Source organism: Perca fluviatilis, chromosome 2 (genome assembly GCF_010015445.1).
Source record: "Perca fluviatilis chromosome 2, GENO_Pfluv_1.0, whole genome shotgun sequence".
Taxonomy (NCBI): Eukaryota; Metazoa; Chordata; class Actinopteri; order Perciformes; family Percidae; genus Perca; species Perca fluviatilis.
In genome coordinates this window covers 38718085-38840333 of record NC_053113.1, presented here as the reverse complement: position 1 = coordinate 38840333, position 122249 = coordinate 38718085, and the positions used below count along the sequence as shown (strand labels likewise).

Sequence of the window (122249 nt, the reverse complement as noted above, 5' to 3'; positions counted from 1 at the left end):
AATACTACTAAAAAAAATACTCTGGACACCCATTTCTCATCGTCATTCCACTACACCCGAAAGCGGCTAAAGGGTGCACTCAGTCAAACGTTTGTACTTTAATTAAATAGTTTCTTCCTAATACCCAACAACAGGATATGCAAAAGTTCAGGATATATAGAATGTGCAGTGGATATTTACATATTGTATCTTGAATCTCTACAGGCTCCCCAGGTGCTCAGTGACCTAGTGGTTCCTCTTAGAGCTTTGGGTTCTGTATCACGTGGACGGAAACTGTAAGATGCCCCTATGTAAATCTTCATTAGGTCAAACAGCCTTTTCTGTTCGGGGGATCAATCAGGGGCGTCAGACTGAGGGGGAAAAAGGGGACTACCAGGGCCCTCATGTGAGGAGGGCCCAAAAAGATGCTAGAATGAATAGCTGTGGATGTGGGGAGGGGCCCATAGAAAATGCCTTTCTACAGGGACCAGAATGTTGTGCTACGCCCCTGGGATCAATACATGGAATTCATTACCTACTGATCTTAAAAATGATCCTGGCTGATTTTAAATTTCATCTGAAACAAAAAATCTGTTTTTGAAGAGGGGGCAGTCATGTAGTCATGAATAATAGGGTGCTCCTGTTGTATGGTCATTTATTGTATTAGCCTGTGTTGTGTATTGTTTTGTCAATAATGTGAGTTTTGTATTTTAAGATATGTATCTATTGTTGAGTTTGTATTCTTTAGTGTCTTTTATGTAAGTGTTGAGTTATTGTTTTTAAAAAAGGGTCCATTTATGGATGTGCATTGTAAATTAGCTTAGGCTATAAATGCTGTGGTGTGTGGCATGTGTCTATGCTACATACTTGTCCCCATACAAATAAACATAAAAAATGTTTGGGTCTCTGACAATTTGTTGTTGACATTCACAGATGTTATTGACCTGTACAGCAAATATGGGATTTCTGAGACAGATTCTAATTGGCTAGCCAGATACTAGCTCAAGTTTCCTGGGTTCAGTATCCGATGTGATTGGACAATGAGTCTACCCAATGAAAGGTTTTCATTCTCGTGAGCCATAAAACCTGTCTGGTAAACTCCATAGTTGGCTGTAAGCTAAACGCTGTTTGATTGAGCTGAGAACCGGACAACAACTGGTCCATAGCTGGTTATGAGTTACAACGTCGTGAATGACCTTATGCTTTGAGAAGAGTGTTTTCATCAACTTCTTTTTTTGCATTGTTTAATCTTGGTATGTTTTGAATATGTCTTTGCAGAATGCTTCAATCAACATAACCGAATTTATAATAGGTGGTTTTGACACAACCAAAAGACCTATTGTAGTTGGTGTGGTTATATTGATTATCTATGTTCTAGCTGTTTTAGCCAACATATTTAACATCCTCTTCATTATTTATGACAAGAGATTGCACAAACCAATGTATCTTCTGATTTGCAACCTTGCTGTTGTTGATTTACTGTACACCTGCAGCTGTCCAACAATGATTGGGGTTTTAGTTGCTGGGGTTAATACTATATCTTATGTGCCATGCTTAATTCAAATGTTTGTTTACCACTTGGGAGCGGTAATGGAGATGTTTGCTTTATCAGTTATGGCATTTGATCGATTGATTGCTTTTAGCTATCCCTTTCATTACCACAGTTATTTAACAAATGTGCGCACTCTTGTCCTTACCTGTATACTGTGGATTGTTGCCTGTGGGTTTTTGGCTGTAATGCCTGCCACTCTGCTTCCTCTCCCTCACTGCGACTCAAAGCTCAAATACACATTCTGTGAGTATGCGGCCCTAATACGAACTACATGTGTTGACCCCACTTACTATTTCAATCTGGTTACCGTCATATCATTTTTTCTTTTATTTTTCACTTTCAGTTTTATTTGCCTGACATACTTTTGGATAATAGTTTTTGTGAAAATATCCTCAAATAATGACAAAATAAAAATGGGCAGCACATGTTTGAGTCACTTAATCGTGGTAACGTTTTATTACTCTCCATTATTTATCACCATTGTTTTGACCAGATTAGGCGTGATATTAACTCTTGAGGCTCGCCATGGTTTAACGATCGGTTCCATCGTTGCTCACCCTCTTTTAAATCCTTTGGTGTATTGTCTTAGGACAAAAGAAATTAAATGTAAGATCTTTAGGATATTCAAAAAAGTTATGACATCTCAGTAGATTCTTGTAAACTGTTAATTTATCATAAAAGGTGCATCCTTCTATTGGCAAAGTATTATGCTAAAATTATTTAATATATTCATCCATGCTTTTTGTAAACTTTGCCTGCTTGCCTAAAGTTAGTATGTGAGAAAGTATGTGTTGTATTGTTACAAATAGGATTAAGTATTGTTATTATTCAAAATGTGTAGTATTTCTATAGTATTATGTTTTTAAATTAATTAATTTCATTAAAATATATATATATATATATATATATATATATATATATATATATATATATATAGCCATTTGAATCTCTGATATATATATATATATCAGAGATTCAAATGGCTTACCAATAGAGGAAAATTGCATACCACCAGTGGTACTTGTACCATAGTTTGAGAACCAGTGACTTAAAGAGATATAAATCCAGCTCTGTGTCATTAAATCAAAAATAAAGACCTGTAAGTCAGTATCTGTCAGGTGGGCAAAAAACATAAAAATCACATTTATTAATGTTTATTCCTTTTGCCCTTATTAAGAAAGTGCAGATGACTAACCACTAAAAGTGAAGACATTCAACTTTTTGACTATTGTGTATGTTCTTTAAGCGGTTTCTGTGCATAATAGTAAAATTAAAAGACATGTTAGTGGAACAAACAATAAACCGTGAATAATAATTTAACAAAGCGGTTACAGTATACATGGGCTATGGTGAATGTGTGGAGATTGCAACCCAGTCTCACGGCAGTTGGTGATGGCATCACGAAAATAAATCTATTAGATCGTGATACCATCACGATATTTTGAAGATTTTCGTGATGGGGTCACGTTTTTTAAACTAATGTATTTCAATGGGAAGCATCTTTCGTGATTACAGCATGATTCTTTCTGCCAGTCCACTGCAGCAGAGAAGCTGGATACAGCTTTGATATTATTGGTATTTTTAGCCCAATAACTGCTGTTTTAATCACCATTTATTCACCAGATCTTATCACGGTTTATATGTATTTCTTTTAATGTTATTATTTTGGTCTTATTGCCACAGAAGCTGGATTGCTTTGTTGTTTATTGATATTTTTAAAACTATAACGCTACATCTATCAACATTTATTTAGATGTCATCATGGTATTCATTTCTTTATTTTAATAATATTATTTCGGTCTTATTACCGGTGAAATATTACAGTAAATGAGACAGAACAGTAGCCTACGTTATGAGCCGAGCAGGGAGCATTCAAAGCCGATATCCCACAATGCAATGCGGGCATTCATATGAGAGAATCGGACAGCGATCAGTGGGTCTTTAACGCCAGTATCGCTGCAATATACATATTTAATCAGTGGTTTTGTCACTAGCAACAACTTGTTGCTCAGTTTTGTTCCAGTAAGTTATGCACCGTAATAACGTTTAAAAGAAATCAGCTGAAGACTCCGGAAGTGACGTAGTAATTACTGCTCGGCTTATAGGAAAGTACAAATACATAATATTTGTAATATTGATGTTTTTTTCTAACGTTGTATTTGAGGATTTAAACAATAAAGATAACAATAACAATAAAATACAGTTTCATGTATTTGTCTCATGTACTGTTTGCTCGGTCAGAAACACAGGAGCCGAACAAATCCACCCACCCACCCCGGAAGAAGTACAAGTATACTAGCTTTGTAGTTTTTAAATATATTGGTATATTTCTATAATTATTTCCATAAGTAGAAGTTGGCAGTGTAGACTTTTGGATACATCCTGTTTTTTGGGGGGATGGGGAACACACTGGTGTCATCAGATTTTAAAAATCTAATCGTTAAATAGGTGGAAATAGCTTATTACCATATTTGACAGTGCTTACAGTGGGTAAACTTTGGAGACCATATCTACATGACAGCAGAGGTCTAGAGCTTTCTAGAACAGGTGGTCTTATGTGTGTAGCACCTTCAGTTGCTAAATGACAAGCCTTTAAACATGTACTGGGTTCAAGGTTTAGAGGTCAATATTTCAAAGCAGGAGTAATGTATCCTCTTCAGACTGACATATGTTACTGTCAAGATTGAGACCTTTCCAACGATGTGTTGGCTATAGTCCTACGACAAGGTTTTAATTTTTACACATCGTGGAGACCACTTAGCTTTTTTTGTCCCCAGAGGGATTTCTGCCTACACTTGACATATTGTTTTATCATACAGCTGACATATACTTACAATAAAAAAAAAAACATGAACAAAGTGATATGTAGCCAGACTGAAGCACATCACAAAGCCACAATCTATTGCTCATCTTTCACAAACAGTGACAAGAGCAACACACAACCCTATATCATGAAGCTATTGCAAAACCCCTGCAGCCTCAAGCAACATTATTTAAAGGTAGGAGGTAGGACCAAATTAGGGCTATAGTTTAGAAATATTTACTTTACATTGGGGTACCCTATTTCTTCTGCCAGAGGATAAGAGCTACTTGGCATGGAGAATAAAGATAGATCAGACCACATTCTCTGTGCTTGCCTGGAGAGACTGGTTTCTATTCCTCTCCACAACTTTCATGACAGTCACCTGACAAGCAAGCTTTAAATGAGATGTTTTTAGATATTGTCATGCTGACATTAAAATGCTCTGTAATGCAGCCTTGTATAACATAAACCCTCTGATTCACCGTGAGTGTCTCCTCTAAATGGTAACACACACTTTGAAAACGGGCCTTCCAGCCAAAGGCGTTGTCCGTATGAACACCAAGGTGCCTATAGGAGCAGAGCCGATGGATTGGTTCATCATTTATGACCTCTGATACCCTCTGACCCATGTCACGACCAACTCCTCAGGTTGTGAAATGGTTGAATGAGATTGTTGGCATAGGACCACCGCACACAAGTCTCTGTTTCAGCAGAATATGCAAAAGTACTTGTGTCTTGTATGTACACATACCCAAACAAAGGTATATACTGTACATCTTACAGTATATACAATGTTTGTAGGACAGCAACAATTTTTGTTTGTTATTTGATATACAGAGATATGGTAAGAATCATATTTAGACACTATGCATTACTATGAAGCTTCATTCCAACTTTAACATTTCTCAATCTCTTCATCAAAATATCTTTGATATATTTTGTTTTGAAGCAATATATGATTGGATTAACAGCACAAGGAAGAAGACTGTACAAAAATATCAATATTGGTTGATACATCAACTAATGTGTCCCTGAGTAAGACACTTAACCCCTAGTTGCTCCAGAGGCGTGTGACCTCTGGCCAGAGCTGTATAGTAACGAAGTAGAACTACTTCACTACTCTACTTAAGTACTAAAAGGCTGTATCTGTACTGGAGTATTATTTTTTTCTCCTACTTCCACTTTTACTTGAGTACATATTTTCGATGAATAAAATACTTTTACTCTATTTAGCTATTGTTGCAGCAGATGAAGCTATTCCTGAGTTGTTTGAATCTACAGTGAGTCCTGAATGTTAACGATTTGACCCTGTGATGTGAAGCTGCTAGTTTATCTGGATGTTGCTAGCTTGCTAACTTTCCTGTACATCACACATGTACAAAACATTTTGAATACTTTAGTACTTCTACTTAAGTATGGTGCTTAAAGAGCACTTCAACTTCTACTCAAGTCACTTTTTTGATAGAGCACTTGTACTTTTACTCAAGTATGGGTCTCTAGTGCTTTATACATGTCTGTCTCTGGCATATATAGCAATTGTTATTTGCTTTGGATAAAAGTGTCAGCTAAATGACATGTAATGTAAATTAAAGCTGCGAGCAGCAATGGACGGGCCCTCGCGCCTCTGTGCGCGTCGGGGTTACCGGCGGACGCCTCTCCTTGCGACCGTGCATTCGCGCGGCACTCAGACGCCGCAAATCGTCAACAATGAAAAGGGAACTCCCTGCCGAGTTCAACAATAGCTCACACAAGACTCTACATCATACGGTTCATTAGCTGTGAAAAGGGGCGTGGCAAAAGCGTAGGGGGCGGGTCAAACCATCACCAATTAAAAAGGAAGTCTGTGCTGAGTTCAATGATACCTCACATAAGACTCTACCTTAAACGGGTCAAAAGTTATGAAAGGGGGCGTGGTTTAACCATAGGGGGCGGGTCAAACCATCAACAATTAAAAAGGAACTCTCTACTGAGTTCAATTATACCTCACACAAGACTCTACGTTAGATTGGTAAGGTTTTATGAAAGGGGGGGTGGCTTAAGCATAGGGGTGGGCCAAACCATCACCAATGAATAAGGAAGTCTGTGCTGAGTTCAATGATATCTCACACAAGGGTCTACATGAAATGGGTCATTAAATATAAAAGGGGGCGTGGCTAAAGCATAGGGGGTGGGCCAAACCATCACCAATGAAGAAGGAACTCTCTGCTGAGTTCATTGATACCTCACACAAGGGTCAACCTTAAATGGTTCAAATGTTATGAAAGGGGGCGTGGCTTAAGCTTAGGGGGCGGGTCAAACCATCACCAATTAAAAAGGAAGTCTGTGCTGAGTTCAATGATACCTCACACAAGGGTCTGCATCAAACGGGTCATTAGTTATAAAAGGGGGCGTGGCTAAAGCTTAGGGGCGGGCCAAACCATCACCAATGAAGAATGAAGTCTCTGCTGAGTTCAATGACACCTCGCACAAGACTCTACCTTAAACGGTTCAAATGTTATGAAAGGGGGCGGGGCCTGAGTAAGTGGGCGTGGTCATATTATAGGGGGCGGATCAGTATCACATGTAGACCACACATTCTGAGTTTCATGTAAATTGGATGAAATTGGTAATTGATAAATTGGTTTGTCATATAAGGCAGATTTCCTGATGCCAGCAGGGGGCGCTATGACCAAAAGTCAATTTTGGCCTGTAGGTGTCCTCAGGCCTGAACCCTTGTCAATTGTGAGAAATTTCGGGCAGATACGACAACGTACACTCAAGTTACAACAACTTCTTTGTTCATCGCTAAACATTCAAAATGGCCACCACGCCACGGCCACACCGTCTGACGAAAAGTTTTTCTTTTAATAACTTTTCATCTTTAAGGTGTTGGGATGGTATCTCTAGGAGGAGTTCGTTAAAGTATAGCACCTTGACTTTTAGGCCTACTTCTTGTTGCCACTATGGGGCGCTATGACTTTAAGTAAATATCGGCCTTTGTTTGTCCTCAGGGTTGGACTCTTATGAATCCTGAAAAGTTTAAAAGAGGTAATCGGACAACATACACTCGAGTTACACCCACTTCCTGTTTTGGCGGCGAAACGCACAAAATGGCTGCCCCGCCACGGCCAAGCCCTATGACGAAAAGTTTTTCTTTTAACAACTTTTCATCTTTAACGTCTTAAGATGGCACAGACCGAGTTTGAAGTTGATCGGATGAAATCTCTAGGAGGAGTTTGTTAAAGTACGACATGTGGAAATGGCCAAAATCGCACTAATGTCGAACTTTGAAATCAAAATGGCGGACTTCCTGTTGGGTTTAGGGTGTGGCTCTAATGAAGTTTTTTGTACATCTTGACATGTTACATATGTGTACCAAGTTTCGTGAGTCTAAGTTAAACGCACTGCAGGTTTATGGACGCGCTCAGCTGTGGACATGCTGCGGTAGATGTGCTGCGTTTGTGCTCCGTGTATTTCTGTAGTTTCCGTTTTCCACCTCCGATGTAGAGCAGCGTTCAGTTACTTCTCTAGCTAAACTATTTTGTCTCAGAAGGTCTGAGATCTACTGTATCAGCAGAGCAATCACGTAATGCACAGCAGACTATGGTGCAGGTATAGATTAGTTTCTGAAATATAGTGACTTTATTAGCAGCTGGAATAAACCATAAACACGGTTAAAATGCTGACAGCTAAACAGTGTAAAAGTTTGTCTGTCTGTATCTCACTGTAGTAGAGGAATGTATGACAGTGTGCAGCTGCTGTCGTCGGAAAAACAACACAGATGTTGCTTTCACTTGAAATTCGCCTCGCCAGCCTCGTGCTGCATTCAAAGTTGTTGTAAAATACCCTTTTCCCATATATATATATATACCTAGAGCTTGGCATGGTTTTATTTCAGTTAGCCTAATAGCTAACTGAGATAAGATCCATATCAATGCAAATCAAACCAGCTATTAGGCTAACTGAAATAAAACCATGCCAATCTGTAGGTATGGTGAAGGGTATGTGATGATGTGGGGGTATGGTGAAGGGTATGTGATGATGTGTGGGGGAGCTATTTTAATTCCAAAGGCCAAGGGAACTTTATCAGGATGCATAGTATCCTGGATCCATGAAATAACTGGCCTTTAAAAATAAAATCTGCCTGCCTCTATGGGAATTTAACATAGGGGTATGTATAATTATGGCCACTGTATTTTAAGGAAGAACATTTATTTATTTACAATACATTATTCATTCACAACACTAAGATCAATTTCCAAAAGATGATTTTTTTATTCCTCTTTTTAGTCAACTTTAGCATGGGTATGAATACTTATGAGCAGCACTGTATGTATATATATCCTTTTACAGCCCCTCTGAGTTTGCAGTTATGCAGATTAAATATCAGGTAATAATCAACTATAAAGTAGCTACACCTTTTAAAGTATTCCTTTGGTAAATCAGCCTCTGCCGGGTAGAAATTAGTGAAATTGTATTTAAAAAAAAAAACATTTAGTTGCAAAATCCATTGTTATGTCTACAAAATTATTTTAGATTTAGATTTAGAAGTTGAAGTTTAAGTCACCACTACCTCTGGTCATTGACCTGAGAATCTCAAAGTAATAAGAAAATGTAAAATATTGACTTAGAATCTCAATATATTGGCTTAGTATCTCAATATATTGACTTAATATCTCAAAATATTGGTTCAGTATCTCAATATATTGACTTAGTAACTCAAAATATTGACTAAGAATCTCAATATATTAACTTCTGCACACCAGCATGCAAAGTATTACTTTATATTATGGAGTCTGGAGATCCTTTTTTCTTGTTGAAAGGTAAATCTATTCTTGGACACGTTTGTTTCTACTGTTTCAACTGAATTGTATTAATGTTGATAGAGTTTGGATGCTTTCAACGGTTTGTTCAAATTCAGCATTAGCAAAACACAATTTCTTTTATAAAACGATAAATCTTTACCCGGACAAGTGACTTTTGTGCATGGACAAGTGAAACGTAAAATGTACTTGTCCAAAGGACAAGTGCCTCAAAAAGTTAATGTCAAGCCCTGAAGTTGATAAGGTTTTGTATCGTCCTTCTGCGTTTCCTATTCTTAAAACAACTACAAAGATGGAAATAAAGGAAAAACATTTAAATGAAAGTGGAAGCAAGACACTAAACATTACAAGGCTGACAGCAACAGCCTGAATATATGTAACAGCTCCACCACATCCTAGGTTTGTAACTGAAGTATGGTCACAATAACATTGCACAATTATGTTAGAATTACAGTGAAAATGGGGGCCCGGATAGCTCAGTTGGTAGAGCAGGCGCCCATATATAGAGGTTTACTCCTCGACGCAGCAGACCCAGGTTAGACTCCGACCTGCGGCACTTTGCTGCGTGTCGTTCCCCCTCTCTCCCGTTTAATTTCTTCAGCTGTCCTGTCAATAAAGGCCTAAAAATGCCCCCCCCCCCCAAAAAAAAAGAATTACAATAAGGTTAGGGCATGATATACAACCGCCATCATCCTAAGAAATGGAACAATCTATGACAATCCGCAAGCCATAAATACCGTGCTGTTTGTAATTAGAACAGGATACTTTAAAGCGCCCATATTATGCTCATTTTCAGGTTCATAATTGTATTTTGAGGTTGTACCAGAATAGGTGGTGGTTTAATTTTCAACAAACACCATATTTGTGTTGTACTGCACATTGCTGCAGCTCCTCTTTTCACCCTGTGTGTTCAGGTCTCTGTTTTAGTTACAGAGTGAGCCATCTCACTTCTGTACCATCTTTGTTGGGAGTTGCACATGCTCAGTAGTAAGGATCACATCAGCTAGCTAGCTGTTTCTCCAACTTCAGTCAGTACAAGGCAGGATTAACCGGGAGACTTCTTCTAAACGAGGGCACACTTCCAACTTTGCGTGGAATACCTGCAGAACAGGGACATGGAAGTGGTTCTTTTGTAGATTATGGTGAACTTGTGTGTGTTGTAGCAGTGTTTTGCTAACTGCTAGCATGCTGAGACTGAAGGCAGGATACATTCAGAAACCTGTGTACTGGCCTCACTGAGTGTAGAGCTACTGAGCTATCCAGCAAGTTTAAACCACCAGGCTAGGACGAACAAAGAACGTCGATGCAAGAAATCTTCATTCCTTTTCTCCCTTCCTTTATTTAATGTGTAAAACTGTGAATACAAATAAAACTATTTTCAGTCCATTTGTTTCACCTTATAAGCTATAAAACACATGTGCTAGCCACACACACGTAGCAATTATCGCCATTACGAAGAACAAAAGGATCCTTAGCCTAAACGTAGCTTATACATTTCCCATACTTCTGTTCAAACACATATGTAAGTAGAACAATTTATACTTACGGGCATTGCCTTCGTGTAGGAAAGAAATAACTATTAAGCAAGTGAAAAAGACAACTTGTCCCGAGACAGCAAACCGAACAACCTTTCACGTTGACTTCTCTGGTGTGTCTGGCCGATAAACAGGAAGTATGCGGTTAACTCACCCAAACGTACATTTCATTTCATTTTTTCTATCGACTTTGAGGTTGAGGCAAATCCCAATACTGACAATCAAGGTTACAGTGCACTGCATATTATAAAGGCTGTTTAGGAACTGACGTAATGACATATGTGGGGTGGGATAATCTGTGTGCACTATTCAGTACATACTTCATTAATATCTTACTGATCAAATATGTCCTAATTACTAGGGATCAAGGTTATAATTGTTAACAAAAATGAACGAAAACAACGTGGGAAACAACATTGCCGTCAACTGAAATAAAAATTAAAACGAGGCGTTACAAAAAAACTATAACTAAAACTGTAATGTCTGTTTGCAAAACTAAGTAAATTAAATTAAATTATTGTGTAAATGTCCTTAGTTTTCATCTTTGTCAATGTCTTTCACAGAGCAAATAACATTATATCTTTCAGCTTTGACATTTCCGACCATAGACCTGTTTTATACAGTCTATGCCATAGATATATAGTTTCCAACCGGGAACCCAGATATTCCGACATTCCATGTCAAATTGAACACAACTTAGTCCATGCCCCTCGCCTGGCATCATGATGGTACTGAAAGTCGGAAGAAAGCAGCAGAGTCCTATTTGATTATAACTGTGTCCGATAAGAGCAAGTGCCTCTCAGTGGACGGTGGTAAAGTATGTGTAGATTTTATTAAAGGGAAAACTCCCATGAATTTGAAGAAGCGCGCACAAGGAGGCTAACCTAGCTTACCATAACAAGGTAAAGGAGAACGCAAAGCCCCCCTCCCCCGAAACAGAAGCTAACCCCGGTACAGGGCATGGAAGTATGGGTACAGGGCATGGATGTGTGGGTACAGGGCATGGATATATGGGTACAGAACCATGCAGCATGACAGAGACAACCGCAGGACAGGGAACACAGCAGGAGGGCTTTCACCGGCAACCTGATAGCTGCTGGTTAGTGCATATGCAGGAACACCAAAAGTGGGAGGAAGCGTGGGTTAATATGTGTATTGATACACATTGATGGGATGTCTACACAACTGTGGGAGTCGATTGACTTCAAAAAGTTCGCCACTTTACTCAAACCAAAGTTCAAAACACCTGTTGATGTATGTCTTCTGTAGTCGATTGGTTATTTAGGTTTTTTCCTGGCAAACGTCACTTACACATATTGGCGTCTAGTGTAGACTGTTTACATATTTATGCTCATCATCATATGTACATTATATGTTCTGGTGTTATTGTTGAATACATTGTGAATACATATTTCTAAAGCTGTATGATGTTTTTGTTGAGTTATTATTACACAATACTTTTTCTGACCTTTTTGAATCTTGCCCCTGACCAATAACCCATATTACAAAAAAGACTAAAACTAACACTAAAACTAATAAAAACTGAATTAAAACTAAGCATTTTCCCAGGACATTTAAAAGATACTCTTTTAATAATTGATATACAGTTTTCCTAATATTTTATTTAATTCCTAATAGAAATACAACAAATACATTTAAAATATACCCTCATTGTACTTTGACAGTAAAAAAAAATATATATAAGTATGACACAGCTGACTCTAATTCACATGACAATTTAAAAGTCCTCCACTGTTAGAGCTATAATTTTCGACAGATAAAAGAAGCCTTTGACCTCCCTTTAAGAATTGGCTTAAATTAAGACGTGTTTCAAAATGACATGGTTACCACTGTGACAGCTTTGACCTTCAATTAGTCTTCAATCAATATTTTTCATGAGACTTGCCAGTCCTCACAAGGAAAGATGGCTATTAAGAAGAAAGGAAAAACATTGAATAATGCATTGGTTTATCAGTTACTTATAGTTGAAACTTGTGATTTTGTGGAACAGCCCTTCTGTTGAATTGCTTCCGCAAACTTTCTCTCATGTCTTTAGCTCTCAAGCAGTATATAAGTGGATTAATCATGGGGGGACAAAGGCTATACAGCATAATAATTACTATTCGCACATCATCACTAAATTTAATGCCAAAGCCATTGCTGGCTAAATATACACAACATCTGGGTAAATAATAGAGTGAGATTATAATCAGTTGAGGAGTGCAAGTGGACAGAGATTTTATAGGACTTTGTACATTTGCTATCTTAAATACAGCTATAATTATAGAGCAATATGAGAACAGTATGAATGCCAGAGGTCCCAGTAACATAACCATTGCTAACACAAAAGCAGGGAAGCCATAAGGAGCCCTGTCAGTGCATGCCAGCGTTGTTATACCAACATGATCACAGTAGCAGTGGTTGATAATGTTTGAAGCACAGTAAGGCAGAGGGTATGCCCTAATAACTAACATTAAAGAGGGTGCATTGGCAGTTACCCATGCTGTAATACTTAGAATGAGGATAGTGGAGTTTTTAAGAACAAGGGGATATCTGAGAGGATGGCAGATTGCCAAATACCTATCTAAAGCCATCAGAAAGAGAATAAGGGAATTCACTGTGCCAAGATAGTGAACAAAGTACATTTGGACGAAGCAAGCAGTGAATGAAATGTTCCCTAATTGAAACCAATACCTACTGATGATCTTAGGTAAAGTGGTTGTGCTAAAGAGAATGTCGCATGCACTCAGATTTAGAATTATATAATACATTGGCTTATGAAGGCTGCGGTCAGTTGCAAATAAAAAAAAAATTGTAACATTGCCTGTCACAGTTAAGAAATAAACTAAGAACAGTACTGCTGAGACAATTCCTTGGTACTCTGGATGAAGTCCAGGGAATCCAGTAAGGATAAATTCAGTCACAATGCTCTGATTTCCCCCCGGCATGATGGAGTACAAATTTCCTGAACGCACTGAAAAGGAAATATAAAACATATAACATCATCTCAAACATTTAAACAATAGCAATGTGACAATAGCACCATATGCACTCTCAACAAATTTTATTTGTTTTGCATTAAAATAGGATAAATAAAATGAAGTGTGTGTGAGTAACTCACACACTTATTATCAGACTTTAAACAAACAAACTAAACAAGCAACAAGCTGATCAATTTCTACCACTCAACCTTTTACACCTACATGATGTGGAAGACTTTCAGATGCCGAGAATTAATCAAATAACTTATCAAGAGGCTAAGATGGTGCAAAAATAAAATCTTAATTTAATGAAAAGATTCTGAAATACTTCTAAAGAAAAAACTAAATTTAGTGTGCAGTTACAAGATATTATAAACTGTGAAGATTACTGAAACCCCTCCCTCCAGAAGACAACCCACACCTGCTTGTGATGAAGGTCAATGTCCCTTCCTTTTTATTCTCTAACAATCAGTCACATTAATCTCTCTTAGCCACACTAGTTTTTTCATCTAGCGGAAATACATCAATCAGTTATTGTGAAGATAAAAAAAGTAAGAAATATAACATTTCTTACTGTATTTCTAGTAGGTGTTAATGTCTGACTTGTTCAATTAATATAGTAATTAATATTAAATTGGTCAGTGGGGGGGAAATATTGCTATGCCAACTATGCATAGCGAGGAACAATCACCTTATGAGGGCTAATTGGAAGAGCCATTAATTTAATAATGCTAATGGGTTATAAATCCCACATGAGTAAACAATTGCACTTGAACAAAACCCCAATGTGTACCTAAATTGTTACTGAGGAGGGAGGGTTAATATCCCCAGTGTTTAATGGTGGTCTCTCAGCACATAGCACATTTAATCCAAGTTCATGACGTCTCTATGGCATAACATAACAAGCAAATGATTAACATGAAATGTGAAGCCTTTTAGTTTATGAGTTTTTGTCTTAAGTTGTTGGACAATGCCTGCATGTGGATATTGTTACTACAGTTTGTGGTAATTGTAGTTTGTATTATGGGTAATGTAATTGTAAATAAAAGTAGCACTATGATTAATGTTGTAGTTGTAGTAGTACATGGCAGAAGCTTCATCTACATAAATGGTAAAAACCTGTATCCAGTTTTCTAACAAGTATCTCTAAGAAGTAAGCAAAAGCACAAAATGTAATTTAAGATGCAATAGAAGGCCACCTTGAGTCTTTTCATCAACATTTTCTTTCTTAAAAAACAGACTAAACACTTGAAGAGTCAATTAATTTTTAGCCTGTAATTGTAATTAATGTAGCCTCTCATTCGCATGAATAAGTGCCATGTGCACATTTAAAGAGGTTACTTCCCCAAACAAAAGAAGCAAAAGAGGAGGGAGGAGTAAATCATGCCTAGGCCTAAATGTGTGTTGACTCAGCAGAGATAACATTAAATGAGAAAAGTTGATCTACAGGAGAATAAATATTTGAAAAATACAGAATGCCTCAGAGCCTTACTTCATTATATTCCATTTTATTTTCATATTTTCAATTGTCCCCTGTATTTCCCTTTCACAAATAAAGACCTTTCCAGCATAAATTGATGCAGAAAAAGTTAGAAATAGGTGCATGAAAATTCACCAGAATGCAGGAAATTAAGTGTTTAATGCTCAAATTAGTTTCAGACCCTCCACATCCTCCCCAAATATGTTCAAATAGATTTGGGTTGCCAGTCCAGCTGGTATTAGGTCAAATGTTTGTGCCATGTCACCAGGGCCTGGAAGCTGGCACCCATTGGGCCACTGATGCACTTCTCTAAACTCTGTGCTACTAACCGCCCAAGTTGCCCACCTATTTTTTCTACCAGCCCACCCTAATATAGCAGGCTAGAACCGGCCCTGGGAGTTCATACTGTATATATCTGACTGCTTGAATTTGTTGATGAAAACCATGTGTAGTAATATATAATAATATTGAGGCGGGGACACATCGATTTGAACTGTTGACAGGATAATTGTAATCAAATAATGAGACCAGTAAAGAGTCACACCCCAAATAGACAATCAATAAATACAAAATCGACTAAATATAATAATTGATAATCAGAGTTCAGGCAGTTTAAAACCACACAGTGCTTGCCTTCATAAACAAACGTATTTTGACCAGTGAGGCGACTGTATAAGCCACATGTATTGTTGCCATACAGGCTACAGAACACTCAATTTACAGCATTCATATTTTGACTTTCCTAAATCTATGGAACTCTATTTAAGATGTCAATTTATATAAATAACATATTAAAGAGTTGAGGTTGGAAAAAAAGTTGGAGGAAAGAATTGTTTCAACAGAAGTCAAAACACAATGTTTGCAATATGTGAACTCTGGGGAAAACAACATTGCATAAGACTGTTTTGAGATAAGAATTCACTAAGGCACAAAGACACACACACACACACATAGGAATACACTCCCACATGCACACTTTGCTCACACGTGAGACACTAATTAGCGTCCCCATGGATCTCATTTGTGTTGTTGTATCATCATCCATCATTAATGTTAAACTTCTAACATTTAAAAACCCCAGGGGGGCTGGGGCATGCAAAGGTCTATTGTTGACCCTAGTAGAGCAATTTGCTCACTGAACTATATCACTGCCAATACAAGTTATATGTATTTAAATGATAAATACATGTATTTAAATAATTGGTGTTTCCGCTCGCCGCCATCTCGCCAGTTAAAAAGAGTCAATCTCCGAATGCACTGTAACAGGGAGGAGAGTTAGTGAGGAGGAGAGCTTAGTTCCATATAAATGCACGGATAATTCGCTGTTTTGTCGTTAGTGAAAAACAATATTGACCTTGTAGTTGAAAAAGGAGCCTCATATAAGAAACAATACTAAAATCAATAGATGCGTTTATTCGCATTCGGAGATCGGATAGCAGAAACACCAGCAGCTACAATGAGTTGTTAAAAACCTTTCTTTATAGTAAACTCTGGGTAGCCTACACAAACAATGTTCTCAGTGCTGGAGTTCATGTGTAGAACTCCTGGAAAGTTTCATGTTGTGGCGAGTCTTCTTAGTGTTTTAAAAATAGTGATTTTGATGCGATCATAGTAGTGATCGCATCCGCACCCTAGCACTCCCATTCAAAAGGACATTTGACCGAAAACGAAAATATGGTAAATCTTAAAAGTGGCGCTCCTGTCCTAATTATGCTTTTAAACTAAAGTTTGACTCGGGTACATTCACAAAAAGACCCTAGGTTGCATTTTGGCGAGAGTTACACTTTAATGAGAGGGGCTGTAGCTCAGGCCGACTCGTCCTCACTGGCTTTATTTACGTTAGACCGGCTGCTGCTTGGTGTTATAAAGTAATTTGAATATTTGTTTTCGCCATGGCTTGGGCTTTGACTTTCCCGCTTGCTTGTCGCCGTTTGTAGTTTGTAAATCTATGATAGTGACTGCATTCAATCACAGCGAGAACGCAACATGTAGTTTATTTTCTTTATCACATTTAAGCTACAGTCTACAGTAATTTTTTTAAATGAAAAAAAACACAATTTATTGTTTAATAGAACAAAATATATGAAAATCAATGCAGCCTGTTTTAACACAATTTAAATAGTGCAGAGGTAGGGTTGGGTACCGAACTCTGTACTTTTTTGGGTACCGACCGAATTACATCGTTTCTACCGAGAACCGATTCACGCTAAATCAAATGGTGCCAAATTCTGTTACCCAAGAGCACATAAGCGCGAGCATATCTGTCCTCTCTGCATGTTGACAGAGAGCGGAGCTCCGACACACACGCAGAGCTGCGGTGCGGACAGAGCGAAACTACGTTGACTCTGCAGTTTGTTAAAGTCACAGTGAGTCACGGCAATGCCGGTAAAGCAGTTGCACGTGTGGTTACACTTTTCAAAACCCCGTGTAGACAGCGTATATAATGGAGAGGCGAAAGATGTATGTATGGTTAACGTTCCTCTTCCTCTGTGACAGGCAGGCACCACGTGTTCACTACGCCCTGTTGACTGACTGACAGGCTCAGGTTCTAGGGCAAGGCAACTTTATTTCCATAGCACATTAAAGAACAGTGTAAAAAGAGATAGGAAATAAAAACAGGCTAAAATAGAATGAGATACAAATACAAAAATAAAATATTCAGTGCAGTGTAAGAAATTAATAATTATTTCATTTGATAGGTTGTAGGGACAGGTTTGGGAGGGGAGAGGGAGGTGTTTTATTTTGTGTGGTGTGTAAAATGTTCTTAATAACAAAATGTTCTAAGTAAATAGGATAAATAAGTTGGGAATTATTTTTAAAACTGAAATTAATCTTTTGTTATTACAGAGGGAAAATACAAAAAAAAGGTACCGTTGGGTACCTGAATTGAATTCCAGGTACCGCTATCGGAAAAAAGTGAACGGTACCAAACCCTATGCAGAGGGAATTATTCTGACCGGAGACAATTAGAATTTTCGGTCAAACCGTAAAACCGAGGGCAAGGATTGCAAATCCTACAAAACTGTGCACACAGTTTAAATATTTTTTTCCCAGCTGATACCATGGGGGCTGCGTAGATTTTGCCGTGGTTGTTGGTGCATACATAAACATATTAAACATTAATAGTAAATAAACACAGAAACAAAAATGTAGATATAACTGTTAGTTAAAGTCCGACTGCTTAACGTCCTGCGGTTGAAGTCCTCTACAGTGAAATACAGTCACACTTTGCACCGTTTTAGCTGTATTTTAACCGGACCTGTCTGGCCCACAGACCGAAACCGGGTCGCAGTTTCTCCGCTGTTTGTAAAACTTTCCTCCGCTCCGTTAGCTAACGGCTAGCTATTTGTTGTGCTAACAGCTAGTTAGCCTGTCTGCTAGCGGGGAGGTGATGCTGATCCCTCAGGATTTTTGCCTCCTTGGAATTCTATTCTATATTTTGGCAACAGTGACGGACTATCCACAGCTTGCTAACACAAGCAGGAGCATCTGCGAGTGTTGACTTGTGAAGTGCAAGTGAAGACGGATTGGTTTTTGGAGAGGGCCTCCGTCAACGTTGCTACTAGCTAACTAGCAAGCTACACGATGCCACCCCTCAGCTGTACACCTGGCTGTGACTCGTGCCTCCTGTTCAGCCAGAAAATAGTGGAACTTGAAGCCAGAATAGCGACTCTCCACCAAATCATGGTAAATGAACAGTTCCTCAACACCATTATCATTGGAAGTACCCTCACACACACTAATACTAATGTCGGATGTCTTGATTCAGATCTGCCCTGCACTACTCTCACTCCACCACGCACTAATACAACCTCTGTCCCTGTTGTCTCTCCTCAGCCCCTGCCGAGAACCAAGCCAGCTCTCCTGACCAGGTCTACTCCACACCAGCCTGAGCCATGGCGTATAAGCAAGCATCACAGCAGGCGGTCAGGACAACGCTCAGGCCCAGCCCAACCTCTATGACTGGAAAATCGCTACACCATTCTGATGGACGATGAGGAGTTCCCTCTGCTCTGTGGAAACCCTTCTCTGCCACGTCCCCATGCCGCTCATCCTGGTCCATTCACACAGTCGGCGCCCCCTCACTCCTGCCCCTCAGACTCAACAGCTTCCACCCTGGTCATCGGAAGTTCCATGGTCAGGGACCTCTACATTTCCCCTTCACCTAGCGGTCCCTCCAAGGTCTACTGCTTCCCTGGTGCCAAGGTCCATGACATCCAGCACAAACTCCCAAGCATCCACGCCTGCCACGCTAAGGTCGACAACATCATCGTGCATGTGGGCACAAACGACATCAGAGAGAGACGGTCGATAGCACTCCAGAAAGACTTCATAACTCTCATCACCACCCTGATGGGCACAGAAAAACGGATCGTCATCTCTGGGCCTCTAACTACCTAAAGAAAGGGTGCTGAGAGATGTCCAGACTGTTCACACCTGGCTGAAACTCCACTGTGCTTCCCTGAGCATTCCCTATTATATGTCAACAACTTTGACTTGTTCTGGGAGAGGCCCAGCCTGCTGAAGCATGATGGTCTCCACCCAAACCAACATGGAGCCAGGCTGCTATCTGACAACATAACGACCACACTGAGTAAGTATTGACATTCTGTAGAAAATATCACAGATTCATGCCCCCCAGGTATTGATCCTAATGGCACTTTACAAGTGGATGGATCTGAAAATGTTTTCTACAGGGTAACATGTAGTACTACTACTATTCCAGTTATAATCAACAATAGACCATACAAAGTGGTGAATCCCCTAAGTAATAAGAAGTTGACTGCAAACATAGTCAATTTAGCATCCATTCCCCGTCAGCCAAAGCCTGTCCCAAAAAATGAGACGGTGTCTGTTCCTCGACTCAGATCAGTTAAATCAAAGGTAATCAAAAGAGGGGTAATACTTAACAACCTAATTGGGATTAAAACTACCACTGCAATGATAGAACAGGATAGGAAAATTAGATGTGGACTATTAAATATCAGATCTCTGTCTTCTAAAGCAGTACTAGTAAACAATTTGATATCAGATAATCAAATTAATCTATTCTGTCTTACTGAAACATGGCTGGGCCATGAAGAATATGTTTGTCTAAATGAAGCGACTCCTCCCAGTCCTAATAATACTCAAATTCCTAGAGCCTAAGGCCAAGGAGGGGGAGTTGCAGCCATATTTGATTCAAGCCTGTTAATTAATCCTAAACCTAAACTAAATTATAACTCGTTTGAAAGCCTTGTTCTTAATCTTCAACATCCAACATGGACAACAGTACAGCCAATTATATTTGTTGTTGTCTACCGAGCTCCAGGTCCATATTCAGATTTTTTTATCGGAATTCTCTGAGTTTCTGTCACATGTAGTCCTTAAATCAGACAAAGTACTTATTGTAGGTGATTTTAATATCCATATGGACGTTGATAACGACAGCCTTAGTATTGCTTTCAACTCATTACTAGATTCAATTGGTTTTAGTCAGAGTGTGCATAAGGCCACCCACTATTTTAACCACACCCTCGACCTGGTGCTGGCATATGGCATAAAAATTTAAGATGTAATAGTATTCCCATAGAATCCTTTATTATCAGACCACTTCTTAAAGTGATGGTTTGGAGTAATTTCACCCTAAGGTCCTTTGCACCATGACCTCGAGCCAAACATCCCCCCAGAAGCTTTTTTCACCTGGGTCGAACATTGGGAGAGTTAGCGTAGAGTAGCGTTATCAGCTGAATAGCTTAGCGCAGGGGCTAATGGATCCAGTGATGTATCTCGTAAAGTGTTATTTACATACACTTCTGGTGTACTTACAAACTTTCCAATACATCGTTTTATGAGTGCATAACCTATTTGTACTAGTGTAGAAGTTTGGTATAATTTCGGGCATTATTAGTGTTGTCATTTACGAGATACATCACTGGATCCATTAGCCCCTGCGCTAAGCTATTCAGCTGATAACGCTACTCTACGCTAAGTCTCCCAATGTTCGACCCAGGTGAAAAAAGTTTCTGGGGGGGTGTGTTTGGCTCGAGGTCATGGTGCAAAGGACCCTAGGGTGAAATTACTCCGAACCATCACTTTAATAACTTTTGAATTCTTAATACCCGACTTTACGAAATTAGATAAAAGCTTCTACACTAGATGCCTATCTGACAGTGCTATAGCTAAATTTAACGAAGATATTCCAACAGCACTAAACTTAATACCGTGCTTTAATAAAACAGAGGACCTTTATGTTAACTTTAGTCCGTCCCAAATTGATAATTGTGTAGATGGTGCTACGGCTGTCTACGGACAACTTTAGACTCTGTTGCTCCCCTCAAAAGAACTAATAGTATAGTATAATAGTCTTAGCCAACTATAGACCTATATCTAACCTTCCCTTTCTCTCCAAGATCCTTGAGAAGGTAGTCGCTAATTAGTTATGTGATTTTCTACATAGCAATAGTTTATTTGAGGACGTTCAGTCAGGATTTAGAAAGCATCATAGCACAGAGACGGGCACTGGTGAAAATTACTAACGACCTTCTAACTGCTTCAGACAAAGGACTTGTCTCCTTACTTGTCTTACTAGATCTTAGTGCTGCATTCGACACTATTGACCATACCATCCTGTTACAGAGATTGGAACATTTAGTTGGCATTAAAGGAATTGCACTAAGCTGGTTTAAGTCCTATTTCTCTGACTGATCTCAATTTGTTAATGTTAGCAATAACTCCTCCAGGTACGCTGAAGTTAGCCATGGCGTTCCACAAGGCTCAGTGCTTGGACCAGTTCTATTCTCCTTATATATGCTTCCTCTAGGAAATATTATTAGGAAACACTCAATTAACTTTCACTGTTATGCGGATGACACCCAATTATACTTATCAATCAAGCCAGATGAAACCAGTCAGTTAGCTAAACTTCAAGTATGCATTAAAGATATAAAATCATGGATGACCTACAATTTTCTGATGTTAAACTCAAACAAAACTGAAGTTATTGTGCTGGGCCCTAAACACCTCCGAACCTCATTATCCAAAGATATAATTACTCTGGATGGCATTGCTCTGGCCTCCAGCACTACTGTCAGAAATCTAGGAGTTATTTTTGATCAGGATATATCCTTTAACGCCCACTTAAAACAAACCTCTAGAACAGCCTTTTTTCACCTTCGTAACATTGCCAAAATTAGGAACATCCTGTCTCAAAACGATGCTGAAAAACTAGTCCATGCATTCGTTACTTCCAGGCTGGACTATTGTAATTCCCTATTATCAGGATGCTCTAATAAAACCCTTAAGACTCTCCAGCTGATCCAGAATGCTGCAGCACGTGTTCTGACAAAAACTAAGAAAATAGATCATATTTCTCCTGTATTAGCTTCTCTGCATTGGCTTCCTGTAAAATCCAGGATTGAATTTAAAATCCTTCTTCTGACCTACAAAGCTTTAAATGGTCAAGCACCTCCATATCTTGAAGAGCTCATAGTACCTTATTGTCCCACTATAGCACTGCGCTCCCAGAATGCCGAGTTACTTGTGGTTCCTAGAGTCTCTAAAAGTAGAATGGGAGCCAGAGCTTTCAGCTACCAGGCTCCTCTCCTGTGGAACCAGCTCCCAATCTGGGTTCGGGGGGCAGACACCGTCACCACTTTTAAGAGCAAACTTAAAACTCTCCTCTTCGATAAAGCCTATAGTTAGGGAGTGAGGAGTTGCAGCATTCGACTATACAAGCGGGGAGCGTGATGTCATGACGCACCCCCTCCCTATCTCTGCTTCTCTTCATAGAAAGCTTACTATATTTAGGGTATGAGGAGTTGCAGCGTAATGCCTAGACCGGCCGGAGTGGGTGTGTAGCCACAGTCATGGCGCACCCCACCCTATCTCTGCTTCTCCCCATAGAAAGCTTACGTATACTAAAGGCCGGGACACACAGGGCCGATAATTGGCCGTTGGACAGTCTGGCGAGGTCAGTGACTCGAGTCTGTTCGGTGTGTCCCGTGCCGTCGTCAGTCTGGGGGGCTGTCGGCGTTAATTTTGGCTGACCTGACATGTTCAGTCAGAGGCAGGGCAGTCGGGACTCACCCGGAAATGGCGAGCGGAATGAGCGTAACTAGAGTCTCTCAAAATCTGACGAAAATCTTTTAAACTGACCTTTGTTGAGCTGAAATGAAGACAGATTCAGCAACTGCATGGCCTATTTTCCACTTAAAATGTTTTCAGAAACATGTTTCAGTGAACTATTTTAGTACAATATGAGATCATATTCTGAACGAGCCGCCATGACAGTCTGGCTTTGAATTTCTGGAGAAAACCAACCAATGATTCGTCCAATCAGCTGCCGGTTTTCATTTCTTGGGCAACAATACAGAGTAGCGCCGCCTGCTGCTATGGAGACGTATTACGTTTCTCAAGTCGGTGTCGCCTCAGTGTGTCCCGAGGCAGTTTTTTGGACCTCGGGGACCCGACTGATCATCTTGACTGGCTTTTCTGTCGACGGTCGGACATATGGCTGGTGTGACCCAGCCTTTAGGGAGTAAGGAGTCGCAGCGTTAGCCTAGCCCGGCGGGGGAAGGTGTGTAGCCACAATCACGGAACACAGCCTCCCTATCTCCCCTTCCCTGCAGCTCTTAGTTATGCAGTTATAGTTCTAGACTACCGGGGTACCTCCTTTGACACACTGACCTTCTCTCTCCTCTCTCTTTGCATCTGTGTGTATCCATGTCCCAGAAATGCTTGTTACTAACCTAGCTCCGGGGAGCTTATTCCCCGGAGTCCTTATTTTCTTTTTCCACCCAGCATGTTTCCTTGGATCATGATGGCACCTACATCATGGTGGCAGCTGTCGTTGTGGTCCTGCTCTACACGCTGCTACGCTCTGCAATGCCCAGGTTCGACTTGCTATGTCCGGCCAATGCCCTGCCACGCCCTGTTACACCCTGCTGTGCTCTACGACACCATGAACTATTACAACTACTACTTCTAGTCATTATCTTTATTGTGACTATTATTGCCATTGTTCATCACACCCCCAACCGGCACATGTCAGACACCGCCTACTAAAAAATATATATATATATATATATATATATACAGTACAGGCCAAAGGTTTGGACATACCTTCTCATTCAATGCGTTTCCTTTATTTTCATGACTATTTACATTGTAGATTCTCACTGAAGGCATCAAAACTATGAATGAACACATATGGAATAATGTACTTAACAAAAAAGTGTGAAATAACTGAAAACATGTCTTATATTTTAGATTCCTCAAAGTAGCCACCCTTTGCTTTTTTGATAGCGCTGCAAACCCTTGGTGTTCTCTCAATGACTATCATGAGGTAGTCACCTGAAATGGTTTTCACTTCACAGGTGTGCCTTGTCAGGGTTAATTTGTGGAATTGTTTCCCTTATTAATGGGGTTGGGACCATCAGTTGTGTTGTGCAGAAGTCAGGTTGATACACAGCCGACAGCCCTATTGGACCACTGTTAGAATTCATATTATGGCAAGAACCAATCAGCTAAGTAAAGAGAAGCGAGTGGCCATCATTACTTTAACAAATGAAGGTCAGTCAGTCCGGAAAATTGCGAAAACTTTGAATGTGTCTCCAAGTGTAGTCGCAAAAACCATCAAGCGCTACAACGAAACTGGCTCACATGAGGACCGCCCCAGGAAAGGAAGTTCCTGAGTCACCAGCCTCAGAAATCGCAAGTTAACAGCAGCTCAGATTAGAGACCAGATGAATGCCACACAGAGTTCTAGCAGCAGACACATCTCTAGAACAACTGTTAAGAGGAGACTGCGCAAATCAGGCCTTCATGGTCAAGTAGCTGCTAGGAAACCACTGCTAAGGAGAGGCAACAAGCAGAAGAGATTTGTTTGGGCCAAACAAACATAAGGAATGGGCATTAGACCAGTGGAAATCTGTGCTTTGGTCTGATGAGTCCAAATTTGAGATCTTTGGTTCCAACCGCCGTGTCTTTGTGCGACGCAAAAAAGGTGAACGGATGGATTCTACATGCCTGGTTCCCACCGTGAAGCATGGAGGAGGAGGTGTGATGGTGTGGGGGTGCTTTGCTGGTGACATTGTTGGGGATTTATTCAAAATTGAAGGCATACTGAACCAGCATGGCTACCACAGCATGCTGCAGCGACATGCCATCCCATCCAGTTTGCGTTTAGTTGGACCATCATTTATTTTTCAACAGGACAATGACCCCAAACACACCTCCAGGCTGTGTAAGGGCTATTTGACCAAGAAGGAGAGTGATGGAGTGCTGTGCCAGATGACCTGACCTCCACAGTCACCAGACCTGAACCCAATCGAGATGGTTTGGGGTAAGCTGGACCACAGAGTAAAGGCAAAAGGGCCAACAAGTGCTAAGCATCTCTGGGAACTCCTTCAAGACTGTTGGAAAACCATTTCAGGTGACTACCTCTTGAAGCTCATCAAGAGAATGCCAAGAGTGTGCAAAGCAGTAATCAGAGCAAAGGGTTGCTACTTTGAGGAATCTAACATATAAGACATGTTTTCAGTTATTTCACACTTTTTTGTTAAGTACATAATACCATATGTGTTCATTCATAGTTTTGATGCCTTCAGTGAGAATCTACAGTGTAAATAGTCATGAAAATAAAGGAAATGCATTGTAGTCAGCTGCAAATATGGCTTGACCCCAAAAAAATTCTAACAAAAGATTTTTCAGTGGTTTACAGTAGTATCAGATGTACCTAAAAACATACTAAAAGTTTACCAAAGTTTGACTTCAAGAAAGGCCCCATTTTCAAAATGGTCGGCCGCCAGGTCCTTAAAAAGACCATTACTCCTTTGTATTCCTACTACACCATGAATACTGGTACCTTATACATGTTTTGGCCATTTAATATTCTAATTAGCATATTTGTATGATAAATAAGCACAATTATATATATATATATATATATATATATATAATGTGTATATATATATATATATGTGTATATATGTATGTATGTATGTATGTATATATATATATATAAAATTGTAATTGTAATTATAAAATTTCCCTTAAGTAATTGCATATTTCTCATATCATTTTGCCTAGTGTTGGTGGTTTCTGTCCATCAGCTCCCTTCTGATGAACCTCTACCACATCAGAGCCATCTCTTAAGTTTTTACAGCAAATGTGGCAAGTTTCTTGGTTTACAACAATATGACTCATGTTCAAAGTTGGAGTGTACTTTTTCCTCAAGCTAATCCAACAATGTCATCCTCTCTTAATACACTCACATTGTTGGCCTTTGTCATGTGTTAGAAATCTTTCTAATGTTCTTTTGACACCCCCATAAAATGACACTGAGCATGTGTCTGAGAATAAGACATTTGTGCTGTAATATACACTACCGGTCAAAGGTTTTAGAACACCCAATCTTTTTAGTTTTTTTATTGAAATTTGAGCAGTTCAACTCCAATGAATAGCTTGAAATGGTCCAACGGTAAGTAGTCAACTGCTTGAGGTTAAAAAAATAAGTAAGGTTACTCAAAACTGAAAAATAATGTACATTTCAGAATTTTACAAAAAGGCCTTTTTCAGGGAACAAGAAATGGGTTAACAACGTAAAGCTGTTCTGGAGGTTGATCAAGCTTTGAATGTTGGTACTACCAATTCCCACAGGTGTTCCAACTTGTCTGGGTTATTTACAACCCCCTCTGTTTGTATAAAAGTATTGTTGGAACACACTGTGGTACCATACCCTCGTGAGCATTGTATGAACAGTATTGTACTGCAGAAAGTAGTATGTTGCTATAAAAATGGTGGGAAAAAGAAAATTAACAATGGAAGACCATCATAACACTTAAGAATGTTGGTCTTTCCTACAGAGAAGTTGCAAAGAAAGTCAATGTGTCAGTGAGTACAGTATTCTTCACCATCAAAAGGCACTTAGAAACTGGGGAAAACTCTGACAGGAAGAGGTCTGGCAGACCCAAAGCCACAACAGAATCAGAAGACAAGTTTCTGAGAGTCAACAGCTTGCGTGATAGGCGGCTCACAGGACAACAGCTTCAAGCACAGCTTAATAGTGGTCGTAATAAGCAAGTCTCAGTTTCAACTGTAAAGAGAAGACTTCGAGCTGCAGGTTTGATAGGTCGAGTTGCAGCAAGACAGCCATTGCTAAGACGTCAGAATAAGAAAAAGAGGCTTGCCTGGGCCAAGAAACATCGTCAATGGACTACTGAAGACTGGAAGAAGGTGTTATGGACTGATGAATCAAAATTTGAAATCTTCGGTTCATCACGCAGGATTTTTGTACGCCATCAAGTAGGTGAAAGGATGGTTCCTCAGTGTGTGACATCAACTGTCAAACATGGAGGAGGAAGCGTGATGGTGTGGGGCTGTTTTGCTGGATCCAGGGTCGGTGATTTGTACAGAGTGAAAGGCACCCTGAACCAAAACGGCTACCACAGCATTCTGCAGCGCCATGCAGTACCCTCTGGTATGTGCCTAGTTGGTCAGGGGTTCATCCTACAGCAAGATAATGACCCAAAACATAAGTCCAAGCTATGCCAGAACTACCTTAGCAAGAAAGAACAAGATGGTAAGCTTAAAAACATGGAGTGGCCAGCACAGTCACCAGACTTAAACCCCATTGAGCTGGTTTGGGATGAACTGGACAGAAAAGTGAAAGCAAAGCAACCTACAAGTGCCACACATTTATGGGAACTTATGCTACAGAGTTGGGAAGAACTTTCTGAAGAATATTTGATTTCCATTGTAGAAAGAATGCCACTTCAGCTGTTATATCTGCCAAAGGGGGCTACTTTGATGAGTCAAAAATTTAGACTACATTTTGGTTTATAAATTGATTCCATGATTTCTTTTTTAACTTAAATTTGTTCTATTCTTTCATTTGAGAGTACAATGAGACATTGAACTACATGAATTTCAATTAAAACCTGGAAAAACTGGGGTGTTCTAAAACTTTTGACCGTAGTGTACATTTTTTTTTTACCCACCACATGGAGGAGGAGTGTGGTGGTGGGGGGTAAAAGTAATTTAAGTTACTTTTGGGTGGAATAACTTTTACATTGAATGTCAAGTCTGTGTTTTAGCAAAAAAAGGGTATGTGTCCAAAAACGCATACTGAATAGGAGTTACATGACATAGGCTAAATCGTTTACATCTCTGATTCACCCCAAAAAACATAAAACCTTACAGTTATCTCACAAAATGTATTCCATAAGTATGTCATCATGTTAGTGCAATTTAGACAAGTCCAATGGATTCATAGACCCAGAAAACATGGGGTTAGACACCAAGATTACTTGGCTAGGTCAAATAATGAAGGAGTTAGGATATTTTGAGGGCTTCCTGCCCATCATTGGACGCCATCTTGAAAATTACACTTTTATAGTGGTCAAACTTTGGTAAACTTTTAGTATGTTATTAAGGACACCTAATACTACAAAAAACAGCTGAGAAACCTTTTGTTAGAATTTTTTTAGGGTTAGATGTTTTTTTTTCATATATGCAGCCGCCTATTGAATGAGAAGGTGTGTCCAAACTTTTGGCCTGTACTGTGTGTGTATATATATATATATATATATATATATATATATATATATATATATATATTAGAGATTCAAATGGCTTACCAATAGAGGAAACTCACGGACCACCAGTGGTACTTGTACCATAGTTTGAGAACCAGTGACTTAAAGAGATATTTTGCTGATTTAAATCCAGCTATGTGCCATGACAGTATGGCCAGTGTGTTCAGATGAACCGTGTGTGGCTTCACACCGTGGCCGCAGCGCACGAGGCTCAGATCACCCAAGGTCTGCTGAAATCTGCCAGATGACGCAAAATGCATCACAGGGTTCTGCTGAGATCGGTGAATTTCAAAATCAAATAAAAAATAAACACCTGTAAGTCAGTATCTGTCAGGTGGGCAAAAAACATAAAAATCACATTTATTAATGTTTATTCCTTTTGCCCTTATTAAGGAAGTGCAGATGACTAACCATTGAAACTGAAGACATTCTCAAACTGTTTGACTATTTTGGATGTTCTTTAAGTGGTTTCTGTTCCCGACCCAAATTATTATCCCAGTCCGGCCCTGAGCGTGGCTGATGTTTAAAATATTTATCATAGTATGTTTATGTTTTAGATAGTGATAGCAATATATATCATGCTATTTTTCACTTCACAATACAGAAAAAATACTCCAGTCAATAATAATAAATGATAAGTAATGTCTTTGGGTAAAAAGTAAGAGAACGTACGGCAGTTATAGTAATTTAGTTTATTTGTTTAGATACTTTGAGTTGATTTTAATATCACAGATTTCAGTAAATGTTATTGAAGTGGAAATGTGATTGCATATTTTACTAAACTACTTTTGGAAAATCCTACATTTATTGCATTATGTTATGGCACAATTAGGATATTCTAGTTAAATGTGCTTTGAATCTCTTTTCGCTTGTATGTCAAACTTAAAAAAAAAGAAAAACCTTTATTAAAGAACCTTTACTGAATTTGAGAGTTATTTGTTGATTTGGGGCCTATGACCAAAAGTAAAAAAGTTACTGCCAGTGTTCTACATCTACTTGAGTGAGATATTCTAGTCCCATTTCTATTTTCTATGGCTAATAAAGTGTTTTACACTATTTAATTATAAAATACAACTTAGACAAACCACTCTAACTTTCACAAGCTCACTTGAAAAAAACAGCAGCTGTTTACGGCATTGTGTCACCAAATCCTTTGAGGTTCATTACCAGAGCTGAGTACAGAGGATCGTCACTCCAGAGGGCTGAGAGTGACATATCTTTCCTAGGAACACTTCGTAAACAAAGAAGTCATTAACTTAATGAGCAAAGTTAAAGAAAGAAACAGTAACCAAGCATCGGTAACCATCACACAATGTTAGGAACACAGTTACGTGAGGAAAGACATCCTCTGAGTGACGACATGCTCAACATGCTTTCCCAAGGTCTTAAACACAATTGCTTCAGCCAAACATCCTACAAAAAAAAATATGCAAAATACAAAAACATATTTACATTATGTATAAGGAGACATAAAAAAGCAAGGACATTTGAAACGATACAAACAAGGTTCAAAGTTAGAATGTAACTTATTTACAGTATTTGTAGTAAAGTAAAGTCTTTGTAGTGACTTCAGAAACCAAAATAAGGGCGCTTTCACACCTGTAGTTCGGTAGACTCAGTTTAATTCGGGGGTAAAGTTGCAACATTGCATTTTTGCAGCGCGACTCGAGCTCTAACCTGTTAACATGGGAGCCAAAATTTAAACGGACACGCCATGCAGCTGACATGCTCGCGCGACGCATCCAGTGTGTAACCAGCCTAAATTCGTCCAATATGGTGCCAGATTTCTATAGAGACTTCCAGGCGAAAACCAGGCTAAAACACACTGTAAACAGGCCTTCATATGTAGCAGAAAAAACACCCAATCTGGCAACACCAGCCACCAGTGTCTCACCGCCGCATGCGTCATCAAAACAAAAAGCAGCGTGGAGGCTTCGTATGATCATTTAAACGGAAAAAAAGGTCGGTGAGGATGGGAAAAATCGTACATTTCTGTGCAAACTTTGCCCACCGGCTTTCAAAAAGAAAATCTGCACTTCAGTCCCATCCACAGCAAACCTGAAACGGCACATTGAACTGATTGGATATGAAGATGAAATCTGATGCATAGTTTCAGTGTTAAAACTGATAAAATAATTGCGGTCTGTGGTTCTATATGGGCTGTGGCAATAATTTTGAAAAATAATAGCTCGCAGCAACATATGGAAAAAAAAAGAACTATGAACTAGTTCATTTTTGGAATTGTGAACTTAGTTCAAAATTTTAAAGTATCAACTATGAACTGAACTAGTTCATTTTAAAATTTGTGAACTGAACTTGGAACTAGTTCATGCAGAAAGTGAACTTTCCCAACACTGATTATTATTAGCTGGATACATGGTTAAACATATTTGCTCTTCCTGATGTATCTCAGTGTGTACTTCATCCATAGCAAATCACCACCAATCGGTCCCAATACTCCCAGTTAAATAGAGTTAATCATATGCTTTGTAAATCTTTACAATCATTCCCTGAAAGAACCAAGCAGGCCTGCCTTGTTTTACAATTCAAATTTTCTTCATAAATTTGCCATTTTCAGCTGGCTCGAGGTTTGTTGTTTTTTCCGAAGGGAATAAGAGACAACGGCAACACACAGATAACACAAGGCAAGGGACATGATCCACACTAAGGTCACTGTGACATCTCAAAACATGTTTTTGGCCATTAATCAAAACTTCTTACGCTAATTATGACAACATTTCACACTAATGTATAATAGGATAAAATTATGAAGTGATGACGTTTTAAATCAAAAAGGTCAACTTCACTGTCCCATCCTAATGTTCTGAAAAAACACTTTTCTGGCCAGTATTTAACACCATACCTCAGGAACAGAAGAGGAGACATTTGGATTTGGACCAAGTTTTAGGAAACAACATCCTCTAGCCCTGCCATTAGTTCAAAGTTTACAATTTTGCCCAATGATGTCAGGATCTCAGAAGAGCAATATTATCTTAACATTGCCTCAGTGTGGCCGCGTCTGTCCCATTCTAGTCAATGCAATATTTGAAAAATTTGGCACAAATGTACACTTAGACTCAATAACTCATAATGTTCTGAAAAAACAATTTTCTGGCCATTATTCAACACCATACCTCAGGAACAGAAGAGGAGACATTTGGATGGATATCTTATTGATGATTTCATAATTCATGATTAACTGATACATTGATTTAATGCATTATCACTGTATGGTCACTGCAAATCAGGCACATTCATTAATATATTGCTGGATTACATTATTTGCTTCTTCTGCGTAAATAATATCAGGCCAACAAAAGCCTGGGAGACAATGGTATGTTATACTGTAGGTTGATATGAACTGTGTAGAATAAATTGTGATGTCTTTACATGGTGATTATAATTGAGGTGTGCGATATCAAATTTGACCACAGTATGGAGACAAAGAATACGTTTGTCAGTGTAGCTCTCTGTAAGAATGATTTTCTAAAGAGTGAGCATCATTATTGTCATTTACAGTATTATTTAAGGACTATATATAGCCTAATGTTTTTTTTTTTAAATCGCCATTTTCATGGAGTGGGCGGGTGTGCTACTTTCTTGTGGCATAGGGAGACTCTTTCAAAGAGTTTCTTATCGCTCTCTCTTCTTTTCTCTCTTTCTCTCTCTCTCCCCCTCTTTTCACTTCCCCCCTAGACTTTTGTATTTGTACTGTTGCACAGCAATTTCCCTCAGTATGAATACAGTTTTATTTGATCTTATTTCATCTCAACAATGGGCCCCATATTGCACCACCTGTGGTTAACTTTCAGTACCTCCCCTGATTCCCCTCCATCCAGCCAAGTTCCTTGCCTGAAACACATTTCCTAACTATATATCTATGTTTTAATATCTGGCAGCTTTCCCTTTTGACACTGGAGAATTGTTTGCTTACTTTTTCCACTTTCACTGTGCTTTCTAAATTATAAGGTCGTCATTTGTTGAATTAAAAGTATCTGTTCATTTTGTTTCTATTTTTGCATGAGGATGCTTGCAATGTGGTTGTTGTCGTGGTCACAGTGTAGTTTCGGAGCATCAAATTACAAAACTTTAAAATGACAGATTAAACTGAGGGTTTAAATTGCAAAATTGATTTTCAGTGCTTCCTTAGTAGACTAAGTCACAGTATTAAAACACTAGTTTAGGCTGTATGTCAATAATCTAGTCTTAAACAACACCAAGAACAAGAATATTGCCCAAAAGTCAATTTAAATTGTATTATTTAGACTTAGACCTATTTGATAACCTTAATTTTACAATATACAGCAGCCTGCAGGCAGGTAAGGGAATGGGAAATATAATAGAATCAGCTTTATTGGCCAATTATGTCAAAAAAATTTGACTCTGGATTCCCATTGTTCACAGTGTGCCAAGTACAAATGTACAGAAAGATACACAGACACATATCAGGGTTTCTCCTGGCTCAGAATGGGCCTTTGGGGGGATTAGTCCATGTAGAGTAAAGGCAGAGAGTCTGTGTTACCTTATTTGACAGAAGTCTATGGATTTACATGTTATTTATGACAGTTTGATAAACAAAAATGTATATTCTCCATTCTTATCATTTTGGTGCTGGTGATTTTCCTTTGGGGCTGGCTAAAACCTCTTTGGGGGGCGCTCAAAATTCCTCTATGCAGGAAAAAGCCTGCATATAAACAAGGACTGCAAGGCTAAAAAAGATAAACTAACAAAACAAATAACTTTTGTAAAGGTATTACATACTTACTAGTTATTACGTTATCAGGGTTCTTTAGATAAGTATATTGGATGATCTGAACCTCTTTTTAACTAAATGATTCTTTCTCCTCCTCATGTTAAGGATCAATGTGCTACAATGTAAAACAGCAAATATGAAGTTTTATGTGTTTTCAGTTATATTTGGAGCCACATATTAAATTAATCATCCTTTCCTTATGTCTGTGGCTTTCTTTGAGCTTAGCTTTTAGTTCACACTAACTATAATGTACTTTTAAAGAAACAACTGGCTCTTACAGTGGTGCTCATGAGTTTATGAACTCATGCTGAAAAGAGGAATAAAAAAATCATCTTTTGGAAATTGATCTTAATGCCTTAATTAAAAAAAAATCCAAACCTTTAAGGACACCAATTTTCTCATCAAAGTTTGCCGTGACCATGTTAATATATGTATGTATATTGTTTCTTTTTGTTTTAATGTGATCATCTCAAAAGGTTATCTAACTTGAAATATAAAGTTTGTTAGGCGCTGAGGCATATGAAAAAAACAAGAAATGACAATACTTCTTACAACATGAATTTTGAGTTATGTGATGATTTGATGTGTGCACAATCAAACAAATAATAATAATAATAATAAACAATAATAAATACAGTGCATGACCTAAGTAGGATCATAATACTGTTTGTATGAAAAATAAAGGAAATTAAGGAGGAAAACTAAATACTCTTTTTTGACACATTGAAGAATGTATTGTCCTTCCATTCAAGCATTGCACAGTACACATTCAAATCATTTCTACATATTACTGAGTGTTTTCACAATGCACATACAGAAGAGGGCGCCATCAGTACACACTAAACTCATTCATACCAACAAATAAACAGAAGGCACATGCAATCCATTGGTTCAACATTGTACGGCTCTGTTGCATTTTATGTGATTTGCTGCCCTCTTGTGTTTTTTGAGATCAGTAGACAGGAAAGGTCGACAACATAAGGATATGCAGTGGTGCTCATAAGTGTACACACCCATGCTAAAGTTGACTAAAAAGAGGAATAAAAAAATCATCTTTTGGAAATTGATCTTAATGCCTTAATTAAAAAGATTAGGAAAATCCAACCTTTAAGGACACCAATTTTCTTTGTGAATGAATAATGTATCGTAAATAAATAAATGTTCTTCCTTTAAATACAGAGGCATAAGTATACATACCCCTATGTTAAATTCCCATAGAGGCAGGCAGATTTTTATTTTTAAAGGCCAGTTATTTCATGGATCCAGGATACTATGCATCCTGATAAAGTTCCCTTGGTCTTTGGAATTAAAATAGCCCCCCCCCCTCCCCCCCCCAAATTTAGCATGGGTGTGTACACTTATGAGCACCACTGTATATCCTTATGTTGTCGACCTTTCCTGTCTAGTGATCTCAAAAAACACAAGAGGGCAGCAAATCACATAAAATGCAACAGAGCCGTACAATGTTTACAATGCTTAATTTCCTTTATTTTTCATACAAACAGTATTATCATCCTACTTAGGTCATGCACTGTATTTATTATTATTATTATTATTATTATTATTATTATTATTATTTGTTCCATTGTGCACACATCAAATCATCACATAACTCAAAATTCAGGTTGTAAGAAGTATTCTCATTTCTTGTTTTTTTCATATGCCTCAGTGCCTAACAAACTTTATATTTCAAGTTAGATAACCTTTTGAGATGATCACATTACAACAAAAAGAAGTAATATACATACATATATTAACACGGTCACGGCAAACTTTGATGAGACACTGGATTCACAGGTTGGCCTGTTCACATATTGCTTCTGATTAAACATGTAAACTGTATATCAGCTGTCAAAACCAGTAGTTGTGTGTAGTTTTACTGTTAACTTACAGTATTCTTGATCAGTTGATAAGAGAAATACCTCATTGTTATTAGTAGCTAGCACATACTGGTGACTTATTTGTAAAAATGAATATTAAGTGCAACTACTGGAAGAGAAAAAATGACAACAATTTGAAAATGCTTTTCATATTAGTATAATAATCAAAATGGTGAAGTCATTATTTAGCATTACCTTGTACAATATTTAGTCAAAAGTCAATAACTGTTAAAGACAATCTATACTGTAGTTTTTATATGCATTTTTTAATTACCTTTTTTCAGAAACTTGAACCTTACATGAACATAAAGCCAGGGATCTAGTTGCAAAGACTGTATTTATAAGGTAGCAGGACAAGCTGTCGTTGGGAGAAGATAACCATGTCACAATTGAAGGAAGTTTTAGCTTGCTGCATGCCTAAGATGGAAGGATTTTATTCCTCAAAAAGTACACTAGTTTTTCTCGAATTTCTTTTGTTTTCAATCCATAGATGATTGGATTCAGTGTTGGGGGGAAAATTAAAGTTGACATCCCAATGAAACTCCTTAGTTGTGGTGAAATGTTATTTATTCTGTATGATATGATGGTAAAAAGACCCAGACACTCCAACAGGAGAAAAACAAATAGATGTGTAGCACACGTCTGCAGAGCTTTGGCTTTTGTGTCTGGTCGTTTGGATTTGAAGCATGCAACAAGGATCCGCAGATATGTGTACAAAATCATCCCATTAGCTACTACTTGTGTAAGAGCAACTATAAAAAGCCCATAAATGTTATTGATGGTTGTGTTGGCGCAGACCAGAGTAAGCAAAGATGGATTATCACAGTAGGGATGTGTTATTTCAGATCGACAGCGGGGTAAACGCAAAAGCAGGAAAAAAAGCACACCTATTAAAACTAAACAACATACCCACACAACTATGGTTATTCTCATAATATGAGCATACGTCATAACTGTGTTGTATTTCAAAGGCAAACATATGGCAATATATCTATCATATGCCATAGCACACAGAATGGTCACTGTACCTGCTGCATAGATGTGGATAAAGAAAGCTTGGGCAACACAAGCTGAGTACTGCATTGTTTTGCTGTTTGTCAGTATGTCCTTAATGAGCTGTGAGAAGAGGGCTGAGGAGCCTATAAGGTCGTTGATAGGAAGGTTCAGCAGAATTAGATACATGGGCTGATGCAGGGATTTGTTCAGTACAATGGTGAGGATTAGAATAAGGTTGCAGAAAAGTATGATCATGTAGCTCAGAGTTGCAAAAAGAAATGCCGGAAAGACATCTTCAGAGGAGAGATTAAAGCGATTCAGCACTAAAACATATGACGTGTTGTACAAGTTGTCCATTTTTATGCTTTTTCTCCCTAGAAAATTGAAAAAATCATTAATAATAATTTAATTATTAAATAGCATAACTATTTCATACACAACATCCATTTAGCAAGAATATGGGTGACTTATTAAAACAAGAAATGCATACAGAGATAATGTTGTAAAAAGTGTGAAAATTACTATATTAGCAAATAGTAAATTCTCACTGCCAAGATTACCAGATCAAAGCTTGGATACTTCCACACAAGTCCACATACATTTCAGTTAAACATTACCCATTACATATCATATGCTGTGCATAGATAACAAGTTATAGTCTTGGAATTCACAGCTTTGCACTGAAACTCCAGAAACAAAATAAAGCTTATGACGGGCAGAAAACAGTAGATTCATTCAATTGCTGAACTAAAAGAGAAACATGTCATGGATCATCACAAACCAGTACCGGCAATACTGGCAATGACCACCTGGTTCAGAAGGTTTAGCAGCTTTATAGGAGGGATATTTTGCTGAACACCAGAAAGCTCCCTGGAGTCTTTTTGGTTACCATGAAGTCTATCTACAGATTGTTAAGAAAATGACTTGACTGGCTAACAAGAGATTTGGAGGAATAATAAATGAATAAGCTACCCTACCACCACCCACATTAACATAAAACAAAGTAAAATGATTGAGTTGAAACAGAAACAAGATTTTCTATTGTTAAAACAAAAAAAAAAAACACTTTAGTATATTGTACAATATATGTTCTTTGATTACTTTCTAGTTATATAGGTCATGTTTTGATCCCACACTTTCCAACCTAGGATGGTAGCGGCATCATCCATACAGGTATTGTAGACAACAAAGCTGGCTTTGGTTTCCACACAGTATGGCCCTTTTTGCTGGCCAGACAGCAGGACGAAGAGGCCTGCTAGAGGCAAGGTTTTAAAAATATATAGGAACATTTCTAAACTGCTCTTTATTTTTACATTGTAAGGAGATTGAAATCACTGCCTGTTTTCTGTTACAATGAAAAACTAATTAATGTCCATGTAAACGTTTCCATTGTGGCAAACAATGGAAACACAATGGAAAATGATAATGCCTTATCATTTTGGTGCTCTCTTCCATAATGACAATCCAGATCTAGATTACAACTGTCTAAACATGTTCGGTGGCTAAATAACTTAGTAAGAAGTAGGGCTGCAGCTATCGATAATTTTAGTAATCGAGTATTCTACAGATTATTCCATCAATTAATCGAGTAATCGGATAAGAAATAATTTTGTAAACATTTTTATTGCCTACATTGCTTACAATATCATCTCTCAAAAAACTAATCATATTAAGTGCATTTAAGTGCCGTAAAACATTTTCTGAAATGCAATAACAACCTCAAACGAAGGCATATATTAAACATACATAAACATGACCTTAAGTTGTGTAACTTAACTTTCAGTTTCAACCTAGACTGATTTGTATATAGGCCTATATGTAAATATTAGTTATACTCAACCTATTTTCATTTATAGATTTGATTACAATGTCACACAGCTCTGTTACACTTATGCTAGTAGATCACTGATCAGCTGTTTCTCCGTGAAGAGAGAGGGAGAGAGAGAGAGAAAATGTCAATCAGCTGTTTTTCCGAAGGGATAGTCAACAAGTCGGCTCTTTAGATCAAATCGTGGTCACCACAACGTATTTTCTAATCTTTGTTTTTGGTAGTTGTTGTGTTTGGTGTAGTTTCGTCATCCATATGACTCTGTGATTTACTTTTGTCAGGTCCGCTTCGTGGAATGGATGATTAAGTTAGACCCAATGTTTTCTGTTGAGATGCTGAAGCACTGACGTCGTGCTATTATCGTGGTAAGCTAGTTGGATTTTGCAGTAGACACACTGTACAGAGTTTTAGTTTTAATTACGTTTGAACTGATTCCAAACTTTCGACACTTTCTGTCATTTTCTCCAGTCTGTCTCTTCTCTTAGCCCCTCACTATTTACACTCTCTTTCTTCATTTTGTAATCCGCGCCGTCACAGTCTTCATGGCATGCGTCGCCAGCAGCATCAGCCCGGTGTGCGACAGTAATAATTAGGAGTGCACGATTCAGAAAATGTCACAATTCGATTTGATATTGATTTTTTTTTAGGCTCACGATTCGATTCAAAATCGATTTTCGATTCAAAAACGATTCTCGATTCAAAAAAACAATTCACATTATGTTAATTTAGTTACTTTTCCCATGTGATTGCAGTAGACATACAATTTAAAAGAAAAGAAACACAACAAATTAAATGTAGTTTGATATTACTTTATATGTCTTCATACAAAAATAAAAGGTTTTGCAACTAAAAACTGCAAAGTGCCAAGCTTTGGCCAGCTATCAAATACATTTAGTTCAAGTATAAAATAAAACTGTTAAATTAAAAGAGCTTTTCGTTCAGAGTTCGGTGAGAGTTTAGAGCACTGAAAAAGTGCGTTGGTTGACTGGCATGTTAGGTACTTTATGCTGTTCTTCGTCCACGTCTTTAATGTTCATCTCTGGGTGATGGCGTACAATGGGAGTTCTCAAGTTTGTGGTGTTTCCAAAATACTTGCTTTGCAAAGCCTGCATATAGCATGATTCTGTGAGGTTTGCCATTGTTTGCGCCGACTAAACTACTTCTGCTGCACTCGTTCTTCTTTTGATTATAACAAGAGTGCTCAGGCATCAGTGTGAATTCGACGCAGCGCCATCTATGGGAATGGTGAGCTAAACTCATTTCAGAACAATAGTATACACGCCATTTCAAAACGAAAAATAAATAAATATACATAATATTCATATTCATAAAATATGTGATACGAATATGAATCGATTTTTTTGCACACCCCTAGTAATAATCATCCGTGCAGAAACACAGTGAGCGACACAACGTTGGTAACGTTGATTAAACGAAGCCTTTTTGTAGTAATCAAATTATTCAAGTTACTCAAGGAATCGTTTCAGTCCTACTAAGAAGACTGTTCAACCTTGTACAACAATGCACTTGCACATGTGGACAGTTAACTTTACCACTGATAAAGACACAGTTTAGCTAAGCTGCACTTTTCGAGACACCTTGGTCATTGTCAGAGTTTTCTGAGAAACAACCCCGACAGGACTTCATGGTGCGTTCAGTTGCACCTCGAGAAACTCAAGGTGTTATTCTGCCATCTAGTATTTATTCTTGTTGTTGTTTAACAGCAATTGACCGGTGGTTAAATAATGTATTGTTATCACTGTACACTTTAAATCAGTAATTCCCAACTCAGGGTACCCAGGTAACTCTGCTGTTGCAAGGGGGTATGGTCCTTCAGAGTTTATGGTTAGAACTCCATCCATGTCTTCTACACTTAGCAATGGTCTGTTGTACTGAAATAACAGACCATAGATTGATTGACTAACCATTATAAGTATTCAACAAGGCCATATAATAGCATTGTTTATGTCAAAGTAATGGTCTCATTGAAATGAATGAGGAGGATATGGTTTTTGAAGCAGTGCTGTTAGTCTTGTAGTAACTAGTGGTAGTCAACCTAGGTATGTGGTGTTGAACACAATCTTACTGCAGAGTTTTACACAATAACAAGATACATTTTTGGCGCCTCTCAATGATAGACTAATGAATGTTGATGACCCCCCAACTTCGATAATTTTATCTCTGCTTGGGCTTTTAACATAAATCCTGCATTACAAACGGGAGGGGTGGGGTTTGAAATAAGATGCTGTTGAGTTGCATAATGGGAATTGTAGGATGCAGTGTTTTTAGAGCCTGACCCGTACTAACTACTAAAAGTGTGACCAGTCTTTTTACGTAGCTTGTGAGTCCTACAACGTTATAGAAGTGCAGTACAAAACACTGGAACACCCTATTAAAAAAAAAAATGCCCACACTTAAACATAAATCAGATGAAAGGCATGCAGCACTAAAGAGAGCCAGTAAATGTACAAATATCTGTATTCATATAATGATGTACTGGATACAATGTTTCCATCTTTGAATATATTTGTATGTATCCATTTTCTGATCTGTCCACTTTACCACACAAATCAATTACATTTTGATCTCACCGTTAACTCTCTTTAGGCTGATTTGTTTTTCCTTTCCTAGTATACACATCTACACCTGAGAAACACTGCTGATTTTCTATATTACAGGAATTACTCAATACTTTGATTGGAAACTGATGATATTCACTGCAGAGACAGAGACTTTTAAACACTGCAGAAAATGGAATGAGAGGAGGATTTCAATAAAATGGAACTAATGGAGTGGTACAGTGTTTTGTTTCTTTACATTCAGTTGTGTTGTTGCAGAATTTAAAATATGCTTATCTTTTAAAAAGCATTATACCATTTAGAGTCATGTTAAACACAATGAAATTTGGAAACATATTTACTTTTATTGCAATGTCAAGGAAACCATAAAGGTTGCACATACTGTATATACAATAATTATTTTAATTTCATCATCAGTTGTCCATTTTTCAGTCCAGTACACATATGATTGAGGCAGTGTTGAGGCACGCGCACAGTTTACACACTTGCAACTAAATTGATTTCATGCCAAATTGAAACAAATAGAGCAGAATATAACTTTTTGCAATTCAATACATTTTTACTCCATGTACATTTACATATATTTCATCATATTTCATCACTATTGTGCACACCTGTCATTTTCCTTATCTTTTATCAAAACTACTTAAAGTCAAAATATTAGGGAGAGAAATTACCTAAGCTGTTGATCTGTGATCTGGGAACTGCTGACTAACACATACGAACATACACATTAACATTATATAAAGAAATGTACAACATATTTATAAGAGTAATAATCACCAAAAACAGAGATATGTAACTTCTCCACAGTGCAGTAATTCATTGCATATTGTTTGTGGAAACTCTCTGAGCCTTCATTTATGGTGGATTCTGAAATCAGTGTTAGTTTAAGCGGCATTATACATGATGCAGGTGTACCAATTCCTCTACTCATCTCTCATCAAAATAATCCTAACCCGAAAACTGGTTACAACTTGGTCGAACCAAAGTTTCTTTTTAGAAACATTAACATGTTCTGCTTCAGTTCTGTTGTTTTCAGTCCATATATAATTGGATCCAAAAAAGGGGGAAATATTAAAACTGACACACCAATAATCCTTCTAATGTACGGGGATGCACTCTCAATGCGATGAGAAATGAGTGTAAAGGTTGTATTAATTTGCAAGATTAAAAAAACAACTAAATGTGTACCACATGTTTGAAGGGCTTTTCTCCGGGCATCCGTATGATTAGTCATGACACATGTGCGCAAGATCTGTGCATATGTGTATATTATCACTAGCAGTGGTCCACCCATAATCATAAATATAGTAGCTATTCCATAGTAGTTGTTAACTCTGGTGTCCTCACACACCAGTTTCAATAATGATGGATTGTTACAGCACAAATCCACTATATTCGTCCTGCAAACTTTAAACCGTGCAACCATCACACACAACGTAAAAATCATTGAGAAATTTATAAACCATATTAAAATTATAATTCTGATTAAATTATGTGGACTCATGATAGCATTATACCTCAAAGGACAACATATAGCAATATATCTGTCATATGCCATGGCAGTCAAGATCAGCATGTTTCCTGTACCATAAAAATGAATCAGAAAAGCCTGAGTAATACATGCAGGATGCGAAATCAGCCTCTCCTGTGTCACAATGCTAAAGAGAAGCTGAGGAAAAAAAGCTGTAGCACCCACCATGTCACTAATGGGCAAGTTAAACAGCAGGATAAACATGGGCTTGTGTAGCTTTTTACTCAGAGCAATAGTTGTTAATACCAACAGGTTGCAAAATACAATAATTAAATAGGTAAGTGTGCCAAATACAAACGCTGGGTAAATATCTGTAGCAGATAAGTCCAATGGTGCCAGTGTTAGAAATTCCCTAGTAGATGCATTTGTATACATACTTTACCGTCTTTATTATGTTGTAGCCTCCCCTATTGAAAAAAAAGGTTCCTTAATACTCAGGCCAACTGATGAAGGAGCTTCACCTGAAAGAAATGTTTTTATTAACAAGCACATATTGAAATAAGTGTTATGCATTGATTAAAATGTACATCTGGTTTTATACCTGTTGCAGTGTGTTATGTTGTCCTCACCTGCACTATGGAGCAATGAAAAACACATACACACACTTGTCTTTTATTGCCTTTTACCGCAAACACGTAGATGACTCATGAGATTACAGAGTATAATACGTCAGCTGGTGCAAATGATGAAACTACCAGTCAAAAGTTTGGGGTCACTTAGAAATTTCCATTCCACTCCATTACAGACAGAATGCCAGCTGAGATCAGTTGCATTGTTTTTTGTTTAACCAGGGCAGCAGTTTTCAGATTACATTATGTGTTTACATAATTGCAAAAGTGTTCTTGACTGTTGTAGAAAGAAGTGGCTGATCTTTAATGCAATATCTACATTGCCCATTATCAGCAACCATTCATCCAATGTTCCAAAGACACATCCTATTTACTAATCTGATATCATTTTAAAAGGCTAACTGAGAAAACACTGGAGAACCATTTTGAACTGACATCATGCAATGTGGTTTCAAAACAGCCCTGTTTGCAGGATATTAGCAACAGATTGAAAAGTTTAATAGCATACTTATCTCTGCAACATAATGTATTGTATACCTATTTTAACTTCCTGTCCCCTGGCTATAACATATAATATATATATATATATATATATATATATATATATATATATATATATATATATATATATATATATATAAAATATACATAAATGAAATATATATTTGGAATCTACACTTAATTTGAAACTTGATTAAAGTAAATTCTTTGATGATTAAATTACATTCTCAGTACATCAGCTCTTTTTAGGTTTGACAGAAGTACAGTTGCTGTCTCCATGACAACAAGGGGTTAATATGTGTCATGTCTCAAATGTGAGTTATATGCGTATTTAACTGACCAGCATCATATCCTTTCTTATTATTGCAATCTGGCAGGTAGTACCACTTCGGTGTTGCTTCTTTAAAAAGTTTCTTCATTTAGACGCAACTTCTAACATCATTTTGTAAAGTTGTTTCTAAATGATCAGCACATTCTTAAAATCTCAATTTCAATGCCTTATCTTGATTTTCTGATTAGACATTTGCATTAACAAGCAGTTGAACAGGTGTACCTTATATATATAACATATATCCTAGTATTACTACTACTGCTATTAAGTTAGTTGAATAAAGTCATTCTTTAATCTCTTTAGCTGTGATAAGATGTATGTGAGAAGGCAGAAATGCATGCACAATTGAATGTCAATAATTCTTATTTTGTATAAAAAATAAAACCTGACTATATGTATTTAGTTTTTATCTAACTGAGCTTAATATGAATACTATTAAATTCAAATGTATTTTGTATTGTTAATGGTGCTGTTTTTAATTCTTTATTTGTTTTCATTAAATGACGGAACAACCTGAAATATGTTTCAGAATATTCAGGTTTATTAGTGGTCCACACAGCAAACATCAGCACATTTTCCATATTGTTTGGTTTGGACTCTGCAATAATTCAAGTGTGATTCCAGGTTATACAAACGAAAATGCCCACTTAGCCTTGGCAAAAAGCAGTCACGAGGGTTACCGTGGGTTAAGGTTATGAATAATGTGAACTGGCTGAATCAACGTTAGCTGTGCTAAGTTGGGAAATAACAGCACAGAAGCTAAGCAATGTAATGTTACTGCTGTGGCCGGCACGTTAGGCAGCAGTAACGGTAGACCAGCAGCTCCCGTGTTCTGGGAGGTGAAATACCTGCAGTGCAGGTATTGGATTTGAAGAGAGTGATATAATGGCTGCACAGTAGTTTTACCTTACAGAACATGGGAGTTGCTACCGCTGCCTCGACCAGTTAGTTAAAATCAAATTCACACAATAACACAAACTCTGGAAGTTTCTGTTATTGTTTGACTTTTGGATCCAACCTAACATGGCGTCCATGACAGTACATTGCTTTTTTTAAGATTATTTTTTGGGCATTTTTAGGCCGTTATTGACAGGACAGCAGAAGACATGAAAGGGGAGAGAGAGGGGGAATGACATGCAGCAAAGGGCCCAAGTCAGAATCAAACCCTGGCCAACTGCGTCAAGGAGTAAACCTCTATATATGGACGCCCGCTCTACCAACTGAGCTATCCGGGCGCCCAGACAGTGCATTGCTTGTCAGCTTCTCCAAACGTGGGGCCATCGCCATCAAGTTACTGATACTGTACTGTACTGTACTGTACTCTACTGTACTCTACTGTACTGTACTCTACTGTACTCTACTGTACTCTACTCTACTGTACTGTAATGCACCGTACTGAAGCAACATCATCATACAGAAACCTGTCAGGTCACGTGGGAAAAAGGTTTTAGAAGGGCTTTGGAAAACAGCATTTTGACGCTAAAACATACTTACAAACAGAAAATGTGAAGGTTTTGATTTGAATACACTACAGGGAAGCTATAGAATAAAAACCTAAAAAAGAAACAAAAAAAATGGAATTGCCTTTTAATTGATGTAAAGTTTTGTAGCTACAGTATTATAAATGGAGTGCATGATAAAATATTTGAACATACAATCCATGTGAAGGGGATAAGAACAAGTAAAGCAACATGCTACAGCAAATGTCTGATCCAGTTTTACAGTTTGTCTTGAAATGAAAATGTAATGTATGATGAATTAAGTATTACATTTTAGAGACTATTTGCAGTATGAGACTAATTATACACCATACTTAAACATCACAAAGTGCTGTACACACCAATAGAAACAAACAAAAAAGAGATAAATAAATACATATTTCCAAACTTGTAACAAAAATGACAGAGCCAAGTAATATATTTGTACAATTGCAGTAAGATGCACCCAGTTTGACCCAGTTTATCTTATCATTATCAAATGTGAAAGCCCAACACACTTAAAACTTGACTCAGTATAACTGACTGAGCGAAATATGTTTCCCACCTTTTACAAAACTGTTTTGGTTGTATTGAGGAAAAACTATATTAACAAAATTACCAGTCAATAAATACTCAAATCCAGAGTAAAACTTCCTGTCCTACATTATAAACCATTTAAAACTATTTAGAATTTATGGTTTCCACAACAAACAAAACAGTTAAAAGTGATTTACGTTTTTGTTCAAGTGTATGCACTTGCTATTGTCTCGTGCATAGTTGATTTTGTTTACACTATTAGAAAGACTACCTGAGACAACAGATTGATTGTGATTGCAGTGATTGAAAATGCAGTGCTGTTAACCACCTTGTGTAAAGACTTAGATGGATACTCTATTTTTTAAGACACTCAGGAGAGTGTTTCGTATTTCACTTGTATACAGCCCATATACAATTGGATTCAGAAGTGGAGGTACAATAAATATTAGCATGCCCATTATCTTTTGCAAGTCAGCTGACACATTTTTGAACCTATGAGATAAAATTGTGAAAGTTCCTACAATTTCAAATATGATTAAAATAAGCAACTGGGCAACACACGTATTGACAGCTTTCGTCTTTGCTTCAGACCTCCTTGTAAACACACATGTGATCAGAATCTTCACATAGGAAAAAGCCTGAATAGACACACTTACAGCTTGTATTACAGCTGTGTTAAATAATCCTATGATATTATTGACTGTTGTGTTTTCACATGTGAGCTTCAGTAGAGATGGGTTATCACAGAATACATTCATAATCAGAGAATTGCACCTGGGAAGCCTTGTCTGTAAAGAGAACAATGATACAATCAAGACAAAGTCAAGACCCCAAACTAGAGAGATAATGCAAATAACAAATCTGGGGGTCATAACAGAGCAGTAGCGTAACGGCATGCAAATGGCAGCATAACGATCAAAAGACATTGCTGCAAGTATAAACAAAACTCCACCGCCATACATGTGGAGCAAGAATGCTTGCAAAACACAGAGAGGATAGTATACCTTATTTGTTTCTGTAACAATGTCTGAAATAACCTTTGGTAGCATTGCAGTTATGCCTATCAGATCATTGAGGGGAAGACTAAACAGGATGAAATACATGGGTTTGTGAAGGTTCCTTTTCAGAATGATCAAAGTCAACAAGATCAGGTTGCAAAAAATGGCAAAACAATAAATCGCAAGACCAAGAAAAAATATGGGATACTTTCCTCCAGGTGGAATAACAAATGGGTCGAGGGTTAACTCAGACCTGAACCCAAAAGATTCGTTCTCCATTCTTTTTCTCCACTTACTGTAGATCAGTATGAAGAGAAACAGTGATCAAATCTCATTAGTGGAAATTGGTCTGAAGCAGTAACAAGTTAAACATGTCAATGCAACATGAAGTAATGTATGAAGTGTTGAGAACTGACCTGCCCATTCTGCCTTATTTATTGTCACCGTAACCGTAACCAGAACTTGTTTACTTCACCTTTTGCCTCTGGGATTGTCAATGGCTTTGGAAAGATGAATGATATCAGGATTACTGTAAGTATGAAGTTGTGAGATACCTTTGTAAAAAAAAAAAAACTATTAAAACCCAACAGTTATTAAAGGTAATTCTGTTTGTTTTATTAAATCTTCTGAGATTGTTCCCCAGAAATAATGTGTATATTTTTGTTTGTTTGTTGGTTTGATTTTCTGTCAGCAAGATTATGAAAAAACTTGGTGGAAGGGTATACAGTACCATGGACTAAGGAAGAACCCATTACATTATGGAGCGGATCCGTATCACAGGGCAGATACTCAAATTATTTGTTTTACGGGCATAAGTAACCAGTGGAGTGGAGTGACTTTTCTACTATGTGGGGCTACGGCTGCAAAGGTAGCTCTGTGTATTTTGTCTGTCTCCATTAGATATGCGGCTGTGACCCGGAATGCCACAGACACATTGATGGGCGACGTTTAAATGTCGAGTTTGTGATAAATTCAAAGATCTATCTTACACAGCGTCACCCTTAAATTGTGCATTATAAAATAAGTTAAATAGTGGTTGCAACATAACTTTAAGAGTGGTCTTGACTGCTGGTTCTAAAAGTTTTGGAAATATATCCAGACATATATAGTGGTTACGGTTGCAGATTTGCATATGAAAAAAGGCTGGACTGTATGCCTTTGTGGAGGTCTGCGCTCTCTGAGAGGTCATCTGGTCAAATGTATTTATTATACAAAGTACATTTTATGCTCAAAAAATTACTAAAATTGTGTCCTCAAATTACTAAACTACATTTAAGTTATGGCACTACAGCAGAAGGAACTAAAGTTATGGATTGTTGTGGCTAGTCAGTGTTGGTTTGAAAGGATTTACTGTAGAGCTGCCTTCAAATAACTGAATTTATTTCCAGCAAATTGATAAGATGAAATGCGATTAGATGTATGCAGTATAAGGAACAGGCTAAAGATGTAAGAAACAAAGAAACTGTTTCAAATGGTATGCCTCATTTCTACAGCATGGTTCAGCTCAACTCAACTCTACTCAACTCAACCCACGTTTTGTACCAGGAGCTTTTCTCTATTTCATTTTCCACTGCAGATAGTAGGCTACCCCATCAATGTATGCAGGGTTCTTAGCAATTGTCATAGCGATCGTGGCTCTTGCTGGATCTTTTCATCGGCAACCAAACAGAGGAATGTCACTCTGTCAGTTGACCACGCAATGGTTTTTATGGGCTACCATTTTTAAAGTGCCCATATTATGCTCATTTTCAGGTTCACAATTGTATTTTAAGGTTGTACCAGAAAAGGTTTACATGGTTTAATTTTCAAAAAACACCATATTTTTGTTGTACTGCACAGCTCTCTCTCACTGCTGCAGCTCTTCTTTTCACCTGACCTCTTTTCTTCTTCTTCTTCTTCTGTACTATCTTTGACTACACTCGCACATGCTCAGTAGCTCAGATGTAGATCATGTCAGCTAGCTAACTCTAGAGACAGTAAAAGAAAGCCTGTTTCTCCACCTTCGGTCAGTTACAAGGCAGGATTAGCTGGGAGACTTCTTCTAAATGAGGGCGCACATGTAAGTAGTTCTTTTGTAGATTATGGTGAACTTGTGTGTGTTGTAGCAATGCTTTGCTATTGAGAACGAGGTAGCATGCTAGCGTTAGCGTCAGCATGCTAATGCTATGAGCTAACGGTTGTGGCTAGCCATTGCAGATTTTGAACAGCTCACCAGGAGACTGAAGGCAGGACCAAGTGGGTAAGCTTCGCTTCAGAACTCGAACCTCCTATGGCGCCATTTTGATGCTACAAAGAGATCACCTCCCGTTAGAATTCCACTGACTAGCATTCATTTTGACGTCACTTTGACAACGAATAACTTTACATCTGAAGCGTTTAAAGACTCTATTTGTCCATTGTTTATTTCTAAAGAAACACGACAATGTATAAAAGGCTCCATTACCTTGTATCTGATGTTATGGCTCCGTAGCAGACGCTTTTGTAAAAATAGGCTAACGATTGTGTCATAACCAAGTGACTTACCGTATTTTCCGCACTATAAGGCGCACCGGATTATAAGGCGCACCTTAAATGAACGGCCTATTTTAGAACTTTTTTCATATATAGGGCGCACCGGATTATAAGGTGCATAGAATAGAAGATACTGCAGTCAAACGTTTGACTGGGGTTGCGTTATACATCCACTAGATGGAGCTGTGCTAAAGGGAATGTCAACAAAACAGTCAGATAAAGTCAAACTTTATTAAGCGTTCTGACAACTCCGTTCACTCCCATGGTAACATTGTTAATGTTAATGAATGTCATGCCCATATTGCATATCAATCGAATTGTCTGCTCATTGGCTAAAAAGATAGACGGGTCTTAAAGCATTTAAATCTAAGTGGTCCGAGGAAATGTCGATCGTCTCAACGTGGTCCCTGACATGTTGTCATCGGCTTGTCCGCTTCCATTGGCCATATCAGAGGGAAACCTGAACGATTGGCTAATATGAACTACCAATCGAAAGCTTAGAAGCTAGGGAATACGATGACGCCCACATCGATCATGTAGCAAGTTGGGCAGAGAAGCTAGCGGCGATAACAAGTGCGGGAATGGAAAACTGTTTTGCGTTTTTACGTTGTCATTCGGCCAGAAACTTCAACATTGTGAGGCGAACAGATCGTTTTGGAATATAAAGCTTGGATATTACATTTCCTTGGACTCTTGTGGATTTATGAAAATCAAGTTTTGGGCAAAATACCACTTTGTTGCTGAGAGGACAACGAAAACAGGTATGGATGCACTCTCGACACCTGCACAGATTACGGCTGAATTGTTTTATTTTCTGTTACTTTGTAACAGTTGTGTAACTGCTATAAATCATCTTATGCTTTGTATGTGGGCTTAAATTAATCATTAGAGGCTAAGATTTCAATTGGTGTGTCGCATGGCTGTATATTTTGAAGATTTAATGCTTTGAAGTTATAAAAACGCGAATGAGTGGAAGTTTTATCGAGGTTACAGCGACGCAGTGTCCCGTCAACGTGACAGTGATCCTTGAGAGGTTGATCCATATATAAGGCGCACTGTCGTTTTTTTTAGAAAATTAAAGGCTTTTAAGTGCGTCTTATAGTGCGGAAAATACGGTACTGTCGCATAGTAGAGGAATTACCGTACAGTACAGGAGAAGCTCGCAGGCAGTTTCAACTTACGTTAGCTGTTTAGGTTTAATTACTAATGTTAACTAGCATGTGAGTGATCAATAATTAGCCTGTGCCTATGTTATCTCCTTACATATACCTACACTCTCCGTAACTGTAATTTTCAATTTCAATTCAATTTTATTTATAGTATCAAATCATAACAAAAGTTATCTCGAGACACTTTCCAAAACCCCAACAATTACAGTAATTCCATCAAGAGCAAGCATTAGCAGTGGCTATCGCGACAGTGGCAAGGAAAAACTCCCTTTTAGGAAGAAACCTCGGCAGACCCAGACTCTTGGTAGGCGGTGTCTGACGGGCCGGTTGGGGGTGTGATGAACAGTGGCGATAATAGTCACATTAAAGGTCACAGTGACGTCGAAGGTCATCGTGGAAGTTCATGTCATAGCAGGGCACATCGTGTCATACTGAGTAGTGCAGTCCCCTATACCGGATCCAGACTACTCTGTGCATAGGAACATCACAGCAGGGCGTTGCGGGATGAAACGTGGCGCTGCAGAGCATGGGTGGATGAGGCGGATGCAGCGGATGCAGCAGGATGCTGTAAGATTGGGAATGATTGAGATTTCTCTTGGGACAGCTACCAGAAGACTTACAACTTTCAGACAGGTTGTTCACGTCACATTTACGTTGTCTCTGTCAGTTGGAGGCTGCGCAGTAAAGCTAGTGATCACCGGAAAAGTGCTTCTCATATCCTTCACTGGTCTCCGTCCAGAGCAACGGGCTCTGTTGGTCCATTGGGCAGGACACATTCAGAAACCGTATCTCACTCAGAACAGCATGGATGGATTTTTTTAAAAGTTTGTATGCGTGTGGAAGCACCAGAGACACAAAAGAACACCCCAAATCCCAGAAAAAAGTGTTTTTTTCATAATATGGCCACTTTAAAATCTGGGTTGAGTGAGTTAAAAAATTGAAGGCAGCTGATCTATTCAAAAAGGGCAGGTTTCTGCAGGATGTTCCATGGTGCGCTAGTGATGATTCTCTCTGACCAATCAGTGGTCAGCAGTGTTTCAACTCCACCTTCTAGTATTGGAAAAACAAGTTACAAAGCGCTTTACATACAATTTAAAAAGACAATAAGTAAACAGTAAAGTCAATAAAAAGCTAGTTTAAAATGGTGAGTTTTTAAAAGTGACTTAAAAAAAAAGACAATGTGTAAGACGTTTAAGACGGAATGGGAGCCAATGATTTTTAAAACCGGTGTGATGTTGTTGACATAGTCTCGATCCGATAAAGAATATGTTTTATTTTGTAATATGCAGTTTATGATAAACATTTTTATGATGATCAGTGCTGTTGATCACAACAGGTGATTCACTTTTTTCATAAGCACCTTTCATCCGAAGACATGATATAAAGTTATTTTAAGTCCTAAGTGAAGTTAGGTTTCATCTTAAATTGTAAAGAAATCATGTACCACATGTCAGTGGTCTATTATTGGCCCTCATAATAATAGTATTTTATTTGACATTACAATTAGGCCTTAATCTTTCAATCACAGGTCCCCAGGTATAAACATTCTTGTTTTTTCTTAATTACCAAATTAACTCAATGTATCACAGTCTCTACACTGTGGGACAATCAATCAAAAGAGGCAGGCCTTTTCATATTTTCACAATTCCAGCCACTTTAGTCTCTTGGATCTAAAGTGTGTCTAATTCACAGTTTGAATTTTATAAATCAGAGTTGGCTGTCATTTTAATGGTGGACTAAATAAGTCAAAACCACTTGACCTGCAGTACTGCTGGAAAGGCCTGGCTGGAGTCAGGAATTTTGCTCCATTCTTATCTAAATTCTTCTCTTCTTTAGTTTTCATTATTTTGAAAAGATTGTTTTGGTATCACATAACAACAGAAATACTTAACATGATCTTCTCCAACTTTTATCTTGTCCATCTTTTCAGCTAAAGTAGTATTATGTAACTATGATACACTACAAATTGGCAGAGTTACATCAGCTCAATGCCTCATTACTTTGTCAAAACACATTTATTAATGAGCCCCTTTGAGATATAATTAAATGATGTATTTTTATTACTACTGTCTCACCTTGTAATTAATCCCTGGACAATTAGTAAACCTCCAGGTGATAATGAGATTCCTTGTTGTTTGCTAATGAAGTATGTTGTCTAATAACACCCAAGGGAGGTTGTAACATCTGAGGCTGCTTGTGACATTGCAACATTTGATTCCATAACTTTAATCTCTACGTGTGTTCATATATAAAACATTTGAATAGGTTCACGGTTGAAGTTAAAGTATCACAACATAGTCTTTGCTCTGTGTTTTTTTTTCTCTCCTTCTACGGAAGCCCTGAAAGGCAGATCAAAAAAAAATAAAATCCAAACATTTATTAAAAAATCCAAAGTTCTGGCGCCCGGATAGCTCAGTTGGTAGAGAGGGCAGCCATATATAGAGGTTTACTCCTACACGCAGCGGGCCGAGGTTTGACTCCGACCTGCAGCCCTTTGCTGCATGTCATTCCCCCCTATCTCTCCCTTTCATTTCTTCAGCTGTCCTGTCATTAAAGGCCTAAAATAATAAAATAATCAAAAATAATCCAAAAAAAAAAAGAAAATCCACAGTTCTAATGTACCATAAAATGTATAACATATTAAACAGCCTTTTCATATTTGTTTAAATTTCCCAGAAGAAAATTACTGATTGAAACAACAGACCTTTGGGAACCAGCACACAGCTGTTAGGACATTAAGACATTAGGAAAAGACTTATCATCTTACCCAAGAGAAATGGACATGATGGACCCTTGAGTTGCTTTAATAATTGATTTGACCCTCTAAGTACTTTCTGTGGTCTTTCTCCTGTACAAAAATTGAAGTATGATAATAATTATAATCATGAAAATTTGGTTCAGTGATTAGTTCTGTCGCCTCACAGCAATGTGCATAGTGCGAATCTGCCATCTGGGCCTATGTATAGTTTCAACCCATTCTCATGTACAGTACAGGCCAAAAGTTTGGACACACCTTCTCATTCATTACATTATTATTATATATATACTTTAATTTTGACCATGGCCTTAGCAATAAACAAGTCACTGACTGTTGTTTACTACCCTTATTTTTTTTCTTCTTCTTTTTTTTTTAACTTTATTGAAAAGTACCGGTTCAGGCACCGTTTAGGCACAGGCACCGTTTTAAAAGTATCGATTTAGCACCGGAATCGAAAAAAAAAAAAACAATACCCAACCCTAGTTATTTCACACTTTTTTGTTAAGTACATAATTCCACGTGTTCATAGTTTTGATGCCTTCAGTGAGAAACTACAATGTAAATAGTCATGAAAATAAAGGAAATGCATTGAAGGAGAAGGTGTGTCCAAACTTTTGGCCTGTACTGTACGTGTTTGTATGATTTCGCACGAAAACTCAACAATTCATATGGTATACTACGGAATTACCGCAACCGCCCACTGGTCACATGACGACCACTCACATGACAGTTAAAGGTCCCATGGCATGAAAATGTCACTTTATGAGGTTTTTTAACATTAATATGAGTTCCCCCAGCCTGTATATGGTCCCCCAGTGGCTAGAAATGGTGATAGGTGTAAACCGAGCCCTGGGTATCCTGCTCTGCCTTTGAGAAAATGAAAGCTCAGATGAGCCGTTTTGGAATCTGCTTGTTATGAGGTCATAACAAGCAAGGTTACCTCCCCTTTCTCTGCTTTGCCCGCCCAGAGAATTTGGCCAACCCATGAGAGAGAGACATCATGGCTTTCAAACGAGAAAAGTGGCAGTTGGTCAAGGCCACACCCCCACCCTCCACCTTGCCACTCCCACTCTCCTACTCAATAGCTTCAGAAACAGAAATGGCACATCCTAAGGAAAGCTCATTGTAGGACTGGCTCTAGTGGCTGTAGTTCTGCACCAAGGCTGAATTTCGGGAAAGAGACTTCAGATACAGTATTAGGGGACTACTAAGGTCTATATAAAAGCTTCCAAAGAGCACCATGTCATGGGACCTTTAAGTTTAGCGGTCTTTTCATTAAAATCATTAAAAGGCTACTGTGAGCTGGGTACAGGGCACCGTTAGACAGTTAAGTTTAGGCACCGAAACGACTAGTTAAGATTAGGATTTTTTTTTTTGATTTTGGTTAGAACACCGGTCCCCTTAAGAAGTACTCCTAGGTAGGGCTGTCAAACGATACATTTTTTTAATCGCAATTAATTGCAAAATTTCTATAGTTAATCGTGATTAATCGCATGTTTTATCACATGAATGAAATTGTATTATTTTGCATTTCAGAACTGTTTTTAAGTACATATTAACAATGGTCCAAAACCAGATGCCACAGCAGGACATTTGTAACCTTTACATTTTTCTAATAAGGAATGTAACAATTCTCCTGGACAGAAAAGGCGGTGGACAATGTCCCAAATGACAAAAACAGTATAGTGTGCAGTAACTCCTAAATAATTTTGATTACACACTGACAGCATTTGCACTTTGCAGCAGTTCCAGTTGGGCTGCTTTCTCCGTGTGGTACAGGCTGTGTATGCGTGAAACTACTTTTTAAAAGTAAACTTTCCATTCAGAATCTTATTGGCATCCATTTCGACGTCTCGCCCTCGCCATCCACTCAAAACGTAACGTTAGCCTACTACTCTTTAGCCGTCTCGCCCAAGGGGGTAAGCTTCGCTTCAGAACTCGAACCTCCTATGGCGCCATTTTGATGCTACAAAGCGATCACCTCCCGTTAGCATTCCACTGACTAGCATTCATTTTGCCATCACTTGACAGTGAATAACTTTACATCTGAAGCGTTTAAAGACTCTATTTGTCCAATGTTTAGTTCTAAAGAAACACGACAATGTATAAAAGGCTCCATTACCTTGTACCTCACGTTATGGCTCCGTAGCAGACGTTTTTGTAAAAATAGGTTAACGATTGTAGAGGAATTACCGTATAGTACAGGATAAGCTTGCAGGCAGTTTGGCTGGTTAGGTTTAATTACTAATGTTAACTAGCATTTTAGTTAGCAATAATTAGCCTGTGCCCATGTTATCTCCTTACATATACCTACGCTCTCCGTCTCTGTAAGATTGGGAATGATTGAGATTTCTCTTGGCACAGCTACCAGAAGACTTACAACTTTCAGACACGTTGCTCACGTCACATTTACGTTGTCTCTGTCAGTTGGAGGCTGCGCAGTAAAGGAAGAGATCACCGGAAAAGTGCTTCTAATATCCTTCACTGGTCTCCGTGGTCCATTATATACTGTCTGTGGGCTGGCCAGCCCAAACAAGTGTATGAAGCGTGCCTGTTGTTTAGTTTCCGGTCTAGTTAGATCCGGTGTGGTGTTGTAGTTTTTCTAACGTTTCTAGTTGTTGCAACAGCATGTGAAAAAAAATACAAAGTTTGCTAGGCCAAAAAGAACGCTAATCTTGCAATAAAAAAATTGACTGGGTTAAAAAGGGTTTGTGTTAACACCGTTAATAACTGAGAGCACTACTCCTAGGACAAGAACACCCGTTTCCTGGGCAATAGTCTTCAGTTTTCTCCCTTAACTTCTTCCGGGACATGAACTCTGCTGCCCTGCTTGAAGGCTCTGTGTTTGATGACCCACCCATCCACCCCAACGTCCTCCCTATGCAGCTCTTTATGATCTTATACAGCAGCAGTCAATGTGGTGCACAGAGTAATAAATACGTGAAATACATAAAAAATGACAAAGCATTCCTTTTCATAGGTATACAGTATGTACGAATGGTTCATGACAACAGCCTGAGAGTTTGCACATTCTTTTTGTGTTCACATGGGTTTCGTCCCAACCCAAACACATTCAGGTTATAGGTGAACTTCAAACTTTTAACTTGTCCCATTAGGTCTGCTTATATTTTTGCTGCCATAACTGAATCCTCTGTTTATAACAGTTCTGTTCCTTGTGTGGAATTTAGTAGTAAGAGAGATAGTTTTGTGTGGTTTCCATTGTTAGGCATTTGTCATTGAGAAAGGGCCCAGTGTGTGAGTGTTTATGACTGTAAAGCTTGTTGTAAAGGTACACTATGTGGTATTTACATATCCATACAACATAATATTTTTATTTACTCGAAAATTTATATTTCAGTAGCCTTTAGACCAGCGATCTTCAACTGGCAGCCCGCGTGCCATATCTGGCCTGCCAGAGCTTTCAGTCCGGCCCGCAGAATAATAATGAATTCTGAAAATAAGAAAATTTTGAGCATTCACAGCAGATAAAATTCCACAGGGAGGGCGCAAACCCACCCCCCTGCGATTGCATCTCTATTCACATTCCACTTTGTTTTGGTCTTGCGGAGCTAACGTTAAAGTGATGGTTCGGAGTAATTCACCCTAGGGTCCTTTGCACCATGACCTCGAGCCAAACACCCCCCCCCCTTTTTTTTTTTGGGGGATTTTGGGGGTTTTTGTGTGTTAGGCATATTAGCTTGTTAGCTTGCTCGCGGGGGCGGTGGGGCCCACGTTTTTTTTTTTTTAGTTACCCCACTAATAATGCCTGAAATGATACCAAACGTCTACAAGTAGTACAAATAAGTTATGCTCTCATAAAACGATGGATTGTAAAGTTTGTAAGTACACCAGAAGTTTATGAACACTTGCCTGCTCTCTTCAGCTCTCTGTTGCTGCTGCTGCTACCTGCAGTTAGACGAGTGTTAGTCGTTTAATACATGTAAAAAATATAGAATTCATTTAGTAAGAAAGTGAAAATATTAAACAATGTATTAGGATAAATACATTTTATATTATTTATTTGAAAGTCCGGCCCTCAGAGTGTCTGCTTAGAAAAATTCGGGCCCTTCCTTGGAAAAATGTAGTTATTGTTGCCTTGTATTGTATGCCTCAGAATTCTGGTATTCAAATTTCAATTTTAGTTTTTTTTTTTCATACTTAATGTAACTATGATAAATCAAATTAGAGCGCTTTTCCCTTGTTGGATCAATTGCTCACGTGATATAACTGTGATGTACACTGATTTTAATTAAGATTAGTTTAGATTAGATTGAAGTACAAGTACTGAGAAATACTGACAAACTTAACTTAATTTCATTTTAAACCCTTGCTGACATGTAATTGCATAGCATTTTAATTGAATTTTAGTCCTCTATAAATATATACAGTACTTGGATTTGACTGGTGTGAGTTATTGAAAAAAACACAGGAGGAGAGGTTGAATTTAGTCACAAAAATGGCTGTGATGTCCCTGTGATAACCTCTGATCTCAGGGGCTTCTTGACCTTCATGTGCTAAACAAGCTAAATTAAATGAAATATAAAACCAAAGATTTCCATCCGTACAAGGAGCCTAACCCATTTTCCTGAAGGGAATTAACGTCACACGTTACTCATGTTGAATATAAAAGCTAGGAAGAGCTAGCTGCTGAGTCGGGATTCCCACCTCCACACGCAAGGTACTATCATCTGGTAGAACAAGTCATTTAATGTCAATTTAATGTACAGAATGTTACATCTTCATGCTTAATTTTATGTTCAGAATGTAATTGACCCTGCTATCACAATGTAATTGATGCTTTTCTTGCATTGTGATTTGTTATTGTAAGTATTTAATTCATTATTCATATTTTAAATAATAGAACAATGCCCAAAATTTTTAATTTGATATGTTTCAATGTAGATTTTATATCACTACTAAAGCTTCTAACATTGTTTCTCTTTTAGGTCTTTCATCAATTGCAACAGAATGGAAAGCAACATGACAAGTGATATCTTAACGATCCAAGGTTTTGACATATCCCCACAGTTCACATACCCTTTATTTTTCCTACTGCTGTTTGTTTATGTTACCCTGGTTTTTTCTAACATTGGAGTCCTTGTGCTTATTGTCACTGAAAAGAGTTTGCACCAGCCCATGTACATTCTTTTTTGTAACTTGTCTGTCAATGATCTAATAGGTAACACAGTTCTACTGCCACAGCTGATGGCTCACATCATTTCAACAGAACGGTTAATCACCTACAACCAGTGTGTGGTTCAAGCCTTTCACAGCCACATGTTCGGATCCGCCTCACATATGATTCTCGTCATTATGGCAGTTGACAGATATGTGGCGATATGTCACCCCTTGAGGTACAAGTCAATTATGACTACCAGAACTGTGATTGGGCTGTCAGCATCTGCATGGGGGGTGTCATTAGTGCTGGTGTCTGTTTTGATAGGTCTGACAATGAGGCTGACCCATTGTAGATCGGTTATCCAAAATGCATACTGTGACAACGCATCACTGTTCAAGCTTTCTTGTGAGGATGTGTCAATCAACAATATCTATGGACTCTTTTTCACGGTGTTGCTGTTTAGTTGCTCAATGGGTGGCATAGCTGTCACCTATTTCAGAATAGCTCTCATCTGCTGGGTCAAGAAAAACAAAGAGTTGAAAAACAAAGCAATTCAAACATGTGCCAGCCACCTTGTTCTTTATCTTATTATGCTCTGGTCGGGGTTTTTAACTATCATATTGCATCGTTTCCCAAATTACCCAGATTTAAGGAAAATTGCACACATTTTATTTCATGTGGTCCCTGCTAATTTAAATCCAATCATTTATGGAATGCAAACAAGATTATTACGTGATAAAATAATCCAAATAGTGCAAAGAAAAGTGGCTCCAACCTAAAACTTTCTCTTTTCTGTTCATACTTTGTTACTTTGAATATAAAGACACACATCATTGTTTTCACCTGTTACACTTGTTCTGAACACAAAGATGTTTTATATAGTTGCATTTTTTTCTGCATAGTCATTTAAGTATGTGAAATTCAGATTAGGTTCAGTGTCTTAAAAACTATCATAAAAAGGCAAGGAAACACACTATCTTTGTCTTCTGGTACCACATTACATGTGGTTTATTGATAAATTAGTACTTTTTGCAAGATGAACACAGCAAATTATCATCATTAAGTATGAAGACTAGAATAAGTGTCTACATTTGTTTCCCTGACTTCCTGCCCACAAACAAGTTCTCTACCAACCTCTTGTGTATTAATGCTAGATTAGCATGAAAATCACTAAAATCATAATTTCCGTTGACCTTGCCTTAATTATTTCTATAATGAATTTCGTTGAGCATAAGATTAGTGTATTTTCATGTATTTCTTTTCACTGAGTTGCAGGAGTATGCTTTGTGTAGCATATTCATTAACAGACTTGAACTGTGTCACTACAGTACAACCATACAATATAAAAAACTACTTGTTGTACAATATTGTGCAGACAATTGTATTAGCTTTGTAACAATACCCAACACATATACTCTTTGGTCCTAAAACTCCAAAGGCTGTATTTAACATCCCCTTCAGCTGTTTGTTTTTTACCTGTTTATATGGATAAATATGCGATATACCTTCTGAACAAAATTTTACTTTTTTCATATGACAAAATCCTAAACGTGAATGGGTTACCTGTTATTACTGTAGAGCTGTAACAGTAAAAACTGTTTCAAGTCAGTTAGTTACTTGCTAACTCTTCAATTATGTAGCAGTGAGTACTATAATTCTACAACATTATGTACTGTATATATACATATATATAAGTAGAAATGTACTGAATATTCCCAGAACTACTGTCCGTTTGCTGTAATGACGAAGTATTTTGGTCTCAGGAACTCTCTGATTAAGTTGTCCCTTGCATCTCAGTTTAATTCTGACTGAAAAGCAATTCTCTACTTGACAATACACATTTCTAAATTCATTTTTTCCAAATCAAAACTGATTCAACACACAGTTCTGCTGATTAAGCATTCTATTTTCCTTTGGGTTCAGATTAAAGAGTCATATCCAGTTTTGCAATGAAGACCAGGGATAATACGCATCAAGAGCCAAGCAAATGGTGGTGATCCGGGGGATTTAACAGATAATCCATGTGAGCTACACTGAGACCTTGTTTTCTCCTGCTCTGATTTCATGTACAAAAGCTTGCCTCATTCTATCTCTTAATGACTCTTCTGTAAAGTTGGGTGATTCTCTCTTTTTCACTGATTCATGTCATGAAAGTAAATTTAGTACATTTTCCACAATGAGGGATTGTATTTAAGGGATGAAGTACTTGTTCTTCTTCTACCTCCTTCTAAAGTCTATTACACTCTAATATATATTAATACATCATGCTTATTCTAATGTGTTTATTAATGTATTTATTTTCATTACTAAAATAAAGCCACATGCTGATGCCCCCGACATCATCAGAGCAACAAGAGTCTGTCTGGTGTGTTGTTTGTTCCATCGTTCTACTTTTGTACTGTATCAGTAAAGATTTTTTTTATATCCCTTGACTTATTGTTTCACACGCAAAGAAATAAGTGTACAGAAACTAATTAACTAAACCAATTTCATTTATTTAAAATAAAAGCACAACATTGTGGAAATACCATCAGTAGAAAATTGTATTGATTTGCTAACACACTTATATGTCTTGGCTGAGTTTAGTAACTTTCACACAGGATTGGGACAAAAGTTGGGGAACGCAAGTTGTCAACAACAAAATCCATAAACAAGACGTTTATGAAATATCTAATTCTACTTATAATTATTACTGCAGAATAGACCATTTCTAAAACGTTAAGAAAAAGTGCAATCTGAATGTTATTCAAATTATTGGATAAAGTGTAGTACTTAATGAATCCTGTACTAACCTGTAATAATCTCTGTGTTATGTAGACCTATTAACACTTTCCTTAAGACCAACTTCTCAGATCTGCAGTTAGATGGCTTTGCCCATGATGAGAAGGCTCATTAAAAACACCATTATAAAAAATATCCACATGAAGAAGCGGTCTAAAACTTTGGCTACTTTCTTCCATTCCCCAGTCCTTTTCTGCGTTGCCCTCTGATCTCTGTAACAGTTGGCTATGTACTCAATGTTACGCAGCAGATGCTTCTCATTGCTTTGACTGTTGCAGGAAACATCTCTGTCATTTCTCTCTCCATCACTCACACCTCCCTTCCTGCATCTCCCCTGACTCCCCAAATCTCCACAGTCCATGCTCATGAAAATGCCATTCTTCCAAGTGCTGTAGTTGTCGGTGGGGTTCTTCCCAATTGAGCCTATCGGGCTCATCATCTGATCCATGTCTTCCCTCTCCTCTGCAGTCATGGAGCCCACTGTCTCTTGTTCTCTCTCCATTTTGAAGACACAGTCCTCTCTGCCTTGTCCTGTCTGACCATTCATGGTGCAGTTGATGTTCTTTACAAGAGGAGGCTCCTGTTTCTCCGGCTGTGGTGACAAGCAGTTCTCCCCGACTTCATAAACAAAGCACATTCTGGCCAGGTGCTGCAGAATGACTTTCTTGGCCCATTTGGGAACAGGCTTGGCATCCGGGCCACAGTGGTGTATGTTCATGATGAAGATGGTCAGGGCGGTGGAGGCAGTGATCATGGTCATCGTTGCAATGTAATACTTTCCTGTGGAAGAAAATAAGGAAATCAAAATAACGTTTTAGAGCCCTTTCACACCTACTTAGTTTGGTCCAGATTTTCAGACTTTTTAGTTTGACCTGAACCAAAATTACAGGTGTGAAACCTCACCCGGACCACGGTCCGGACCAAAGTGATAAAAAAAGGCGGTCTCAGTCCGGATCAAACTGAACCATGGCTCAGTTCGTTTCTATATCGAAACCATGTTTTGGAAGGTTTGTGCTCTCAGACCACTTACAGGAAGTTCCGGTGTTCCAGCATAAACAACCGAGAGAAGATGATGTAGCAGATTGCTTGCCATCTTCTCTTCCTTTCCTGCCAGCAGCGATAAAGAGGTTGCACAATGACATTCATTTGGCGAACTTGAACTAGCCTCGAGTATAGTTGGTGCTGCAGGTAGTAATGTCATAATAATAACAATACAGTGGCAACTATATATGCATCTTTTCATTCATTCTTGTCAAGGCCAAAGAGTATTGTCTACCCGCCAAATTGACAACACGCTGACGTCAGACACATCATCCGTTTACAAACCAATCAATGTCAAGTATAGGAAGACGTATATATATATGATGACGACAGGATGCAAGTATGTCATGTAAAGTTCTTCAGTTCGCTCGCATAATTGTGATGTAAAACCAAACCAAAACTAACCGAAATATGAACTTTGGTTCGGACCTCGGTGCAGACTTTCAGGTGTGAAAGGGCCCTTAATCATCACACATCTTTGGATTTGACCCCCTAATTTATTGCCCTTACCAATAAGTGGCACATTCTCAGAGGGTGGCATGATCTCTGCAACCAACAGCTGAAAGACAGTGAGTGCCAGCATCACGGTGACACCCAAAGACACCTTCTCTCCAGAGTCAGCAGGCAGGTAGAAGCCCAGTGGTGCCAGGAAAGAGATCATCACACATGGAATGAGCAAGTTGAAGACGTAAAAGGAAGCTTTTCTCTTCAGTTTCAGTGTGTAGGTCACGTCAGGGTAAGGGTCAGCACAGCAGCCATACTGAATAATGTTCTTCTTAGCCGGCATTCCCATCACCTCCCACTCCACATTTTCCACCAGGTCAGCCAGGTCAGCGCTCTCCATGGCGTTCAGGATGTCCAGCTGGTTACCGTTATAAGTCCAGGAGCCGTATGTAAACCGGCACTGCTGAGAATCGAAGGGGAAAAAGGACACATCCACTTTGCAGGAGCTCTTAGTGATAGCAGGGGAATCCCACATAATCTGGCCATCATGCCGGATCACCACATTGGTGTCCATGGAGCCAGTGAAATGGTCATCAGCACTGAAAAACAAATACAACTTAGAAACTGAGTTTAATAACAAGAGCAAATAGAAATGTTGGATACCTTTAAAAAAGAATTGAAGAGCAGCTGTAATGTCCTGGAATAGATAGATAAAACTTTAGAAAGAAACTTGATCAGGATGCAAAGGCACAAGTACACCAACTGAGAGAAGAGTCAACACATTTAAGAGAGTTGTACTCATCCCTCAGTGTTGTGTCTGCATTTTATATCTTTTTCAATAAGTTACAATTTATCAGCATGTGGTTAGTGTTCCTTCCTCCTTGCTCTTTGTCATAAATGTGGTGCCTCTGATTGTAATTGTAAAGTTTCAATATGTATAATACTGTTTTTCTTGTCATTACTTTAGTATAAAAAACAGACAAAGGGTCTGGACACTCCTATAAATAATGGCTTCAAGGAATGTTCAGCTTGTGTCTTTTATACTGACCAACAGGAGCCACACTGATTAACCCAATACCAGTCGGGACCTACTTGTTATATAGGACTATATCAGGTCTCCATACATAACTACTAGGTATTCGAATGGTATCGAGTCCATCGTAATCATCTTTATTCCATTTGAGGTGTGCATCAACCCACACTTGTCGTATCCATAAATATGCAGTCAAAATTTGGTTTCGCTCATCCTGTAAAACATTGAAAATTATAGAAAATGATTGACAACAACGGGAGACATTTTGCAGGTAAAACAGAAATATGCTTAAATATAAAAATGGCATTATTGTGTGGGTATCTGCACAGATTCACTTAACACATACAATGTGGTGGTGACTTGTGTGCACTGTGGTGTTTTACCATGTTGATAATTTGTGACAGTGTAACCTGCAGGGTCACATTCAGTATGGTGTTTGTGTCCTCCACAGGCCTCAGGGCACTAGTGTAGTCAGTGAATAAATCATGCAGGAGCTTCTGAGCGTATTTCCCCTGAGCACAGCAACAGGCTAAGACAGGGAGAGAAACAATTTACACTCATATCGCCCCAAGGCACCTGTTTTATTTCAGTTAATCATGCCACATTAAGTTTTCTGTATATTTTATTACTCAGGTACACTTTAAATCAAAGGTACACTGTGTAGGAATTTCTCCCATCTAGCGTTGAAATTTTATTTTGCATTCAAATGAATAGTGCTCTATAGCGCCTCACTTTTTCAAATGCGTGTTGCAAATACGGTAGCCGTTATGTGTCACGTTGCCTTTTTAATTCCCTTTGTCGCTTTTTTGGCGACGAGGATTCCTTCTCCTGTGGCTCGGTCAGGGCTCAACATAAGCAATGGCCCGGGGCCAGTAAAAAAAAAAAGTATGTTGGGCTGGTTGATTGGCCAGTCACTGGCCCGTGGCTCTGTCTGTTGCATCAGCAAACGTCATACAGAGTGGCACGAAGCGCGTGAATGTTAACATTTCACATTTTCACCTCAGGTAATTTATAACCAATTAATTTGGATACAAGCGTTGCATTTTGGAAGATAGACGGGATTCTGAACAGCGATGCCCGCACTGCGCACACACACACAACAGGGCCAAGGTGTGTTACCGAGGATTATTTACCGCCAATGGCGCAGATGAACTAACGCTACACTCGTTAGCCTACTGTAAGTAGCCTACAATAAAACCTCCATGATTAAAGAGTCAATACTTATCAATACCCACCTACCTGTTCTACAGGCAGAAACACGCAGAAACCGTGGATCGCGTAACATCTAAACAAAATCTACGCGAATAAGATACCAAAACAGAGCTAAAATGTAGTTTTAAACATGTCAGTTTTTTGTCTTAATATTTTACACGTGTTAAGCATCTAACTTGAACTTTGGACAAACTCTTGTAAACGTAGCTGCTGTCTAAACGAGCCATCCTGTGGACGTATTTTAAGACCAAAACAATTACATGTGGCTACTTAATATACTACGTGAATGACGCCGCGTTCTTCATTCTTGATGATTTTGTTTTATTTAGCAACAACATTGTCTTATTTCAAATGAGGCATACAGGACGAATGCTAGACTGCTTATTCAGTGCTTATACAGCTGCTGTTTTCCACAACTTTTCACTTCAGGCTCTTTGACAGTGACATTTTTACGTGACAACAGGCCTTTCTTTCTGTAAGCATTTTCCACCAATCAGGACACTGATTACGTTTCAGTAATCAAGACTTTAACCATAAACCTCAGTGAACTGCCCCCTAATCGGAGATCATTTTCTAGTTAAGTAGCCTATCTAGTTATCATTATGGATTTTCCATGTTTTTAGGGGTTTGCTTACACTAATACATGTAAAAGAAATATAGCATTAATTTAGTAAGAAAGTGAAAATATCAAACAAGAAGATGCGTATTAGGTATCATTTTCTTTTCTTTATTTGAAAGTCTGGCCCCTGGAGTGTCTGCTTAAAAAAATTCGGGCCCTTTGAAAAATGTAGTTGATGACCCCTGGTCTAGCTTTGCTGCTAATGGCACAACATCCAGTGGCAGTGGCTAGCTGGGTTAGAACCATTTTCTGAAGCTTCATGGTAGGTGCGGCGTATATTTTCCTGCTTTTTTGTCCTTTGCCAATCACACCTATGATATTTCTTTCAGGGCCAGTAAAAATGTAGAAGGGGCCAGCAAAACTCTGATCTACTGGCCCCAGGGGCCAGTGGGAATTTTTTTTAATGTTGAGCCCTGATAAGTAGGCCTATCTCCGTTATGAACTAAAGTGCAGTGCAGGCTTTCAGATTTGCCGGGGAAGTGACAAGCGCCTCTCGCTGATCTCCTTCTCCATTTCAGTCACGTGACTGGCTCTGAACAAAAACGCGTTGCTATATAACTCCATATTGCTAGTGTTTTATGTACCTCTCAGCGAGTATAGTTTTTCAAAATGGCGGAACGACACGGAATGCACGGAAGCCTCCTTGGACTTGCCCATCCAATGTAAATACAGATAAGAAATTCTTCGCTTACAGGATAAGTCAGATCATTGGCAGAGGTCATTTTACACCAATGACGACATATTTATGAATGAAGACATTGGTTGTTTTTTTTTAAGATTATTTTTTGGGCTTTTCCGCCTTTCATAATGCGCTCTTGACTTATGATAGTAATATAACTCCATAGACAGCTAGGTGAGAAAGGGGACAGAGAGGGGGAAGACATGCAGGAAATCCTCACAGGTTGGATTTGAACCCTGGACCTCTACGTCGAGGCATAGGCCCTCTCAGTATATGTGCGCCTGCTCTACCCACTGAACCAACCCGGCCACGAAGACATTGATTTTAGCTAATAAAAAACTTAAAACACTACACAGTGTACCTTTTAAGTATTTTCTCTCATTCACCAATATTTTCCTAAGTTTTCTCTTACATATGTTTTTAAGAAAGTCCCTAAGAAAAGTCTACGTTGGATTCATGACGTGTTCTTAAACAACAGAATTGTTCACACCTGTGTTCTTAGGATTGATGAATCCCACGTCTTCGTAATTGAAAGCTCGTGCCAGTTGTTCCTAATTAGCATAAGAAAACGCCCCGCAAATTCCCATATAAGGACTTGACACTTCCTGTGCACCTCCTGGGAAGCGGGAGACTGCGTTTTTAGAGATGATTGTCGGAGTCGCAGATGACTTGTACATTGTAGTGGTGGAGGAAGTACTGAATCTCAGTACTTAAGTAAAAGACATATTTACTTTAGTAAAAGTAGAAGTACCACAATGACAACCCTAGTTAAGTAAAAGTAAAAAGTACCTGATTTTAAATGTTAAGTATTAAAAGTAAAAGTACTTGCATAACGAGTTATTATCTTAATCTTATTGCATATTACCATTTTAAATGGTAATATCCACTAGCCTACCACAAACAAGCCTGGCTTTAAAAAAAAGTTCCTATCCTAAACAGCATAAAACGGAAATATGTTGTTAGAATCGTAATGCGGTTGTTTTTATTCATGGATGTATTTTAAAACAGTTTTATTTCCTTTAACCATGGGAGCGTAAGCAAATAAAGTGTGTGAAGCAGCAGAAAAAGGAGCGGATGTGAAGAGGTCCAGCCAAATAAATAAGATATGAACGCGCGTCTTACGAAGCCTGGCGGAGAAGTAAACGACGCTGTGGAGAGAAATAGATGACAACTGTGATTTAAAAACGGGAATAATGAAAAACACTTTACCGGAGGCTGTATTACCGAGGGTCAGCGGCGCTGCGCCCGCGGGCTCTGGAGCACCGGAGCCGAGTTGGAAGCAATGATCAGCGGTGCCCCATATGTATCTATGGCAACCAAACTTCACTGGTCAGACAAACGTGTGACGGTCAGGAAGACGTTTTGGCAGGGGGAAAAACTGATCAGAAAATGTAACGCAACGTTGTAGAAATGTGGAGTAGAAAGTATAGATAATTGCTGCAAAATGTAACTAAGTAAAAGTCAAAAGTATGCACTATTGATTCTACTTAAGTAAAGTACAGAAACGTGATAAATGCACTTAAGTACAGTAGTATTTGTACTTCATAACATTCCACCACTGCATTTTGCCCCTATAAATAGCGCGATCCATAGATATATATCTATGGCGCGATCAATCCACCAAATAACGCAGGATTTAATCAGTTTAATTGCTGATTAAATCCTAGTGTTAGTGTTTCTTTGCATACTATGATTTTGTTTTCAACAAATGATCAGAAATACATTACAATACTGTCATTGTAAACGACTGTAGAATAAAATAAAATGAAGTAACCAATTATTAACTGTCATCACTTAAATGTGCGTAAGAGTGCTCTTGAGTGTTCGATTTTGTTCTTAGCTAAGATCAAATCCAAGTTAAGAAAACATTAGTGAATGTCAGAATCTTCTTAAAAAGTGCGTAAGTGGGGTTTAAGAACACAATTCTTCGTAAGAACGGTTGGTGAATGAGGCCCTTTCTGATGTGATCATGGTTGATCAATCAATTATCCGGATGGTGATATTCAAAACAAATGCATGCAGTGGATGCTGAGGTGGTAAGATGTGAATAGAAAATGTGAATTCATGACAGATGGTGATAGGGGACAACGAGGGATGTCAAGATAGTTTGCCCTACTATAAAGCTCTAGATAGGGATCAGGCAAATCTGCCATTAAGTACCAGCAGTATTTCTGTGTTCCGACTGTTAATGTGGAGTTTAGTATGTGTTGATTGAACACTATGAAAAACAACATATGTGTATCAAAATGAGCCTAAAAAGGGAGATTCAATCAAAACGGTAATACGAAAAATTATTAACACTGGCATAGTAAATGGCTTCCATCTTTAGATATAATTGTTCATGGGTATTTTTCATGCCACTTCTACATTGATAATTCCAAGTTACCAAGTCCAACTCTATGAGATGTTAGATTAGTTTTTTCCAGTGTCAACGATGGATTTTTGCTGGCCAGATGTTATCTCTGAAACGCTGTTTTAATAAAGCCCCTAAGCTAAATACAAAGAAGGTCTACGGGATTATGATGATAGCAAATCCCTGAACAAATGGCTCCAACTTTGTGAACAGCTTGCGTGGAAAAGGGGTGGAAATCTGAGAGGAAATGGATGATCCACAAAATATTAAAATGACACAATTAAAATAAATAATATAATATTTCATGCAAATATTTTTAACATCTCGTCTTCATCTTTGCTGGCACAGCGTTTTCTCATTGGAATTAACTGCAATAAACTAGAGACAATTAAAAATACAGCGTTTTAGATCACATGAGATAAATTAAAAATAAAATGAATGGAAACTTACTTTGCAAAATACTGACATACAGAAGGAAGCGAAATAAAGTTTGGATTCTCCATCGTTTCATCTTGCTGAAACAAATTATCTCGACCCAAAGACCATTGAGTTGCTGTGTGCCTAACACGTTTCATTCACTAAAAAAAAAAAGGAAATCAGACTGAGAGCGAATGCACCACCACCAAATGCCACTGACTATACTGGAGAAGAGAAGAGAAGAGAGGCGGGGCAGCAGCACATGTTAACCACATACTGTAGGCCCACACACAGCCCATCGGACTCACAAACGGCTAGTTGCACACACGTACATGTCTCTGATAGGATATGTTTTACAGCAGTGGTTCCCTAACTTTTTTTAATATGTACCCCTTTTGAATTGTTTCTTTAAGCCAAGTACCCCCTGACCAGCCCTAATCATTTTTGGTCGAAAAAAAAGTCTATATAAAGAGGAACAATACAGCGCTGTCAACGATAGATTTACTAAACAACAGTCTTGTACCTGGTAAACATTTAAATGATGATGAGAAAAGGAGACAAAAACTGTAAAAATGACAAAACCTTGGAAAAAGATGGTAGGTAGAAGGAAGGAAGGAAGGCAAGAATAGGTCAAAATAGTATCAAAAATTTCAGAAACAGTGACATAACTTCGAAAAAAAGAAGGAAGGAAGGCAAGAATAGGTCCAAAGAAGGCGACACAAATGACACATTTTTGGTAGGAAAAAAAGTCTAAATAAAGAGGAACAATGTTCTTGACAACAGCCTTGTAACTATTAAAAATTTTGTTAAATATCTCACGTAGCCCCTGCAGTCCTCCAAAGTACCCCTAGGGGTACACGTACCCCCATTTGAGAAACACTGTTTTACAGTGCAAAAACAGTCGATCCTGCGTTCTGTTGCAGCACCACGGAGAGCTCCCATCATCGTCCCCCACTAACAATTAAGCGATATTTGTGTTTTGTTTTTGTTTTAAACAGGCTGTTTTAACATTGTTAAGAGACATATTTTATACCCTACATTATTTAACATGTATGTGATGTGTGTATCTTTTTTTTTGATAGGCTGCGCCGCGCAAACGTAGCAGCATCAGCACTCTCCTCCGCTCACTTTCTCTTCCGGGTGCTGATGTTTTTCACGCACTGTATTTTCCTCCTTCTTTCTGTCGCCCAAGAAGAAGGATGCTGCACTCATTCGAATGGAATTTAGTGGATGCAAAATTGTCACAGGAATGTAAGATGGCTGGATGATCCCCAGCCCTTTTCTAAAGGCATTGCACCCTATCGGGAACATTCTGCTCCACCCTGCTGCCTGATATCATGAATGTTATTGTTATAGCGTCGTTATTGACGAGCCCAGTGCGTTGAGTTTGTGGTGGCAATTATTAGGAAACAGTAAACCAAGTGGAGGTGGGTTGATTTCGTTTTTCAGACTTTAGATGTTCAGTAAATGCATGTATATGTAACAAACTATGGTATCAAAATGTCCTAGAGCCTAATAATTGAGTGAATACGGACAGCATATAACTGCATACATTTGTACTAATCTCCATAAATACCCTTATACAATATGTAGCCATTTGTATTTCGAGTTGGAGAAAGTTATTAATGCCACATGCATTTGCCTTTGCAAGATGTTTTTAAATCATATGTTTTCACTGTTCAGACCAAGATGCTACAAGGCTCAAGTATCTTGGGGCATGAGAGGCCCCTGGTCATCAGAGTATCTTTCCCCGCCTGTGTTGTGGCCACTGTGTGCCTACCACTGCTTGGCCTAATAACTTGTGTCTTCATATCCTCCATTTTTCATTATGAGGACTCTACTAGTACACATTGCCAGGTAATTTCCTTTTTTTGCAAACTGAACCAACCATGTTTTTTCTTTTTTTTTTAAGATATACTAAATCATTACTGTGTGTTTCCAGGTTCCTAACTACCTGCCATCTATCAGTGCCTCAATAAGCCTAAGTCCTGAGTGCCACATATGGCGGTTCTGTATCGGACTGCACTCGGCACCAAGGATCCTGGTGGCATTTACCTACTTCAAATTTTACAAAACACGTTTTTCCTCGAGGTGCCCTGAGAGTTCACTCTGTTGCTTCAACCTGGCCTTTTCTATTTGTGAAAACCTCGGCCTCTTGCTCCTCACATATGTATCATCCAGTGAAACATACTGTGAGTAATCCATAGTTTTTATTGGAGAGGTTTTATTCAAACCTCTGTTTTCCTTTTGAAACATGGCACGCTGTGAAGCTTTGATTCACCTCCTAAATTAACAGAGATTACGATTGATTTTTTGTGAAATGTTGGTGTATTTAAATTAGTATTAGAAGGGGAAATCAATGAATTGTATTTTCAATTGTTTGAAGTAGGATACAGAGTTAGGCCACGTGAAAGGCATTGCATTGAATCATTGAATTATTTGGAAATGTATTATTACAACTGTGCTTTACTTTATACCAAATGTATCCCTCTCTTTGTATATTTTTGCTCCTTAGTTGTACATAAGGAAGGTTTTGTGCTCTTCATAGTCAGTTCCCTTATCCACATGCTGATAACCTGCCGTTTATGGAAGACTATTAAGAAGTATTCATTAAGTCCTGAGGTAAGGAATGCCAAATCAAACACTACAGACTGAAATCTATCATGTCAATTGCAGCATTTCATTTATACTCAGTATTCTTTTTTCTCCCTTAAAGGATGCCAAGTCCCACCATTGGAAAGTACGCTTCTTACTTTTCAACGTATCCTTCTGTGCTTTCGCCATATTCTTTTATTGGAAACACAACATGTACTGTGAATCAGGGAGTAAGTATCAAATGAATTTGATCTTTATGATCTAATCTGTGAGGGCCAATAACAGTTCTTCATGCAGAATGACACTACATCGAAAAACATGTCAGTCATGTGGACAGTAATGTAAAACTGTAGCTGCAAAATGCTGACCAAAACATATGTCTATCATATATCCCTGTTTCTTCTTTTCACAGGTTACACATTATTTGCCCTGTTTGAGTATCTAGTGGTCTTCTCCAATATGGCCTTCCATCTCACAGCAGTGTGGGACTTTAAGAGCCGAGAGGTCATGGTCATCTCATCCTCCGAAGATAAAGACTTCTGACTAGAAACTCAAGGACTAAGTGCTAAATGTACAACCACTCAAACCCCTGATGTTAACAGCCTTGACCCTGCACAAGGAGAAGAGTGGGGTGAAGGCCTTTTCCATATTTCCATGATGACGATTCCGAAGTCCTTTGAGGGTGTAGATGTCAGACAAGTTTGAAGAAAAGATATGCACATGTGTTACTGTATGGTCAATTCAATGAGCTATAAGTGCATTTTTGTGCCTCATTGTCTCATTCATCGAGTACACTATTTTATGTAATGTGAAATTTCAACTTTTGTACAATGCACAAAATAATGTGGTCGTACTGTATTTGCAAAAGTAAAGTGACAGTCCTTCAAATATGCATAGCCTTTATGGTTATAATTTTAGGGAATGAAAATAGTGGAAAGCAGGGTGTTCATGTGGTCTTTCCTTTGAGCATTCACAACTTTAATACTGTCAACACAGAAACAATAGCAAAGTGACACAGTGAAGCTATTTTACACCATTCCCAAAAACATTTGCCACCCAGGGCCACTCTACCATCACTCTTCAGATGCAGTGTTACGATATCTGTTGTTAAAAGACTTTGTCATTAGCCATACTTATATTTCAATTTTCATTTTCATATTTCAACAAATATCTATGCTTTTAATAATTGTTTGATTGTTAAATGTTGAAATGTATGCACCAGTTCTCAAATGTGAATACTCTGTACTACATGTGACCTCAATGGCCATTGTTAATCTGATGCAGGATTACACATCGCTTACCTAACTGTGACTCAAAAGTTAATGCTGCTGGATAAAAACCTAGTAGCCATGTACAAAGGAATATCACTTTCATGTTTTTTTTTTAGTAGTTCTAACAGCACTTAAAGGTCCCATGGCATGAAAGTTTCACTTTATGAGTTTTTTTTTAACATTAATATGAGTTCCCCCAGCCTGCCTATGGTCCCCCAGTGGCTAGAAATGGTGATAGGTGTAAACCGAGCCCTGGGTATCCTGCTCTGCCTTTGAGAAAATGAAAGCTCAGATGGGCCGATCTGGAATCTTCTCCTTATGAGGTCATAAGGAGCAAGGTTACCTCCCCTTTCTCTGCTTTGCCCGCCCAGAGAATTTGGCCCACCCATGAGAGAGAGAGACATCATGGCTTTCAAACGAGCAAAGTGGCAGTTGGTCAAGGCCACCCCCCCCCCCCCCCCCTCTCTCCTCCTCAATAGCTACAGACACAGAAATGGCACATCCTAAGGAAAGCTCATTGTGGGACTGGCTCTAGTGGCTGTAATTCTGCACCAAGGCTGAATTTCGGGAAAGAGACTTCAGATACAGTATTAGGGGACTACTAAGGTCTATATAAAAGAGACTTCAGATCCAGTATTAGGGGACTACTAAGGTCTATATAAAAGAGACTTCAGATCCAGTATTAGGGGACCACTAAGGTCTATATAAAAGAGACTTCAGATACAGTATTAGGGGACCACTAAGGTCTATATAAAAGAGACTTCAGATACAGTATTAGGGGACCACTAAGGCCTATATAAAAGAGACTTCAGATACAGTATTAGGGCACCACTAAGGTCTATATAAAAGAGCCTTCAGATACAGTATTAGGGCACCACTAAGGTCTATACAAAAGAGCCTTCAGATACAGTATTAGGGCACCACTAAGGTCTATATAAAAGAGACTTCAGATACAGTATTAGGGGACCACTAAGGTCTATATAAAAGAGACTTCAGATACAGTATTAGGGGACCACTAAGGCCTATATAAAAGAGACTTCAGATACAGTATTAGGGGACCACTAAAGCCTATATAAAAGAGACTTCAGATACAGTATTAGGGGACCACTAAGGTCTATATAAAAGAGACTTCAGATACAGTATTAGGGGACCACTAAGGTCTATATAAAAGAGACTTCAATATTAGGGGACCACGGGGAGTCAATGGTTAATAAGAGGTCATTAAAAACTCTTAAAAGTGCAGTTTTAGTGCTGTAAAATGCTTTAAAACCAAATTGAAAAATCTCAAATATTCCATGTAAAAACCTAGTGTGAAAAAGATTGCAACTGTAGAAGTACAGTCTTCTCTAAAATTTTTGAGATGAAAGGAAGTTTTGAGATAGGTCTATCATTAACCGAGGAATCCAAATTTCATTTTTTAATCAGGGGTTCCACAACTGCTTCTTTGACGTATGTTGGAACGTCACCTGCTGACAAACTACTATTTATGATTTTTTGAACAATCAGGCCAATAGTCTCCCAGGCTTCCTTAAAGAGGCGAGGGGGCACAGTGTCAGTGGGACAATATGAGGGTTTTAGTTTCATGACGATTTCAGTGAGATTTAAAAGCGACACAGGCTCAAACTGGTTGAGGACAGTTGAGCAAGAACCATAAACCATAACACATTTTCAAAGCTCTGAAGCTTCCTGTTAAATCCGACCATGATGATGCAAGTACTGGCCAAGCATGAGCAAGAAGTTTCATTTGGCCTGCAAGACCTTGAATCATATTCGTTTACAACAACAGAACCCAGAAAACAGTAGCCTATTGTTACTTACTATTGTCCCACTTGTACATTACGTTTGTAGTTTGTTTAGGTCAATTAGGCTAATTATTGGACATGTCCTCCAACATACAGTAGAGAATAATGTAAAGGCAGACATGTGATAGGGTTGGTAAAGTGTGACAGTGAGCCCACACCTGTGCTTTTCCTACTTTTGACAAGGTAAAAGGTATTTCGTGATAAAAGGATTTGTATTGCACAGTAGAGCTGGGCAATATATCGATATTATATCGATATCGTGATATAAGACTAGATATCGTCTTAGATTTTGGTTATCGTAATATCGTAATATGGCATGTGTTGTCTTTTCCTGGTTTTAAAGGCTGCATTACAGTAAAGTGATGTACTTTTCTGAAGTTACCAGACTGTAAGTGTAACTGTTCTATTATTTGCCTTTACCCACTTAATCATCATATCCACATTACTGATGATTATTAAAATCTCATTGGGTAAATATTTTGTGAAAGCACCAATAGTAAACACTACAATATCGTTGCTGTATCGATATTGATTTGGTCAAAAATATTTGATATTTGGTTTTCTCCATAACACCCAGCCTATATACTGACAGGTACATAGCTTACTATTGAAGAAATGTTGAAAATTGGTGAAATTGTCCTTTAACATATCTACAGGACCTTGTGTCTCAGTGTGGTGGCTTAAACAATCCGCTAGATGGCAGACTTTTGCAATTTGTTTGAATTAATTGTGCAAACTCCGGACGTTAGGGGGCGACACTTGGTGATAATAACCAGATACTCTGTGGCGTAGAGGAAGACAAGCCCACTGGTCTTTCAACATTCTGCGGCGTTTTCGGTCCAGTCTCGGTCGGGGGAAAGACCGAGACCTTTCTTAACAGGAGGTAGAGTTCGCTGTGCTTCAACTCTGCTGCAATGTTAACACTGATCTGAAACTACAGATCTGCTGGCTCTGATACATGACAGGTAACTTTATTATTTTGTTATTCAACATTACGGTGTTCCATTATCATCATTATCATCTAGCCTAGCCAAAACTACAGTTCCTCTTTATTAACGTCCCTCGTCTTGCGGTGTCTTGTTGTTAGCTAAACGTCAGCGGCGGCTAACGTTTGTCTGTGGAGAATGCAGTAACGTTAAGTCGACACCGACGTAAACTGAAAAAACACGGAAGCGTTATCAGTGTGAAGGCTCCTCTGTAATGTTACGCCCCATTTGTTGGATATTTTACTTTTATTTCCTAGTTAGCCGAGAAGTATAGCTAGCTAGTCGGGGCTTGTCACATACTCACTACGCACACGGAACAGGCTGTTGTTACTTTTCCTAGTCTTCTTATTTTTCTCCCTGAGGTGACATGTGCTTGTATACATTCCGTCAATCACAGCTAAACGGACAAAATAAGGGCTTAATGTCTGACTAAAAAAGCCAGATGTAACAAGCGTCTGTGTAACGTTACAGTCATTCATTCAGGAAGATGTGTACTTGAGAAGTGATAGCATGTGTCTGCAGTTGCTGCAGGGGATCTTTATGTAACTGACCGTATTTCTTGGTGTGCTCTAATCCGATTGATGCAGTTTTCTCTCCTTTCTAAGGTGTATGGCCATATGTAAGAGACAAAGTAGCTACGTTGTTTTTAAATCCGGAGCTATTATTGATTAATTGATTAACTTTAGACAGAACCACTGCAAATTCGTTTTGCTAGAATTATCAGAATTGTCAAAGGGACTGTCTTTTTTTATTTTTTATTTTTTTTCCTTCCAGCGCACACCAGCCATGGAGTTTAATAAATTGGTGACCTTGTGGATATTTTGCTTGTGTCTCGTTGGAGAAAGTTGGACTGAAAAACCAAGTTCACCTACACCGGAAAGTCAGATTGTTGAAAATGGGGTGTCAGGTGAGTAGTCAATCACGGCATTATTATGTTGTAGCATTTTAAAAGTATATTTTGTATCCATCTGTTTAAGCTAAGATGACATACTATAGCTTGGCAGTTGGAGTATTACTGTTTGTGCCACATCTTTGTGATTGTGCAGGCACTAAATGTAGCCATGCTGAGAATAGTCCAGCTGGCATTCTCTGTTAAGTCCTGCCTCCAACTCCGATCAAGCCACCTAGACAAACAGGAGGTAATTTATCTAATGGTTAGTGGAGCACATGAGTATGGGTTTAAGTTGCTTCTGAATCAGGTAATAATAATCAAGATGTTAAATTATTTCCAATAAATTAGAATCAATACATTGTGAATATTTAACAAACATTGTTTTTCTTTGTGACACTTTAATTGTTTAAATTGGTATATAAAGGTTGGCCTAGCTGGCACAAGTCAATGCAATCATTAAATGATTGATAGCACAGTAGGCTACTACGAAGGACTCCATATTGACATTATGTAGACACTCATATCTAGGATTTGCACTTCTTATCATGTATGTCACCTAAATTTTCAACTACGAAACCTAATGAGTAGAATTGCATGCATGTTAAAGGCGATGTGGGCCTCTCAGTACAGTGTACTCCTGCAGTGACTTACTGCATTACATTATACCACATCTTTCTTCCCTTTTTAATGGACGATTTGATTTAAAGCTCAAACATGTTTAGTGAATTTAACAAGCTCCTTCTGTAAAACTACTCATCTTGTTAGACGAGATCCTCTATCACTGTGATAATCTCTTGCCTCAATCCATAAAGATATTTCACATGAATAACGGTAGCTGCAGCTTGAGACTATAAAATGAGCCAGTATGTAGTAGGATGACATACTATGACTCAGTTTTTTTTTAAAGTGTGCTAGTGCAAGAATTCTGTTTACAAAAGGTGCAACTGTTCAGATTTAAGTTTTGAAATATTTATCCTGACTTTACTCTTTTAGCAACAATTTGGCAAAAACCCAACACTACAAACTTGCATGGTTGTGATCTTTTATTAGTACGTGTGAACAGTGCGCTGGCTAACCAGGAACTCTTTAACCACCACACAGTTCAGTGTGTAAGCACATTCTTCCTAATGTGTGTCACATGTCTCAGGAGGCCACAGTGTGGGAAGGCCTTTATTCTTGACAGTGATTTTCAAAGCTTGATGAGGTATACTGAATGGCGATAGGACATCTTAACTGCTGCAATTATGAAGTAGCAAAGTTATGGGGTGTGTTCTTCACCTGCACACAGAATCACTTGTGTAACTTGAGCTCTTTAAAAAAAAAAAAAAGGCAGGCTGACTTGTATGTAAATCTCTTATCTTGTGTCCCTGGAGGTTTGCAAGCCAAATGAGAAAGAGGGCCAGGTTGGGTGTATGAGAGTGTTGCATGTGGTTGTTTTTCACTAGGGTAACTGTCACTCTTAGTTTAACATGGTCAGTGTGAATGAGTGAGAGTAATTGCCTTTTTGGTATGTAGCTCTGTAGGTTCTCTGAAGCTGAATGCTTGCATACTTGGGCTCAAAAATTAACTTCTCTACACGGAAGTTCACATTGTGCATTAGCCCTTCCTAGTTCATATGGAGAATTTGCCAACTACAAACCGTTCATAGACATATGCAGTGACCGTTGCAGAGGTTAATCTGTGACAAAGTTTACGTTCTGTTTTGTCTCTCTAACCACTGAGCCAACCTGTCATAACATATGGTTCTGGCAGTAAAGAAAACGTGGATTGGATTGGTGTGATAAGTTGATCCATAGAAGGGTGCATTAAGCTGTAACTGCCAGCTCAGTGCAAACCATATCCATGCAGTTGATTATACACTATTATGACTGTTATGTCCCTATCGTGTCTAGAGGCAGAGGACCCTGACAATGAACTAAACCCGGGGGAAAACCAAGGGAAAGGCAAAAACGGTCCAAGATGAATCAAATAATTTATTGGTAAACCAACAAACTGAAAATGGTCTTCACAAAAGCGAAGTTTTAAACAATCTCAATTAACACTAGCTTCAGCACACGTCTGAAACAAAACACACACACACACACAGCTTCCACACTGGACACACGGGTTTGGTTCTCCGGCTCGATTCTGGCTCTTCACAGGATCACACCGGCTTCCACTGAAGCGCTCTCTCTGTCACTGGCTCAGCACATATGCTTCTTTAATACCGGTAAATTAATTCAAGAAAGAAAAGGCTTGTGAGATTGGAAATCACAAATTCACAGTGTGCGAGTGTCCTCAGATTTAAATTGATATTCACATTTACACTTACTGTTATGACAGGTAGCCTATGTCCTTTCATACAACTCCTGAGTGTCTGCAGTACAAGCCAAACAAGGTTTCCTCTCAGTGGGAGTGGTGGCGTTATCTGTGATCAATGGCCGAGGATCTCTAATCCCTCAGGAAGGAGGGAGAACACAGAGGGCAGACAAGCTTCACTAGATAACCTGCAGCTAAATTACATAATAATCATGGAAGCGTACATTTCTGAATTATCTACAATTAATTGTGGAGCCCTGCCCTACACACTGAAATGTTTACAAGTTCCGAGGGCTGACGGTCAAAATGTTAAAAACAGTTGAATGCAACCAACAAACCGTAGTTTTCCTGACAATAACCCAAACTGTGAAATTGATGATTTAAAAAAAAAAAAAATTGAAAACCCCTTATTATTAAAAGCCAATTTACCTTAGGACATGGCCTGTTTTTTTCTCTTGGTAACATCCCCACATTGAGTGAAAGGCTTCACATAAACAAGGCTTTGTCTTCAGTCAAGGAATTTTGCAGTTCAGTTATATTAGCAAGAGAGAGAGGTTGAGTGAGGCAAGTCCAACCTGGGACTGCAAAAAGCACAAAAGGTTAAAAGTTATGTTTGTGGCCATAACAGGAGTAGTTGAAGTTAAGAGAGCTATTGTAGCTTTGAGCTAAAAATCAGTATTTGAGTAAATTATCACTTCAATGCTTCAAATTAAAAAAAAAAATTTTTACTTTTTAACTTTATAAACCTGGTTGTTTCTAATTTAAATAAAAAAACACTTAAGATATTACTGGCATCGCCAAAATTGCACATTTGGTGCTGAAATCTGAAATATGAACTTCAGTAGACTATAGTTTTCTGTAATATCGCAAAGCAACAGGAAGAAATTGGGAGGGAATTGTCGCGTCTCTGTAAATTAAAGAGCCGGGTCTAGAACTACTCTATCTGTAAAGTGTCCTGAGATAACTTCTGTTATGATATGACACTATAAATCAAATTGAATTGAAGACCATTACTAGGATTTCTTTTAAACATCTTTTGGATAGTTTTTAGTTAAACTGTGGGTAAAGTAGGCTACTGCAAACAATTTTGGTAAGTTTTGGTGGTTTGGAGACGCCAGATGACAGGGCAAGTATGATACAGAAATAAACGACCAAAAGTGTTGAAGTCTTTGGAGTAGAGATGCACAGATTACAACTTTCTAGGCCGATTCAGATTTTCTTTGAGTTAGACCAGCCATTACCGATTTTAGCCGATTCCGATTTCATTTTTTCTAACCACTTTACAACACACAAATATTTATTTTCTATTTTTTCTTTTAATAGAACATTTTGCACAGAACATAGAAAATGTTTTTAACAGATAATGGATCACTATAAAATAGAACTATATAAATTATTCCTGGTGTGGGAAGTTCACCCACATCTAAAGAGCAATGTTAGAGTCATTTCCTTCTTTTCAATTCCAACTAAAGAAATTGTAATTCTGGTTTTTGGTGTCGTCCCTCCGTGCCCTACTTTCTCCTTGCAGGTGTTGCATATTGCAAACTTGTTATCTTCTGCACACACGCTGAAGATTTTCCAAACAGCTGACATGTTGCAGGTTAATTCACGAGGTTCCCTACATGGGGGAGAATGGCGAGCGGGTCAGCGCGACACACGGTCGGAAAAGTTGAGAGAAAGGAAAAAGAGACCGTGCCGTCGCGTCCGTGTGTGCGTGCGTCCTTGAGAACTGTAACCCCACAGTCACATTAGCTACAAAAGAGAGCGACGTGCACTCGCTTGTGGGCGCTCCTGGGCGTGCCTAGCCTACTCCTGGTTGCTTGGCAACAGTAAACAGAAATTCTTCATTGCTACCTTCAAGCACGTCTTAAAAGTTACTTCAGAGAAGTCACAAGAACGATGTTTTGGGATTTAAAAGTATTTATTTCTCGATAAAAGTAACAAAATATGAGATAAAATGCCAAACTTATCAGATATGTACGATGTCCGTGCGTTTTCCGCCATCTTGAATTATTTTCTTCGACTCGAGCCACTGACCTACATCACGCTGCCCTCACGCTCCGATTGGCAGTCGCTTTGTCGCATCGCTCAGCATTTGCATAAAATAGACTTCTTGTTTATTTTGGCCCCGCCTTGCTCGTGGCAGCGGCGAGCTCGTCGCTTGTCGCTGGCAAACGGCCACTCCCGTTGAAAATGAATGGTAGCCTGTCGCTTTGTCTCTGTCTCTTGTAGCTAATGTGACTGTGGGGTAACTCGTATAACTTATGTTGTCAGTTAATTGTAGCATTGACCGGCACGAAATTGTCAGACTGACCTGCCGGTCGTGGCCGAGCACGTGAAAACCGGCCAATTCAGTCTATCGGTGCAGCTCTACTTTTGAACATTTCAAGGGTTTCAGGCAAAGCTTGACGCAAGTGTCTTTGCTAGTTTAAGACCAACGCAGTTGTCAATTTCCCGTCCAGCGCCCACGTCGTTTGAATAGCAAATGCACCTGCGCCCATCTTTACGCCCATGGGCGTGCTGGTCTTACAGGGAGGTGTGTTCAGGTGCATTCTGGGCGTATTGCTATCTTGAGGTAGCGGGAAGTGATCACGCCATTGACCAACAAAAACCTCGTCTAAAGTCAATAACGCAGCATTTCATTGTTATTTTAACAGCAAATTAGTAAAATGCGCATAGGCTTATCCACAGCGCACGCACACTATGCTTGTTACACACACAGGGAAGCGCAGCAGCACACACATGCAAATGATTACAAATAAATATATTACGGTGCAAATCCTCCATGATAATAGCAATACGCCATGGTCCAAATGCACCTGGTTTTTAAAGGGAATGGGAGATGACTCTCTGATTGGTTTATTGCATGCCCAAAACACACCTGTGAAATAATGAAGACACATTCTTTAATTCATAGGTGTACATCCCTTTTGAACCAAGTCCTTTTTTCTTCCATCAAACTAGCAAAAGCGGATTTGGACACGCCCCAAACGCACCTGCACCATGCACTTCATGCCATGCGCTTAGATCGTTAAAATAGGTTTTTAAGAATCAAGATAACAAAAATCTAACCAAAACGTTCTGAAACAGCATTTTGTTTAGTTGTGCATAGTTGCACACATTCTCAACCTGGCATTTGATAGTCATCTTTGTTGTTGTTTTTGTTATTAGTAGTAGAAATTTGAATATAACTTGAAAAATCTGTGGGTGAGGTTCAAAGTTGCCTGTTAACACTCAGTTTCTCCACCAGATTTGTGTCGCATCGATGAGCCACTATGCAAGGATGAGAATGGAATTCTCAGTTATGAGGCTATCCGTAGTATCCACAAGCAGATGGATGATGACGCAAACGGCAATGTAGACGTGGCAGAGACAGACGGCGTAAGTATCAGCCTAAAAAGTCATCATCAACGGGAGCTGATGCTCTGTTGAAGCGGGTGTTGTGGTTTGTACAGTAACAGAGGTGGTCTTCATTCAGTCTGAAGAGGCTTACAGGTATCATTGTAATCCTTTGTCATCTGAATCAGCACAAGATTTGCTGCTAGATAGTCAGTTAATCATAGCCCTGTAATGTCCTTAACTTACTCAGAGTAACTGGAGGATTTGTCTTGTAAGCGCTCTAGTGTCCCCTTTCTGGAAGTTTTGGTCAATAATTAACCTAATTCACATTAAGTGGCATGCATGTTGTATTCATTGATGTTGCCACATTTGTACAACACATTGTAACAAAGAACATTAGTATACATTTACATTAAGTCTTGTTTGTGCCTATGTTTGTAATTTTTAATTCCATTTTTAAATCCTGCTTTTCTTTTCAATACAGTCAAGCAGAATGAAAGCACAAAATAAACCGTTAAAGCTTATTTATGTCCATTCACAGACATCACCGGTGCCTTAAGACACTGCCTGTCGTCCATTTAGCTTACATCCTGAGCTGTAGTCTAAACTACATGTGGCCTTGAGAAGCCTCATTTCGGTTTGGTTCAGTCTGTTGCATCTGGTTAAGGCCAGACATAAGCCTTCTTTGCTTTTAAAAGAGGCACTTGGCATGCAAATACCCCGAAGGCAAAGAATCTGAAAAAAGTTCAGTACAGTGAGCATGTTCATCTGTAGTGGCTTTGAGCCAACAATTGGAAAGCTCAAAACGAATAAGAGCACTTCAAGACAGTAGTCAGACTTCCTGTTACCATACAGTGATTAAATAAAGAGCATAGTTGATTTCTTTATGACCAAGATCAAAGTTAAGAATAAGCTTTGGGCTGTGGCCACATTATACAGGTCCTGCTAATTTTCCAATGGAATATATTTTTAGGAGTGTGATATTTCACCTGCAGCACAGACCATCTCTCTACCCTGTAGTAAAAATCCTCCCACACAATTCTATCAAGAAAGAAATGCATCATGACTGTCTTCCACCCGTGTTGCATGAGTTGGCTTTTGTGGGAGTGCAAGATGTTATGTATGTGACTAAGTTAACCCACAAAATAAGTGGGCAACAAGTAGTGTGGTTCCATTGGCTAGTAGGTGACCACTACAATGCCAATGGGGGCGAAACTGAAGGGACATAAATTTGGGTTTGGGTGCTATTTACTATATGCAATGGTGTCGTTTGTACAACATGCAGGGTTCTCATTTTCAAGCCAGAGATGCCAAAAAGTAATCCAGAGACTTTTATATTGTTTCTATTACTCTTAACACTGGAGAGACGATGTGAGCAACCTGTCTGAAAGTTGTAAGTCTTCTGGTAGCTGTGCCAAGAGAAATCTCAATCATTCCCAATCTTGCAGAGACGGAGAGCGTAGGTATATGTAAGGAGATAACATGGGCACAGGCTAATTATTGCTAACTAAAATGCTAGTTAACATTAGTAATTAAACTTAAACAGCTAATGTAAGTCGAAACTGCCTGCGAGCTTCTCCTGCACTATACGGTAATTCCTCTAATATGTAACTAATCGTTAGCCTATTTTTACAATAATGTCTGCTACGGAGCCATAACGTGAGATACAAGGTAATGGAACCTTTTATACATTGAGCTTACCCCCTTGGCAGTAACTTCCTGGAGTGTACGCTGGTTGCCTGGCAACCTCAGAGTGAAATTCAGGAAAAACGACTTTGCATTTTTACACGACAAGTTGCAGCAAGACTCAGCATAATTCTCATGACAGCCAATAAATTGGCTATAGCTCCTGAAATCTGTCATCATCAGCGTCCGTTATTTCAGCCATTGAAAGTTGAAAAGCTTGAATAAGTATTTGCCTGTCAGAACATTTGAGTTAAACACTCAAGGTTACCCACAAGTGGCTGGTCTGAGAATCACAAAGGCAGTGAACTTTACTTTTCTGTGGTTAAAAAGGTCCCTTTTGAAAAATGTGTTACACTTTGTGTCACAAACCCTATCCCAATTGATTTTCTCAGCTCTGTTTTTTAATAAAAATTACTGTCTGGCTTTTAGGTGTATATCAATACTCTTGTGTTGTAGAATTACCTTAACACCAGTGCGGGAGGAAGTTCTGAGCTGTTCCAGTGGAAAATCTTAGTAATTTTCTCAGGTCATGTGTGGTTGAGATATTTATAATGTTTTATCTTCCATTCACAGTGAGTAAATCAAACACACACATAAGCCACAAGAATTGCATTTTCTATTTTTATGGGGGTCATAAATACCACCGTAGTGAATCAGGTCACAGTGCCATCCAAACCCCTCAACAGCAAATTTCCAACACTATTTGAAAATGTAGCATTTGTCCTCCAGCTATTCATAAAACATTTTCAACCAACCCCCACTCAGAAGTATGGTCTGTGGCCATTATTTCCTGAATTAGTCAAAAGGAAAACCCAAACCACGTCAGTAAGTGGTACATTCAAATTCTTCATTGCTGCATTGGTCAAACTAAGCTAACTAAAGTTCTGTATGCTCAGATTGCGTCATTTATGGAGCAAACTAAAAACAATGTGTACAACATTTTGATGTGAGGCCAGTTAAGTGTTATACCTACTTTTTCTTTCAAAACTTTTGTAAGTTGGATTATTTGTAACCACTACAATCATCATTGTCATCCTGCAGTTTCTGAGAGAAGATCTAAACTACCATGACCCCAAGGCTAAGCATAACACTTTCCACGGTGATGACCAGTTCATCAGTGTGGAGGACTTGTGGAAAGCCTGGAAGAGCTCTGAAGGTACTGCTTTAAAGCATTTTCCCCCTGAGGGCCAACCGTGACTGCACATACAGGCCTTTCTTTCAGATCTTTTTGTTTGTTTGAGTTGTAGAAATGCACATTGTTTGCACACTATGACACAGCAGTATTTTAAATAGCTAGTTATTATATATTTCTTTGTGAATGAAAGTGTGGGTTACACATTGCCCCTCCTTGACCTTCTCACTCACCGAACAAATGGGCAAGGTAGTTGATCAGATAGCATGTCAAGCAAAGTGCAGTCTACTTATCAGCTCCAGCCAGTGGCAGAGTGGACATCATTGACTCTGTCAGCACAAAATTCACATCCACACTCTCCCCTCCTTCTGCCTATCTGTTTGGCTAGGCTATCGTGTACTTTTCGGGAGCACTTTTCATGTGCTGTATCTGGCACCCATGTCTTTTCACACCCTTTGTGGGAGAGTCAACACTAGGGGGAGAAAACCTTTTTTGTTCACAGTACTGAGTTATCCTGCGTTGCCGTTTATGGAGTCTGGAGGTTTGGAGCCAGGAAACTGGGTTTTTGTTTAATAGAACAACACATTAACACAGCCGTCCCACACTGACTCTCTGCCAGGAGCTGGGGACTGTATTTTCCTTCCCCAGTTATTACTGTGGGCAATCCAATGTATGCTTTGCTATAGATACCTCATACATCGTTCAGGATACGGCTGCACATATAATATGTCTCATGTGTCAAAACTGTATAGTGCAGTTAACGATAGTAACACATTGTGTTGTTTTCGCTCTGTTTGTTGGATTAAAAATCAGACAATATCGATTAGGTTAATACTGACTTTCCACTTTAATTTGAAGGTGTTTACATTAATTTCATGAACAGTGTAGGTAGAAAGGTGACATCAAGGGACAGACAGAATTTGAACAAGTTAACGTAACCTTTGCCACAGTCATATTTAATATTTGTTTAAAGATTTTTTTTGTGGGTGCCTGGATAGCTCAGTTGGTAGAGTGTGCGCCCATATATACAGAGGTTTACTCCTCGACGCAGCGGGCCCGGGTTCGTGTCCGACCTGCGGCCCTTTGCTGTGTGTCATTCCCCCTCTCTCTCCCCTTTCATTTCTTCAGATGTCCTGTCAATAAAGGCCTAAAAATGCCCCCAAAAAAAAACTCTTTGAAAGATTTTTTTTGTAATCACTGATTGCTTAAAGTCTACAACCCATAAACTTCAGCAGACACATTATTACACGTTATCCCTGGTGATGGTGTGCTTGGCCTGTATTGCAGCCATATTGAATTCCTGTTTTGTTTGTTTTGCCTTTCAGTCGGTTCTTAAACAAGTGAAACCCATCATCAGTGGGACTGAGGTCATCTGACTAACCTCTTGGCCCCCCAAAAAATGTTTTAACTGATTTTTCCGATTGTTAAGGCGCACTAGGGCTGCACAATATGAGGAAAATATCTAATTGAGATTATTTTGACTGATATTCCTAATGCGATATGATTCACGATATTGGAGGGAACGATCATTTTTGTATCATTATTCTCATGTTTGAGAGAGAGACAGAGAGATACAGAGAGAGAATTATAGTTTTTATTTATTTATGTTTTATATATTTTTATTTATTAAGGATCTGTACCAAACAAAGATTTTTTTTTGTCTGTAGGATACGATTTGTAGGATGGGACGTCTCCACAGCGCCACAATACTTAATTCAGAATGGTTTCACACATATTTTGCCTTAACAAATATTTCGCCCCCACCATTAGGATATTGCACTAGTCCATATTGCGATTTCGATAAAATTACGGATAATTGTGCAGCCCTAAAAAGCACACATTGTTCAGTCAACATAGATGTGAACACCCTCAAACATTGTTAAACATAAAAGTCAGCGGTTTAACCACAGAAATTAGTTGGAAGAGAGTAATAATGAAAAACGTATTACTAATACTTTCTGACCGCACCACCAGTGATGGAGACCTATTGTAGCCATGTAGCCTTCTTAATACTGAATTCTGCAGGTAGTCAATGAATGAGAATCGATGAGCACTGTAACTATATGTTTAAATGTATTTAATTTTTTCTCCTCAGTGTATAATTGGACTGTGGATGAGGTGGTGGAATGGCTCATCACCTATGTGGAACTGCCACAATATGTGGAGGCCTTTCGCAAGAAGAATTTTAATGGAAGTGTCATGCCAAGGTAAGGGATATCAGGACTTTTCTAACTTCTCCAAATAAAGAATGTGTCACAAATAAGTTGTGTTTTATGTAAGACTGGTAAGCCTTTCTGTGGTTGGAAATGAAAATGGAATACTTCAATGAAAGTGATAAGACTCAAGCGGCAAAGTGTACTTGTGACAACAATTATGCACAATTTGGGAATGATGCCAACACATATATTGACTTGCAACTTAAGTGCCAGCATATAAAACCCATTTACATTACTCTCTTTATAAGTCATTACGTTCCTTACTTTGATCAGTCAGTGTCCGCTTCCTTACATTTATTTTAATGCACCGCAATTAGTATATCTAATGACCATTCGTGTTTTAAATCTGGATTGGATTTAGAAGATCTGTTAAGGGCTCATATTACACATGGCTCAGAATGGATTACACCCATTGCTCTTCCTTCCTTGTTCCTGTAAAATGACTGTGTGTCTGTTCTCTCTCAGGCTCGCTGTGAAGAACACCACTCTGACACTCTCTATTCTGAAGATTCTGGATCGCAGCCATGTGCAAAAGTTGCAGCTCAAGTCTTTGGACACTGTACTGTTTGGAGCACCCCTAAGTATGTGACTTTATTATTTTTTTAATTCCTGTTGCAGCTCAGATTTTTATTCTTATTCCTACAACATCATTAGATTTGTTCTAGGTACTTGACTAGAGACCTGACTAGAGATGAGAAGGGCTTTCGGTTTCAGTCCCATTTAATTTTCTGTTTAATAGGCAGTATATAAAAAATAAAAAAATCTGTCACATACTCTAGTTTTCTCTCATTGCTATTTTTTTCATTGAGATACTGATCTAGATAGAAAATTATATAAAAAAAACCTCTGTTAATCAAAACAAGGTTGGAGGATTCTGCATCGTTGACAGAGTTATGTGCACCCACAATGCTTTGCTGTTGTTTTTCCAAAGGCATTGCTCATTCTGTAAATATGTTGGAACGGGTTCTTTTGCATACAACTGGTCCTCAGAGAGGCATACAAACCCTTCCAAATGACCATGTCAACACTAACTCCCTCACAGAAAAAGTTGATTATCTTGAATTGGAAGACTGTTACTTTGAAACATCTCTAGGAAGTTTTGAGTTTGTGTAAACGGCCTACCACCATTACACACATCCTGACCACTGTTATCTGCTACTGTCGTTTTTCATCAGCACCTTGTCCCTGGGATATGTAGTGGTCATGTTTGCTTCATTTATTTATTTAGTCACTTACTCATCAACTCGCCAATCTTTAAATCTACTCGTTTACTCACTTTAGTAAGCCCACGTTTTATATCTAGGGGAAACCCTGTTACCACCTGTATCGGTTCCAGAAACTGTGGAAGTGATCTGAGGGTTAGATCACACTGCTCTGTATTCCAGACACTCCCCTCTGCGTACTGAGACAAATAAACACACCACTCATTCTCTCGGTCTCATCTCCAGCATACTGCACCACATCTGTAACTACAGATTGTAGTACTTCAGGTTTTTTTCTTCTCTTTTAAGATTTTGTAACATCTCAGCGGATGGGGTGTGTCTCAGCTGTCATACCTCTAGACAGTTTTTTACGCAGTCTTTCTTGACATTGGGATACCATTTTCCCAGAATGACATGAAAAATATGTTGTTAACTAGTTATAGTAACTTAGTTACAGTCTGACAGCTGAATACTAACAATTTGCAGTACTGAGGTAGTCAGGAAAATTCTGGACTAGGTGTTGTGAAAAATATGAATCTGTAGACAAAATACAATGGTGCGCAGATACCTCCCTGGGCTTGAGGTTTGATCAGTATAATTAAAATGGATTAAATAAGAAGTGGAAGGGTGCGTATTTGGAAGAGAAGTGCTGATGAGGGCAGATATATGCGATCATCAGAGAAAATGTAATGAACCTTCAAAGGAAAAAGTCATTTGCATTAGAAAGAAATTGCACAGGGGGTCAGTGTGTCGTCGTCTGTGTCTGGCATGTGTCATTGTGGATGTGTTTTTATCAGTCACACCCGAAGGAAGACATTAGCAACGCTGTCTGGCTTTGACAGCCTCTCAAAGCCAGGGGGTCTCGCTAATAGTCTGTCAGGCTCACTATATTTGTAGCAGCCTTTTAAGACGCATCTCACAATGGGTTGATTCTAATCTCGTGGACAGTTGTGTACTAATAATGAACCCAAACACATTTTCTGTTTTTGTGGTTAATTAAATGTCACTTAATGCTCTCATGGTGGTATTTCTGAAAAGGCAGTGAATATAGTGTATGTACAGTAACTTGGGTGATGATGACAGAAGGCAAACTGTGTTTCCTGTTTAGGACTGATAGTGTTGTAAGAGCAGTAAATGGCACCAAGAGAACAGTCTAGCATCAGGAAATTCTAGTTTATATTATCTCAAAGATAATGTCAGTATTTCCTTCTAAGCATCTGTGCTCAGTCACAATGCAGACCCATGAAAAATTTAGCACGCATGCATTATAGTTAAATACCGTGACCTCATTTTAAGGACTTTTCTTCTCGGTGGTTAAGAGGTAATGATCTGCATATACCGGCCTAAGAAGAGATGGGAGCAGTAGTGGTTTACAGCTGTCTTGTAGATTTTCTGTCTCTCTCACTTCTGGTTTGTTACTTTGACACGATAGCGGGCACAGCTGGTCCAAGCTTCATGACTTTGTCAAACCTGTGTTTGTTCTGGCCTTTTATAAGCAAGTCTGCAGGAATATACACAGTAATCCTCAAAGATCATTTAGCACAAGCTGGAGACTTAGTGATTAGCCTTAGCCTTTTACCATACAAAGAAAATCATGTTTTATGGGTTTTCTCCTTTTATGTTTTTACTTCCTTTCTGTCTCAATCCAGGAAGTAGAACTCATGCTTTTGACTTCTCACACCCCTTTGCAGGTTTTGCAAGAAAAACCGTCCTTATTGTTTGCTTTGTTAGGTTGAAATTCAGGCTGTTAGTCAGTTGCTGCATTACATCATGAAATGACAAATGGACTTATTAAACGCAAGTGTTTTATCTGGATTTTAAGATTGTAAAAATTCTTCTCACCTGAAAGTTCATCTGAATCTAATCTGAGGCTTCTTACAAATGGAACAGCTGCTTTCTAGCTGCTGGAACTTTTAATCTACTAATCCCTTATAATGACAACATGACAGCATAATCACATGGTTATTATTAGGATTCATAGCTCCTCATGTTTACCAAAATGTTATAGTTGCTATTGTTTGGTTTTCTGTGCATGTTTATTGGCATTGGTTACCAGACTAAATAGGCAGTGTTTAGCAGACTTTATCTTGGTCTTTTGCACAAGGCCCCCCTCACCGCAACCTGAACTTATGCTTCTATTTGCGTCACTCCACAGCACTGGCAGTATGACTAGGCTATGTTATTTGTTCAAGCATAAGCTTCACACCACATCCTTGTGAAGCTTGATCATTGTTAGCAGCTTTATCTTTTACTCTTGATATATATTTCCTGGGGGAAATGCACATCCTCTTTTATGTGTTTAGCTTATGATTTTGATGTTTACCTTACTAAAAAACTTCTCCTCTTCTCTATTTTTCTCTTTCTATCAGTGAATAGACATAACCACTTGAAGGACTTCATGCTGGTAGTGTCGATAGTCATAGGCATGGGTGGCTGCTGGTTTGCCTATATCCAGAATCGCTACTCTAAGGACCACATGAAGAAGATGATGAAAGACCTGGAGGGCCTGCAGAGAGCTGAACAGAGTCTGCATGACCTACAACAGAAGTAAGGGGTTTTTCCCTCTACCCACACAACAAACTGTGTTATACTCTACAAGTACTATATTGTGCACAAATACCATGAGTCTCCACATAAAACGCAGTATTAATTTCTTTTACTTGGCAAACCTCAGATTTCACATTGTTCTGAATGCTCTGGTTTCAATAGTTTTTTCTGCTCTTGAATGGAATGATGTCATACAGGGCCGGTTTTCTATATATGGTCATCTGCTCCAGGCAGCAACTACAGTGTTTTTATTGCATACACGTTTCATGTTGCAACATGCTATCATCATGGAAACCTGTAATCTTGGCTGACAATTAATTTCTCCCCAATTTCTGATCACATTCCTGCTGAAACATGTCCGGTTATGTTGGAGTTGGTTTAAAAGCCTTTCTAGGTGTTTTTTCACAGTATAAATATAGACAGTATAAAATATTGTGAATGTTGCAGGATTGCCTACATTCTGTTCTGACACAGGATACTTCACCTGGTGTTTTCTGGCCAAGGAGACTTCAGGCCTTTGTTGCCTTAATGATAAAATGTTTTGAAATGAGATCTTTTAAAATAAAACCCCAAAATAGAGCCAAATGCAGTGTCATGAGGAGTGAGTGAATGTTATAAACACAAATCTAACTATTTTGGTCCTGTTAATACTTCAAGGAATGCTCGGAATGTGCTTTTAAGCGTGCACTGTCTCCTCTTATTCCTTTCAAGGATACTCAAACAGTTTCATCTCGTATACAGGTCATGTTTTTTGGAGCACAGATAGTGCTATCAAATTGTTAAGTGTCACAATGAAATGGCAATTGATGTTTTGCTGCTGACGTTTTGCGTCTGCATCTTCTAAATATTTATTAGAATAATACATAAATATATTGATTAAAATGTGTTACTGTGGCAGAACTTGAAAGGGACTATTCAAAAATTGGCAGCTTTTCTGCAAAATGCCCTCTGCCTAGAAAAGGGTTAGTTTAAAAGAAAATAAATTATTTAAATCAATTTTGTAGAATGTGACAGTTGGTGGTCAGTGTAAGCATGTGCTGGCATCACATTGTGTCATTGAAAACCTTAAGGATTTATCTTCTTGGACCAATGCTTTTTCCAAAGGACATTTCATAAAAATCTGCTGATTAGTTTTTTAAATTGTGTACAAAGTTGAAATTGACCCAAGGTTGATCATAAAGGAAAGTACAGTGAGTGTCCAAAATGGAAAGCCCTTAACCTGAGGGGAGCAGTGCCTTGCATTGCTACATAACTGAATAACATTCCTGTGTTGATGCTTGGGGAAATATAAACAGGGAGAGATGAGCTGTTGTAGGCATCAACATGTTCAGTCCATTATACTACCCTTATGAGTTGTTCTGTGTATCAGCTTGCTGTTTAGGAAACACAGGTTGTTGAAACATGATATGCTCTGATGAAAAACAAATAGACTGTACAGAGGAGTAAGATTTCACTGACTTAACTGAGATTGGTGTTTGTGTCAGCCTTGGATTCAGCTTTTTTGTACAGTAGCACCTCTTCCTTTAGCACTGTATTATCTAAGTCATGCTCCTGTGTAAAGCATATTTAATTTAATATACTGTATATGAGGTATAAAGTATTTTTTTTGCAGGATTTGCCTTCTAAATTCCAAACGAAAGAGGCATTGACCACTCCATTGAGGACAAACCTTTGAGGTCAAACTTTGTCCCTCTGGTTGACTGCCAGTCCAGTCTGTGTGTTTCCTCTGTAGCTTTATACTTTGACCATTGTGAAAACACATGCCACTGCCAACTTGAAAGTTGGCTCTGACATTTCTTTCCTGCTAATCTAATCTCATACTTTATTCTTTTATACAGAATAAATCAGAGAGGGTTTAATAAATCTTAAAGGCACACAAGTGCAGACATTATTCAGCATGTTCTGCAGGACCTACTCTTGCCATAGCTAATTGTAGTATATTTTTAGTGCTTTAGGACAGTGCTGGGTTGCTTCACATGCAGTACCTTGAACAGTGCGTTATATCCCACAGTTACGGCTATTCCGTGAGCCTTAAGGCCCTGACACACCAATCTGATAATCGGTCGTTAGACAGTCTGGCGAGGTCGGTGACTCGAGTCTGTTCGGTGTGTTCAGTGCAGTCGTCCATCAGAGGGGCCGTCTGCCTTCACTTTGGCCGACCTGACTTGCTGGGTCGGAGGGCGGTCAGTCGGACTCAATGACCAATCTGATTGGTGGAGTGCTAACCCGGAAATGGCGAGCGGAATGAGTGACAGACGCCTCTCAAAATCTGACGAAAATCTTTTAAACTGACCTTTGTCGATCTGAAATTAAGACAGATTCAGCAACTGTATGGCCTATTTCTCGCTTAAGATGTTTTCAGAAACACGTTTCACTGAACTATTTTCGTAAAATGCGAGATCGTATTTCGAACAAGCCACCATTACTTTCGGCTGGAGAAGCCAGACCCATGTGACACGTTCATCGTTTCCGGTTTTAATTTTTTGGGCGACCATACAGATTAGCGCCGCCTGCTTTTTATGGAGGTGTGTTCCAAGGCACTTTTTGGACCTTGGGGGGCCGACTGATCAGTACGACTGGCTTTACTGCCGACGATCGGGCGTCGGATTGGTGTGTCAGGGCCTTTACAGTATCATTTACCTGCTGTAATTCAGTAGTGTTGTGCAACCACATTTAAATCTAATCTGGATGAGAGCTCAGAGTAAGGACAAACATACCAATTGCCTTAGGCCTGTTTCGCATTAGTACATTGTGTCCAGTAAAGCATAATCATTTTAAAATACTTATGCATTATACTGAGGATTTACTGCAGCTTGTGTATGAATCTTGTTACATCAGAATCAGAATGATAAGCAGAAATCCGTCAAGCTAACCTATGTATCCACTGCCTAAAGTAGACGCCTAGGATCCTCAGACATTTCAGAGTTGGCGTTAAGCATTAAAGCCAAGCAGTGTGCCTGTTGGAAGGGATATTATATTATAATTGTAGGTCAGTGTGGCTAGCAAGAAGAGACCTTCATCTCATACAGTACATGTTTTTGGAGCCGAGAGAGCGAGAGAGAGAGAGGTATGTCCTCTGTCTGTAGCCGTGCCTTTCTTCTTGATCCCTGCTGCCAGCTGCTGTCTTTCCATACCTTTGAGCAGATACTGTGGTGGTATCAAGTAGCCTGGCCCAACCATGGCTGCCCTGTTGGGAGACAGTGGGAGGAGGCATTGACTGGAGCTGGATTTCCAACGCTGTTTGACCCAGCCTCTGCCTCACTGGTGGGACATGGTGTTAAGCATGACTGCTTAACATGTCAGCTCTAGTGCTAATTCACCCGCATTTGGATCAGGTTGTGTGCAGACAGACATCCTGAAAAAGGACTGGCAACAAGGACAACAATGTTGCATGGGATGGCCATTATTAAGTTACTTTTCTTTGCACACTGTATTTTATTAGCTCAGGGAAGTATAGGAGAGGTATTTAGGGAAGTAAATACAGCTATAGTAATATTGGCGCATAAAAAAAACGTTGTAGGTTTTTATTTACCTTCTTCTGCAAAGTCTGCAGAGACATTGTGTCTGCGTCCTGTGAGCCCTGCAATGCAGGTCAGGTGAAACGGCATTTAGCGTCTTCTCGCTGGACATGGTAGCTCTGCCAGTGCTCTCGATTCTTAGCTAGAGAATAGCAGAGGTCAGGGTCGAAAGCATTAGCAGGACTGCCCACCACCCACATTTTCCATAGCTAGCTCTCTGGATCACATTTCATTTCACTGTTCCCTCTGCTGTTGTGTTGAGCCTGACAAGAGGAGAGTGCTTCACCCTAGAGACCACACAGTAGTCGTAGTATTATTTATTTATATTTATTTATATATATATATATATATATATATATATATATATATATATATATATATATATGTATATATAATATATATATATATATATATATATATATATATATATATATATATATATATATATAAAAAACCATGGAATTCCCAATAACTGCTTAGCCTGATAAAGGACTGTTCAAGTAAAGTTCATTAAGTATTATCAATTGAGAGCCTACTCCCACATTGGGTTTACAGATCAAATTAAACTGTTTATTTATTGGTTTAAATGGTTTAAATTCATGTTGTTTTTCTACATACCTGTTGAGCACAATAGTTATACTGAGGAATAGGTATTTTTAAAGATATATAAAGATAAAGATATCATAAATGATACGAATAAAAATAATAATGTCATGGGTGACAGGCCCCTCTTTTTAGAAGTAGACTTTTTTAGGAGGCTAGTCTAAGAATATCCCACATACAAACCAACACATATGATCCTACAGGAGCATTGGGTACCACGCTGTACTGTTCTAAAGTTACACAGTGGCAGCTGTTCCCATTCTCCGCCCGGCCTTTCTGATGTCCGTTTATTGTGAGCTGACCACAGCTCTTTGCTTTCTATATCTTATTAGCCATTGTTTCCGGTGATTCATAGCTGATGCAATTCCTACATTCCACACAGTACATGGCACTCACATGCTTACACATCATACCTGCCCACTGAAACTGGCACCTACCACTTTGTGTCTTTGTTTGGCCTTATTAAGCAGCAACTGATGTCTTGCTTCTAAGATAAACATTGAAAAGATTTGTTTCTCTTTGTTCCTTTTGTTTTTCTCCTACTCTCCTTCTTAGGCTGCAGATCGCCCAGGAGGAGCACCGTACAGTAGAAGTGGAGAAGGTGAACCTGGAGCAAAAGATGAGGGATGAGATCGATGCAGCCAAGCAGGAGGCCCAACGTCTGAGGGAACTGCGTGAGGGCACAGAGAATGAACTGAGTCGCCAGAAATATGCTGAAGAAGAGCTAGATCAGGTGATTGCAAAGTGATAAATGTGATTTTAAACATGGAGTTTGAAGTTCAGCATAGAGGAGTAGCACTGAAACGGATTGAATAATGTGTACTGGCACATACTGGTTTGTTTAGTTTTATCAGATTCACACTGGCTATAGAGTTAATCGACCACTGAAGTCTTTGTCCATTAAGAATTTGGCAGGAACAGCATAGCGCATCCCACACAAGTAAGTAAAACACATGAGTATTAGCTTGAAGGACTATCACAGTGACACTTTTATCACCTTTTTTTTTTTTTTCCATTCAGAAACATGGTGACAAATTGGAAACCTGCAAGGCTATCAGATCGAGTGTAGTTTAAAGACGCTTTGACTTTCATGTCGTGGTCGCCACTTACTTACACTCCTATATTCAGGATCCATCAGTCCCTAACTATAAACATGGTTTTAATTTTGAGTTATGGAGTATATAAGATTGAGATGACATGTCAGTCTTTTGTATGTGTGAGTAATAACACTTTGTGACCGCTTACAGCAATTGAGAATTTTTCTTTTTTTTTCTACAAATTGTGTGTTTGTTGATGAGTATCAAATAAGTAAGTGTTTTAGTTTCTTTTTAAGTAGCCCATTAAGGACTGCAATTTTGCCTATGGCTTGAAGTCCCACATATATTTCATCGGGTGCACTTGAGATGTAACGATGTATATATGCGTTGTCCCTGACAAATTAAACCAAATCAAATAAAAATAAAATTACTCTTCAACATACTGATCTTGCATTTTGGTTGCAGATAATATAATGGGTGTGATGATTTAATGTGTTAATTCACCTCCTGTTTGACATTTGTCGCAGGTGCGCATGGCTTTGAAGAAAGCAGAGAAGGAGTTAGAGTCACGCAGTAGCTGGTCACCGCCAGAGTCTCTCCAGAAGTGGCTGCAGCTCACCCATGAGGTGGAAATGCAGTACTACAACATCAAGAAGCAAAATGCTGAACGGCAGCTCCTTGTGGCCAAAGAAGGGGTAAGCATGTAAAAACCTAAAGGGGAATGCCATGCCGTTGATTGTATTGCCTTGATTTGATTGTAGGACAACCTGTTTTAAACCCATGAATTATATTCCAAAGCAACCATTTTACAAAGTCACCAGAGACCTAACATTTGAGACTAGCCTGGCCATAATATCTGAATCTGAAAAACTGTTTTTAATGCAATAAAATGTTTACAGTAAAAATGAAAGCAGCTTCATTAAGTCATCTTGATTGCGGTCTTGTGAGACTGCTATTCATGTTTTTGAATATTTATTGGACTGTCGTTGGAAAAGATTCGGCTTTAACATGGTGTGTGGATAATGTCAATACAGCAGAGATAAATGTTTGGTCATTAATTTTCACAGGCAGAGAAGATAAAGAAAAAGAGGAACACTCTCTTTGGGACTTTCCATGTGGCTCACAGCTCCTCTCTGGATGACGTGGACCACAAAATACTGGCAGCAAAGTAAGTCAGACATTTTAATTGTGTAATACTGCTCATAAAGTTTTAGAAAACTTAACAGCATTTTCATTTTTAAAAATAACAAGTGACTTAAGCCCCATTGGGACAGGATTAACATTACAGGAAGAGGAGGGGAATAAATGATTTACTGTTCTCTGTAAGTTGACTCCTCGTTCTGGACATCATTTTAAATAGGGCTGCAGGAATCGACTATATTAGTAGTCAAGTATTCTACCAATTATTTCATCAATTAATTGAGGAATCATAAAATAAATACTAGTAAATATACAAAAGACAAATAAAGACTGGTCTCTTAAAACGAACAACTAACCCAATCGGCTCACCAGCTCTGTGTCACCGCAGTGTGTGAGCTCGCCGCTCTCCCCTCATGGAGCTGCAGTCCTATTGATTTACGTTGACGTTACATTGTGTTGGGTCCACTCCGTCGTCTGGGTGCGTAATGTTAGACTGGATGCTTTCTGCTGAGATGCTGAAGCATTGATGCAGTGCTACTGTGTTTTACAATAGACACACTGTACAGAGTTTTGGTTTTGTTTCAGCTTGAAATGATTCCGAATTTTGGACACTTTCTGTTGTTTTCTCTGGCCTGTCGCTTCTCTTCACCCCTTGCTATTTTCTCTTTTCTTCCATTTTGCAATCTGCACCTTTTTTTTCTTCACTGTGCGCAGTCTGTGAACGTGTTGTGTGACAGTAATAATCATCTGTGCAAAACACAGTGGGCTCTGGACAGTGGTAGGATTAAAGGAAGCTCAATTTTTAGTAATCAACTTACTCAAGGAATCGTTTCAGTCCACCTGAGCCCACTTGATCAGCTCTTGCTCTCCTGATTGCTTTTTTTGTTCTTTTTTTTTTTGGCGTATAGGATCCCAAATAGGCCATGTGGGTGTTAACATGTTTCCGTCTATCAGATAGCAAAGAAATGTACTTACTTATTTAATTTGGAATATTGGGCCCATGTTTGGCCCATGGGCGTGCTGGTCTTACAGGGAGGTGTGTTCAGGTGCATTCTGGGTGTATTGCTATCTTGAGGCAGCGGGAAGTGATCGCGCCATTGACCGACAAAAACCTGGTCTCAAGTTAATAACGCAGCATTTCATTGTTATTTTAACAGCACATTAGTAAAATGCTCCTAGGCTCGTGCACACTATGCTTGTTGCACACACAGGGAAGTGCAGCAGCACACAAACATGCAAAAGATTACAAATATATAATACATATAAATATTACGGTGCAAATCCTCCATCATAATAGCAATGCGCCATGGTCCAAACGTGCCTGGCTTTTAAAGGGAATGGGAGATGACACACTGATTGGTTTATTACATGTTACGCCCAAAACACACCTATGAATTAATGAAGACACTAAGTACAACCCTTTAGAACCATGCGCCCGGCGCACGGACCCTTCTTTTTTCCGCCATCAAACTAGCAAAAGTGGATTTGGACACGCCCTAAACGCACCTGCGCCAGGCACTTCACGTTGTGCGCTTAGATCGTTAAAATATGTCTCTCGAAAAAGTGCTATTAAGTTACTTCACCTCTGGACTTATGTCTCATCTCCTTCTTTCTCCTCATCTTTCACAGACAAGGCCTGGGTGAGGTGACGGCTGCTCTGCGGGAGAGGCTTCATCGTTGGCAGCAGATAGAGATCCTCACAGGTTTTACCATCGTTAATAACCCAGGCCTTCCTTCTCTCACCTCATCCCTCAACCTTGATCCCAGCTTCATGGGTGGCAGAGCTACACCTCAGCACTTCATCATGTCTGAGGACATGGACGACTTGGATGAGGATTTCGTGCCTGGAACTCTGCAATGTAAGAGTTCATCCGAGTCTCTCGGCCATTCTGTGGGGATTAGCAAACAAACCCCTAAACACTCCAAGGCGCTGCTGGGAAAATCCAAAAATCAGACCACATGAGAATTTGGACCTTTTATGTTACAATTATAACATTATACAGTTATAATTACCTGAATTTGTCCATATGGCCTCCCTGGTGATGGAGGTAGTGAGGGTCACAAGTGTCTATGATTTGAATGAGTGTTGTTTTACATTTGTATAATGTGTATCATGTAAATTCACATAATTGTCTTGTTCTTTCACACACAGTTCCAGTTGAATGCCTTTGTTGATTGTTCTCATTTTTGGTAAAAGACTCAGTCGATAATGGAGACTGAACCGAATCTTGTGCCTTTCCTCTGGAAATTGAAATGTCAAGAAAAATATACCTCTTCATGAGAGCAAGTTTTTGTGCTGATCTGTTTGTAGTGGTCGTGTCCTTATATATGCTAAACACCTTTTTTAAATCAAATTTGGGTCAAAAAGCTGCAACCAAAGGAAGCATATTAAATGCAGTTATTGCCCAATTTAAATTCTTATCTAGGTTGAATATTAGCCAAAAAACACACACACAAGCTACCCATCATTTTTACAAAATCCTTATGAACAAAAACTATTTTCATTTTGGGTAAACACTTCTTTATCTCATCAAGAAAAACAACATTCTGCTGATCATAATGCTGTCTAGCCATGTTGTTATGTGCTCTATATTTGACTTAATATTATGGCAAAACTTGACGCACGTTAGGTTTGGGTTTGACTAACTGCAGGCGAAACTTGTTCTGCAGAATCCTATTCCGACCACAATAGTGAGTAAGTCTTTTTATTCCACATTAATTGCACTCCGTATCTCACTCCCCTCTCTCCCTCCACCACCTTTCTGGCATTTGGCTTCCACTGCTGTGTCACTGGGCTAACTACAGATGGCACCCGACTGCTGGAACGGCGAGCCAGCGACCTGTGGTCCATCAGTTCAGACTCTCAGCACATGTGGAAATATCCTGGTTGGCCATTTATTCATGCCCCAGTTCAGTCCTCAGTTTGACATCCCTGTCCCTTCCCTTGACTCAAAGCCATAGAGCTGTAATATGTTTTAATTGGGACAGTACGCTGCAGATGGACACAGCTGAAAGAGAAACTACTCCATGCTGCATTGATCTGCCCCCGCCTTAGTTGCTTGCTTGCCACATTTACCCCCTTCTCTAAATCTTGTCCCCAACCCCCCTGCTTTCTTCCCATAGTGATTTGCCACTTACTTTTATTGTAAATGGGCACTTCCTTTCATAAATGGGCTAATATTTTTGTCTTTTATTCATTTAAATGATATATTTAAGTTGCTAACACCATCACTGTGTTCTCCTTTTGTTTGATTTAATATTTTTCCTTGAGGAGAAGGAGAGAGAAAATCGTGATGTTGGGATGTTATAATGGTAAATCAGTGAATAGGGTTCATCGTGGAGATGTAATCATTTTCCAACTTTTAAGTCGAGAAAAATGTATCCCTGCACTTGAGTATCTTTCCACTAATCTCCCAGTCAGTCTCCCCTTTTCCGTCCAGACTTTATTTCACAAGTGGTTGTTGATAATGCTGCTGTTTTATGCCCACAGCTCCCAGTATGATGTCCCTGCGCCAACGCCACATTGACCCCCAGCTGGCCATGGGCTCCCAGAGGTTGGTAGAGAGTTGCCTGTTGGCGGAGCAGCAGGGAGAGGGAACCCTATATCCTTTCAGGTCTAGGGCTACTTTCAGACAGTCGCGCAGCCAGTCGTTTGGCCAGCTCGATTGTCTCCCTCTGCCTCCTCTTTCCTCGGCTGTGTCTCACCCCTCCATCATCTGTACCTCCAACCTAAACCCTCATTCCCAGTCCTCCTCTTCCTCCTGCTTAGCCAGCTCCATGGGCAGCATTGTAGCTCCTCATTCCTCCCATATATATCATGCTTCTTTTCAGCCCATGGACCCCATTCCTGATTTCACCTCCGATGTATCCAAAGCACACCCCTCGTGCACCGACATCTTCGGGTACCCGTCTCTTTCCAATTCTCCACACACGTCGCATGTGCGTGGATGTGTTTTTTACCACCTGGTGTCATTTCATCTTTTAATCAATGCATCATAGCAGAGGTATCTTCATCTGTCCATCTTTTTTCCTTCTTTAAGTCCATTTTATTTTGTCATGCTTTCTTCTGGTTTGATTTGTCTTTTATTTAGCTTTCTTGTCATTGCACCTGATGAGGCATTACAAAATCCATGCATTTACTCTTTTTCAAACTCTGTGTTCCTGTTCTGAGTCTGCCCAACTAACAAGTGTGGAGTCCCAGTGTCCAGGCTGTGCCCAGTGTGTATCCATGGCTTTGCAGGCATAGTGTAGATAAACCCCAGCATGCAAGGCTTCAACCTTTAAACTTTTTTTTTTTTTCCATTTCCTCTAACTTGTGTTTTTTGTTTTTGTTTTTTTTCCTCCACAGAGACCTAAATCGCTCTGACTCTGACTCCTCCCTGTCCCTCTCCCAAGTTGGTGATCGGCTATCTGCCTACAGCTCCAAAGGCCACCTAATCAAGCCCACCTCTCTCATGCACGGCATATCTGGACGTGGAGATGACACGGTCTCTCTGCATGCTCACACCCCCAACGGAGGGAACCGCATTCATGAGGTCAGTCCTGCAGAGCCTGTCCCTGACAGCCCCATACTAATGAAGAAGGTGTACGGCATAGAGCAGTCTCCCAGCCTGGGAGAGATCAACAGTCTGTCAGAGTCGTCCCGCTCCTTCAGCCCCAACTCCACCGAACCTGACACACCGTCGCCTACAGGAGGGCAACCAGGGACAGCGGGGGCAAAGGGCAACAGCCGCATCCCACAGCTGTCTTCCAAGAAGAGCCCGCTGGAGGAGGACAGCGGCTCTACAGGAGAAGACACAGATTCCACTGCCAGCCGCAAGAAACACACCTTCAAGATCTTCAAGAAACAGAAGAAATAAGGGCTACATGAACTACAGGCTAGCAAAGCTGTTTGACTGTATTCCTCTGGTCTGTTTTTGGAAAAAAAAAAAAAACGTTTCAATGTTTTATGGGTTCATTAATGGTCAAATGATGGCACAATTTGTTGCCGTTGCATCTTTTTGTAGGTACATCACCTACTCTAGGTAACTGTGGGAGCAACCAGCTGTTCAGTTTTATCTGCTTATTTGGTTGGTATGTTAAATATGTGGGGAACGGGTAGGTTTGTATATTGGATTGTAAAGTATTATTTATTCAGCAGGAATTTGTGCCAGTCTCGAAGGCAAATGTGTTTCCCAGTTTTTTTCTTTCTTGTTCTACAATCTATAACATTTAGCATGTCTTCACTTTTGTTTGTCTGATACTCGAATGCTCTTAGTGTTTGCTTGGTTCTTGTCGTTTAAACTTCTTAGACAACACTTGATGTTTCTTTTATTACTACCTAACCACCTAGCCTACAAATCCAAAGTGAATGCGCACTCACTGAGTACTTTTTTTTTTTATATTTTTTTATTGATGGTTACATGTTTTTCTGTCTTTTTTGTTTTCTTCTTGGCAGAGCAAATGACACATTCAGAAGATCCTCAAACAGAGGAGTAGAACTAGAAGGCTCGGAGTTCCATTTAGTATTAGCCACTCAAATTTCACTTTTGTCTGTTTTAAAAAAAATAAAAATAAATTTAAAAAAAAAGTGTTAAGTGCCATTGAGCACAGCAATAGTACTTGGTGTGGTTTTAAAAGAATATAGATTTAAAATGCTCTAATATTTTGCAAACTTGGATCTCATCCAAAGGAGAGTTGAACAAGCAGTAAATCTCTCTGTAATAAGTTACAAAAGGACCATCAAATTGCAGCATTAGACCTTTTGCTTTGGTTTTAGTGTTTAGTTGTTGGGTGCATGAGAGAGTGAGAGAGAAGTGCTTTGCTCAAAAGTCCAGCTTTTAAACGATGCCAAAACGTTGAACCACGTATTAATATTTGGATTAACCCATATCCTCACTGGAGGAGGACGTGATTAATCATTTTTACTCAACCAATACAATAAAGTAAACTTTTCTTTTTTAAGATTGTCCTCTTGAAATGTAAATGGGAATCAACATTTCCCACTAAATGTTAATTTAATGAACAGGGTGCGAGTAACTTGAATTTTTGCTCCGGCTGTTTTATGTTTGTTTTAGTGACTATTTAGGTGGACGATGAAAACTTCACAGCAATTTGTCCGTGTGAGATGGGTGCTGGTAAGGGCTATTTACAAGGCAAACATCATTTGCTCTGTGCAAGATATAAATGTTCAAGTTGTAACCACTTTGTAAATCACCTTTTATGGAAGATTTCTCTCAAGTTATGGAAGACCAATCGCGGTTCAAGTGCCAAATCGCTATTTCTGTCAGAGGCCTTTGTATTTGTAGTGTTTTTGGCCTTGAAAGCCCCTTTTACACAGAACACAAAACCACATATACACAGTGTGTTATGTATATCCTGAGCTTAAATGCCGAATGTCCAAGGGTATTGTTTCTGTAACGGTATCGTCAGTACAGTATGTTTACACTTGCTACAGATAATTACTATTCTCCGATTACCACATCAAAGAACGTTGTGCCAGTTTTAATACCAACAGCTTCATATGAGCACAAAACTATGCATCCGTAGTTGTAGGTGATTGCTAAAGTAGTAAGGACGCCAGTACACGTAGGGTGTTCCTGACCAATGAGCAACCAAAAAGTGCTGCAAAAGACACAGTCGGCCTCCCCCAGCCTCATAATGTAACAGGTGGTTTGGATGTAAAAGACACGTTTGAATATTTTATTTTAGAAACCAGCTTTAAAAAAACAATTTCCTACTGGTACTTTTTTAAAGCGTCATTTGTACCTTTTTTTTTTTTTTGCACGACAGAGCTGTAATGGATTTTGCCATCTGTATGTATGTGTGCGTGTGTGCGTCTGTCTGCTCCCAGTATAATGCATTGTAATGTTGATGCATGTCAACTGCTGTAACAAAACCTATATTGGGTTTATAGAGTGGATCAGCTTAAGCTCTGTACTCCCCATCCCTACTTTTCTGTCCCTTTGTTTTGAGCTAATATTTCTAAACACAGTATATTTGTACAGAGAAAATGATAATTTTGCATCTTCTGTGACGGTCTAAACTTTTATGGCACAACTGCATGATAGCAATAAACTATTTTGAATGAAGAATGAGCTGATTTGTCATACACATTACGCCACATGCTGCACAACACTTTCTCATCTGTAGAATTAAACAAATGTGTCTTCTCTTAAATATAATTTCTCAAAGATGGCAGTGTACTTAGCAAGTTTGCCCGAAATCAAATGATCTGAATCTAAATGCAGATTCAGCATAATAGGTGAATAATATTAGTTAACCTTTGGGTGTATGTTTAGTATAGGTATGAAACCCAGTCCACAAAACTCCACCCTAACTGCACTGTGTATATAGTAATCAGGGTGGGACTATGTGCTGTTAAATATTGACCTAGGTTTCAACATGAGTGAGGTGAAGCAGGATGAGGTCCGGATCTTGAGGTTTCTTGTTTCTTCGCAGCTCCATAATCTTTAATGGAGAGACTAATGAAAGCACTTTATAAACCATGGATTTCCATACACTGTACAGATGCCTCTGTGTGTTTGGGCTCAGCATGCAGGTAGGAGCAGGTTTTCCTTCATGATTTGTAATACACTTGTCCTTTGTAATACACACGTGCTTTCAACAGATTTCATTAGCAACTATGTGCGTATATTCTGCTCCGCACAGATCATTTGGGGTTTAGACGAGGTGACACTCCTGAATCCTCCAGAGGAGCCTCTGCCTGACCATCTTTTGGAAATACTTTACTCTTGTGATGAACCTGCTACAGTACAATTGGACTTTATTGTATCTTTTGAAACTGGCATCACTTCCACACTCCTGCTGAAACAGTGGAGGTGCGTCCCTGGTAATCCTAAAATAATGACTCTGGAGCTGATCCTGCCGGATTGGTTGGTGTATCAAGCTGATGGGATTATTGCAGACTCCCAGTGGGTGCTGAGTTGCATCCTCCTTGCGACAGTCAGGTACAGTGGATTTGAGAGGCCTGTTGCTGCTCAGGATGTGGCAACTTTGCAGCCTAAACCTTTTTTAAGTCGACCTGTAAAACAGCATCAACTGTGCATTACCTGGAGTACACAAATGCTGCAATTAACTCAACAGCTTTCAAAGAAACAATGCCCTTTGGAGCAAGGTAAGGTTTGAGAAGTGAGCTTAAAACTGCAATAAACTGCACATGTGGACAAAGGCACCTTAAGGGGAGCCTTGTCAACATTTAAGAATCAGAGAACATCACAATCAGAAAAACCCTACAGGGATGAATGATTTTAGGATTTGTCAAAACTTAATGTCATACTGTACTTGATGTATTATTATGTGATTAAAAAACAATTGTAGTCTTTCAAAATCTCAACCAAAACACTTAATGTTATTCAGAAACGGTGCATTTGCTTTCTACAATGTATGCTTCAACTGGAGAAAGCTTTGGTATCACAAAGACATTGGTCCCTTATGGCAGTGAGGTTCTGGAGTATTCACGTGTTAAAGCCATCTCCATTCCATGGTAAGACAATAAAAGTCACACCACATTTAACCTAGCTTTCTATTCTGGTAATGACAATTTTATTTAAGGATAGTTAACCAATGGCTTTGTGTTTTTGCCAGGTGTATGTTCTCCATCTGGATATTTGTGACCAGACGCTGCCAGGACAACCTGTGTGGTGTGTTTTACCATATAGACCCCCATAACAACTACATCACACCAACACTGTTAATCAAAAAATCAGGTATGGTTAAGAAATGAATCTCACCTTTCAGGTATTCCCAATATGCAACTACACAGTGTCATTATCTGAACTTACATGAGCCATTGCTTGATATGTATAGGGCAGCTACACGTCCAGATGGATGGCGAGTCTGGGGAATCCTCTGCATTGGTTTCCCCATTCAAGGTGCCTTTAAGTGAGTGGTGCCAAATCAGTGTGATGTTGCAGGGTAGAATGGTGAGTCATCTCTTGTTCGCAGAAGATGCCCTCATTATGTAAATAATGGTAATAATGAAAAATATTGTGGCGGTTGTCGTGCGTGCGTCTCAGGTGACTGTCTCCATGGTGTGCGTGGATAAGGAGCAGAGAAGCCTTCATTCAATAGAACATATGTAAGTCTATATCTGACGTAACAGTGATTCAAATATATTAAAATCAGAAATAAAAATGCACTTCAAGTATTCTGCCTATGTGTTGTCAACATGTTGTGTCTTACAGGATGGGGCATAATGTGAAGCTGGATGACACAGAGGGATACTTTGTGATTGGTGGAGGGAAATTCATACGAGGTGTGGAAGGTTATTTTGGGCCATTGGTTTACTACCGCAACAGGATATCACCTCACAGCATGGTAATATACTGCAGCTGCCCACGGCCATTGTCTATGTCGATCATTTGAGTCTGATGTTTTTCCTCTTCTCCAGCCTGAAGTTGTAATTCCAGATGTTATCAGGAACGTGAACCTGACTGGATGGCTGCAGACCTGTCAAGAATTTCATCTCGAGATGAATATTAAAATCAGTGGCTATTCTTTCAAGGCCGAACAGGAGATAGAGTCTGGTAGTAGGCTTATATATCCACCAGATGGTGCTAATGTTACTATACCTGAAATATTCTCAAGAGCCCTCTGCAGAGCTACTGAAAATGCAAAGAAGCTGTCTACTGTGATATGTTTTCAGAGATCTGTTTCGATGCGTTCCATGAGTGGATGAAAAAGGACAGACTACCATCGTCACAGTGTGAGCTGTGGGAGGTGACTGTCCCTCATAGAAGACAAGCAGCAAAACTGGCCAAGTTATTGGCTTTCAAACATGGTAAGAGATAGACTGCACTGGTACAAAATATCCAGAGATGGAGGTAACAAACTCGAGTACAAAGGTTGTAAGAGCCAAATAGGTATTGGTTCATCTTAAATGGTATGTTTGTTTAGAAACAGTTAAAATAGTATAAAACTGTTTAATGAAAATTAATAGGTCATGTATTGGTTGTAATGCATGATTTGGTAGTGTTTGGTTCTAGTGATGTTTTAGTGTTTTGGGCTTCCAATCGGATGGCGCTACGTCATAGCTTAGTTAGTTTGAAGTTGGAGATGTTGGAAGCAACACAGTTTTTTGACCGTGCGTACCATGTTTAATTTTGTTTTTACAAGTAAACATTTTAAAAAAGAAGACGTATGGTTGCTCGTGTTTCAAATACTGGTTGCAGTTAGACTGACTTCAAAGGGTGGTACAGAAAAATGAGAAACAATTAGGTGCCACTACAAAGGTCATTGTTAACATTACTCTGTGGATTAAGCTTTTTAGTAATCATTTAACACTGAGAAAGAGAACCATCTTTTACAATGAATACTTAAACAATTAAGACAATAAAGTATGTTCCACTGGTATTATTTGTTTACTCTAGTAGGATTTCAAATACAGAGCTTAATATAGTTTACAGTAACACCTAATTAACTGCTACCGCTACCGAGCACAAGAGACATAAGCTCTTGGGCTTTGTTGTGTTTTATCCTTTTGACAAATACTATACAAAGATAGGAAGCTTCCTGGTGAGGATGTGCATATATTAGTATTCTATATATATATATATATATATATATATATATATATATATAGAGAGAGAGATACATCAATTCTATTTAAGGTTGGAAAAATCACCCTACACAGTCTGACAGTGTTAATGCATGGACAGTATATTATAAGCTGGTTGCAGCTCTAAATTGAATCCATTTGATGTTTACTCTGAATGAAATAGTCAAACACATTCCATCAATTGGAAATATTGTAGATGTGTTGTGCATCATTGTATACACATTTCCCAGAATTCACACATTTGGCATCTTTGGAAGATCTGTGGGTTTGAACAAAGTCTGGCTGCACAGCATGAGTTTGTAACAACTGACTGATTTGCTTGTTCTTTGGCTGAGTAAACATTATATTCTACTTATCATTCACTGATTATATCAATGCATTATCTAACATAAACCACTGAAATCAATTCATGACTTGCAGGAGAAAGAAGAGCTAGTCTGCTAGCTGTGGGCCGAGCGCTGTACTCCTTATCACTTCATAAGCTGAGCAGAGCGAGCAGCACTGGTGTGGTCAGCAGAATATTACCACTGCTGCTCCAAGCTGGCTGCTTGGCTGATAACCGAGCTCTACACATGTCCTCAGTGCTCTACAGCGCTGGCCTGGGAGTCAAGGAACAGCCCAATAAGGTGTGAGCTACTGGCTCAGATAATGTAGAACTCTGCCTGTGGTGTACATTTTTTTTTATAGTCTCCCATGCCCTTGTGTTTGGGACAGGCTTGGCTCCTGGCCCTGCTGGCAGCCCAAAAGGATGATCGATTAGCACTTCTGCACCTTGGGCACCTGCACCACCAGGGTCTCCATGGCCTCCCCACAGACCCAGACCTGGCCTATGCATATTATGCAAACATTGCTAAACAGACAACTTTAGACCGTCACAATCCCACACCAGAGCAGGTAATGTATGTGTATTATATATATATATATATATATATATATATATATATATATATATATATATATATATATATATATATATATATATACAGTTCTACTATATTAAAAAGCTTATCATTTTTTATCTATGTTTATGTGATTCAATGTTAACTTTTTCTTGCCTAATATTCATCATAAGTAATGGCATTTTCTACATTATCATAAACATATTTGTAAAAAAAAAAATCTATCACAACATATCAGAGAATAGCATTTGTACAATATATTCTGTCATGTCTAACAGTGTCAGACATACAGTACTTGTAATGCAGAGGCTGGGAGGACAAGCTGTGGGCTTATTACAGCATATGATCTGATATGTGATATTGTAATATATTTTCTACTCTCCTTATTGTGGCTATATTTTTTTCCATTTCCATCATCAACAATACCTTTGTCACTGCTTTCCATACCAAGACAGATAACAGTATGATACATTTGGTGATATTACAGTGCTCAAAAGTGGCTCATGTTTTATTGGTTTATTCAAAGCACACAGCTGCATTTCTGGACATCTAAGGAAGTAGGAATACAAAAGAAAAGACAATCCATTGACTTTTACATGTGTTTTCTCTTTTTCCTTTCTTTTTTTTTTTTAGACATTTGTTGAGGCTGTTTACTTAAACAATGACGAGGTGTTGAATCTCCAGACCAGTGAACATCATCATATCTTCCAATGGCTGAAACTGCAGGCACGCAGAGGAGCAGCTGAAGCCGAGGTACCCTGTTCTATCACAAGCACAGAAAGTCAGATAAAACAATGTGTGATGAAAATGGAAACAAGTATGGAGGTTTGTGGGCCCTCGGATAGCTCAGTTGGTAGAGTGGGCGCCCATATATAGAGGTTTACTCCTTGACGCAGCGGGCCAGGGTTCGACTCCGACCTGCGGCCCTTCGCTGCATGTCGTGCCCCCCTCTCTCCCCTTTCACATCTTCAGCTGTCCTGTTGAATAAAGGCCTAAAAATGCCCAAAAAAGTATGTAGGTTTGTTTCTCAAAGCACACATTTCAGAGTAAAAGAAAATGGCCACAGACACTTAAACAAGGTAAGGATGTCTAATTTTTGTAATAACTCAGCAACTGTTTTGCAGCAAGCAGTTGCCCGCATGCTGTACTGGGGTCAGCAGGGAGTGACTCCAGACATCCAGAAGGCTGCGAGACACTACGAAAGGGGAGCTGTCCAGTGGGAGGAACCGGTGTCAATGTATGACTATGGAATAGTCCTACTACAGGTGAGAACTACACCTGCTGTACAATGAGAAACATGACCATTTATATCGTAAGCTACTGAACGACTACTCCTTTCTTAGGTTGTATCATTAAGTATTAGCTTTTATTATGACATTTTGATGTGTTTCTCTGTAGGGGCATGGTGTTGAAAAGGACATCCCAAAAGCTCTCACTTTTCTGAAGAAAGCAATGGACAAGGTTTTGTATGATTAAATGTGAATTACTTACTTTATTACTCTTTATCAATACTGTAACATTAGGATTCCACTTACTGTTGCAAAAAGCCTTTTAAAGTTAGCACTCCCTATATTGCTTCCTACAATATTCTGTCCTACAGAATTTTGTTCCTGCAATCAATGCCCTGGCCTGGTACTATGAGCACTTTGAGCAGGACTACGAGCAGGCAGTGCAGCTGTGGGAGAAGGCTGATCTCCTTGAGTGTCCAGAATCTGCTTTCAATCTCGGTGTCATGTACTCACAGGGTCTGTATCCAGGAAAAGCTGCTGACCAGGTTAGCTCAAGTATGAATGCTTTCTGTGATCATCTGCTGGTATGCTTGCAGACTGCTATTTAGGTAAATCATTTGTCTTTCCGACAGTTTATGGCCTATCAGTACTACCTGAAGTCTGCAGAGAGAGGGCACATCAGGGGAGCAATTCACCTCGCTAGCATCTGGACCACTGGGATACCTGGCCGCGTCAACAGACATCCATCAGATGCTGTTTTGTTAGCTACCTACCCTTTTATATATTCCACTTTACGTATATGATTTGTCCTTATGCTGTGACTAAAGTGTCTTTTTAACTTGACTGCAGGTGGGTAAAGTGGGCAGCTGAGCACAATGGATACCTGGGCAGCGTCTTGCGGAAGGCCTTGGATTCATATCTCAAGAGTGACATGTAATCTTTTTTTTTCTATTCACACTTGCCATGATCATGATCAGGCAACTTGACTGCAGTAGCAGCAAATTAACATTCTAGCTTTTCAACAGGTTCAGCTCACTGTTATATTACATGATGGCTGCTGAGTCCGGGTATTCACCTGCCCAATTCAATGTGGCATATCTATGTGATCACCATATGGTGAGTTATATCTATATTATTTATAGTGTCACGATTTTAATCATTTTTGTCAAAATGACATTTTTACTCTGTATGTCCCAAGTTAGGTTTTCTGGATCCTGCTTTTGCATCAAACTGTATGTGGAGATATTACAACCTTACAATCCAAAGTCAAAATCCTGACACTTATGGTAAATAATTATCTTTTGGGACTTCAATATTTGGAAACTTGAGTAGGAACATTCATACTTTAAACCCTATTTTTGACCTCTTATTCTACTGCCTCTCCAGCCTTGATTAGGATGGGTGACCTGTTATACGAGGGGCAGGGTGACGGGCGGTTTTCTTCAGCAGAAATGTACACACTGGCAGCAGTAAGGAACGAGCCACAGGTCTGCTTCTTTTAAATAGATCTTTTGCTTTGTATGTTTATTTTTCAAGGTTGTTTTGTATTCAAAATTGAGCGTGTGTCTGTAAGCCATACTCATCTTCCACAGGGATGGTACAACCTTGGCCTCCTTGCTGAGGAGGGTTACAAGCTGCCGCTGTCAGTCTTGATTAAACTTGGCCTTTCAGAGCTGTACCTGGCCGACAACAGTTTGCTCCTAAGCACTTTGTACAAAAGGTGTGTTTGAATTGTATGTGTATACGCCAGTTGTGTAAGTGCAGTGCAGTATACTGTTTTCAACAGAAATCTGAAGGAAAAATAATTCTATATTCTCTTCCAAAAGATGCAGAGACTCAGAAGATACAGATTCATACTTTCCTTGCAGCCTCGCCCTCTTCAATGTGTATCTTCGGTCATTCCAAAAGGACTATAGTGCTGCTATTAAGGTTAGTGGGATATCCTCAAGCTACATTTGTAAAAGTTAGCAACTAAATATTTACCTAAGTAAAAGTATATCATCAGTATTATCAGCGAAACATAAAGTATCAAAAGTGAAAGTACTAATTAGTCAACATGTTTTTTAATAATTTCCGTTATATTATTGTATTATCATTTTGGTGCATTAATATGTAGCATTTTAGTTGTGGTTTGCACATGCATTTTAATACAAAGACCAATAAGTTAACTTGTAATAAAATGTTCTATATGAAAATGTACCTTGCTGATAATTATTAATATTATTATCATCATTTATTTCTAGTGTAAACTCCCAAATATTAACTCAATAATCTGTAACATTTACCTGCCGATAGTTAATGTATCAATTTATTTTGTAGCTGGTCACTATTATATTTTCTCTCTTTATATAACGTATTGTTGGGCACTTTAATTTATAACAATGCATCTGACTCATAACTTGATTGTAGAAAAAAGGAATAATATTAAAGAAACTCTCAGTAGTCACTATGGCTGTCAGATAATGTAGTACAATAGCACAATATATTCCCTACGAAATGTAGTGGAATAGAAATATAAAGTAGCGTCAAATGGAAATACTAAAGTACAAGTACATCTAAAATTGTACTTACTGTAAGTACAGTACTTTAGGAAAGGTACATAGTTCCTTTCCACCACTGGCCAAAGTACAGAGTCATTATTGTGATGTAACATCTTGCTGACATTTTGGTCATGCTATTTCCCACAGTTCTCCACTGCGGTTGCCGTGGTTGCAGCTCCAACGATATTCCTAATCGTCCTTGGTGTGTTCAGGAGACCTGTCCCATCTCCCAATTAGAACCAATATTATCTTATCAGGATTGTCAGTGCAACAAACTCAGGAACTAAACAGCAAAGTCAACCTGCACAGTGACAGCATTAACACATTTTGTGTTAGTTTACTATGGGATCACTGTAAAGATTATTATTAAAAAAAATTATGTTGTTTTTTTAGTACATGTCTGGAATGTTTTTTGGTTGTAAGTTACTTACTGTTCAAATAATGTATTTACTTTTTGTGAAACAAATAACTTGATTGAACAATAAAGAGTTTGAATAAGTGCAACCACACTTGCAGTTTCAAGATATTTCTGGTGGGTCAAAGATGTTATTCTTGGACGTCCTTTTTTGGCTTTTGTAATGACTTATTCACCCCGTGGCGTTCTGTATGTGGATCGGAATTTCAGGTAATGAATGCCCAGGTGTAGCCTCAGCTCCACCATCACCACTACATACTAAGGGCTTACTAAACAAGTATCCAACAGGACTCCAGGCTGACACAAATCTAAATTTGAACTTCAACCTACACATTTGTTAATATAGTTTTCCTGTTTCAATCACTTTTGTCTGGAGACCCCTCCCACAGGAAAATGAATTGTTATGGATAATAACATCATAATCTAAACAAGTCTTGCCTGGCTCCAATACACTCCAACATTGATTTTGATCTCGTCTACTCAGAGAGAGGATTTAAGGTATGGGTATAACCCTGGGGCATCTATTTGATAAAGGAGTGATGATTTCAAGCGAACAAATTCAACAGAAATGGTCTCCTCGGAAATCCTTTCTTCAGATAATTACAAAACCGTAGCTTCATTCAGAATCAATGCTGTCACTTCTTTGACTGTCAAACTGAAAAGGAATTGTGGTTCCATATTTCTATCTTAGATGTCTGTCCTGGCCATGTTTTTGTTGCTGACATCATTTCCCAGATCTGCTCCACCTGGCATCGCATGACTGTAGCTACAAGTGAGGACACTGTCATGTAATCCATATTTTTCCTGTGAATTCGGGGGGGTTACGTAGCAACTAGAGGGGAATTTACGTCTTATCAACTAAAAATGTATACATGGTGTGTTTTTGGTATATGATTCCAGAGCATTAAGGCTACTGTCAGGAGTAACACAATCTAACATTCTGAGAATAAAGTCAGTGTAATAGTAACTGTACAGTACATGAACTGTCTTGTACTACTGTGACTTTATCCTCACAATATCATGACTTCAATCTTGTAATATGACTTTATTCTTAAAGGATTGTGGCTTTTTACTAAATTTTTTGAGTGGCCCTTAACACTTTCCAGTATATTTTGACTCAATGTATTTAAATGTGACTACTTTTAGACAAGATACAAACAAATTAATTATTGGATAGGTATTTTCCTATAGACACTGTATTGTTGGCAGTATGCTGTAAATACATTACTATACTCTCCTGGCCACGCCCTGCGCATGACGTGACTAATTAACAGAGCGCGAGGCAGCAGGTAAGTTTTCTTTGGACACTCCAACAATTAGCTAGCATAAAGCCTTAATTAATTGGTAACTCGAAAAACAAACTCAGTAAAGAGCAAATTATATTTCTACCAGCAGGAAGAAAAGTGGAAAATTTGGATGAACAAACTAGAATGTACGTAGGCCTACCTGTAACGTGACTAGCATATTTTGCGTGATATGTGTGGAGACTGCAAGAGGATAAGCTCGTGGACATTAACGTAAGTAAGCTAGCTAGCTAATCTCATTAATGATGTGACTGAAAGCAGGTTTGTTGGTTGCATGTGTGGTTGTTTGGATGTTGTTGCTGCTGATATCAAATGTTTGTCATAGGCTGTGATACTGTGTTACATTTAGTATGACATTGACCTACTCTATTTTATAATATATTTGTTGGATTTTAGCCTTCTAAAATATACTACTACTACTACTACTACTAGGCTACTAACGTAGCATACTACTACTGGGTATGGTTGCAAATCTGAACTGACTCTAGGCTACTTGTACTCAGATTTGACTATAGACTGGCCTAGTTAACGCCTCACTTATTGAATATCAACCGTAACGTTATATAGGTTATTTTAGGTCTTTAGGTCTTGGGTTTTTAAGACTGCGGTCAAGCCAGCCGACACTCGTATCTCCGTGGTCAAATCAGCCTACGCTGAAATTGTAGTGCGCTCTTATAGCGGCACGTGTGGTAAATGCATTCAAACGGCCCTGTTAACAGTCTATGGATGATACACATGGGACTACTTCCGTTTTTCAAAATAGGGTGTTAATAAAAGTACATATAAAAACAAGATTAATGGATTACATTCACCAGAAGTAAAATATATGTAACCTGTGTCTGTCCCTTATACAATACAAATACAATTCCACTAAATTGTGAAAGGACTGTATTGTTAGAGTTTACAAGAATACAACTTTAATAATTCCAGACAAAGATTTATTTCAGTGGACACCTCTGACCCATATTCAAAATCAAGCAATTAAACGGTATAAATTTAGATTTTATGATGTAAAAGTCCCACATTTCTAGGGTGTAATGACGTCAAATCTTAAACTTAAGGTGCTATCAAAAGACTTTGCTCCATAGTTCCAGGCAATCTCTGATATATTTGAGTACACTTTTCACTTACTACACCCATACTGAAAATCAAAATTTTTTACTGTATGAGCAAAGTCCAAAAATCTCCATATTTATACAGTAAAAATGTTTGTTTGTGTCATTGCCTGGAACTATGGAGCAAAGTGTGTCGAAAAACGAATAACCACGGGTTGTTGCCTTCTTTTTGTCACACAATACTACGAGTCGGAGAAAAGATGGATTTTTGTAACATTTTTAGTAACATTTAGGATTCTATTCACCCAGTTATTGACATATTACACACATATATTTCACAGTTTGATAGGGCTGGGTATCGTTCAGAATCTTTCGATCCGGTGCCAATTTCGATACCTCAGTTTCGATACCGATTCCTAACGATACTTTTTTCGATACCATATGTTTTAAAATCCATTTCAACATCAACAAAAATACATTAAACACAAAGCTTTTATTTTCCACCTTAATTCAGAATTCCACCTTAAGAATCAAAACAGTTATCAAAATTAAAAAATTCTGGTAAAACTGCTCACTCAGAGTAACATTAATAAAAGTGCCTTGCCTTGCAAGCTCAGCCTGTCAGTCAGTCATCAGGGCAGAGAAACCACCGTTGTGGCTGCTTGTAAGAGGAAGTGTAACGTCAACAGCAACGCGACCGCTTTTGGCTCGCCATTAATATCATATCGCAGCAAACGCTGTGTGCGTGAAGTTTTAAAAAACTGTAACCACACTTGAAACCAACCGTGACTCACTGTGACTTCAACATAACTGCAGACAGTTTACTCCGTCCGCACCTCTCCGTGTGCGTGTGTGTGTCGGTCGGAGCTCCGCTCTGGGTCAATATGCAGAGAGGACAGATAAGCTTGCGCTTACGCGCTCAGACGCTTTTGGAACCGAAATTTGGCACCGAAAGATAAAGAATTTTTCGATACTCATAGGATTGGAGTATTTTTTTTGATACCATAAAAGTATCGACGTTCGGTACCCAGCCCTACAGTTTGATACATGAAAATTACGTTTTGATTAACGTTAACGTTAGGCTACTGCTCTGCTTTCTGCTCAAGACTCGACTTAAAGCCATTATTGTCATATAGCAACCGAGGGTCTCTAGCCAATTTCAGCTGCACAAGCTACAAAATAACTAATCAGGCGGTATTTAACTCCTAATAAGACTGGAGCGACATGCCTATAGGTAGCAGTATACAGTGCTATGTGTACGACTTCTTCATTTGGTTACAACAACGACAAAAGTGCTTAAAATTGTAGAAAACCACAATGTTTACTACGTGTGATGCACGACGTAGCCATCTTTGAAAGTGAGCTCGGGGTCCTCTGAGTTCAGACGACTTGACGAGTCGTATATACGACCTCGGTGGCGTTCTTTTTGCAACTTCCGGGTCGTAACTCCGGAAAACGACTCGTAAAACGACTTCGGTCGACAAAAAGAACACACCATAATGCTGCGTTCCAGACAGTTTTTAGCCCGTAAGTTACGACTTCAAGTCACAACTTACGACTTGGTAGCGTTCCAGGCAAAGTCACCACACACCCTTCTAGCTAGCGTTAGCTAGTGGCTACCTAACATTGACGTTAGCTATCTAGGTTACTTTACGTTGCCTATTTATGTCTATTTATTTCTACTTATCACTGTTAATAAATGGTGTCTGTACAGCATCTACGGGGGTCGCCATTGTTGTTTATGTGTGTGTGACGTCAAAAACTGTTACTGGGAGTACAACGATCTGGTACGAGTTCACGAGTAGTAAGTTACGGGTTTGACTGCCATTCCAGGGCACTTTCATGGGTAGAAGGTTGTGAAAACACGAGTTACGGGTTGCCTGGAACGCAGCATAAGACCGTCGATCTGCGCCGTTTAATACATTTACCAAAAGTACTAGTATATGATTGCACTATTTCAGCGTCGGCTGATTTGACCATGGCGATCCATGTGTCGGCTGGCTTGACCGCATTGTTTTAAGCCGCCGTACTTGTTCCAGTTAAAGACTTGTATAGCTAGGCTATGCATTGTCTGATGCAAATCCAGGGTTGATGTGCCTCTGTGTTGGTAGCTACGTTACTGGCCTTAAAAAAATATAAACTGTTGCCTAATTTTGACTTTTTGGAACTTTTAAGACCAAGGTAAAGTTGGTTTTATATTCGACACATTAGAAAAATCTATTATGCAGCTTGACCTTTTGACCTATTCATGTCAAACCACTTTTGGTGAACTCAGCTAACTCCCCTACACTTTGCACACAAAACACACACCCTTTGATTTTTTTACATAAAAAGATATTTATAACATTAAAGGATGTTTTTTTTTTTTTTTTTGAGAAACAAAGCTTTGTGCAATGTGTAGGGGAGTTAGCTGAGTTCACCAAATGTGGTTTGACACGAATAGGTCAAAAGGTCAAGCTGCTAGGGGTGGGCGATATGGACAAAAAATAATATCTCGATCTTTTTGCTGATTTTGACGATAATTAGACGATATCCTTTTAAAAATGTGTTTTTAAAAGTCTGAGTTACTTAATCACTGATTATAATAATGGGCACAATGTTGAATGAAAACAATTATTTATTTTCTTTAAAATGTAAGTATTCAAGTAAAAACAATTTAACGACAAAATACTAATACTATACTAATACTAATTGAACTAGTGTAGGAACATTGAACTCTGAGTAAACATTCAGTTGTACACCTCTGCTGTAATGTAAATTGTGCAGCATACAAGCAAGATTAAATCATAATAATAAAGGTCTCTATTCTGTAACATATTGCACACAAACATGTCCTTATTGGAAGCAGTCCTGGAGCTGGGATAGGACAGTGTCAGCCAGGTTTTGATAGTCCTTCTACTTGGCTGTATAGTCCTTCTGACCGGTGATTTATGCTGGGATCAGGAGTAGTTGGATGTGACCTGACTGGCCCAGGTGAGGGAGAGGTGCAGTTCTGTATGCTTTCTTGATGTTAGAGTATACATGGTCTAATGTGTTCTTCCCTCTAGTAGCACAAGCTGCATGCTGGAAAAAGCTGGGAGTACAGACTTTAAGGACGCCTTGTTAAAGTCCCCTGTATCCCCTCCAGGTGATCGCGCTGCAGTTTGTTCACTATGGTTAGCAGTGAGCCAAACTTGTGCTAACGTTAGCATTGGGGGCTATGTAGACGGCAGTGTGCTGTTTTTGTGGTAAATAAAATGGCCTGTATATTACCGACAGGGCTCCAGGTCAGGTGAGCCGTGCTGGACAGCGATCCTTCTGTTGTTACTCCATTCATTGTGCACAAAAATGAAGTCCTCCGCCTCTGGTCTTGCCAGAGTTATTTTCTCATCCTGCCGGTAGTTAGCTCGGCGTGCTAGCGCCGACAGCAACCCTCACAGCGCCCGGTCTGGCTATGTCCTCCGGGATGTTATGAGCCGCCTGGAAGGCTCTCGTAACGGCTGTGTTGTATCGTAGTCCTATATTGATTAGTTCAGTGTGGCTGTACTTGTATAAATATACACCGACAGGAGAGCTAGTAGCCGCTGCACAATAGCGCGCCGCCATCTTTGTTGACATTTGTGAATGCGTAGCGTTCCGATGCGTGTTTTGAAGTGTTTTTTCTAAGTGATTTAAATACTCGATAATGTCAATTTGCACATCGTTAACACAACAATGACAATATTATCGTAAACGATATATATCGCCCACCCCTACAAGCTGCATAATCGATTTTTCTAATGTGTCGAATATCCAACGTCCAATATAAAACCAACTTTACCATGGTGCTTTTAAGCAAGTTCTCCTAAATAAATTACCTGTTATTGGCTTTGATCATTGTGCCCTATCTCCTATCCTTACTACTATTCAAGTTTTTGAGGCAGAAAATACTCCCACTGGATTAAACTTTGAGAAGTAGGGATGGTGTTACATGGATAATGAACCGACTGGTTTCTAGCAATGTGTTAGATTACTGTTGAAGAATTCAATTTTCATTTTTGTAATACATCAAATCATTTGTCTTCTGTTATCTGCATTTCACCTAGAAACTGGAATAGAGAGGTCGATTACCCTAATGTCTATGAGCACATTGATTCTTTGTACAATGTACAACAACGTTCATGTGAGCAGTATTGAGACAGGCCACATTATGGGGTGATTAATGTCACTCAGCATTTCTAATTTCAATATGTAATTCCGGCTTGAATTTACAGTAATATAATAAGAACTGGTGATGAAGTGTTATCTACGGTGGCTGAGATGGTTCAACACAAATACAAAAGCCGCAAAACAAATACATAAGCGACAATGGAAGTGAGTGACAACGGAAGTGAGTGTGTTGTGTGCCGATTTGTGTTTTTACGTGTATCGGCATCGACCGATATGCGGCTGCTGCGTTCGCCGATAGTTTTTTCCCGGCATTATTTACAGACAGGCGTCCACAGGCAGCTCTGTGTTGCAGTGCAGACCATGCACTGCCCCTCCCCCACGAGCATTTATTGTTTTCTTGAATTCTTTAAATGTGTTGACGAAGGACATTTTGTGATGACCTGGGGTCCGTTCCAGGTAGGAGGTTTAACAAACTCTGAGTCTAACCCTGATCTCTGAGTTGATTTACCCTGAGATGGGAAACTCCGAGTTTTCGGTTCCAGAACAGCTGATATGAGTTGGTTCAATCAACTCGGAGTAGGTTCACTCAGGGTTACGCGCGTGCACAACCACTATAAAAAGGCAGTATGAATGGAGCCATGATTCTACGATTCACCATGGTAACAACCACAAACAAACGGGTCTGCGGAAATACTCATGCGCACAAACAGCGAGTTTGAACGTTTATTTCGTTAAAAAAGCAAGACAGCGGCTGCGGCTGCAAAAGAGAGAGAATTGGTGTGGGAGAAAATTGCTGCTTGAGTCAATGCGTACGCATTAACAGTGTATTAATTTCATATTTAATCACAGTTAACTTATAATATTACTGGTGAAAACTGGAATTGTATTATAATTTCATTTAGGTGCAATCCTGCGGGCGAAAAAGTAAACTATACTAATCCCATTCTGAGGCTGCAGCACCATGATCATTTCCAGAACTACAATGTATAATCATTTATTTCTTTTTAATGGCTCTCACTGGTTTGTGTCCAGGGAACACTACAAAAATGTTTAAAAAACGTTTCAGAGCGAGTCACACTTTTCTGACGGCTCTGCATACAGTGGCTTTACTATTACAGTGTGATCCGCTACACTGTTAAAGAAAACTGCCGTTTGCAAAAAACGTAATGCAACACAAAGAATCTGCTGGGATGTTAAAGCCTGTCCACGATGGTGGATGTTAGTGATATGAGGACGGATAAGGTATCTACATATCTAATGGACTGTGATAATAAAAAAAATACCTCTCAAATCGGTTATGTGGAAATGAAAATACATCTATAGTCGGGACTCAATACCGATGTAAACTCTCTGTGAATTAATACAACGTTTTCATCAACGGGATCGACGACATAAGGACATGACATGTTTGAGAAAAAAAAACGTTTTATAGTCTGCCTAACATAAACCAATACGTTTTTTTTAATTCATGCAGATAACAAACTGCATTAAAATGCGCCTGATACAGACTGAATGAATGAATGAGGAAATGAGTTTCTCCTCCCTCTCGGAGAGTTTTTTTTCTCAGTTTTTCTCAGTCTCCTCCCACTGAGAGGGAGGAGACTCGAGGTTTCTTGAAGAAAACCTGCTCCTGACCAGGTTAGGTTCACAGGCTCAGTTACCATAGTAACTGACTCTGAGGTGAAGTTACCTCTCTTTCTGAAACAGAAAACCCAGAGTTACCCTCATCTCAGGGTTTACTAACTCAGAGTTTTCACTAAACCTGCTTTCTGGAACGGGCCTCTGATTATATCTGTCTTATAATATGTCAGCAAGCAATGCATCATCAAGGCTGTGTTGTAGATGTTGATGAAGCGCAGTTAACCATATGCACAGCACCCATCCATATGATGCACATTGCACACACATTTGGGTGATATGAATGTAAGATGATTGCAGAAGTGACACTGATCTGTGTTTTTGTTTATTATTTATAAAGAAATTGCAGAGCAGATTCATACATTTTTATGATGTAAATTGAGGGAGCAAAAGCAGAATCGGCTCAAGAAAATCGGCACCCAGTATCGGTCATCGGCTAAGGCTGATGAATAAAAAAATCTGTATCGGCATCTGCTCTAAAATAAATCCATATCGGTCGATCCCTAGCGTGTTGTTGACAAACGGAGCTGGAGGAGGAAAGTTCTTGTATGTTTGAGAAGAAAGTGAAACATGGTTCCTGGCTAATTATGATTACTGTCGCTATGTGATTGTCACAAATAAGCAACGTTGTTCAATATCTTTTTTATTTTTATAGGTATGTACTGTGTGTGTGTGTGTGTGTGTGTGTGTGGAGTAAGACATGCAACAAAACCATAGACGGTACAAATGGTAATATACAGTCTATGAACAAATCCTTTTACATGGCTTTAAATACAGCGTATACACAAGAGTCCACAGTCTGAATTCTATTTATTTACTTATTTTATTATCCAGTATTAAGCATGAAGCAAGGTCATGGTTAAAATTCTGGGTTTATTTCATTCAGACCAACCCTATATGACCATGAATATAGACCATGTATGTGTGTATATGTATGACATAATACGCCCCTAACACTGTAATAGGCAGCATACTGAAGGTAACACAATTAGCATTCACTTTAAACATCTGTTTACCGTAACCATAACCACACACACACACACACACACACACACACACACACACACACACACACACACACACACACACACACACACACACACACACACACACACACACACACACACACACACAAACACCCACACCACTGGGAGCTGATCAATAACCAGATGGATACGTTTAACAAGTTACAAGCACGTACCAGTGGGATATATTTGTGTGATTTAAACAGCTTCACTAAACGTGACAAACTATAGACTTTAAAGGAACATGCCGACTTATTGGGAAATTAGCTTATTCACCGTAACCGCCAGAGTAAGACAAGTCGATACATACCCTTCTCATCTCCGTGCGTGCTGTAAAGCTGTCTGACGGCTCCAGCATTAGC

General features: G+C 38.9%; 10 protein-coding genes across 15 annotated transcripts; 5 read left to right on the top strand and 5 right to left on the bottom strand.

Annotated features, from left to right (window-relative positions):
- The first annotated feature begins 1245 nt into the window (after positions 1-1245).
- On the top strand, positions 1246-2135 carry LOC120551793 (olfactory receptor 13G1-like). Its single transcript, XM_039789378.1, has 2 exons — positions 1246-1833; positions 2121-2135. The coding sequence occupies exons 1-2, from the start codon at positions 1246-1248 to the stop codon at positions 2133-2135; spliced, it is 603 nt and encodes a 200-aa protein (XP_039645312.1).
- Positions 2136-12650: 10515 nt separating this feature from the next.
- On the bottom strand, positions 12651-13619 carry LOC120548255 (olfactory receptor 13C2-like). The gene has a single exon (XM_039784377.1). The coding sequence runs from the start codon at positions 13617-13619 to the stop codon at positions 12651-12653; it is 969 nt and encodes a 322-aa protein (XP_039640311.1).
- Positions 13620-27781: 14162 nt separating this feature from the next.
- Positions 27782-36695, bottom strand: LOC120548469 (olfactory receptor 52D1-like; the record flags this gene model as incomplete). The annotated part of the gene is made up of 2 exons (XM_039784736.1): positions 35796-36695; positions 27782-27793 (listed from the first exon to the last, which is right to left on the bottom strand). Coding segments are annotated over exons 1-2 (912 nt in total), but the record flags the coding sequence as incomplete, so codon positions are not given.
- A 5020-nt stretch (positions 36696-41715) lies between these two features.
- On the bottom strand, positions 41716-42657 carry LOC120551784 (putative gustatory receptor clone PTE03). The gene has a single exon (XM_039789365.1). The coding sequence runs from the start codon at positions 42655-42657 to the stop codon at positions 41716-41718; it is 942 nt and encodes a 313-aa protein (XP_039645299.1).
- A 3382-nt stretch (positions 42658-46039) lies between these two features.
- On the bottom strand, positions 46040-46975 carry or71aq2 (odorant receptor, family 71, subfamily AQ, member 2). The gene has a single exon (XM_039789355.1). It carries the CDS (start codon positions 46973-46975, stop codon positions 46040-46042), a length of 936 nt encoding a protein of 311 aa, XP_039645289.1.
- Positions 46976-58102: 11127 nt separating this feature from the next.
- LOC120554189 (olfactory receptor 52E4-like) lies at positions 58103-59032 on the top strand. Its single transcript, XM_039792908.1, has one exon. It carries the CDS (start codon positions 58103-58105, stop codon positions 59030-59032), a length of 930 nt encoding a protein of 309 aa, XP_039648842.1.
- A 1695-nt stretch (positions 59033-60727) lies between these two features.
- Positions 60728-69060, bottom strand: chrna10a (cholinergic receptor, nicotinic, alpha 10a). Its single transcript, XM_039792893.1, has 5 exons — positions 68866-69060; positions 63936-64081; positions 63612-63766; positions 62586-63118; positions 60728-61814 (listed from the first exon to the last, which is right to left on the bottom strand). The coding sequence occupies exons 1-5, from the start codon at positions 68924-68926 to the stop codon at positions 61114-61116; spliced, it is 1596 nt and encodes a 531-aa protein (XP_039648827.1). The 5' UTR covers positions 68927-69060; the 3' UTR covers positions 60728-61113.
- A 665-nt stretch (positions 69061-69725) lies between these two features.
- pgap2 (post-GPI attachment to proteins 2) lies at positions 69726-72789 on the top strand. 2 transcript variants are annotated; one of them, XM_039820926.1, is made up of 6 exons: positions 69726-70259; positions 70516-70689; positions 70775-71024; positions 71348-71454; positions 71549-71657; positions 71840-72789. In XM_039820926.1, exons 2-6 carry the CDS (start codon positions 70522-70524, stop codon positions 71968-71970), a joined length of 765 nt encoding a protein of 254 aa, XP_039676860.1. In that variant the 5' UTR covers positions 69726-70259; positions 70516-70521; the 3' UTR covers positions 71971-72789. The 2 variants fall into 2 exon arrangements, with proteins under 2 accessions (XP_039676860.1, XP_039676853.1); XM_039820919.1 differs by lacking the exon at positions 69726-70259 and having other exon boundaries at positions 70266-70689.
- Positions 72790-75295: 2506 nt separating this feature from the next.
- stim1a (stromal interaction molecule 1a) lies at positions 75296-104169 on the top strand. Of its 3 annotated transcripts, XM_039779471.1 has the most exons (14): positions 75296-75465; positions 76261-76393; positions 81927-82057; positions 84743-84857; positions 86929-87040; positions 87515-87630; positions 90621-90798; positions 95475-95652; positions 96484-96651; positions 97024-97124; positions 98726-98955; positions 99902-99982; positions 100587-100650; positions 101445-104169. In XM_039779471.1, the coding sequence occupies exons 2-14, from the start codon at positions 76273-76275 to the stop codon at positions 101953-101955; spliced, it is 2106 nt and encodes a 701-aa protein (XP_039635405.1). In that variant the 5' UTR covers positions 75296-75465; positions 76261-76272; the 3' UTR covers positions 101956-104169. The 3 variants fall into 3 exon arrangements, with proteins under 3 accessions (XP_039635405.1, XP_039635413.1, XP_039635420.1); XM_039779479.1 differs by lacking the exon at positions 99902-99982; XM_039779486.1 differs by lacking the exons at positions 99902-99982; positions 100587-100650 and having other exon boundaries at positions 75298-75465; positions 101445-101583.
- A 341-nt stretch (positions 104170-104510) lies between these two features.
- LOC120570635 (protein sel-1 homolog 3) lies at positions 104511-112826 on the top strand. 3 transcript variants are annotated; one of them, XM_039819112.1, is made up of 23 exons: positions 104511-104636; positions 104747-105212; positions 105455-105581; positions 105683-105804; positions 105905-106020; positions 106114-106175; positions 106282-106414; positions 106488-106623; positions 106743-106877; positions 108075-108280; positions 108369-108548; positions 109187-109306; positions 109678-109818; positions 109952-110014; positions 110154-110327; positions 110415-110542; positions 110632-110715; positions 110808-110898; positions 110981-111068; positions 111169-111269; positions 111375-111502; positions 111609-111711; positions 112470-112826. In XM_039819112.1, exons 1-23 carry the CDS (start codon positions 104583-104585, stop codon positions 112557-112559), a joined length of 3048 nt encoding a protein of 1015 aa, XP_039675046.1. In that variant the 5' UTR covers positions 104511-104582; the 3' UTR covers positions 112560-112826. The 3 variants fall into 3 exon arrangements, 2 of the variants coding, with proteins under 2 accessions (XP_039675046.1, XP_039675058.1); XM_039819124.1 differs by lacking the exon at positions 104511-104636 and having other exon boundaries at positions 105065-105212; positions 105501-105581; XR_005641089.1 differs by lacking the exons at positions 111609-111711; positions 112470-112826 and having other exon boundaries at positions 110985-111068; positions 111375-111393.
- Positions 112827-122249: the final 9423 nt, after the last annotated feature.

Excerpts from the sequence above, each read along its gene's own strand:
- LOC120551793 (XM_039789378.1), top strand. The coding sequence starts at position 1,246 with ATGTCTTTGCAGAATGCTTCAATCAACATAACCGAATTTATAATAGGT.
- LOC120554189 (XM_039792908.1), top strand. The coding sequence starts at position 58,103 with ATGGAAAGCAACATGACAAGTGATATCTTAACGATCCAAGGTTTTGAC.
- stim1a (XM_039779471.1), top strand. The coding sequence starts at position 76,273 with ATGGAGTTTAATAAATTGGTGACCTTGTGGATATTTTGCTTGTGTCTC. Across the intron at positions 82,058-84,742 it reads ACGTGGCAGAGACAGACGGC|TTTCTGAGAGAAGATCTAAA; the intron begins GTAAGTATCAGC and ends GTCATCCTGCAG. Across the intron at positions 84,858-86,928 it reads AGCCTGGAAGAGCTCTGAAG|TGTATAATTGGACTGTGGAT; the intron begins GTACTGCTTTAA and ends TTTTCTCCTCAG.
- LOC120548255 (XM_039784377.1), bottom strand. The coding sequence starts at position 13,619 with ATGCCGGGGGGAAATCAGAGCATTGTGACTGAATTTATCCTTACTGGA.
- chrna10a (XM_039792893.1), bottom strand. The coding sequence starts at position 68,926 with ATGAAACGATGGAGAATCCAAACTTTATTTCGCTTCCTTCTGTATGTC. Across the intron at positions 63,119-63,611 it reads GATATAGTCCTATATAACAA|TGCTGATGACCATTTCACTG; the intron begins GTAGGTCCCGAC and ends TTTGTTTTTCAG. Across the intron at positions 61,815-62,585 it reads TGAGAATGTGCCACTTATTG|GAAAGTATTACATTGCAACG; the intron begins GTAAGGGCAATA and ends TTTCTTCCACAG.
- pgap2 (XM_039820919.1), top strand. The coding sequence starts at position 70,465 with ATGCATTTGCCTTTGCAAGATGTTTTTAAATCATATGTTTTCACTGTT. Across the intron at positions 71,455-71,548 it reads AGTATTCATTAAGTCCTGAG|GATGCCAAGTCCCACCATTG; the intron begins GTAAGGAATGCC and ends TCTCCCTTAAAG. Across the intron at positions 71,658-71,839 it reads CATGTACTGTGAATCAGGGA|GTTACACATTATTTGCCCTG; the intron begins GTAAGTATCAAA and ends TTCTTTTCACAG.
- or71aq2 (XM_039789355.1), bottom strand. The coding sequence starts at position 46,975 with ATGGAGAACGAATCTTTTGGGTTCAGGTCTGAGTTAACCCTCGACCCA.
- LOC120551784 (XM_039789365.1), bottom strand. The coding sequence starts at position 42,657 with ATGTATACAAATGCATCTACTAGGGAATTTCTAACACTGGCACCATTG.
- LOC120570635 (XM_039819112.1), top strand. The coding sequence starts at position 104,583 with ATGGATTTCCATACACTGTACAGATGCCTCTGTGTGTTTGGGCTCAGC. Across the intron at positions 106,176-106,281 it reads CTTCATTCAATAGAACATAT|GATGGGGCATAATGTGAAGC; the intron begins GTAAGTCTATAT and ends TGTGTCTTACAG. Across the intron at positions 106,415-106,487 it reads GGATATCACCTCACAGCATG|CCTGAAGTTGTAATTCCAGA; the intron begins GTAATATACTGC and ends CCTCTTCTCCAG.